At 41.4% G+C, this 144,179-nt stretch overlaps 1 protein-coding gene across 2 annotated transcripts; it reads right to left on the minus strand.

Annotated features, from left to right (window-relative positions):
* Positions 1 to 36,165: 36,165 nt before the first annotated feature.
* LOC126174949 (UDP-glucosyltransferase 2-like) lies at positions 36,166 to 102,140 on the minus strand. Of its 2 annotated transcripts, XM_049921407.1 has the most exons (7): positions 102,076 to 102,140; positions 84,561 to 84,749; positions 81,460 to 81,638; positions 50,580 to 51,036; positions 50,152 to 50,374; positions 41,213 to 41,432; positions 36,166 to 37,947 (listed from the first exon to the last, which is right to left on the minus strand). In XM_049921407.1, exons 1-7 carry the CDS (start codon positions 102,079 to 102,081, stop codon positions 37,671 to 37,673), a joined length of 1,551 nt encoding a protein of 516 aa, XP_049777364.1. In that variant the 5' UTR covers positions 102,082 to 102,140; the 3' UTR covers positions 36,166 to 37,670. The 2 variants fall into 2 exon arrangements, with proteins under 2 accessions (XP_049777364.1, XP_049777365.1); XM_049921408.1 differs by lacking the exon at positions 84,561 to 84,749 and having other exon boundaries at positions 102,076 to 102,133.
* Between the last annotated feature and the right edge of the window lie 42,039 nt (positions 102,141 to 144,179).

Here is a 144,179-nt window from a genome sequence, read left to right on the forward strand (position 1 = left end):
CACAACAGTTGTTGTCGTTCTTTAGGATTATGATTTGCTTCACAGTGACCCACTTATCAGCTGTTTCAATTCACAGTATTGTCATCAGTATGTTTTTGCCCATTATGGTTGTCGATCGCGGCAGCAGTTTTCCCCAATTTGGGCTACGTGATGGTGCAGCAAAGGAAAAGTCCATTTCTAGACCGAGGCATAACTTAGGTTCCCCAACTTAAAGACTCTTTCCCTCCAGGGAAAACTGTTATTATTTTGTAAACAATTGCACCCATTAAACCTCATACTATTTCCTGGTGCATTCTCATGTCAGTCCCGATAATCACGTGCCCCGCGTTTTTCCTTTCTGTGTCCTCTCTCAAAGACGTGCTTCGCCAGTGGTAGCTTGTAAGACAAAGCACGATCCATCTTTTCAACAAAATCTATAAAATCTCCTATGAAACCGCGGGCCTGTGGATCAACTCCGGTATATGAGACTCCTCCGTCAGTGCGCCCAGGGACCGACTCAATTGCATCAACCTATTCATCTCTGACAGAGACAGTCTTGTCACGCTACCGATTTTGCATCGATACTTAGATCTGCTAAAGAATTCATTTTGCAGCTTGGCCTGTCTACTCCACATACAAACTTTATCAAATATCACTCCCTCAGATACGGTGAAATCACCAAATGCACTCGCATTTCGGTTTTCCCACATTTCGGGATACAGTTCTAAATTACACCTTATAAATTTAGTTTTGGAAGCGTCAGCCTTCCCACAACTACATGTCCTTACAACTATATAGCTATAAAATCAACTGCATGGTTTTTCCTTCCCCAGAAAAGTACTGTACGTTCCGAAGCTGAGCAACCAGATTTCCTATACGTATTCCTGTCACACATTGCCACATTGTTTACCATGTTGCACGGTTGTGAAATTTGTTCCTGGCGATCTAGATCTTGCTCCTCTATTTTCTTTTCGAGTGCATTACACTGCCCCATTGTATTCGGGAAACCAGTCTTCACATATTTCTTACAAGCCTTAATCCTTTCATCCACACATGCCACAACAGATTTCACCCCTTATCTGTCATCTCGCATTTCATGTTTTCGGCCCCAGTGCGTTTACCGATATTTCTCTCTACTGCTTCAATTCTAGCTGTTAAGCTAGATTCCACCCCTGAAATCCTCTCATCAGTCCACTGAAGCAATTTTCTATTATCTGCAAGCTTCTTTATGAATGTTATTTCATCCTCGCAATGTCATTGTTCATACTATTTTTCATCTGCCCCATTTCTTTACTTAATCTTGTGAAAGAGCTCATGACTACAGCTGGTGGATTCTCAATCTCCACACCCCTACCGATCTGGGACTTTCCTGACTGCTCATCAGTTCTTTCATGCTATAGACCATGACAAAAGAGACTGAAGCACAGCATACTGGTTGACTCGTACAGCTGCTCATTTAACGTGTACGTAGAACAACGTCTGTCACTGTATCTACTGGTTGCCTCCACGTGTTCTCCGCCGTGTGAACTCTCGAACCCCACGGATGTACCATCGACGCTGCGTCGAGACCGGCGCTATTGCAGCCGCTGCCGCCAATGATCACTCCGTCGACGCCGCCCTAGAACCACGTCGCTGAAGCGCCGAGGACCGATACTTCGCGCAGTCGCAGTGAGTAGTGTAATTGTGCCTAACTTGATCCACAATCTTATCCAAGGATCTTATCGATGCAGCAGGCTAGTTAAATAGAAAATTCCCAGACGAGATCCCAGATTACGAACTGAAGCACCGGATAGGACACCAAAAGCACAAAACATTCTATTACCGGCTACGTATGCTGAATACTCTGGCCTACTGAGGTATCTACGCAGCGCCATAATGACATATTCACTTTAACTGTAGGTCTTGCTGAAAGATTCTAAAATTTCATTTGAAGTGTGGCAGTTCATAAAATGATGTAGGCATCCGACAAGATCATTTATACTTTTTATAAAGGATTTTTGCATCAAACTTTAAGTCAGCCTAAATACACGTTCCTTTGAGCCAAAGATGCTGCAGTCATATCTGAACAGGCGCACCGCACAACACGCCTAGATTAGTCGATCAACCGCTAGTAATTTCTCTAGAATTCATAGGCTAAGTACATTGACTATCCGCTGCACAGCCTTGCTCAGTTCGCAGTATCGACTACCTGCTGTTGCATATTGCACGAAAGTGTGGTGTCTAGTTTTCCGGACATGTCCGAAAGAACAGACACCACGCATTCATATAATTGTTTCGTCTCGATGGGCACCGCATCCACCTTCTTCAGTTCGGATGCACAATTACGTCTGATCTCTTCAGGGTAGGGAGCATGTAGGACACGGATGGGGACTGCACATAGGTGGCGCTACGTGGAGATCGGGTGAGAGGCGATAGTCCACACTGTGACGATAAACACAATATTCGTGTGGCGCAGTGGTTAACACAACTGCCTAGAATTAAGAGGTCTAGGGTTCGAACCACAGTTTCACTCAGCTCTGCAGAATCAGCGTGTAGTCCCGATAAAGCTGACATCCACAGTCCCTTCCCATTCCTTTCCTTTCTCCCCCTCCCCGTCCCCCCTCCGCCTTCAATTTACGTATGTTGTTGCGCAGCCTCGATTCCTTGGTCATGTCTGAACGAGTCTCATAGGTAAAATGTAAATTTATTTGTGTTGTTATTGAGAGTCTTGAATGACATGCCGCTGTGTGTCAATCTTTATCTTACATGTATGTGTCGGGGACACAGAAGGAGCCTCCTGGAAGATCAAGTAAATGTCGGACGTTCCTGTAAGCCGCATACAGCCGTCTAAGCATTTTAAAATCAATACACTAAGGGGAAACATAAATGTGAACCAAAGATCGCTTTCAGAACCAGCCTTAAAAATGACTTCAGTGAACGCTGAAAGTTTATCAGCAAATAAAGAGCTTTTACTCTCTGACATGTGCAGCAAATGCAAAAGCTATATTTAAATCTTGCAGGAAACTCATAGAGGACCCACTAGTCACGGACTGAAAATCAAAGGCATGATATTAGCTTCAAAAAGACCCCCTGAACAATACGGAAGTGCAGCACTCACAAAACCAAACTTCTGAAGAGCAGCTATGACGTATGTAGATAATACAGAATTTTTAAGAATCGGATTGAAGACCTACACAGTGACCTACAACTACAAGCCACCTGGGACAGATTTCACGTTTAGGGAACCAAGTACCTTTCAAAACCAGTCAGTCAAGTTCATTACCGGAGATTTCGAAACTAACAGCACAACACGTGGCTGCCAAGGAACAAGCTCCAGTGGGGAAGAATAATCTGTCGCCGGCCGATGTGGCCGTGCGTTTCTAGGCGCTTTAGTCTGGAACCACGTGTCCGTTACGGCCGCAGGTTCGAATCCTGCCTCGGGCATGGATGTGTGTGATGTCCTTAGGTTAGTTAGGTTTAAGTAGTTCTAAGTTCTAGGGGACTGATGACCACAGATGTTAAGTCCCATAGTGCTCAGAGCCATTTGAAGCATTTGAATAATCTGTCACATAAAGCCCTATGGCCACTCAGTATGAGTATCGTCTATCATCCACCTTACTCTGCCGAGCACGGAACGGCCGTCGTTTCCTACCGATGCACGCATCACCGGTCACTAACGGTGTCCCTCTGACGTCACTACTATTGTTCGAGCAGAATCTGCATTAGTCTGCACTGGCACAGTCTAAGAATGAACTACGATGAAACCAAGATCGTAGTGAATGAATGAAACCGGAGGGGAAGATAGGTGTTGGAATCACGCAATTGCAAAGGGTCTTGGAGTATGTATATCTGGCTCAACTCAATTATAGAAGGCAACTTAAAACTTGGAATATTTCGACTTATTAAAGTGAACCGGTAAGTATACAGAAGATACTCTTCAGTTTTCTAGTCTGAGATGGCGGCTGAGCTGAAGAAGTCAATTTCAACCAACGTACATTATCAGTAAATGTGTGGCTGTGCGATCGACCTCGACATTAAATGCGTTTATCGTTACTAAACTTATAGTAGCTCAGTTAGGAATGGGAGATCAATGTTGGGCTACACAAAGGACAGAATGGTGGCTGACATCCAAAAACGCCAATGGTATAATGCAAGGAGTAAATACCTCGAAATGGCTGTGAACCGCTCATATCTCTAGAAAAGAGGATGGTAGGTGGTCAAAACACATACTACAATGTATTTAAATTTACCAAAAATACCCACGGGCAGAGACGGCCTCAGTTGGCAATGGGAAGCTAAGATCGGCTGAAATATGAGAACCTGGTGGGATCCTATGTTGCGCTCCGGCTCAAAGAGCCCACATCACCAAGTGATTGAACAGGTTCATGACGATAATGATGATGGCGACGATGATACGACGATCATTATGATGATGATGATTTGCGTAAAACCATAACAGAAATTCTCCTATTAAAAGAACAAAGAGGAATCTGGAAAGTCCGTTCAGGCAATGATAATGTATTTACAACACAAAGAATTTTAGAAAACTGACGAGAGGTCAAAGTAGATACAAATGTAGCTTTCATTCACTTCGAAAAACTTTTGAAAATGCTAACAGAAACAACCTATGGGACGTAATCACTAATGCCACATATCCTGCGCATCTCACTGAAGCTACGACAAGTTTATACAGGAATAGAAAAATTATAATAAAAGTTGGCAATAATAAATTAACGAGAAGCAAGGATGTAGCCTGTCACCAGCTTCATTTGATGTGTCTATAAATGATTTAATTAACAACTGCAGGCAGAAAGTAAATCTGACTATACAGATTAATAGATATAAATACATTAATATTCCTATTCATCCATATAATGTTACAATTTGGGAAGAATGAAGATGAACTACAAAAATCAATATTAAAGTAAATACAGCAGATGAAAAATAATATAACCTTTATAGATCAATAAAAACCCAAAATCGTTGCTCATTATAAGAAATCCCACACTCACCCAGTCTTCTCCCCCCCCCCCCTCAAAGTTAATAATAGGTAATACTCCCACCCCCTGCCCCCCTTTTGATAACATATGTCAAAGCATATGAAGAGTGATAAATAAAACATTCCAAAACAAGATACAGAACGACAAAAGGAATTAAAATCTTACAAAACATTGGCTACACCTGTATTGGTATATGGAAGTGATTCATGGATCACTGAGAAACGTGATAAACATAAACGACAACAGAGAAATGAGATTTCTGTGTAAATCTACGTGTGTTAACAGAGAAAACCATACAAGAAATGAAGGAATATTAGGAATCAAGTAAGTAATGATAACATTAATGAAAAGATTGAAGAAAATAAAACATCATGGAGACATCACCCACGAAGAATGATTATAGAGAGGATCTCAGGAGTTATTATGCATCCAAAAGAAAAATCAAACATGATAAAACCAGAATGAGGTGGCAGTGGAAAGTGAAGATGAAACCTTCAAGCGGAGAAGAATGAGGAGGAACGTAGTCATTGGTTAGCTGTATTTCTGACGAAGTAGTAGGTTTTATGGGTGGTATTGAACGTATCTCTTCCGATACCCAGGGCTTTTCCTGTTGCCCTTCTCACTGCAGTCTGTTGAGCACCTCTACCACACACTCACACTGGCTAAACAAACCTATATACAGTCGTGTTTGGACTGCTGTATGTCTTTTCTGTCTCTTTCTTGCAAGCAACCTCTTCCATGCGTGCACTGTACTTCCTTTGTACTCCATCGTAAACCAGTGTCTGGCAACAGGTTTACCATTCCTCGACTTTTATATTTTATTTCGTATCAGAAGCAAACTAAAACAATATTGTATACATTACTGCAGTATATTACTGCATACACTATGCTTTATAAATTAAACCAGTCAAAGAATAAAATACATATATATACACATAGATTATACTAACGAACATTATGCCCAAAAATTAGCAACGTCCAGTGCACTTTGTGTAGCACTTACAAGATCTTCCATTGTGCACACAGTTGGAGGTGATGTGCATAGTAGCAGATGTGATGATGTCTGCACTTTAGTTCCACAGTCATACTTGAGAGAGTCCACTTGCAAGCCCCACCACTGCAGTTTGCTCTTCGATCTTGTGACGCAGGAACGCAAACGAGTAAGTAATTTCCATGTGGACCATTTCTCTGTGTGGCCTGGGGAAGAGCTTCTTGTAGAATCAGCCACTCCTCTAGATGCTTGCATCTGGCCTGCCATATCTTATCCCAGTGTTGGTGCGGAGTGCGAGTGCTTCTGGGCAGTGAAGAAAGATCTTTCTAGATAGAAATCTTTGCTGTGCCGATGGATGTCCATGTAGTGGATGGGCTTTGGATGTTAATGCCTTCTTCATTTCATTTTGTACTGCTGTATCCCGTCGGATGTCCAGAGGGGCTAAGCTGGGTAAGCAGTGCAGTTTTTCCACGGGTGTGGCTCTCAGAAAACCCTTGAGGATAGCACAAATCTCTTTCAGAGCAACATAGACTTCCCTGGTGTGTGTCGGTCTGCAACCTATTGGATTAGCGTACTCAGCTGCAGAGTAGCATAGGACTAACGCGGATGTCCGCAATGTATTTAGTCGTACTCCCCATGTAGTTCCTGTCAGCTTCCTAACAACATTGTTCCTGGCAGCACTTTCCGCTTTGTTTTAAGCAGTGCACCTTGTATGTGAGAGAACTGTCCAGAGTGACCCCGAGGCATTTTGGTTTCTTGCGATGTTCTAGAGATGTTCCTTCCCAATCTATCTGTAAGGTTATGCTAGCCTGTTTGTTTCTATGGTGAAAAGCGCAGGTCTGGGTTGTAGATGTTCAACCGATTGTCCCTGTAGTAGACACAGTTTTTTCAAAGTGTCGTTGAGCTTCTACTCCACACTTTCAAAGTTATATCCTTGAGCTGTGATTGCACTGTCATCTGCATATATGAAGCTTTGTGTTCCTTCTGGTAACTGCTGGTCGTTAGTATATACACTCCTGGAAATGGAAAAAAGAACACATTGACACCGGTGTGTCAGACCCACCATACTTGCTCCGGACACTGCGAGAGGGCTGTACAAGCAATGATCACACGCACGGCACAGCGGACACACCAGGAACCGCGGTGTTGGCCGTCGAATGGCGCTAGCTCCGCAGCATTTGTGCACCGCCGCCGTCAGTGTCAGCCAGTTTGCCGTGGCATACGGAGCTCCATCGCAGTCTTTAACACTGGTAGCATGCCGCGACAGCGTGGACGTGAACCGTATGTGCAGTTGACGGACTTTGAGCGAGGGCGTATAGTGGGCATGCGGGAGGCCGGGTGGACGTACCGCCGAATTGCTCAACACGTGGGGCGTGAGGTCTCCACAGTACATCGATGTTGTCGCCAGTGGTCGGCGGAAGGTGCACGTGCCCGTCGACCTGGGACCGGACCGCAGCGACGCACGGATGCACGCCAAGACCGTAGGATCCTACGCAGTGCCGTAGGGGACCGCACCGCCACTTCCCAGCAAATTAGGGACACTGTTGCTCCTGGGGTATCGGCGAGGACCATTCGCAACCGTCTCCATGAAGCTGGGCTACGGTCCCGCACACCGTTAGGCCGTCTTCCGCTCACGCCCCAACATCGTGCAGCCCGCCTCCAGTGGTGTCGCGACAGGCGTGAATGGAGGCACGAATGGAGACGTGTCGTCTTCAGCGATGAGAGTCGCTTCTGCGTTGGTGCCAATGATGGTCGTATGTGTGTTTGGCGCCGTGCAGGTGAGCGCCACAATCAGGACTGCATACGACCGAGGCACACAGGGCCAACACCCGGCATCATGGTGTGGGGAGCGATCTCCTACACTGGCCGTACACCACTGGTGATCGTCGAGGGGACACTGAATAGTGCACGGTACATCCAAACCGTCATCGAACCCATCGTTCTACCATTTCTAGACCGGCAAGGGAACTTGCTGTTCCAACAGGACAATGCACGTCCGCATGTATCCCGTGCCACCCAACGTGCTCTAGAAGGTGTAAGTCAACTACCCTGGCCAGCAAGATCTCCGGATCTGTCCCCCATTGAGCATGTTTGGGACTGGATGAAGCGTCGTCTCACGCGGTCTGCACGTCCAGCACGAACGCTGGTCCAACTGAGGCGCCAAGTGGAAATGGCATGGCAAGCCATTCCACAGGACTACATCCAGCATCTCTACGATCGTCTCCATGGGAGAATAGCAGCCTGCATTGCTGCGAAAGGTGGATATACACTGTACTAGTGCCGACATTGTGCATGCTCTGTTGCCTGTGTCTATGTGCCTGTGGTTCTGTCAGTGTGATCATGTGATGTATCTGACCCCAGGAATGTGTCAATAAAGTTTCCCCTTCCTGGGACAATGAATTCACGGTGTTCTTATTTCAATTTCCAGGAGTGTATATCAAACAGAGTGGGTGCCAGCACACTGCCCTGTGGCAACCCGTTTTTATGCTGCCCCATCTGCTTGTTTGTCATTGATATTCCACAAAATATCTTCGATTCTGCAATAGATTTCTAATCATATCGGTTAACTGGTATTACTCCGCAAGGTTGTATAACTTCAGCAACAAGAGTCTATGGTTGACAGTGTTGCAGGCAGCTGAGAGATCTATAAACACAGCTCCTGTGTTCTGCCGCCTTTCGAAGCCGTCCTTTATATGCTGTGTCAGCTTCAAGGCCTGCGTCGTGCAGTTCTTCCCTTGTCTAAAACCTTCTTGTTGGGGGATCAGTAATAGGTCTTCCATATCTGTTACTCTTTGGAGGATCAGCCTTTCCAGCATCTTATACAGATTGAATAGAAGGGAGACAGGCCCATACCTTTTGGGATGATCCCGGTCTTTTCCTGGCTTATGTATACCTATGATTTTTGCTATCCTCCAGGATTTAGGAATCTTGCACCTCTTGATACAATTGTTCAATAGTTCGAGTAGCTAGCACTTTGCGCCTGGACCTAACTTCTTGATCTGTTCAGCTCTTATATCACTTACCCCTGATGTTTTCCTGACGTTGCACTTGCTTAGAGCCGAGTCGAGGTCGTTCAGACTGAAAGGTCGAAACAGAAAGTTACCCTCTTGCTCGGGATCCCTTTCCAGGGTTCGTCTTCCGAATTTGCTGGAAAGCTCAGGTTTACGATTTTTCAAGGGATGTATGCAATCCGGTCTGCCTTCACATTTGTATGTGTATTTGATTGGGAGAAATCGTTGACGACATGTCGTAACACACTCCAAGTATTCTGGCTGCTTCCACTCATCTCACATTATGTCATCAGTTTAATTGACTGTTCTCTCTTCGCCTCAGAGATTGAGGAGTTCTCTGTGCAGCCAGATAAGTTTCCTCGCTATAAAGATTTTCTTCATGTAGCCGGTAATATTGGTCCAGCAGCAGCTGTTTCATGTCTCACGCCCTGCAGATACATTGGCCTACACCCTCTCGAAAATGATTACCGGGAGCAGTATTTTACAGTTTGAACAAAGTTCTCATACTCTTCAGGTATGGATGACACAGACCTAATCTCCTTGTCCAGCATGCTAAAAAATTTCGCCCAATCAGCTTTCTTGAAGTTGTATCTCTGTTTGCAACTCACCTCTTGTGGCGTTATTGCTGAGAGAAATTGACGCAGCAGTGGCCTGTGTGGCGTCTTTGGTATGGGCGAGCACACTGGTTTGGAGAACAGCTGTGAAATGTTTTCACTCATAAAGAGGAAGTCAGGATAAAATACAAGCTGCCACCTGCCACTGTGGAAGGAATGGGGTAGCTTGCTGTCGTGTATATGAAACAACAGGCAAGATTCAGCCCATGGGAGGACTGCATCCCCATTTTCATTATCTTCGGGACATCCCCACATGCGACTATGGCTGTTAAAGTCACCGACGTTATAGACGTCTTGCTGTTGTGGACGTTCTTCGGTGATATAAAGGAAAATGCAGCAGAAGGGGGCTTATATACAGAGACAACTGCGGCGAGGCACGGTTCGCGGGACTCGTTTTGCGATTTATTTAATGTCCACCTACCTCAACTTAGTGTTCATTCACCATCCGTAGCTCTGCATTCGTAGGTACTATGTAGACGATGAGTAATGCTGCGTTGAAGAAATCCACCGTCCATACTTAACGATTACAAGGTCCGCGTAACTACAGTAATAAGATAAACCTGTAAATCTCTATTAATAACTGGCAAAGTGGGTGCTTCCTCCCTTCACTGAAAATGTTTGTTTGTAGATACTGATGTTTCATTACGGGACTTCTCATTTATGGTGTCATCAAGCCCACATTTATGCTGGTAGTACATCTCCTACTAGTTCGTGCAGCTTATATCACACGTAAGATAGCCAGAAATGTACTAAGTCCAACGCGAAATATTACGAGACTCACACAGGCAACACACGGTTTCAAAACGAGTTCACATTCGGTCACTTTCAGTGGATTCTTCGAAAGAAGATGCTGGCCAAAATGTTTTCTACATGCATACGGAACACGCCACGCAAAATATTCACAAAGGCCGACAGTTTCACACGTGGTTTATTCTGCAACCAACATTCAAAAACCTCTCAAAACTTCACCGAAATGACCTTAATTGCATCTGCTAATACGGAGATATAAACCGAGCGCGATTTAACCGTCATTTCTTCATCTTACAGATAATAGCTGCGAAGTTACACACCCCCTAGGAAACTAAAAAATTTTCTTTGAAACATTTTTTATGTTTCTTATAAGTTTTTTGGCTGTACTGTTTCTTCTTCATCTAACTATACCAACACTTCTCATTAAACTGCATTTTCTAAAAACAACATTTTTCATTTGATCACAATCATTTAAATAATACTACATCATCACAAGAGATACCTATTTACATCAATTGTTCATGGCTAGGGCTTGATGACGCACGGGAAATGAATTGCAAAAGAAAGAAAATTATTTTTCATCAGCCGAAAAGAAATAATACATCTAATGCTCTTACAGGATTCAACAGAATCAGCTTCCAAAATTTTCGTATTACAATTTTCACTTTAGTTTACATTAAGACTTTTTTTTGTAGATACTGAAAGTTATCTGGCGTCCGTCCATACAGTGAATTCATTCCCTGACACAACTGGGTGCTTTTCCACTAACGAAGCAAAAGAATATAAACATCACTGACACTTTACCTGTAATCATATAACGGCTCGTCACTAGGGATGTAGCGTCGGCCCTATTTCGTCCTGGAGTTCTTTCCCAGCGCCGTATCTGGCTCTATTACATTTTTCCATATCTGCAGTATACAGTCCATCTCAATGTCCATTCTTCATTTCTATATCTTATTCCTAACACACATATATAATTTAGTCCACAATTGCTGCTCTCAACTAAAAAGTAGAGACTTCCATGAGAAAAAAAGGGATTTTAAAAAAAATCTTTACTGTTCTCGAGAAATTATTTCTTATTTACTCAAAGCTTTTTTCCTTTCTCACGCCAATTCATATTCATTTTCAATTCAACATCTCTTTACATTTAAGGTTAATTAAACCGGTGAAAAATGAATTAACTGCTATTAAAAATCTTGGCACCACTACTGAAATCTTATTTTCAAAATCTGTTTTTAATTATTAAGCAAGTTGCTGTTACAAAATCTACTGCTCCAGAAAATAATTTTAACCTTCTTTCAGAAAACTGCTTAGTTTTAAACGTAATCTATTAAACAGAAAGAATTATGACAACATCAGAAAATACACTGCCACCCTCACCGGAACTGAAAATTGTCATTACCCGGTACACAAATAGATACAAAATTATTGAGCGCTGAAAATAATTCAGTCCACCTCCTGCAGTTTCTCCACACTTCCCGTATACATCATACGAGAAAGAGAAAACAATTTTCAGAACATCACTACAATTACTTATGTACTACATACTGCTATGTACAAAGAATACCTATTCCATTCAAAGTTTTCAGGAAACATCTTTGAAAAATATCCTAGCCAGCTTCAGTGGCTCAGTACAGTCTTCACATTTAACACACAAGAAATATTTCTTAGCAAAGCATACCAAAAGTCTTAGTAGAAAATATTCGAAAATTACTCATGCCACTTCTGTGGTGCTACTCATCGCGTATACAATGTTCAAGAGAAACATATATTACTGAAAATATCAAACGTACTTAAGACCACCCCTCTGTGTCTTCACCAAAAATCATCAAGTATACATTTTATCTTTACTCTTTCGGCAGGTAATCCTCTTTTGCCTCTGAACACATTAATTTTTTCAGAAACTTCCAACAACCCTTCACATTATGGTAGAGTCACATGTGACCATACCTCTCCAGAATGCTTTCACCTGTTCTTTTCTGTCATTAATAGGCAAATCTCCCTCATCTGATAAGTTATTTTATTCCTCTTATTAAATTTACTAGCTATAGAATTATAAGGAAGGAGGAAAAATAATAATAAAAATTCTGAATGATGAAGAGGAAGGTTGTTAAGAATGTATAAAATGAGACTCGGCGGATTCATATTTGATTATTCATATTCCCCACAAGGTAACTCAGTATTCCCTAGATTTAATTAAATTTGTCTCTTCAGTATCTTTCATTATTTGCTCTTCCATGCTATGCTATTTTCTCGACAATTATGAAAATCAAACATAAAACTGACAACTGTCTCCTCCTGCAGTCCCCCCGGCCTCGCCACAGAAGAAGGAAAGACGACAGCGATAGTTCTGATTGATGAAGAGGAAGGTTGACAACAGGAAAAGAAAGGAAATAGTATCGCGAACAACTCGAGTTGCCTCGTGCTCGTTAACCACCTGACAACGCAAAGAATGCGTGTCCCCTGAGGCTTTTAGTTACTGCTATTTAATTGATTCTTCAGTACATACCTTCTTAAATCAACAATATTTCTTAAGCCCAGTAATTTGTGTGATTTCACATACTCTAGTTTGTAAGCGTTGGCACGAGGTTTGGTTATAATCCTAAAAGGTCCCACATATTCATCGGTAAACATTTTCTTCTAAGCCGTAAGCTTTTTGGATTTCTATTTGGTTTTCACAAGCACTAGGTCAATTCTGTTAATTCTTGCAATTTTTAGTCGATCCTAAGCCTGACATTTTCTATCTCTGAAGGATCCACTTCCTTTCTTTCGCCGTATTGATTATAGCCCTCGATAACCTCAGTGGTTCTACAGTATCGTATTGGAATATCACTATCATCTACCTTTTGTCTCTTACCTATAAAGGGAATAACTACAGGTTTCTCATTTACTCCCATAATCACATCATTTGTCCCAAAATTAACCCATCCTTCATATTTATGCAAGAAGTCGACACCTACTAACATTTCAACACTGGGTCCGTTAATAACCAAAAAATTTAATTCCATTTGTACTCCACTTACTATGATTGGTAGCAATATTTCCTGTTTAATCACATTCCTACTCTTCCCAGTGGCCACCACAATTTTCAGCCCTCTCACAGACATTATAAAAATTTTCTTACTTTTAGGGATGTTTGTTTGTAGATACTGATGTTTTATTACGGTCCTTTTGATTTATGGTGTCACCAAGCCCACATTTACGTCGCTAGTACATCTAATACTAGTTCGTGCAGCTTATATCACACGTAAGATAGCCAGAAATGTACTAAGTCCAACCCACACAAGTAACACACGTTTCAAAACGAGTCCCCATTCGGTCCTTTTCAGTGGATTCTTCAAAAGAAGATGGTCGCCAAAATTTCTGTACATGCATACGGAACACGCCACGCAGAATATTAAAAAAGGCCGACAGTTTCACATGCGGTTTATTCCGCAACCAACATTCAAAAACCTCTCAAAAACTTCACCGAAATGTCCTTTATTCGCATTTGCTAGCACGGCAATATAAACCGAGCGCGATTTAACCGTCATTTCTTCATCTTACAGATAATTTTTTCGGACACATTTAAGATGACCTTCTCGTCCGACAGCGAGTCCACGACTGACTGAATGCCGTCGCTCACGGGGCATATAACTCATTCAATTACGCGGGAAAGACTTTTCTCTCATTCGTTGATCAAAACAATCATCCAAACAGATTAACCTTTCATGGTCAATTTCGCGCGCAAACCGCTTTATTCTAATCAGCATTCGCAGATGCATCTACGTCATTTCATATTGCAAAATTTCATAAAACGTTCCACAAAACCAAACGAAACGAAAATTATAAGAAAACTATGCTTGAAATATACTTTAGAACTAAGTATTCTCTTACTATCTTTCTAGCTGCTTTATTACAAAAGCAAACGCTATTAGACATACGTCATGCACCAGTTAGGTGGATTCACCATTTTCAGGACATCCTGGTTACGGAACACTTGCTAGTAACAGATGGTGTAATACATTACAAAATTGAAATTTGACGTATGTCACCACGTACACATTCACATTCACTCTCATCTTCTCCCACCCTAACATAAAATATAAATATCAACTTAAGAACTATTATTTCCACTACGAAAGTAAAATTATTACAAGTTTAAAATCAAAATTCATTAAAAATAACTTATGCTCACTGAGAGTGCTGTTATTGGTTTCAAATAACAAAGAATCTTAAACTGTCATCATTCCTATCTGAATTTACTAAGTGTCGGTTAAGTACTTTTTAATAGGTTTTTAATATTTCCAAAACTATTAAAGTTATCCGCATTAAAATCTTAACACTCTTCTTCTAAATTATAAAAGTTCCTGTACCAAATTTGAAAACAAACAGATGAGATTTATCATAGTTATTTAGTTTCTTAGGTGAGATGAATAAGTGATCTTAGTACGCTCCACACAGAGTAGTTCTCACGGTCCGCACACCGCGACAGATGGCATTATGGCGCCAGCAGCCGACCACTCAACGGCCGGGACTAGTGGCTTCATTGCTAGCCTCCAATACAGCTTGACCTAACGGAATAAAACTTACTGCAAAACTCTGCAGCCGTGTAAATTGCTGCGATGTTACAGTAACCACACAGTTACTCAGCCCCACTGAAATAACTTCGACGTTATTTTCTACAGTGCAGTTGGCACTCATTATCTGAAGCCCTGGTCTTACAAATATGGCGCTTCCGTACCGAGAGTGCGGTATTTCTGCAGTTAATTTCATGCCTAGTATTTTTGGTGGTCTCCTTCGCCCTTCTCTGTGGGTCTCTTGTATGCAGTGGAAGTCGCATTTTTTGCCACGGCATAGGCTGGATAACAAATGTTCTTTGGCTGATGATACGCCTTAAAAATTTATAGAAATCACGGTTAAACTTGGCTCTGATAAGGACCGTTGTTTGCTTGCATGTCTGTTTCTGGTGTGACAGAATTACCCGTCTAGGTAATACCTAAACGCCCAAGGAACCACCGGATGCCTAGATAATAGTAGTCGGTACACACCCTTCGTGGAGGCTTCTGTCATGTCCCCCATTCCAAGATTTATGGGTTCGTTTCTTCTTAAATTGCTCTAGTCTGAAATTCAAAGGACACTGACTCTTTTTTTTTTCTCTCCGTGCTGATTATTTTATATTTATTAATGTTTAAGATTATCCACAAATCATTGCATTCGGTGCTAATCATAACAACGAATCATCTGCCTTATAATTTTTAATTTGAAAACTCCTAAAGTTTCTTTTAGATAAAACCATCGCTGTTAACGTCTTTATTCTTCGTGCCTACGTATTTGCAGCCGTCTGCCTGTAGAGGGCTCCTAATTCTGGCGTGTACCGTAGCAGTGTGTAACGTAACTATGTCGGCATGTGGGAAAAAGTATGCTGCAATCGAATTTAGAATTCGAAGAGTTCGCCCACAAATGAAGCACCATCTCCTTCAGGAAGACAATGTCAGACCACACACAATCGCTGCGATATCTGCAGTTATCCGACGTCTTGAGTTCACTGCCATAGACAATCGTCTATATACCCCTGAGTTGGCCCCATTCCATTTTCGTCTGTTTCGAAAACTTGAAGGACACCTTCGAGAACTTCACTTTGATATTGATGAAACGTGCTTGCCGGCCAGGGTGGCCGAGCGTTTCTAGGCGCTGCAGTCTGGAACCGCGCGACCGCTACGGTCGCAGGTTCGAATCCTGCCTCGGGCATGAGTGTGTGATGTCCTTAGGTTAGTTAGGTTTAAGTAGTTCTAAGTTCTAGGGGACTGATGACCTCAGAAGTTAAGTCCCATAGTACTCAGAGCCATTTGAACCATTTTTGAAAACGTGCTTGCAAACATGAGGTAGAGCTGCACCGACAAACCCAAACATTCGACAGTGACGGTATAAACAAACTGATCTCTAATTGGGCGAAACGTGTTCGTCGCTAGGTTGACTATTTTAGGAAATAAATAGTAGGCATGAAGAATGAAGACGTAGAACGTTTATAATGCTTATTTTATTTAAAAGTATGTAAGAATTTCGGCATAAGAAATTCGATGGCTTTACTTTGCAGCAAGCCCTCCGTTGGCTCCTGTGCCCTCTTTGACAAGGCCGTTGGCTGAATGAGGATGACTTCATATGCCAGAAATATTTGGCCGCCACTGCTGACGCCTTTTTTTTTTTTCAAATGTTGAGCGGTGGCCATCTTACAAAGCTGAAACCGAGGATGCTTTGATGCTTTGGTTACTAATCGAAGACGGTACCCCTTGGTCTTCCGGGCTAAGGATTGTTTTGATGAGCATTAAGATGAAATTACGTTTCTCCGGTGTGTGCTTGAATTCTGGTGAACCTTTGTGGTCTGTATGGGAAAAGAACGGTTAGCACCAGCACAATATATTAATTAGGGTACTGATTGGCAAAGTAGAGCGTAAAATCCCGTCACTATCATTCAGAAGTAACATACCTGATTCATCTACATCTACATCTACATCTATACTCCGCGAGCCACCTTACGGTGTGTGGCGGAGGGTACTTATTGTACCACTATCTGATCCCCCCTTCCCTGTTCCATTCACGAATTGTGCGTGGGAAGAACGACTGCTTGTAAGTCTCCGTATTTGCTCTAATTTCTCGGATCTTTTCGTTGTGATCATTACGCGAGATATATGTGGGCGGTAGTAATATGTTGCCCATCTCTTCCCGGAATGTGCTCTCTCGTAATTTCGATAATAAACCTCTCCGTATTGCGTAACGCCTTTCTTGAAGTGTCCGCCACTGGAGCTTGTTCAGCATCTCCGTAACGCTCTCGCGCTGACTAAATGTCCCCATGACGAATCGCGCTGCTTTTCGCTGGATCATGTCTATCTCTTCTATTAATCCAACCTGGTAAGGGTCCCATACTGATGAGCAATACTCAAGAATCGGACGAACAAGCGTTTTGTAAGCTACTTCTTTCGTCGATGAGTCACATTTTCTTAGAATTCTTCCTATGAATCTCAACCTGGCGCCTGCTTTTCCCACTATTTGTTTTATGTGATCATTCCACTTCAGATCGCTCCGGATAGTAACTCCTAAGTATTTTACGGTCGTTACCGCTTCCAATGATTTACCACCTATGGCATAATCGTACTGGAATGGATTTCTGCCCCTATGTATGCGCATTATATTACATTTATCTACGTTTAGGGAAAGCTGCCAGCTGTCGCACCATGCATTAATCCTCTGCAGGTCTTCCTGGAGTACGTACGAGTCTTCTGATGTTGCTACTTTCTTGTAGACAACCGTGTCATCTGCAAATAGCCTCACGGAGCTACCGATGTTGTCAACTAAGTCATTTATGTATATTGTAAACAATAAAGGTCCTATCACGCTTCCTTGCGGTACTCCCGAAATTACCTCTACATCTGCAGATTTTGAACCGTTAAGAATGACATGTTGTGTTCTTTCTTCTAGGAAATCCTGAATCCAATCACAAACCTGGTCCGATATTCCGTAAGCTCGTATTTTTTTCATTAAACGTAAGTGCGGAACCGTATCAAATGCCTTCCTGAAGTCCAGGAATACGGCATCAATCTGCTCGCCAGTGTCTACGGCACTGTGAATTTCTTGGGCAAATAGGGCGAGCTGAGTTTCACATGATCTCTGTTTGCGGAATCCATGTTGGTTATGATGAAGGAGATTTGTATTATCTAAGAACGTCATAATACGAGAACACAAAACATGTTCCATTATTCTACAACAGATTGACGTAAGCGAAATAGGCCTATAATTATTCGCATCTGATTTATGACCCTTCTTGAAAATGGGAACGACCTGCGCTTTCTTCCAGTCGCTAGGTACTTTACGTTCTTCCAGCGATCTACGATAAATTGCTGATAGAAAGGGGCCAAGTTCTTTAGCATAATCACTGTAGAATCTTAAGGGTATCTCGTCTGGTCCGGATGCTTTTCCGCTACTAAGTGATAGCAGTTGTTTTTCAATTCCGATATCGTTTATTTCAATATTTTCCATTTTGGCGTCCGTGCGACGGCTGAAGTCAGGGACCGTGTTACGATTTTCCGCAGTGAAACAGTTTCGGAACACTGAATTCAGTATTTCTGCCTTTCTTCGGTCGTCCTCTGTTTCGGTGCCATCGTGGTCAACGAGTGACTGAATAGGGGATTTAGATCCGCTTACCGATTTTACATATGACCAAAACTTTTTAGGGTTCTTGTTTAGATTGTTTGCCAATGTTTTATGTTCGAATTCGTTGAATGCTTCTCTCATTGCTCTCTTTACGCTCTTTTTCGCTTCGTTCAGCTTTTCCTTATCAGCTATGATTCGACTACTCTTAAGCCTATGATGAAGCTTTCTTTGTTTCCGTAGTACCTTTCGTACATGATTGTTATACCACGGTGGATCTTTCCCCTCGCTTTGGACCTTAGTCGGTACGAACTTATCTAAGGCGTACTGGACGATGTTTCTGAATTTTTTCCATTTTTGTTCCACATCCTCTTCCTCAGAAATGAACGTTTGATGGTGGTCACTCAGATATTCTGCGATTTGTGCCCTATCACTCTTGTTAAGCAAATATATTTTCCTTCCTTTCTTGGCATTTCTTATTACACTTGTAGTCATTGATGCAACCACTGACTTATGATCACTGATACCCTCTTCTACATTCACGGAGTCGAAAAGTTCCGGTCTATTTGTTGCTATGAGGTCTAAAACGTTAGCTTCACGAGTTGGTTCTCTAACTATCTGCTCGAAGTAATTCTCGGACAAGGCAGTCAGGATAATGTCACAAGAGTCTCTGTCCCTGGCTCCAGTTCTGATTGTGTGACTATCCCATTCTATACCTGGTAGATTGAAGTCTCCCCCTATTACAATAGTATGATCACGAAACTTCTTCACGACGTTGTGCAGGTTCTCTCTGAGGCGCTCAACTACTACGGTTGCTGATGCAGGTGGTCTATAGAAGCATCCGACTATCATATCTGACCCACCTTTGATACTTAGCTTAACCCAGATTATTTCACATTCGCATTCGCTAATAACTTCACTGGATGTTATTGAATTCTTTACTGCTATAAATACTCCTCCACCATTGGCGTTTATCCTATCCTTGCGGTATATATTCCATTCTGTGTCTAGGATTTCGTTACTGTTCACTTCCGGTTTTAACCAACTTTCCGTTCCTAATACTATATGCGCACTATTTCCTTCAATAAGAGATACTAATTCAGGAACCTTGCCCTGGATACTCCTGCAGTTTACCAATATTACGTTAACTTTTCCTGTTTTTGGTCTCTGAGGACGGACGTTCTTTATCAACGATGATAATGTCCTCTCTGGTAAGCCGTCAGGTATTTTATCGTTTCGCCCAAGGGGGGGTCCCTCTAACCTAAAAAACCCCCGTGTGCACGCCACACGTACTCTGCTACCCTAGTAGCTGCTTCCGGCGTGTAGTGCACGCCTGACCTGTCTAGGGGGGCCCTACAGTTCTCCACCCAATAACGGAGGTCGATGAATTTGCAACCATTATAGTCGCAGAGTCGTCTGAGCCTCTGGTTTAGACCCTCCACACGGCTCCAAACCAGAGGACCGCGATCGACTCTGGGCACTATGCTGCAGATATTAAGCTCAGCTTGCACTCCGCGTGCGATGCTGGTTGTCTTCACCAAATCAGCCAGCCGCCGGAAGGAACCAAGGATGGCCTCAGAACCCAAGCGGCAGGCGTCATTCGTTCCGACATGTGCTACTATCTGCAGCCGGTCACACCCAGTGCGTTCAATAGCTGCCGGAAGGGCCTCCTCCACATTACGGACGAGACCCCCCGGCAAGCACACCGAGTGCACACTGGCATTCTTCCCCGACCTACCCGCTATTTTCCTGAGGGGCTCCATAACCCGCCTAACGTTGGAGCTCCCTATAACTAATAGGCCCGCCCTCTGTGACTGTCGGGACCTTGCCGGAGAATCGGCCACTGGCCCAACAGGCGAGGCATCCTGTGGTGGCTCGGAAACGATGTCATCACCACTAGGAAGCACCCCGTACCTGTTGGAAAGGGGTAAGGCAGCTGCCACGCGGCCAGATCCCACCTTCGCCTTTCGGCCAGGCACGCGAGAGCCCACCACTGTCCGCCATTCACCCTGGAGTGATGGCTGACCGGTAAGATGCTCACTGCCGGAAGACGCAGCGACATCAGGGGTTCCATGTGATTCCAAGGCCACCGAAGTAGGCATAGGTCTCACCACAGTTGCCCCAACGCCACTACGAGCCGACGCCTGCGCCTCGAGCTCGATGAGCCTAACAGACAATGCCTCCACCTGCCCCCGAAGAGTGGCCAATTCTCCTTGCGTCCGCTCACAACAACCACAGTCCCTACACATGACTATGTTTACCCTACCCTATACGGTGACAAATTCCCAAGATAATCTTCTGATGAGCTACTCTGATAATCAAGAAATACTCACTAAAATACGAGACGCGAAAACTACGCTAGGTTTTCCCAGAAAAACTATTTAAAAGCTAAGCGCAGCAAATAAGTACAAAAACGCTTTATACAAACAGTACTCGCTGCTGCTGGTGCTCTCGCTCTGGCTGTCACAAGACAACTGCTGATTCAAGTGACTAGTGGCTAACGGCCGCGAAACAAACAAAGACGGTTTTAGGGCGCTTTCTGTTCTAAACGATCAAGAAAACACTAAGAAATCTAACACGAAAACTACGTAAAGTTTTATCAAGAACTGTTAGTTACTATGCAGAGCAGATAAACACAAATAGAATCCCTTCCTTAGTGGAAGGTCGTAAACAAAATGCAAAATAAACGCTTTATACAAACAGTACTGTGCTGCTGCTGGTGCTCTCGCTCTCGCTGTCACAAGACATCATTAGGATACATTGAAGGAACTATTTCCGATATCTGTAACTGGACATGATATTATACGAATTTCATATTTTGTTCTGACTTGTGCCGCTGCTACAGCCTAAGTTTCGCATTAACGTCTCCAAAAACCATATACGTCGAGAATGAGTCACTTAATAGAAATATTGAGCAGCAAAATGACACAGTGATCATTCGGCTCAAATCCTCGCTCTGTCGCCCCGTCAACCAGGTACAGACTCCTCGTACAAATCAGTTTAGTCAGCCGATGGATTGATTCCTTAAGTGTAACAAGTCTCCTTTATTCACCCATTGTTCTGGAAGTAACTTAGTAATTTACCCAAAATTGCCCTGACATTGTCGGAGGATTAGTGTTTAGTTTTTACTCATTTGTATTTTGAGAAGAAACTATTTTATTTAATGAAAATTTTAGCGGCTGTCTATACGTTGTCTGTTTCAATAGCTTACAGTATGCTTCTTCTCCGTACCATTTCTGTATTGCCGGTGACAATCCAAGCTTTCACATAGTAGGTTTGATAAAACGCCTTGCAGTGATGTGATCGGATGTACACCTGCCACGAGGCTTAATTAATGTACATCTCCTTTTTTAGTAGTTAAATTAACGTCACTAGTCCATTTATTACTGACGAAAAGGGTTAAAATTGATAGAAAAATCGCTCTGAGCACTATGGGACTCAACATCTGTGGTCATCAGTCCCCTAGAACTTAGAACTACTTAAACCTAACTAACCTATGGACATCACACACATCCATACCCGAGGCAGGATTCGAACCTGCGACCGTAGCATTCGCGCGGTTCCGACTGAGCGCCTAGAACCGCTGGACCACCGCGGCCGGCTAAAATTGGTAGAACTGGAATTACTCTCACAGAAGAAAGCCACCAAAAACTGTGTAGTAACAGCGGATTCAATTTTTACTAATCGCCTTACGATAGCTCTTTTGTCTCTTGGTATTAAAAATCCCTTTTATAGACCGCACAAAACAAAAGAAATATGTGATCGTTCCTAGGCGAAACAACTGTGTATGCTGTTTCGGGTGTCCAGCCAGGTGCAGTCGTTTTCGTAACGCGATATTTCGACAGCGTACCTGACCGTAATCTTTAGGTGATGCCTGTAGGATGAGCGACTCAGCTACGTCCAGCCTCCTTTATACTCTTATCGTTTAAAGTGGCTGGAAGCTGTGACCCAACCTTTACTGAGAGTGAACACAGCACCCAACCAACTAAAATTACAATCAGTCGAGAGCGACTTCCGCGTCTGACACGAGCCATAGGAGTCCTCCGTCAACTCCCCCCCCCCCCCACACCCCTCCACGCCCCACACCGTTTCACCTGTGGTGAGGGGTGGGGGCTGATAAGCGTATAAAGGAGGTGGGACGTAGCGAAGACGCTCATTCTACAGCCATGACCTAATGGCGACGGCAAAGTACGCTGACGAAATATAGTGTTACGAAAACGACTACACGCAGCTGGACACTCGGCAATAGTGGAAACAAAAGAAATATGGATGAAGCTTATTTTTGTAGCCAAAGAAACTGAAACTCCAGTTCAGGAATAAACAACAACATTACGTTTCATTTACATAGTTTAGAAACAACATTTACTTGTCTAAAGATAACGAAGTCTGAAGGAACGACGGAAATAAAACAATAAAAGCTGACTTTTACTCACTGGTCCCGGCTAACTGAGGATACAGATAATTTTCAAACTAGTAAATACACTGCAGGCCATTAAAATTGAAGTACTGGAAGATGGTATACAAGAAACCTTAAAGTGTCATGAAGCGTACTACATGCGGGGAAAGCCAAAAGATTACCTTGTAACGCTACTACGCGAAGCAGGTAGAAGTAACACCGTCTAGATTCAGTATACAGAGGAGGTTCTTATCTTCAAACAGCTAAATATCTCAAAAACTGCGATACCCTCCCCCTCTCCCAGCGACTGGTGTGGAAGGACAACTTTGAAATCTTAAATAACAACATCCAATTTTTATTGTATATTCATATTATACGAAAAAAATATGTAACTGTTGTATATAACACTTTTTTCGTTGCGAGATGGATGGCGTTGTAGCGGACAAAAAACTAAATAGAGTTCAAAAGCGGTATTATATCAAGAGAAATGCTTTGGCTGAAAAAAAATAGAAAATAAATGCCTGTTCAATAATTTTATAAATAAAGTTATTTTTGAGGAGGGCCCTCCCATTTTTCTTTCATTTTTTGAGCCAATGCATCTTTCTCGACAGAATATAGCTTCCGAACTCAAATATTTTGCCAATTACAATGCTATATACTACACAAAGAAAAAATTGTTACATACGAAAGTTACGCATTTTTCTGTGTAGAATCCGAATCTATAATAAAAATCGGATGTTCTTTCCTAAGATTTCAAAGTTGCTTCTTGCAGCACCCTCTTGGGGTGAGGCAGGGAGTCAACATTGGTATAACCAAATTGCATTTTTAAAACTACTCGACTCCTATTTTTTCTGTTTTTTAATGTGACACGTGGTTTTTGATGTATTCCGTTGTTCCGAGATAAAAAAAAGTCACCATCAAACATTATTTACCACGTGCTCCACAGTACTCTGTGCCAACTGCTTCCATGTAGTGTGAATTAATGAAAAACTTACAGGGTGTTTCAAAAATGACCGGTATATTTGAAACGGCAATAAAAACTAAACGAGCAGCGATATAAATACACCGTTTGTTGCAATATGCTTGGGACAACAGTACATTTTCAGGCGGATAAACTTTCGAAATTACAGTAGTTACAATTTTCAACAACAGATGGCGCTGCAAGTGATGTGAAAGATATACAAGACAACGCAGTCTGTGGGTGCGCCATTCTGTATGACGTCTTTCTGCTGTAAGCGTGTGCTGTTCACAACGTGCAAGTGTGCTGTAGACAACATGGTTTATTCCTTAGAACAGAGGATTTTTCTGGTGTTGGAATTCCACCGCCTAGAACACAGTGTTGTTGCAAAAAGACGAAGTTTTCAACGGAGGTTTAATGTAACCAAAGGACCGAAAAGCGATACAATAAAGGATCTGTTTGAAAAATTTCAATGGACTGGGAACGTGATGGATGAACGTGCTGGAAAGGTAGGGCGACCGCGTACGGCAACCACAGAGGGCAACGCGCAGCTAGTGCAGCAGGTGATCCAACAGCGGCCTCGGGTTTCCGTTCGCCGTGTTGCAGCTGCGGTCCAAATGACGCCAATGTCCACGTATCCTCTCATGCGCCAGAGTTTACACCTCTATCAATACAAAATTCAAACGCGGCAACCCCTCAGCGCCGCTAGCATTGCTGCACGAGAGACATTCGCTAACGATATAGTGCACAGGATTGATGACGGCGATATGCATGTGGGCAGCATTTGGTTTACTGACGAAGCTTATTTTTACCTGGACGGCTTCGTCAATAAACAGAACTGGCGCATATAGGGAACTGAAAAGCCCCATGTTGCAGTCCCATCGTCCCTGCATCCTCAAAAAGTACTGGTCTGGGCCGCCATTTCTTCCAAAGGAATCATTGGCCCATTTTTCAGATCCGAAACGATTACTGCATCACGCTATCTGGACATTCTTCGTGAATTTGTGGCGGTACAAACTGCCTTAGACGACACTGCGAACACCTCGTGGTTTATGCAAGATGGTGCCCGGCCACATCGCACGGCCGACGTCTTTAATTTCCTGAATGAATATTTCGATGATCGTGTGATTGCTTTGGGCTATCCGAAACATACAGGAGGCGGCGTGGATTGGCCTCCCTATTCGCCAGACATGAACCCCTGTGACTTCTTTCTGTGGGGACATTTGAAAGACCAGGTGTACCGCCAGAATCCAGAAACAATTGAACAGCTGCAGCAGTACATCTCATCTGCATGTGAAGCCATTCCGCCAGACACGTTGTCAAAGGTTTCGGGTAATTTCATTCAGAGACTACGCCATATTATTGCTACGCATGGTGGATATGTGGAAAATATCGTACTATAGATTTTCCCAGACCGCAGCGCCATCTGTTGTTGAAAATTGTAACTACTGTAATTTCGAAAGTTTGTCTGCCTGAAAATGTACTGTTGTACCAAGCATATTGCAACAAACGGTGTATTTCTATCGCTGCTCGTTTAGTTTGTATTGCCGTTTCAAATATACCGGTCATTTTTGAAACACCCTGTATATATAACAGCCGCCGTGTGGTGTTTACTGTTTGTATACTGATGTACTGTAACAGTTCTGTCACTAAATGTAACTGGGTTTTCTCTTTCGATGCTAGTCAATTGTCAGGATGAGCATTACTGCAAAGGGCATTTGAGTCTAAGCATTATGTCAGGGTGAAAATACTAAATAAATTAATTTTTCTCTCTTAACAACATGTGGGCAGGGTGGGTTCTTCCTTGGCGCGGGTATGAAGTAGAATGAAACAGCATTTTTACATAAGATAACTTTTATTGAAGATTTGTACAACTGTTTCCTTACTCGATGTTCTGGCTCGGAGAGCGGCAGCTGTGTCGTTTGCGAAGCCTTCTGCTGCGGCAGCGGAGGCGTCTGATTACGAGTGGCGGTGTGTATCTCGTGTCGCCGTCTCGCCCAATTGACTGGAGACGCGCAGCGCGAGGTGGCCCGTTTTTAAATTGAGAGCGAAGTCGTGCATCGGATGGTGATACCTTGGATGTGGCGTCCCAGTGTTTCTCTTCCCTAAGCGGCCGCGTGTGTTGTGCGTCGGCCAGCGGAGCGGCGCGGCGGGGGAAGGCCAGTGTCCCGGACTCGAACAACGGACTCCCACTTGCCAGTCTTCGGCTTTCAGATCTTCATCCCAGCTCACAGGCGACTGCTGATGTGAGGCCGTCTCCTTCCCGTCCTCACGAGTCACCCGGGTACGTAAAAATCAGACTTCAAATACCTTTTAACTTCCGTCTTCTGGCGCCGAGGCTGCTGCTTGCTATTCCATTACAGCGGCGGACTTGGTGTGTCTGTGCATGATGTAGTCTCTTCTTGCATGACGGTCTTCAGCACCAAAACTGACTGAAAACTACTGCTACGCTCTTCTCTTTTCTTTTCTCTGTCGGGCCCACTGCGTCTCGCGTATTTATTCACTTCAGTCCACTGGAGGTGAACGACTTCACGGTCATTGCCTCGTCTGTCACGTTGAAAAGCCTCTCGAGGAATCTTCTTAACGTCGGTCATTGGCTCTTGGAATGTAGGCGAGGGCCTGTGATGACATGTGACAATTGAGAAACACGTGAGCCGGTCGGGCGATGCCCTGACGGCTGAATCGACAGCTTCTCCTGAGCGTGCTATGCTGACCTGCAAGCGCCGGCCGTTCCCACTGCTGCTTTGTCCGTTGTTTGCCAGTGTGTAATTATTCTAAACTAAACCAAGTTTTTCATTTATTTTCTAATTTCTACTTCACTTCTATTGCTTTCACTAATTTATTTAAGGCTTTAATAAGCTATTCTGACCCTGAGAAATATGGCGCAGAAATGTTATGTGAAAACAGGAGAAACATTGTTGTCCACAATACCACCAGCGGCACAGTCTGTCTGTCACAATTTGGCACTCTGTCACATACGAAACACGGAATTCACCGTTAAATTATTGCGCTACGTTTTCATTCGCCGCCTTTTTGTAGAATATTCTATGACATAATTAATTTATACACAGGACCTGTCGGATTCTCGTAATACTCTGCCACACAAAACAACACAATACACCCACATTAACGCATTTGGGACGCTTTCTACGGTTCTTCACCGCCACGCAACATTCATAGGAAACGGCCTGCTTTGGAAGTTCTGTAAAGTTTCCTGGTGGAGTGTAATGCTCGCCTGGAGGTGACATCTCGCATGTAAAACGATGTCTAGGGTCATACTCGATGATAAGACACCGGGTTGACTGTTCAACTTGTATGACCTCCAATTGTACAGTAAAACTTATGTAATATACAGGCTGTGATGGGTATAAGTGAAGATGTTTCTGTTGTTGATTGACGACTGTCTACTGAACAACATTACAGCAGTATTTACATCATTTACAGCCTAATAATTATAGTCATTAGAAATAGTATGGTTTTAGGTTGTGCAGTACATCCGGACACATGTGGCAAAAGTAAGCCATTATTGCTTATTTTCCCCTGGGCAGCAGGTCAGGTTTTAAAACGTGGACGTGTGGAAGCAAAACGGTTAGTCTCTACTGATAGGTGTAGTCCACTTAGTGGTGCAAGTGTTTTCTGTTGCATCGCTGCATCACCTGCTTGGCGCCCATAGCAACACATTGCAATACATATATTATTTCGTAATAAATACGGAATCGATCATAGTATGTTACACTTGAGAATCTGTATGTGTTCTTGTTCGCGAAGGCTATCATATAAAATAGCGCTATATATTACGGTTCCCGTCCGTGTAGGCAATGTCTTTTACACTACTGGCCATTAAAATTGCTACACCACGAAGATGACGTGCTACAGACGCGAAATTTAACCGACCGGAAGAAGATGTTGTGATATGCAAATGATTAGCTTTTCAGAGCATTCACACAAGGCTGGCGCCGGTGGTGACACCTACTACATTCTGACATGAGGAAAGTTTCCAACTGATTTCTCATACACAAACAGCAGTTGACCGGCGTTGCCTGGTGAAACGTTGTAGTGATACCTCGTGTAAGGAGGAGAAATGCGTACCATCACGTTTCCGTCGGATTGTAGCCTATCACGATTGCGGTTTATCGTATCGCGACATTGCTGCTCGCGTTGGTCGACATGCAATGACTGTTAGCAGAATATGGAATCGGTGGGTTCAAGAGGGTAATACGGAACGCCGTGGTGGATCCCAACGGCCTCGTATCACTAGCAGACTAGCAGTCGAGATGACAGGCATCTTATCCGCATGGCTGTAACAGATCGTGCAGCCACGTCTCGATCCCTGAGTAAACAGATGGGGACGTTTGCAAGACAACAACTATCTGCACGAGCAGGTCGCCGACGTTTGCAGCAGCATGGACTATCAGCTCGGAGACCATGGCTGCGGTTACCCTTGACGCTGCATCACAGACAGGAGCGCCTGCGATGGTGTACTCAATGACGAACCTGGGTGCACGAACGGCAAAATATAATTTTTTCGGATGAATCCAGGTCCTGTTTACAGCATCATTATGGTCGCATCCGTGTTTGGCGACATCGCGGTGAACGCACATTGGAAGCGTGTATTCGTCATCGCCATACTGGCGTATCACCCGGCGTGATGGTATGGGGTGCCATTGGTTACACGTCTCGGTCACCTCTTGTTCGCACTGACGGCACTTGGAACAGTGGACGTTACATTTCAGATGTGTTACGACCCGTGACTCTACCCTTCATTCGATCCCTGCGAAACCCTACATTTTAGCAGGATAGCGCACGACCGCATGTTGCAGGTCCTGTACGGGCCTTTCTGGATACAGAAAATGTTCCACTGCTGCCCTGGCCAGCACATTTTCCAGATCTCTCACCAATTGAAAACGTCTGGTCAATGGTGGCCGAGCAACTGGCTCGTCACAATACGCCAGTCACTAGTGTTGATGAACTGTGGTATCGTGTTGTAGCTGCATGGGCAGATGTACCTGTACACGCCATCCACGCTCTGTTTGACTTAATGCCCAGGCGTATCAGGTCCGTTATTACGGCCAGATGTTGTTTTTCTGGGTACTGATATCTCAGGATCTATGCACCTAAATTGCGTGAAAATGGAATCACATGTCAATTCTAGTATAATATATTCGTCCAATGAATACCCGTTTCTCATCTGCATTTCTTCTTGGTGTAGCAATTTTAATGGCCATTAGTGTATGTTTTCCAATTGGAGCCTCCGTGATACAGATGTATTGAAGTACACGAGCGCTTTATTAAACACTGCCACATCATGACGGAAATCCAGTCCAAATGTCAAAGAGGGTTGTCAGTGAAATACTACATTTACCACTGAAAGCATGTTTATTTTAAACTCTAATTCAGTAGTCAAAACATTTCTGAGCTGCAGGACATAGAGTGCAGCTACTTATATAATCATAGAATATCCCAGAATGCTGCGAATCATGCAAACGTTGTGCATTTCAGAACGTAAAAACATTACAAACATGAGATATTTCAAGAACCTCCCGGAAATGAAAAATACTAAGCAACAATCAATTGCTGGTGATCTCATTTGAACTGACGTCCCGCAGGACACAGTCTACTATGCTAGCCACTACGTCACCCTGTCTGCACATCATTGCGTCGGAGTATGTAAATGTTATCAGAGGTACTGTTTGTGTATACACGCACACGTGTGATGCAAGAATTGAAATTGAGGGCAGCAAAGCAGAAGCAAACATAATGATGTCTGTTTTCCAGTTACTGTACGCATTTCTATGGAAGGGAAAGATGGACTGCACCACTTTACCTCTTGTACCACTGTAAAAATGACTGATAAAAATATTAATGTGTGGCGGTCAAAAACATGTAACATCTCTAGAACTAAACACAGCCACTATTTAATATTTTCAGTTCCCGTTTTAACTACAAAATAACAATGTTCTCAACAAAACACTGCGCACAGTGATTGGAGAAAAGCATAGGTCACATCTGAAAATATGGACGACGACAGAAGTGATGCACGAAAGTAATCACCAGTCTCATTGATATTCGTCTGTTAAAGAATCCTGGGACTTGTCAGCTGAAATATAATGAATAATCTGTCTTCTCTGTACCAGCTAGCAAGGACTCCGGGAACATCTATCATGAGAAACTCAGACGGGCACCTCAGCCATCTTCACCTACTGAAGTGAAGGCCTCACGAAGAAAGTGAAGTACCCAGAAGACGCCGTCAGATGAGACTTCGTACACATACGCACCGTCGATAGGAAGGATTTGAAACGAGCGTGTGGCGTCGATGGCCTGGAGGCCCCATGCAGGGAAGTTCGGCCGCCCTGTTGCAAGTCCTGTTGCAGGTCACGTCAGATTGAACGACTTGCGCCTCGGTGATTACTGAACAACAGAACACCCACTTAACGAGCGGAGAAAAATCTCCAACAAAGTCGGGAATCGCACCCAGGCCCATTGCATGATAGGCACATACGTTACCCCTCCGCTAACTAGGCAGTCTGATGGATATGTAAATGATTAGAGTTGCTATTCGCTGCGACAGATAGACTCACCAACAGAGTGCATTTCTGTTCTTTACGTTTAGTTTTGTTAGCCCGTTCAAATGGTTCAAATGGCTCTGAGCACTATGGGACTTAACATCGTAGATCATCAGTCCCCTAGAACTTAGAACTACTTAAACCTAACTAACCTAAGGACATCACACACATCCATGCCCGAGGCAGGATTCGAACCTGCGACCCGTTCTAATATGGTCTATGGGCATAAGAGGAGTACACAGCGTCAGACGTTGAATGATCGCTGTGAAGGGGAGATGTCGAGTATTCGCATGAAACAGTGGTATCAGCACCTGACAGAGTTTGAAAAAAAATTGATTTCATTGCGAGTCTCATTTGCTCAGATCGGGCAAAATCCAGTTCTGAGAGGAATCTGGATGTGACAGTGCCTTAACGATGGACAGCATAGTGACGTGAGGCCAGGCACATTAATCGTCAAGGTTGCATTCGACCGCGTCTGACCACCACAAAAGAGAATCGCCGTATTGTTCACCAAGCCACACTGCAATGTCCACGTCTGCGCCTGCCATCCGAGAACGAGTAAAGGGCCCCATGCAACACTCTGGGTCATCCTTCATTACTGGTTGGTGACTAGCAGCAGGCAGACTAACCTGTTACCTTTCCATGCGTACATTGTCGTTAAAACCACAAGAAAGACGGCTGCATTTGGAGTGGTTCTATAACTTGGATGCAAGGACTGCCGATGAATAGCACTGTATTGTGTACATCGATGAAATGCGGTTCTGCACTACCCTGGACGACTATCGTCAGCAAGTAAGCATCCATCTGTGGAGATGTCTAGTCCTTCCAATGTTTTGAAGCAGCGCAGCGGTGATATTCCTGGCGTCGTGGTGTGGTGAGCCGTCGGCTACGACTCAGGTCACCGATGGAGCTCTACTGGCACATCGGTGTGTTACAGACATCCTGCGTCTTCAACAGGATAACGTTCATCCACACACGACACGTGTTTTTATGAACCGTCTGGGTGATGTTGAGATACTTCTGTGGCCAGCAAGGTAACCAGATCTGCCGCTGACAGCACATGTACGGCACCAGCTCTAGTGTCAGTGTCATCCCAATGTCAGTATCAAGCATATCAAGGACCAGTTATAACAATTGTGGTGCCGGCCAGGGTGTCCGAGCGGTTCTAGGCGCTACAGTCTGGAACCGCGTGACGGCTACGGTCGCAGGTTCGAAACCTGCCTCGGGCATGGATGTGTGTGACGTCCTTAGGTTAGTTAGGCTTAAGTAGTTCTAAGTTATAGGGGACTGATGACCTTAGAAGTTAAGTCCCATAGTGCTCAGATCCATTTGAACCATTTAAACCATAACAGTTGTGGTGGACCAGTTTCCCGCAGGAGAGGATACAGCTGAAAATGTTCATGCATCCGGGCTAGAGTGGGTGCACAACGTCGTAGTGATAAGCAGGCTCACACTGCCACGTTCATTGTAAGTTTGAATAGATTTTGTAACCCAGTTAAATAACATCACATACCCTCTCAGCTCATATAGTTTCATTTGGTTTCCTTCTCCCGATCTCGGTGATTCACTTTGTCAGGCAGTATACGTTGTCCGTCCAAAGGGTTCCCAGAGTGATTTTATTCGTAGTGTAAAAGCGACATTAGCGCTGTAACTACGGCGGTTGCTGTAACTAAGAACTGTGAACAGCAGATGAGCATTAGACCATTCAGTCGTGAGTAGTGTACTAAGTAGTGGACGTCAGCCATAATGTGTTAAAGCTGTTGTGTCGCACATCGTAATGGTACAGTTAACTGAAAACCACTATATCATATTCAAGACATTCGACACCGGTCTAGGAAATGCTGTAATTTTTATGATAGATTTAAAGGAAACACAGCATTATTGAAAATATTATTTAAATGAGCTGTATAGATGAGAAATGTCGCTCACATCAAATTACATGTATCACTGTAGTGAATAAATAATAAACTGTACAAACGTTCTAAAAAACCTGAAATCAAAAGAGCAGTGTTGCTTTGTTGCTACATGATGCATAATTCAAACGCGGTTTATTTTCCATTTCCTTGCTTTTAGTGTAGCAAACTCATTGATTATGTCATTGACATCAAATTTAGGAGTTGTGTCGTATATGCAAAATTGAGTAGTTTTCTATCATCATTAGTCTACTGAAACTGCATTGAAAAGATGGAGCAGTCACTAGATTTGTTATAATTATTATCAAAATTATTGCTCTGTTTAGCTAAGCATCTCGTAATCCACACATGGAAAAAAGTTCAATATATCCAGGTAAGAACTAACTGAATGCTATTATTAATGGAACCCAAAGATCCATGCTACCACAAAACTGCTACAGTTCAAAAAAGGGTAGCCATTGTTGCACACGTACTAGAATTATTATTAAGCATATTCCATAGGAATAGTATGTAACTACGAGGCACTTGCTGTTACAGACTCAGAACTTCTAAGAGCGTATAGTGCTGTTGATTCTCTTCGCTAGTATCTCTCTGTGATTATTTCAACAGACAATCAATAACCATCACAAGAGATGCTGTGTTCGTTAAGCAGTCTGTGGAAGAGTCATCTACATTAAATTTAACAGTGTTACTTTCTCTACTGTGCACTTCATTTGCCGCCACTGCCAAGTGTTATGCGTTTTTATCAATAATTACATTGTTGTCATTTCGCAAGAGAACTTTTTTCCTATCCTGAGAGTGCTTGATAAGACATGCATGTACTGGTATGTCAACAATAATGTCCCTAACACACTGTCTTGAAGAATAAATTCCTGTAATATTGTATTTATTTGTATTTATTTGTATTTTGGAATTGATGAATAGTTTTCTAAGAATGTCATTTCATTTAACGTCTTTACTATAGTAGTATAGATCTCTGTTTCCATTCAGTATCAAGGACGCTTTGTTTATATCAGCTGAATGTAGTGAAATCATGTCTTATCAGTGACATTACCATCCTTACCAACCACAACCCCTTCCCATCCCCCTCCCCTCTACCTCCAACCAATCACAGGAAGTATGACAAATGAAAGAACCGATACAGATTTCAAGATCCAATTCTGTTGGTGAGAAATTAAGAAAAATGCCTCTTCCCCTGTATGCACTCAAACGAAGAATCTAAGATGGAGGATCTAGCACAACTATACCTTATGCCCTGCTCTCCTTCTCTTTCCAACCAATCACAGGCCAGTATAAAAAGTGAAAGAGCCTATCAAAAGTTCTAGATATAAAAATTATTTTTAATTTATGCCCTACTATCTTACACTTCATTCTAACCAATCACAGTGAAGTACTGAAATGGTACATCCAATGAGAATGAAGTTTCCATAAAGATATACAAAAAGGTAAATCTAACTAGTCTAGTTTTGCCATGTACCCCTACTCTGTCTATCACTCTTCAATCAGTCAGAGTGTAGTATAAAAATTAGTCATGAAAATAACACTAAGTCTCATTATTTACTTGCTATTTATGTAGAATGCGTAATGTACCATCTCCCTCCCCCCTTCTCTAATCAGAGCCTAGTATTTTATCAGTTATTTAAAAGAAATCTCCAATTACAGTGTAACTACACTGTGCTAAAAATGTATGAATGGCCTAAATTATTTATTTAAAAAATATGTCCCATGCTTACCAAAGTACCTGAATTGTGTAAAATGATGAAAATGTTGTCATCTATGTTTGTTATAGTAATTTCAAAAAATCACTTATTGACTGACTCACCAATCAGATTGGTAACTTCCATCACAAGCTGTATCTCAGTCACTACGGAATGTTGGAACTCTTATGTGGGCAAACTCTCCATAAACAATTAAAATTCAGCATTTGCTTATAAGATGTAATTCGCAAATTAGTAATCTGTAGTTGCTGAATATGAGTTTTCCTTTAAATACAATTCTACAAACCCTCAAAAATGTGAAATAAAATATACTACTGATTTATGCCCAAGTTACTTGCTATAAAATGTTGAAAGTTCGATCTCTGTACTACACTTGGTGTAAGACACAATATAGTTTCGAATTAATTATTTACCACATCTGCAATGATTGTCAAATGTCATGACAACCTAAGCCGTCTGCAAAAACGTATCAGCAAGATAAAAAGTTCAAAAGTTAACATCAAGTGTCACAATGTTTACATGACATTATTTTCCACATGTATCTGTGAAGTTGGTGTTATAAAACATGACTGTGAACTCTAAAGTGTGTGTCAGCTGCAAGAGAGCAAAGATAATGTATCACTGGAAAAACATAAACAGTCATAATTGTTGCAAATGATTGAGTTTTAGTTGAGGTTAAGTACGAATATTGTTCCGTATTATAAAGCTGAAATTAAATGTATCACCCCTTCTTTGATGGTTGTCAGACGTCACAATATTCTAAAATATCTGCAACAAAGCGTCAGCAATGCAGGAGTGTGTAATCATTATGTTAAAACAATGTCTAAATATGTAAACTGTATTCATTGTGATGATGTGTACCGTTGGCACCCAAAGTTATTAGTCAACAGTTTAGGAGAGAGAAGAAAATAAGTCTTTAGAAAAAATACAATTCATGTGAATTATTACAAATGACTGAACAGACTGCAAAAATTGGTACTATGGCTCTCTAAAAAACTGTAGTCAATAACACCAACATCTAATAGACACACACAACACAAATTTAGGATGGAAGAAGATGTTTCTGTCAATTCTGTCAATTCTGTCAAATATGACTGGCAAATCGGAAAATCTTAGAAAATGATGTCTGCGGCCGTTGACGAGTGCCTTTTAGGAAATGCCTTCAAACTTACACGTTCACTCGACAGATGTAGTAAATCAAGTGCAAAGCTACTGAAAAAATTCGAGATTCCGTCATCACAGGTGAAGTTAAAACACCTTCCACCCACCTACTGACGTGTCATACAGTATCACAATGGAGAAATTGCAGGTCATATTACTCGAACTGTGTGATATGGATTATTTTTCAGATCTACGACCGTCACTGTGAAAGCCAGAATATCGTACAGTGTACTACAGACCGCAAGTTGTCCACTAATACAGTTGCCTGTTTCGTGTTACAGTACACGACTAAGTCTGTAGTTTATTTGTGTATGTGGGAGGGAGGGAGGGGGGGGGGGTGGGTCTCAGCTGCCAGAGACTTTGGTCATGTGTGTGTGGGTTGCGTTTGCGTGAGTATGTTTGACAAAGGCCTTGTTGGCTGAAAGCATATCTTGTAACAGTCTTTTTGTAGTGCCTATCTGTGACTAAGCGTCTCTGCTATATACTGAGTAGCAACTATCATTTTTCCGATGCAGAGTTTTGAGGAATGACATCGCTACCTGTGAATTCTAAAACGAAGCAAGCAACTGGATTATTCAACTGGTTTTTCAGTCATGTAGAACTGTTCTCCCTAGTTTGGTATACAGACATCCACAAGAGTAATGTAAGAGGAAAGAGATACTAGGGAAACGAAATTCCTGTTGTGGTCTCACATATACAACAAAGGACAAACGACAAAAATTCTTAAATTTTCTGAGTTACTGGTTTTGTTAGGTTTTTACACACTGAAATCAGCATGTTCGTGATGGGACACGAGTCACCTGATTTTAAAAATATGGTTGTCTCAGGGAAAATATGTACTCATTTTGATCATCAACACTAACAGTTACATTAAAGCTTCCGCTTTATGGTAACTAGAGCAGGCTACATTGAATATTACGACATTCTCCACTTTTTAACTCCGTTAGTGAATCGTATTAAGTTAGAATATCGTGAACTTCGAATATCGTTAATCTTTTCTAGGCTTCGCTTTATTCATTTAAACACAAGCATACATTTAAAAACTCTTACTCCATTATTAAAGTTTCATGTCAACAGAGCATTCAATTTACCGACAAACAGCTCAAAATTTTTATGGCTGAATAACTTGATGTTTTCTTTGACAGAGTAATATCAAGCCTCGAATAGTGGAGGCCAGCTTCATTTGTTTTTTGTACATTATGGTAATGTCGTTTACAGATTTCAACAAATTACTCATGATCGGTGTCATAAGGAAATCAGTGTACTGTAATACCCTTTTTTTCCCTAACAATTAAGTCTAAATACAGATCTTTCAGCTGTTCACATCTTTATTTTAGGTTAAAAAATAGATTACAATAAATAAACAAGTGAGGTAAAATTCATAGGAACTAACAAAAAATGATAAATACCTCACTTTTGAATTGAATACTTCATGTAATCTCAATGTAAGGCCACGATGTGGATACAGAGTGTATCGGCTGGTAGAAAATTAAAGAAAGCGATTAACTTAGCCTGAAGGTTTAACTGAAAAATCTTAAGAACAAACAGATCATGTGAATACTTCGTGATGAAGTAATAAAACAAAACGATAGAACAGGGACTAACCCATTAGTTTCATGGGTTCATGTTTATTACCACTGCTGCTTAAATTATGTATTGAATAGGGAATGTAATAAATAATGAGAGTATTAAGAAGTACAGAAGAGGATATAATACCAGTACTAACATTGACAAATTATACTGTCCATACGACAGATAACCAGACAGATTCTGTCGAACAGAAGAAAAAAAAATAGAAAGGACCGGCTACTTAATACAGACTGTAGAAACGAAATAAAGAAACTGAGAGCCACAGAGAAGAATTAAAACAATCATAACAGCAATAATAATGAAGATTCAGTAAGGAATATAGACTACGTCAGTGATTTCAGTAATGATGGTGTAAGAAAAGAGAAAAGAAAGTAGTACATGTTAACCAGTGTAAATTATTTTTGAAATAACAAATATATTGATGTCAAACGCAGTCCTTTAATTCCAAAAACAGGCTGGAGAACTACAAGACTGTGCTGATGTGAAACTTGAAAATTGAAAATAGTCAGATATTAAGAAACTGTAAGTATTTAGAAATGATGTTTGGTAGCACATTAAAAAGCCAGTGGAAAGATTCAATGCAGGATGGAAAGACAGTCAGAGCAGCCTGCAGAAAACCTTGATAAGAAAATAAGGCTTACATTTCGTAACTTCAGTTAACTTAAGGCAACAATTAGCGTAATAGGATGGTTGGACCCTGAGAAACTGGGCTGCAGAGAAGACAGTATTTTCGACAGTCAATGTTAAGGTATAGAGTATAATATTTTTTCATTTTCATCTTTTGCTTCATAGACATTACATGACTTTATGCCAGATGTACCATAAAAGAACTTGGAAATAGATCTAGGCGTGGCTGCCGAATCCCATCTACTGCACTGTGAGAGGCAACTGGCAAATTGTTGGCGCATTATGCATTCATAGTCTCAGTGTTTCTTTAATTTTTTGGGTGGCTTAACCAGAGGACGTAGCCACAGAGTCAGTTTGTACAGGATAAACGCAGCCACAGCCGCCACAGCCAATATGAAGGCAATGACGTCGAGCAGCAGCAGCTGCCACCAGTGCAGGTCGAGGGCTGCGCTGCGCAGGTGAGGGACCCCCTGGTGGCGGATCACGTACTCCACCCACCACACCGCCCTCTCCAGGGACGTGCTCTGGTGCTCCCGATAGATGGCAGAGAAACGCTTCATGTTCTCCTGGTAGCTGCAACAGAAAATGAAAATTTCACCCAGTGAAGCTGTGGCAGAAGTGTTTCTGTAATATGAAAGACAGTCCAGTTGTTATAGAAACACTGCCCATGTCAACAGCTTCGATCATTCATGCAAGCAGACAGCACGCAAATGTGCTATGACTTCAAAATTGACTGTTTTCTGGAAGCAGGGTCCATAGGTACCCTTTTCAAGGAAATCGTTTATAATTAATCATCGGGTTATGAAAAATATTCTTCCGAGGTTTTGTTTCATTATCTCGTTGGTAGAGCCCACGACCGCGTTGTAGATACATGTGGGTGCGGCATTTCTCATTGAGTTTAAGGTAGCGAGTGCTCATGTACAGCGCAGATCAACTAACTTAGCGCAAAGGGCCTGTGTGTAAAATTACGAAGTATTTTGTTGGGAAATACAAAGCAGTGGTTCAGTACTTGGCTCTTAACATTCAAAGGTCCACTCGCACGTCATTCCGACTTTGAAAACAGAAATACAATAAAGAAGTATTGAAAAATATGAGGCTATCAACAGTGGCGTTTAATTCAATGAAGCCAGAAAAATAAAATTATATCATGGATTTATTTAATTACAGGAATGGTGAAAGTACACTCATGCTCATAAATTAAGGATAATTGCAGAATGTGGTTCCACACAACGCTGCACTACACAAAACTGGCACTAATAGCATAGGCTAATAGGGAACTCACACGACACAGATATGTAAGTCCATGGAATTGGTGATAAGTTGAGGAAACCGTCCCGAAACACGTGTGCTACAAAACACCACTGTTTGCTGCGCATGTAACCTGACTTCAATATGGGATATGATCACCATGCACTCGTACGCAGGCCGCATAATGGGTTGGCATACTCTGAATCAGGTGGTCGAGCAGCTGCTGGGGTATAGCCTCCCATTCTTGCACCAGTGCCTGTCGGAGCTCCTGAAGTGTCGCAGGGGTTTGAAGACGAGCATCGATACGTCGACCGAGAGCATCCCAGAAGTGATTGATGGGGTTTAGGTCTGGAGAACAGGCAGGCCACTCCTTTCGCCTGATATCTTCTGCTTCAAGGTACTCCTCCACGATAGCAGCTCGATGGGGCCGCGCTTTATCATCCATCAGGAGTAAGGTGGGACCCACTGCACCCCTGGAAAGGCGGACATACTGGCGCAAAATGACGTCCCGATACACCTGACCTGTTACAGTTCCTCTGTCAAAGACACGCAGGGGTGTACATGCATCAATCATAATCCCACCCCAAACCATTAAACCACGACCTCCATACAGGTCCCTTTCAAGGACATTAAGAGGTTGGTAACTGGTTCCTGGTTCACGCCAGAGGAAAACCAAGCGAGAATCACTGTTCAGACTATACCTGGACTCGTCCCTGAAAATAACCTGGGACCACTGTTCCAATGACAATGTCCTGTAAGGGGACTGATGACCATAGATGTTAAGTCCCATAGTGCTCAGAGCCAGCCAATGTACTGTGTTCTTGACACCAGGCTTTACAGGCTCTCCTGTGACCAGGGGTCAGTGGAATGCACCTTGCAGGTCTCCGCGCAAATAAACTGTGTCTGTTCAGTCGTCTGTAGACTGTGTGTCTGGAGACAACTGTTCCAGTGGCTGTAGTAAGGTCCCAAGCAAGGCTGCATGCAGTACTACATGGCTGTCTGCGGGCACTGATGGTGAGATATCGGTCTCCTTGTGGTGCTGTACACTGTGGATGTCCCGTTCTGTAGCGCCTGGGCACGTTTCCTGTCTGCTGGAATCGTTGCCATAATCTTGAGATCACACTTTGTGGCACACAGAGGGCTCGTGCTACGAGCTGCTGTGTTTGACCAGCCTCCAGTCGCCCTAGTATTCTGCCCCTCATAACGTCGTCAATATGTGTTACTTGAGTCATTTTCAACCCACAATCACCATTAGCACGTCTGAAAACGTCTGCACACTTACTCGCTGCACTGTACTCTGACATGCACCAACACACCTCTGCGTATGTGCACTACTGCCAGCACCACCGTGCAACGACAGCAAGTCAAATGCACCGCATGGTCACAACCTGAGGTGATTTAAACCCCCAAACCGCCCACCAGAGCGTTGTTTCACCCTTTATCAGCATTATCCTTAATTTATGAGCATGTGTGTAGTTCATCGTCAATCAATATGCATCAAGTTAGTCATCAGCAACCAGACTTAGTTTAGAAAAAAGACATCCATGCAGGACAGGATGAAGAAGATAAACAAAACGTCCTTTGGTTACTAGAAACTATATCAGAGAAACTGTCCATCATAACGAATAGACCACCGGACATAACACTGGTATTTTATTTGTACAGTTATATTTTGTTATCAATTTACATTCTGTTATTTAATTTTATTATCTTTATGACAGTTCCCCCATTGTGGGTATAATTAAGAATGACATTACTGTTATGTTTTAATGTGTTCAGGAGGCTGAAATAAAATTTGGTGAAAGAAATGTTTACTCATTCTAACCTTGGAAAGGGCCTATAAGTGTTTATCAATGACCTATAAATGTTTATCAGAAGTATTACTTTTCACATTAAAAACATAGGTTAAAATACCTAGTATTACGGAAACATTTACTTAATAGTAGCAAACATACTATTAAAATATACATCCATGTTAGAATCAAGTAGTTAAAATATGTTAAAAGTAATTATTTTATCTGTTCTATCTGAAATAACCATACTGTCCTATGAACCTTTCATCAGGAGAATGCCTTTTTTTGTATCAGTAAAAAACCCAAACTCTTCAGTTCTAGCCAAGTTTTTATTTAACAATAAAACCCTGAGGCAATCAAATTCTTGATTTTCTAACGTTATATTTAGGTTTCCCTTGAGACACTTGCTGGAACTGGATCAATCAACAAAAATCAAATGAGACCTCGTGTCTGCTCCACTGCTGGCTTACCTGGCATTAGGTTGAAGACAACTAGGCTCAACAGTAGATTTGTTCCTCAGAACAGAGAAATGTGTACAAAATCAAAGGAAATACCTATACCTGTCTCTATCAACGTTGCTCTTGATGACACATTTAACACTGCATGGGACAAATTGCGTTGTTTATACCGAATCTCCTTGCTACAAGAGTGATCAATGCTTGCTGTACATACATTATATTGCAGCACTTCATCTAAAATTAATTACACAGCTTGTTCAATGCACAAACAAAAGGAAAATATATAAAACAGAAGTAATATCACAATTTTCTTTCACAAAAATTCATTTTATGATTTACCTAGGATTGTCCAGAACTGTCTGCACAGCGTTTAGAACCTTCTCTTTAGTGATAGTTTTGAAGTCTAGTTTCACACCAATTCCTGCTTCTAGCATTTTTCCGACGTTGTGTCCCTGGTCACCAAAGAAGGGTATACCAACAAGAGGCACACCATAATAGGACGCCTCGTTGAAGCTCTGAAGACCACCTTGAGTCATGAAGAGCCGCACATTCTTGTGAGCTGCAACAAGATCGTGATGTTAGTCACACAGACTGTACCTGTTGGTGTAGGGTTTGCAGGTCATGAGTGGTATGTACTGTTGTTTTCACAGTAATAGACTTGATAAGTGGTCATTCAGCATGGCCTTTTTATCGCACACTGTACATTTACGAAAATACTACTCATCAAATTTGATTTCCTTCCTTTCCTTATAAAAATTAATCTCAGCCACTGCTTACTGCTGTGAATGATAAAATGTACAACCAAAATAATTTAACACATTAGTACTCATCGAATTCATTATATCGTTTGAAGTGAATTTAGGATTCAACAATACTAACTGACTTTGCTTAGCAAAAAGTTTTATTTACACTTTCGAATTACTGTTATTGGGCGTTATTTCAGTTTTCTGTAACGTGTTAGTTGAAGTTAAGAAAAGTTAAAAACTGAAATTTCGTGAAATGATTCCAGAGGAGTAGCAAAATTATAAGAATTGCACAGTAGTTATATAGAAATATCTATACTGTATATACACTCCTGGAAATGGAAAAAAGAACACATTGACACCGGTGTGTCAGACCCACCATACTTGCTCCGGACACTGCGAGAGGGCTGTACAAGCAATGATCACACGCACGGCACAGCGGACACACCAGGAACCGCGGTGTTGGCCGCCGAATGGCGCTAGCTGCGCAGAATTTGTGCACCGCCGCCGTCAGTGTCAGCCAGTTTGCCGTGGCATACGGAGCTCCATCGCAGTCTTTAACACTGGTAGCATGCCGCGACAGCGTGGACGTGAACCGTATGTGCAGTTGACGGACTTTGAGCGAGGGCGTATAGTGGGCATGCGGGAGGCCGGGTGGACGTACCGCCGAATTGCTAACACGTGGGGCGTGAGGTCTCCACAGTACATCGATGTTGTCGCCAGTGGTCGGCGGAAGGTGCACGTGCCCGTCGACCTGGGACCGGACCGCAGCGACGCACGGATGCACGCCAAGACCGTAGGATCTTACGCAGTGCCGTAGGGGACCGCACCGCCACTTCCCAGCAAATTAGGGACACTGTTGCTCCTGGGGTATCGGCGAGGACCATTCGCAACCGTCTCCATGAAGCTGGGCTACGGTCCCGCACACCGTTAGGCCGTCTTCCGCTCACGCCCCAACATCGTGCAGCCCGCCTCCAGTGGTGTCGCGACAGGCGTGAATGGAGGGACGAATGGAGTCGTGTCGTCTTCAGCGATGAGAGTCGCTTTTGCCTCGGTGCCAATGATGGTCGTATGCGTGTTTGGCGCCGTGCAGGTGAGCGCCACAATCAGGACTGCATACGACCGAGGCACACAGGGCCAACACCCGGCATCATGGTGTGGAGAGCGATCTCCTACACTGACCGTACACCACTGGTGATCGTCGAGGGGACACTGAATAGTGCACGGTACATCCAAACCTTCATCGAACCCATCGTTCTACCATTCCTAGACCGGCAAGGGAACTTGCTGTTCCAACAGGACAATGCACGTCCGCATGTATCCCGTGCCACCCAACGTGCTCTAGAAGGTGTAAGTCAACTACCCTGGCCAGCAAGATCTCCGGATCTGTCCCCCATTGAGCATGTTTGGGACTGGATGAAACGTCGTCTCACGCGGTCTGCACGTCCAGCACGAACGCTGGTCCAACTGAGGCGCCAGGTGGAAATGGCATGGCAAGCCGTTCCACAGGACTACATCCAGCATCTCTACGATCGTCTCCATGGGAGAATAGCAGCCTGCATTGCTGCGAAAGGTGGATATACGCTGTACTAGTGCCGACATTGTGCATGCTCTGTTGCCTGTGTCTAAGTGCCTGTGGTTCTGTCAGTGTGATCATGTGATGTATCTGACCCCAGGAATGTGTCAATAAAGTTTCCCCTTCCTGGGACAATGAATTCACGGTGTTCTTATTTCAATTTCAAGGTGTATATAACATCTTACATACACGTGATTCATCATACTTCAACAAGCATACGACAGTGTGTACAGTTCTGTAGAAATTTAGAACCAAATAAATTGGTTAGTATCGTCATTTGGTTTCAGAGCACTTGTGTTTGCAGATAAAAATGTGGAAATTCAGGTCAGCGAACTATTACTCGTTTTAATGCTCAAACATGTTTAGGTGAAAAGTCAAAGAATTCTAAATAATAAAAAAGTAGGGATAACACTTTAGTCTTTTCCTAAAACTTGTAGATACTAAAGATAGAGCAAAGTTGTATATAATATCCAAGAACTCACATACGTCATAGTATCATAAAAACTTAAAATACTACAGAGACCAACATATACACAGAAGAAAAGCATGTGAAATCAAGAAAGAAGCGCCATTGTTACACACTACAGTAGTCATATTTTTACACAAGTTCATTTAAGCAGATTTGTATGATATATCTGTATCTCAAACATAATAATTACATGATGATATTATAGTACACTCTATTAGTTCTGTATACAAAGATTACTGGCTCCTGAGACATTTTAGTTTGTACACTAGTGCTATATTTTTGTTTTACTTGAATGTTAAATATCACTTTCACTGCCTAACAAAAAAGGAGGAGGAAACAAAATTAAACTTCATGGGTTCCAAATAAAGACATAAAGTTCGGCTTGGAAGTAAGTAATATCATTCCCAAACCTAAACATTTCCGTTGTTTTCGTGTGGTATTTTTAAATCAAGATATACTTTGATTTTTGCTTGATTGCTCCTGACCAGTATTTACATCATTTTCAGTCTAATAATTATAGTTGTTACAAATCGTATGTGTTCAGTTCTGTAATACTTTCACATATGCGAGCAGAAGCAGGCCATTAATGGTTTTTCCCCACGAGCAGTAGCTCAGTGTTGAAGTATGGTCCCGTTAATGTAAAACAGTCAATACTGACAAGTGTAGTCCACTTAGATGTGCAGATAAGACTGTGCAAGATACATCAGGTCATGAAGTTTGTGAACGGTTTGTGGGAAGACTGTTTGACACAGAGGAAAAATAAATCATATGAGTGCATGTTAAGGTACTACATATAAAATAATCGGCACTTATATCTGTTACACCCTATATATGATAGTGTAATATATATAATGAAATAAAAAATTGAATTATTTGATGATATGCCATCAGGGAGAACTGGATTTAGTTGCGGATGACTCTAGCGCTACAGATAATGTGGTAAGAGAGAAAGTAACAGAAGAAGTGTACAACAATTTTTAAAACAGTTATTAGGTGGTTTCTAAAATGAATACTCTATTCAGTAGATCTGTAAATCGTACAGAAGAACATCAGCAGTTACTGAGCTCATGACGATGAGTTAAGAACAATGTACAATGCTCCAAATTATTTCTGCTGAGCACGTACATTCTGGTTTGGAAATCGAACACATGTACATGTTAATATATTTTGCGTAGTTCCAATGGCTACTTGCTTATGGCTTAATTTTGTAACTTGATTCTTTTCAAGTCTCAGATATCTCTAATGTATATGTGTAGACTGAAGCGACAAATGAAAATTTGTACTGAAGCGTAGATTCAAACTAAGGCCTCCTGCAAATCAGGTGAATGTGCTAACCACTACGCCACCCCAGCACAGTGGCTCTGCAGAACTGCGTGGACTCCCCTAGCACACTTCCCACCTGAATCCAAATTCCTATCCATTCCTCGGAGCACTTGGTATTCCTGTTGTTCGAATTTAGGAGAAACACCAAGTGGACTGAGGTGTGAATAAGAATTTGGATTGAAGAGGGAAGTTTCCTAGAACAGTCTGTGCAGTTGCGCAAAGCCACTGTGTCAGGGTGTTGTAATGGTTACAGCATCTGCCTAGTGAGCAGGAGACCTGGGCTCGAATCCTGGCCTTGGTACGCATTTTCATTCGTCACTTCACTCGGCTTATACATCACTAAAAAGCGAATTAAATATGCTCCCAAAAATCTCGGTTTATTTGTCAAACATATTAAAGGAAAAAGAGGAGTATTCCAACGAAAGCAAGAAACCATATGAAAATGGTTATAGGGAAACCAAAAGATTTTTTCAGGAGAAAAATGAGAAAATCTGTGGAAACTCTAATCAGAAGAGCAGAAGAGGATAAAACTTCAGGGTATATAAGTGACTTTTAAAGGTCTGTTAGGTTCTTCAGAAGAGGATATATACCAATCACATATGACATTAAAGACAAAAGAGGCGGTATTGTTTTGAAAAGAACAAAAGATATGGAAATTTTGGTGGAATATGTTGAAGAGATATTGTAAAAGTCGAGGATGGAAATACAGAAATGAAGAAACAACATAAATATGAGATGAGAATGAAAGATATAGCAGACACAACCATGGTACTAAAAAACAACACATCTACAGGGAATCATGAAATATCAGTTTAACTACTTCTAGGTAGGAAAAACAATTGCAAAACGAATAAGTCGTGATCAATATTTGGAATGAAGAAAGAAAGGCAGCTCAATGAAAATAATTATGTCGTACAGCTGAGTGGCCTGGAGCCAGTTTCTCAGTTGCACTCAACTGCAGTGACTCGCGTGTCCCTGAGCTAATACATCTGATGTTCCCAGGTGGCCACCCATCCAAGTACTCACCTGGACCGATGATGCTTAAGTACAACAATTGGGCGAGGTATCAGATGAGAAAGGAGAAGGATACACATTGAATCGAGCCACCACTAATATGGTATTTGAATTAAAAGAAGTCAGATAAACATTTTGGGAATAAAACAAAACATTGGCAATACTGTTTGTTGATTTTAAGAATTCCAACGGTAGCATAAACAGAGGAAATTTGTGGGAGGCAATGCAGAAATTCAGAATACCAAAGAAGATTACAAATCTTATAAAAGTTATGTGGGAAGGCTTGAAGCGGTTAGTGAAAGGGGAACACCAATACTACACAGTTTTCGACATAAAAACAGGAACAATGAATTTATTTGCCTTTCCAGAAGATGCAGCATTAATCGCTGCAAATTTAGATCACGCGAAAGTACTGGCGAGAAAGATATTTTAAAAAGCAAGGGAAGGCGCATTAGAGGTAAATTACGAGAAAACAACAGTCACGAGGGAAGAAAGAAAGAAGGCAAAATGGTGCGAAATCCTGCGGATGGATAACAACGTGTTGGAAGCACATGAGTTTAAATACCTGAGTCTGGTAGTAAATAAGAGAAATGATAAAAATCAAGAAATGGATGTGAGACTCAAAACACCATCCAGAGCATTATCAACAATTAATGTCATCCAATTTTTTCAGGAGGAATCAAAATGACGTTTCCGAAAATAAAACCCTTAAGAAGATACTTTGACCTATTTTTAAGGGAGGAGAATGGCGAAGAAGAAAGAACAGAGTGCTCAAGGAGATATGTAATGAACCAGAATTGTCTCGGAAGCCAAGAAAATGTGGCACATCGGCTTGCTACATGTATGTAGGAAAGGGGGGATCAAAACCGAATGAAATGCCAGAGTGAAACCAGAAAAACGATACCTTTAGACAGACCGGAAATAATTTAAAGACGCCAAGTGACCAACGGTCTTCAAATATTTGGGGGGGGGGGGGGGGAGAAGATGCCAAGGACAGATCGCTGTGAATGAGAGTGCTTGACGAAACCAAAAACCTACAGCAGTTTGTGGGGCCAGGAAAGTAAGAGTAAGAGTGTTTGGCAGTTTCATGAACTGACAATAAAACATTTTTAAAACATTTGTTTTCGACAACTCCTTCTATTCCATAGGCAAATATTTCATAAAATGTCGATAGAAGGTGTAATATAGTAGAAATAAATGTTTGCCTGTGATTCGCTTGTAACATTAATAATGTGAAAAAGAATAATGTATTCATTTCTATTAAATTCTAGCAATTGTGCTACTTAGCATTCTGCAAATGGCCAGTATGCAGTCATACGTAAGTCATGTTCTCTAAGTCGTTATACTGACTCATTCTACATAATGTTCATAGGGATAATGCTAAAGACAGGTACTGAATTCGAAATGTTGTCTGCGAGTATGTTTTTTATTGGGATTGTCATATAGGTTTCCTGTTTGCTTTTTTGTAGCTTTAGTTAAGGATTTCGTCAGAGATAATTGCCTTCTTTTCAGTTTATTACAATGGAGAGCGGTATCACGTAGTGACTGTGTTGTGATGTTGAACCTTGATAGTTACGGGAAACATATTTTATCTTTTCCACCTATAGTGTTAAATGCCATCTCTGTTTTCCTGACTCGTTGTGAGGCACTCTTTATCTGATCTAGCAGTTGAGATCAAATTATTTAAATATGACCAACCGTTTTACTTTTATATTATTATTATTATTATTATTATTTTTGGCATTCAATTTCCATTTCTTATAATTGGATTCAGTAGCCTTATGGGTGTGTATAAGTCTGTTTGTCTTCCTTCTACGAGGTGACAAAAGCCGTGGGATAGCGATATGTACATATACAGATGGAGATAGTATCGCGTACACAAGGTATAAAAGAGCACTGCATTGGTAGAGCTGTGGTCTGTACTCAGGTGATTCACGTGAGGTTTCAGACGTGGTTAGGGTCGAACGACGGGAATCGACATACTTTGAACGCGCATTGGTAATTGGAGCTAGACACATGGAACCTTCCATTTCGGATATCGTTAACGAATCCAATGTTCTGCAATCCTCAGAGTGAAGTGCGCGCCGAGAACACCAAATTTCAGGCACTATCTCTCACCACGGACGACCCAGTGGCCGATGACCTTCATTTAATGACCGAGAGCAGCAGCGTTTGCATAGAGCTGATAGTACTAACAGACAAGCAACATAAGCAACATTGCGTGAAATAACCACAGAAACCAATGTCGGACGTACAACGCACTTATGCGTTAGTACAGTGAAGCGAAATTCGGCATCAGTGGGCTACAGCAGCAGACGGCCTTTGCTGACGGCACGACATCGTCTGCAGCGCCTCCCCTGGGCTCGTGACCACATCAGTTGGATCGTAGACGAGTGGAAAACCGTGGTCTGATTAGATGAGTCCAGATTTCAACAGGTATGAGCTGATGGTTGGGTTCGAGCATGGTGCAGACCCCAAGAAACCATGGACTGAAGTTGTCAACATGGCACTGTGCAAGGTATTGGTGGCTACATAATGGTGTTGGCTGTGTTTACAAGGAATGGACTGGGCCCTCTGATCAAAATGAACCGATCATTGACTAGAAATGGCTATGTTCGACTGCTTGGAGACCAGTTACTGCCATTCATAGAATTTCTGTTCCCAAACAACGATGCAATTTTTATGGATGATAACGCAGCATGTCACTGGGCCACATTTGTTCACGACTGGTTTGAAGAACATTCTGGACAAATAGAATTCTTTCAATTGGCCACCGAGATTGACCAGCTAAATCCCACCGAACATTTGTGGGACGTAATCGAGTGGTCATTTCCTGAACAAATTCCTGCATCGGTGACACTTTCGCAATGATGGACGGCTATAGATCGTATTTAACTAATTAGCGGGGTATGAAAAATATTCTTCCCATGTTCTGTTGCATTATCTCATTCTCAGGGGTCAGGGCAACGTTACTGATGAGTGGGCACGCAGCATTTCTCGCTCACTTTAGCGTACCGGGTGCTCATGTCAAGGCAGCTTCAAGTAATCATCACCAAGGTACTGTGTTTGAAATTCAGAAATATTTTCTTAGAAAATACAAATCAGATGGTTCAGTACTAGACACCTAACATACAAAGGTCCATATACATTATTCCGATTTTGGAAACAGAAATACAGTAAAGGAGTACTGAAAAACCTGAGCCTATCATCAGTGGCGTTTAATCCAGTGAAGCCAGAGAAATAAAATTATGTCATGGATTTATTTAATTACAGGTTTGATGAAAGGATGAAAGTAGCTCATGGTCACACAATATACTTCAAGTTGGTCATCTACAACTGAAATTATTTAGAAAATAGACATCCATGCAGGACAGGAAGAAGAAGAAGAACAAAAGTTTCTTCGGTAACTAGACACTATACCAGAGAAACTGTCCATCGTAATGTAAAAACTACTGAACAAAACATTACTACTTCATTTGTATAATTATATTTTGCTATCAATTTACTTTCCGTTATTTAATTTTTGTAACTTTCTAAGGGCTCTCTGGTTGAAAGTATTATTAAGACTGACATTATTCCTATGTTTTAATCTGTAGTGAAGGCCAAAGTAAAATTTGGTGGAAGAAATGTTTGCTCAATATAACCTACTGCCACAGATTTATGGGGAAAGGGATTGTAAATGTTTATCAGAAATAGCTCAGTATTTCTCTAGCGTATTTCCAACAATCTGTCGAGTCCATTTGTCGTCTAGTTGCTGCGCTACGCGGAGCAAAACGAAGTCCGATACGATATTAGCAGCAATGTCGTGAATTTCGTCACCTCATTATATAATTATTGTTAAGTTGTATGTATACTATTCACATTTTATGAAGGATGCGCGGCTGGACATTAGGCATCACGTCATTGTCTTAATCTTAAATGTAAAATAAGAGCATAAATAAAACTACATAAAGGAACTTATTGTCATTGTGGAAGAGCTCGTTTTCATTGGAATTTACGCCAAAATTTAGGTGGCGTACAGCAAACGGATCTGACGTAAGTCAAGTATTCCCTGATTCATAATTTAAATAATGTAAACAGCGAAAATTATCTTTCAATAATTGAACACTACAGAGGTTAAAAATTAATAATCAGCAAATAAATTAAATGTTACCTAAAACGTCCTGTTGAGGAAGCCACTTCGCAATCATGACGTTGCTCGGTTTCCCTGGAAGGTCATCATCCTCAAACTTCCAGAGCACCCTCTGAGGGAGTTCCGAGAAAGCATCCATTAGACTTTGCCTTATATTCTTTGGAAGACTGTTGCTCTTCATATTAGACCCAAGACTGAAGTATATAGCCCCTTGTTCCGCATCATCAAGGAAAGACTGTATCTCCTACTATGACAAAAAAATGGCTCTGAGCACTATGGGACTTAACATCTATGGTCATCAGTCCCATAGAACTTAGAACTACTTAAATCTAACTAACCTAAGGACATCACACAACACCCAGTCATCACGCCTACTGTGACAGTCACATCATTAAACAGTGATTAGCGTGTTGTGGCATCACTAAACAGAATGTTACAGCGTGACCTACCTTTGGCAGGGGATTCGGCTTTCCCTTAACATGAAGTCCTGTCATCTGTATCACAGAAGGTTGCATTGGCTTTGGATAATCAGAAGAGAAATGAGTAGTGGCCAGCAAGAGGCTGATGTTGTACTGCATATCGAGCATGCTGGGCAGGTCACTTCCTAAATGTTCTCTCATCACCTCTTCCAGTGATATCGAAATTCTTTCGAACCGCCTGATGGATTGCAGCATCTCGTAGGCATTGTCAGCTCTTTCCAGGAATGTCATATGGTCCGTGTAGCTTGACTCAAAGTCTGGGTAATAAGCAGGATTAATTGGGTTACCCACGATGATATGTAACAGTGGGTATAGCTCAGCTGACCAGAAACCAATAACTGGTGGAGGACCTAGTCTATGTACGAGGCCAAAGTGACAGTCGTATAAGAACGTCTCAATTATCGCCAAATCGAATTTCTCTCCAAATCTGTAACAAGCAACAACAATGCGCAATATCCATTACAAATCAACTCTACTAGTACTATAGCCATTCACTAGGATGCATCATTGTCTAGGTGTAATATTTAGATAAGCTGCGATCATAATATGAAAGATAATGTAACCAATAGATACAAGGTACAAATTTTCATAGAGAAAGAGAGTAGAATTTGGAGCGATCTCTGTAAAGATTTCCACAGTTAAACATAAGGAAAATACCTTCCAAAATTCAAGTACTGTGTAAAATCACTCACACGAGCGGAAGCTTGTATAATGCTAGTTGAGAGTCAACAAAATAATTACAGTGTCTCAAATTTCGAGCTTAAAAGAACTACTATTATTGAACATCGTACTATGTTGATGCAGAATGAGCCTGACAAAGATTTCAGTGGATAACATAAAATGAAGCACGTCTTAACTGTTAAAACGAGTAATATTATCGAGGCCAGTGTAGAGTTTCTGCCACCGTTTACAGCTATCACGCAGATGAACTAACAACCTGTTCCAGAGAATCCATCACTATAGTCGAGCCGGCATAAGATGATTGCTGACAGCTCTCAGTGATGTTGCCAGCTTTCAACTGTGAAGCGCTAACGACTGAAAGCGAAAACAGTACCTGTGTCAAAGAGCTATGACAACACTGAGGCGTTACCATCGAGACGTTTAGTAAATTGTGCTGCCGCATTGGCTGAGGTAGGCCCGTCAATATGACGCGCCCAGCATACTGCAGCTGTCAGGAATCAACTTCACAACTCACATGTGAGCGAATAGACCCAGATAACTGGGAAAAAGAAATCTAATTGAAAGGAGCACATATGCCTAGAGAGAGTCAAACGTCGATAAAATACGAGCCTGGCAACAATATCAAATGGATGACATAAAATTGAGAAACTGCAAATGTTGCAATAAATAATTCTTGATGAAACAATGAAATTTTCACTCTGCAGCAAAGTGTTCGCTGCTATGAAACTTCCTGGAAGATTAAGACCGTGTGCCGGACCGAGACTCGAAGTCGGGACATTTGCCTGTCGTGGGCAAGTGCTCTACCATCTGAGCTACGCAAGCCACGACTCACGACCAGTCCTCACAGCTTTACTTCCGCCAGTATCTCGTCTCCCATCTTCCACACTTCACAGAAGCTATCCTGCGAACCTTGCAGAACTAGCACGCATGGAAGAATGGCTACTGTGGAAACATGGCTTAGCCACAGACATGGGGGATGTTTACAGAATGAAATTATCACTCTGCAGCGGAGTGAGCGCTGTTATGAAACTTACTGGCAGATTAAAACTGTGAGCCGGACCGAGACTCGAAATCGGGACCTTTGCCTTTAGCGGGCAACTGCTCTACCATCTGAACTACGCAAGCACGACTCACGACCAGTCCTCACAGCTTTACTTCCGCCAGTACCTCGTCTTCTACTTTACAAAATTCACAGAAGCACTTCTGCGATACAAACACAACTAGCACTCCTGGAAGAAAGGATATTGCAGAGACATGGCTTAGTCACAGCCTTGGGGGATGTTTGCAGAATGATATTTTCACTCTGCAGCGAAGTGTGCGCTGTTATGAAAGTTTCTGGAGGATTAAAACTGTGTGCCAAACCGATAGACAAACAGAACTGGGGTATATGGAAACAGTGTTCTCTTTAAAGTATAAACAAAGTTTGTCCCAACAAAATAAATCACTTTATATTTTAAAGAGAACACTGTTTCCTTATACCCAAGTTCCGTTTTTATCATATCAGAAAATTTTTTCTATAAATAATAGGTGTGGTATTGGAGGTTTCTACTAGGCTACCGTATTTCCGACAATTGTGTCTCTAGCCAACATATCACTAATTCTTTACAATTTGTAACAGTAGTTCTTACTGATCAGTGCGCTAAACGATCTCTGCATCCACAATATGCTTTTATATCCTTCATCCTTTTCATAATTACGATGATTTTTGTAATTAAGCCTCAGAAATAGTTATAATTTGCTAACATGTCCCAACGTGACGATTGAGATGTGTGTATCATTATGTCGTTAAATACGATAAAAAATTGTTAGTCGCACCCTAAAGATTTTTTTATAAAGCATAATGTATTACATGACATTTTGACTTGTTAAATCATGACATATGTTGCACAATCACCACTATTTATGTATTTGCCTTCTTGGTTTCAACGTAATATATTACGTAAATTAAAACATTTGAACCTCTGACTTCCCACGCCAGATGGCGGTTACTGTGCTATAACAAATTCTGTTATATTTGATTTCATGTTATTTGTATACTGGGTGATCAAAAAGTCACTATAAATTTGAAAACTGAATCAATCACGGAATAATGTATATAGAGAGGTACAAATTGACACACATGCTTGGAATGACACGGGGAAAATTAGAACCAAAAACATACAAACGTTCAAAAAAAGTCCGACAGATGGCGCTTCATCTGACCAGAATAGCAATAATCAGCATAACAAAGTAAGACAAAGCAAAGATGATGTTCTTTACAGGAAATGCGCAATATGTTCACCATCATTCCTCAACAACAGCCGTAGTCGAGGAATAATGTTGTGAACAGCACTGTAAAGCATGTCCGGAGTTATGGTGAGACATTGGCGTCGGATGCTGTCTTTCAGCATCCCTAGAGATGTCGGTCGATCACGATACACTTGCGACTTCAAGTAAGTCCATATTTGCAATTTCGAATACATTTCACGTATTTCATAACGGCTGTAGTTGCCATAGTGCCTGTCCCTTTGGACATACATGTATTTCCAAAGGATCATTGCAAGGACTGCAATACCGTAGTTATATCTAAGTTGGCCACTTTGAAGAGAAAGCACGTCCTCACATGATCGCTGTAAGTTACGTGAAAGTGGTAACCACATACCTGCAAATTGGTTGGAATGCTACTTTACAGAGAAAGCATGTCGCCACATGACCATTATACGTTGTAAGAAATCAGTAACCTCAGACCTGTAGATGGGAAGGAATGTTAGGTTTGGCTACCACCTCCACTGAATGGATACCGCTATAAGATTGCAGCTGGTGTTGAAATGACCAGCGTTCACATTGTATACCGCTCACATCACCGCAAGGTAGGAAAATCTCCTTAAGTAAAGTGTCGTCAGCCCCCGGCGGGAGATTGAACACTCGGACATTTATGTAATCCAGTTCCGCGTTAGGAAGAATGACCACACTTACGGAACCATCACGATGCTTCAAGGGAACTTGAGAACTATGACGCAAAAGCAACCTATTTACTTGTAGTAGATCGAAAAACTTTACGAAAAAGACATAATCAGATAGTTATCAGAATCAAGACAGGACTATGAACCTCATCAGATACTACACGAATGATATCAACGAGCTAGTAATGAATCTCTAAGGATCTCGGCCGCACAGAATGCTTGGATTTGCCGAAACTAAAGCTTACGTTTCTTTTCTCGGAACAACTAACGCTATGGACCAAACGATAATGTGACCCACACGAAGACACAAACAACACTGAGGAAAAGTTGTCAAGGCGCGCACGACAGCGAGGTGAGGCTGTAAACTAGTAACCTTCCCACTCGGCGTAAGTTCTCATACAAATGCTTTTCACAGTTGGACATTGTAAGAACTGAACACAATAATGAGATGTATAGATACTCTTTGTGCTGTTCTAGCAAGTGTGTAGTCGGTGGTGGAAGTAGACCAATGTCGGGATCAGTAAAGCAATCGCACACAGTAGGTAAATTGATACCCACGTAGCTCGACAATCATGAACTGGATATGAGCTAAAAAAAGGCTATCAAAACAGTAAATGAAAACTGCAGTATGTAACTGTGTGTGCAGCACACCTGACTGAAGACATTTCATAACAGATTAGGGAGAAAAGTGTGCAATAGAGTAAGTTCTATTATCATATATAAACGTACTTTCAAATAACAAATACACTATTATAAACAACTGTGTATCGTGATTAGATGATTAGAACTCCATACAAATATAAAAGGAAAGAAAACGTTGCGACCAGGCAGTGAAGACCATGTATATGATTACTGTTGCAATACGAGTATGTCGGAGAATAAAAAGCGGCAAACACAGATCATACACTAAATTATTTGTCTCTTTACATGTTAACGTCTACTGAGCACTTTCTTTCGATTTTTTGATCCGTTTACGGAATTACTTAAGTCTGTGAAATTTGCAACTCGAAAGAGGATGGCTTTCTCCGATATGCACATTAAACGATGTATCAGATACATAATAATAAATAATTTATAACGATTGTAGAACTGTACGTGATCTCATACGTTGAAACTTTCATGTTAATACCACAACTGTTGCAATCAGAGGCGAAAACTCTAGCGTAACGAAGCAAAGGTGTCCTCGATACGTTCTTAGATGTAACCCAGTACCTGGTTTGTTTGCGAGACCTCAATGCATGCACAGTAGTAGCTTGAGAACTCTGGCGAACGATCTGACGATCATCTGCAACTTGTTCAATGGTAGACATGTCAGGTGCAGGTGCTAGTCGATTTGGAATAGCCTTGAATATTCTTCACTACATATGGATGGACATTTCACCACTACATCTACATACAGCAAACCAGTTGACGGTGTATGGCACTGCGTACTTCTAGTACCACTACGTTTTGCTCCTTCCCTGTTTTGTTCACGGAAGGCACAGGCCATGAACGATTGTCGATAAATCATCGTATGAGTTCTAATTACTGTGATTTTCTCGTCGTGGTCGTTTAGCGATGCGTATGTGGGAGGATATAACGTGTTTTCTAATTCGTCGTGGAACATATGCTCTCGTAACTTCAGTAGCAAGGCCCTGCCGTTTTAGAAGACGTCTGTCTTGTAACGTATGTTATTTTAGTTTATTGAGAACCTCCGTGGCGTTCTCGTGCAGTAAAAGTAATTTCCTGACAAAACATGCAGTTCTTCGTCGGATCTTCTCTACTCTCTTATTAATCTAACTTCATGTGGGTCCCAGGGAGATGAACAATATTCAACAAAAGATCGGAGAAGCGTTTTGTAAGGCCATTCTTCCATCGATTTATTACATTTTCTTAGTATTCTCCCAGTGAATCTCAGCCTGGCGTATGCTTTTCCTACAGTTTTTTTTTTCGTTTGGTTATTTCTCTTTAGGCCACTCAGGATATTTACTCCCAGGTATTTTGTAGTAGTTGCTGTACCCAGTGGCTTGTCGGCAATGTTGTAATCGAACAGTGGTGGAGACCTCCGCCCATATGTGCACAATCTGCTACATTTATTTACGTTCATTGCAAACTACAAGTCTCTCCATCAGTCGTCAATACACTGCAGAGCTTCCTGAATTTCGCTACAGACTTCTGACGTCGCAAGCTTTCTACAGACAGTAACATAGTCGGTGAATAATCTCATGGATCCAGCAATGTGCCTCATTATATCATTAACATAAATAAATCATAAACAGCTTCTGTCCAACAAAACTCTCTTAAAGTATCTCTCAAATTACCTCTATATCTGTCGATTTTCTTCCACCTCGAAATGTTGAAAAATTAATTAATGAGTTGCAAATAAAGATTTATTGGAACGCTTGATCTAGGATTCGATTGTTGAAAAATTATCTTCTTCAGAAGGTGCAATGGACCCTAAAAATGGCAACAGTCGCTACAGGAAGATCTTAACAAAAGTAACAATTGCATTCAAAAAATTGTCGAATAAGCGTACTCACTTGGTACATCACATGCTGGAACAGTACACTGGATATAGCCAAATGTTCTTGGCGTATCAGACCTCTGTCTCAATGACAAAACAAACTGCAGTTTAAAACTGTAGCACTGTAGCATTTTAGGTGGGAAGATGCAGGCACCCTTTGCAGTCACAAACCTCCAGTCAAGTTTCTCAGTTCAGCGGCGCTTCCGTAAAAGCTCGTATAGGTTTCCACCGGAGACTGCGTTGGTCAAGACGACACTTTCATGGATTATCTTAATAAATCGACACGTTGGATTTACTGTTCTCTGTGAAGGTCTCGTAAACGATGTGTGATTTTAGTTGGTGGTGTGGATAGCTTATTTATAAGAAGTATGTCCTGGAATGCCTCCAAGATGCATTTATTTCCAAATACCGTAAAATAGTAAGATTTTATTATCATGAAACGATTACTCTATGAAAGTTAACAAAACCTGAGAGCGTGGTAAAGCCGACAATCACATGAGAAAATTCCGTGTACGTTCCACTGCCGACTGCCACACATTTAGCAGGCTCCCAGTACATCCTGTGGCCGACTATTACGTATGAAGAGGCTCGAAGTACATCCAGTCACTGTATTGAAGCACAGATGACCCGTAGGTTTCTCATAGTACAAGTTACGCCAAAGAAGAACCTCAATCAATAATATTTACTAATGTATAATGAGCGTTTCGCACCAGAATACTAGTAGAATTACTACGTATTTATAGCCGAGTAACATCTGTTCTCAAGGATCGCGTTCCTCTCCCCACTCTCGTGATTCGCCAAAGCGCGTTATGGTCCGGTCGCTAGCTTTGCCTCCGTGCGAACCAGCTTCCCACTTGCGGCCTTGTTATTAATGCAGCTCAGTGCAGCGAACTGACTTCGGCTACCAGTTCCAGTAAACGTTATATTTGCATCAATAAATACTGTTCAAAGTAGGAGAAACCTCACAAAGATTAAATGCCCAAGTGTAGCAACCCATTGACATAAGACTCTTGTCGTAGTGAAAGTTGACGTATGTATAGTAAAATATAATTTTGGTATCTGAATTATAAACGTATGCGTATGACATGTAGTAAGAGTCAACTGTGTTGAGTAGCTAATGTACATTAAAACAGAAAAAGAAAATTGCTGCTTGTGTAAGGCCCTTGTAATCTAGTTCTTTCTAAACATGAAACAGATGTTAAAGTGTGTGTCAAATGGAGTGTGAAAATATTCTTATAAAAGAGAAACATTTCAACGAGCTTTCGCCTTGTACGCAGTAAAAAGTGCTGCTAAAAGTAATAAATACTGTGAAAAGGTGGCGGAGAGGAAACAGGTACTAAAGTTTAAAAAACTTTACGAACAGTAATGAAAAATATGTCTAAATGTTAAGACTACAACTACGAATATGTAAAAACTAACGAACAAGGGGGAAACGATATTGAATCAATGTACAGAGAAAGTACTTTAAGGATATGACATGCTCATCGAAGCTAGCAGACATTGGTAAATACGTACTATGCGGCCGTGAGCAGCGGCTTAAAACCGTCAAGGGAGTTTTTATTTGTAAGTAGCAGCTTATAACTCAAAATGTTACCGTTTCTGTTACCTAAATACATCAGTGTTTCTCATTCTTCTCACAAATCTAATTTCCAGTCTTTTACTTCTTTACATAAAATTACTGTTTCTTCCAGTTTCCTCGGAGAATGATCAGAAATAAGCAAATACTCTGCAGAACAAGAACTATATACAATAATATATTGTCCTCCGTCTGTGGTAACTTTTCGATTCCTCGTCTGTAGAAATCACGTGGTCTTGAGGCGAAGAATTTGTCGAGCCACATTCGGAGCGCGTTTTCATCCGAAAAGAAAGCTCCTTGAAGATAGTTCGATAGAGACCGGAAAAGGTAAAAATCTGAGGGCGCAAGATCAGGTGAAAGAAATGAGTGCGGAATGATTTCTCAACACAACTCCTGTTTAGAGTTTTTTGTTATGCTAGCGAAATGCGGGCGGGTGTTATCATGAAGTAGCATCACTTCACTTCGTGGTAGTTATTCACCGATCGCGTCGACAAGACGTTGTTGACAACAAATGTTAGCAGTGGTGGTTACACCTCGGGGAAGTAATTCGTTGTACGTAAGACCGTCGCTGTTCCACCCGATGTCTAACATTATCTTTTCTGGATGCGCGTAAGTCTTTGTACGCCGTGTTGCTACTTTGTTTGGGCATAACTACTATTTTCGTTTCTTTATGTCAGCATAAAGACACCATTTCTCGTCACCAGTAACGATAGAGGATAAGAATGGTCGGTGTTGTTTAAGAGCCAATTAATGATGAGCAAGCAGAGATGTACATAAGGCTGCCCGCAGATTTTTGTGATTTTGACTTAGTGCATGCGTACCCGGACATCTGATATCTGAAACTTCCCTGTAACATGAAAATATCACGCGATCGTGAAATGATCATATTTAAACACATTCCCCAGTTCTCGAGTACACTGACCTGGATCATCGTGGATTACTGCATTTAACCGAACTGCAGCAAACTCTAAGGTCTTGCTGAACGTGGGTAGTCGTTAATATAAAAACGATCCTCCTTAAAACGAGAAAATATGTTCTTGCGGCGCTCTGTCCAATGGCATTATCCCCATGCACGGCGCAAATGTTTCTGGCTGTCACCCCTTTACTGAACTCAAACAGAAGAATATGCCGGAAAGGTTCCGATTTCTCCACTTGGCACTCCATTTTCTAGTGTTCACAACGCCACTCACTATCTCCAGATGACTGTCTCTAAATGACGAAGTGGCAGCATGTAAACTCAGATAGCAACCGTGAACTACAAATAAAAATGACAGTCGGTAAATAAACTCATAGCAACCTGAATACCTGTATGAATACGAAAGCGCTACGAACATATGCGCCAAATTGATAGATTCGTTGGAAGGACGTAAAATGTGCAGGTGTTCAGCTAAAAGAGATGGTAACATGTTGAATGATAAGCTACGGCTTGGAAGTAAGAGCGAAGTTCTTAAGCCGCTCTTCAAGGCCGCGTAGCTTTTGCGTACCGGCCACTGCCGTCTTCAGTGACCAGAACACTTTCTCTGCAAAATGTGGAAATTTGGAAGTATGTGGTAAGTTGCTATGGGTTCAAACTGCTAAGGTCATCGGTCCCTAGGCTTACACACTACTTAATCTAACTTAAACTAACTTCGCTAACGACAGCTCACACACACCCATACCCGAATGAGGACTCGAACCTCCGACGGGGTAGCGGCGCAAACCGTGGTAAGGCGCCTGATACCGCACGGCTGCCCGCGCGGCTACTTTCTCTGTACAGTGATTTAATACCATTTCTCATATGTAGGCCAATTTTTACATATACGTCGTTTTATACTTAGCCTTTAGATAGATTTTCGTGTTCTGTTTTTGAGCCTAATCTGAATCCGGAATTTTTCGGCCATTCTACACTCCTGGAAATTGAAATAATAACACCGTGAATTCATTGTCCCAGGAAGGGGAAACTTTATTGACACATTCCTGGGGTCAGATACATCACATGATCACACTGACAGAACCACAGGCACATAGACACAGGCAACAGAGCATGCACAATGTCGGCACTAGTACAGTGTATATCCACCTTTCGCAGCAAGGCAGGCTGCTATTCTCCCATGGAGACGATCGTAGAGATGCTGGATGTAGTCCTGTGGAACGGCTTGCCATGCCATTTCCACCTGGCGTCTCAGTTGGACCAGCGATCGTGCTGGACGTACAGACCGCGTGAGACGACGCTTCCTCCAGTCCCAAACATGCTCAATGGGGGACAGATTCGGAGATCTTGCTGGCCAGGGTAGTTGACTTACACCTTCTAGAGCACGTTGGGTGGCACGGGATACATGCGGACGTGCATTGTCCTGTTGGAACAGCAAGTTCCCTTGCCGGTCTAGGAATGGTAGAACGATGGGTTCGATGACGGTTTGGATGTACCGTGCACTATTCAGTGTCCCCTCGACGATCACCAGTGGTGTACGGCCAGTGTAGGAGATCGCTCCCCACACAATGATGCCGGGTGTTGGCCCTGTGTGCCTCGGTCGTATGCAGTCCTGATTGTGGCGCTCACCTGCACGGCGCCAAACACGCATACGACCATCATTGGCACCAAGGCAGAAGCGACTCTCATCGCTGAAGACGACACGTCTCCATTCGTCCCTCCATTCACGCCTGTCGCGACACCACTGGAGGCGGGCTGCACGATGTTGGGGCGTGAGCGGAAGACGGCCTAACGGTGTGCGGGACCGTAGCCCAGCTTCATGGAGACGGTTGAGAATGGTCCTCGCCGATACCCCAGGAGCAACAGTGTCCCTAATTTGCTGGGAAGTGGCGGTGCGGTCCCCTACGGCACTGCGTAGGATCCTACGGTCTTGGCGTGCATCCGTGCGTCGCTGCGGTCCGGTCCCAGGTCGACGGGCACGTGCACCTTCCGCCGACCACTGGCGACAACATCGATGTACTGTGGAGACCTCACGCCCCACGTGTTGAGCAATTCGGCGGTACGTCCACCCGGCCTCCCGCATGCCCACTATACGCCCTCGCTCAAAGTCCGTCAACTGCACATACGGTTCACGTCCACGCTGTCGCGGCATGCTACCAGTGTTAAAGACTGCGATGGAGCTCCGTATGCCACGGCAAACTGGCTGACACTGACGGCGGCGGTGCACAAATGCTGCGCAGCTAGCGCCATTCGACGGCCAACACCGCGGTTCCTGGTGTGTCCGCTGTGCCGTGCGTGTGATCATTGCTTGTACAGCCCTCTCGCAGTGTCCGGAGCAAGTATGGTGGGTCTGACAAACCGGTGTCAATGTGTTCTTTTTTCCATTTTCAGGAGTGTATTTAATGTACTGTTCGTAAGTTTTTTAAATGTTGAGCGGAAGATTTTTCTATTTTAGTAAAAATGTTTTAATAATACTCTATTTCAGATTCTCCTCTCTCTCCATTTAACGGTACATATTACTTTTAACAATGCTTTTTACTACATGCAAAGCGAAAAATCGGGACAGTGTGTCCCTGTTATGACAATGTTTTCAGATTGCATTTGACATACCCTTATATACCTTTTTAATTTTTGTATCGATTTAGATTAACGGTGGCCTTACACAAGGCACGATTTTCTTTTTCTATTTTAATGTACATAAGCTGCTCAGTACAGTCAATGCGTATTTCTTACGAGCGTATGTTTAGCGCCCACTGCATGTAGCTCTCCGCGCTGAATGTTACACATTTGGGCACGTTAGTCTATGTTCCATGCACCATATCCAACTGCCATCATTGTGTTGTATTGCGTATAAGTCCATTTTCACTTCGATAAGAGCCTTATGTCAATGGACTACAACACTTGTCACTTTATGTTCACACCTGAAATGCTATGTTGCTACTGTCCTAAGCAATAGTTTGTGCTAGTTTGTGCTAGTTTGTGCTTAAGATAGAGGTCTCATTTGACAAGAGCCGATCGGATTCATTCAGTGTATTTTATCAGCCTGTAATGCTACATGTGAGTACACTTATCTGACAATTTTTTGGTTACAGTTATTACTTCCTTGTTTTCTTTAAATATTTTTGTACCCACTGATGTAATTTTTACGGTCCATTACATCTTCCAAAGAAGATAATTTTATAATTATCGAAACCTAGATCAAGTGTTCCGGTAAACCTTTATTTGCAACTGGCTGACTGATATTTTCAGCCTCTCCAAGTCTACTATGGTACCTTAGCTGAATTGCAGGCCTTTATAAGATTTCAAATGATTTTGTTCGATTGAGAACGACGTGTTGAGTTCTAACTGCCAGGATGTCTGGTACGATACTCAGTACGTTTGTGTTTTGTTCCTACTGCAGTATGGTTGTTAGAACTGCCTGAACGATATGACGTCACAAACAGGACCGGGAGACGAGTGTCATATGTAGTAAATGACTATTGCTCTCTAATCTACGTTCTATAGTACCATTCCTATCACCCAACTAATATTATTATTCATTCATGATGAGTTAGTAGCGCATTTTCAATATTTGGATTCAGTTCAGTTTTGTTTAACATTAAATCTGTTCAGTCAGCGATTTACAACTTTTTAGAAGATTGAAAATAACGCTGGAAACTCTTTATACGACTTATGATGATGAGAAAGATATCAAAAACTTTCTCATGACAGTCCATAATACAGGATAAGTACCTAACAGGTATGTCCCTCCAAAGCCAGAATTGCTCATGTCTCTTAAGTTCTTCGTTAGCGTTTAATCCGATCACTTCTTGTAACATGAGATCCATTTCTTCAATAAAACGGCAAGGACTGATAATCAACAGTGGTATTTCTGTAGTTAAATTCTCGTAATATCGAGTTTCAGAGTCTGCGCAAAGGACATTTAAATGTTGACCATAAGTTGAAACATCGATGTCCTGGCAGATTGTCTGTGACAAACTGGGAAACCGGGAAAGTTCGCGGTGTCCATTGTTAGCTTCATTCATTCACTTCTAGCTAGATAAGCTAAAATGATGGATTTTGTTTTTATTAAATTTAGACTGTCACCTTCTATCTGCAGTTATCCTCATTAAATTTAGTAAGCAAATCTGGTAAACAAACAACATATGCTTTCCACCTGATCGAATTTTCTTCTAAAATGATATATTTAGCAGCCAGAAACTCTAAAGCTGTCTCAAAAAGTGAGGCAGATCTTGTCAAACTTCAGATTTTTGGCATTTGGCGTACTTCAGGGTAAATCAGCGATCGATGAAAGTTCTCTTGTTCTTCGCACATCTGCGGGAATAATCTAGACTTCAGTGCATCGCGTCGAATATTTTTACTGCGGTAATAATAAATTTCAGACTGGTATAATCTACTACCAAGACTTCAAACAACTAAATGTGTCGATGGATGACGAATGTACTGCAGACTTCCGAGGTAGATGATTTATAAATCAACAAAAGTACCCAAACCTGGCAGGTGCTCCATCTGCTGCGGCTGATGTTATATTTGATAAAGGAAATGCTTCTACCTCAAAATAATCATTCAAAACACTAAATATTGATTCACCATTAGTATCTGTTGTCACAGTTCTCGGTAACTGCAATTTTAAGGGATTTCATGCTCCATAACAACACGAATGCTCACCAGTAATAACGCTTAATTTCTAGGTTAAGTTTATTTATCCAGATATGTTAAGAAATGAGACATTTGCAGCTTATTACGCAAGATGCATTGCACATCATAGCTCAATTCATGGATACGTCTTTTCACTGAGCTGTTGCTCAAAAGGAATTCTTTTAGTATATCATAATCAGGTTCGTCTCGACTAGTACTCTCCAGAGTGAAGTTAGAAAAATAATAAAATCGCTGAATATTAAAACTTCCTGGCAGATTAAAACTCAGTGCCGAACCGAGACTCGAACTTGGGACCTTTCGCCTTTCGCGAGCAAGTGCCAGGAAGTTTCATATCAGCGCACATTCCGCTGCAGAGTGAATATCCCATTCTGGAAACATCCCCCAGGCTGTGGCTAAGCAATGTCTCCGCAATATCCTTTCTTTCAGGAGTGCTAGTTCTGCAAGGTTCGCAGGAGAGCTTCTGCAAAGATTGGAAGGTAGGAGACGAGGTACTGGCAGAAGTGAAGCTGTGAGGTCGGGTCGTGAGTCGTGCTTGGGTAGCTCAGATGGTAGAGCACTTGCCTGCGAAAGGCAAAAGGTCCCGAGTTTGAGTGTCGGTCCGGCACACAGTTTTAATCTGCCAGGAAGTTTCATATCATCAGCGCACACTCCGCTGCAGAGTGAAAATCTCACTCTCGCTGAATTGCTGCAAGTAGGAGGGAGGAGGGAGGGTGAGGGCGTGGGGAGGCGATCATGAAGAGTTGTTCCCTCCTGTCTCTTATTTGAGCAGATGAACGCACACACCCACAGCAGCAACCTTCAGCACTGTGAGAGGAATTCGGAATTTCCACCACAAAGTTCCTAAATGGAATGAATTCTCGTGGACCCACATTTACATCTGATGCACCCAAAAAAAATTATTTTTCTTTGACGTGAACCCCTAGGGTTCATTATAGGCTACTTTGGGAATCACTTGTCTAGATCGCACATTGCATACAATGACATCCCAAACCATTTCAACTGGTATTTGGCAACTATGCCTCTACACAGTACTCGCTTTTGTATTATGTTCGACACTGTAGCACCTAACGTGTATGCGCTTATCGTTCTAGGACAATTTGAAGAGAGACTATTCAAAAAACACTGTATTTTGCTTCTCAATATTTCAGCGACAACATTGACTTATACATTGCTGAATTAGCTAAACAAATAGGTAGTACATATATACATTTACAGACGAAGACTGCTACACAGAAACATAATTAAGACAGAGTAATGAAATTTCAGGAATAAATCTGTCTGTGTAACATGTGTAAGTGATTAACACTGCAACATTGCAGTTTAATATAAGTCAATGCAATAAGTCAATTTGCATAGACAGTTTATGGCCTTCATTGGACTTATAGATTTTATTAGGAAAAATATTAGCAATAACAACAATAATAATATTAGCAGTAACAACAATAATAATATTCACAATAACAAAAAATGAATTAACATCTAAAGAACAATGACTTGTTTAAATGATTCACCTTGTGTGTAAAAATATGAATTTTGGACCATTATATAAATTGTATTTAACAAATGAAACATATGGAGATATAGTTGTTTAGCTTATATAAAAAGAGAAATCCAGTACAGAATTTGATTGGACATATGTATCAAAGAAAGATAGGTAGGCTGAAGATTTAGTGTGAGAATTTGAAGACAAATTACATTTAAGTAATATAATATGCTATCAAAAGTTATCTGAATATTTTAAGGTGAATTTAAATATTAATTAGACAGGAATAATGTATCAAGGTATCAAAATTTATCGAAAGACTTTATGACAGTATTTCCGTTATTACCTGCACATTTCATAATGGAATTTCTACATAAAATACATTGGGATAGTATATCTTATCTACAAAAAATATCTGAAGGTTTTAAAAGAGAATTTCAGGATATAGTAAATTGGCAGTATATATGAAGTGAAAAAGCATTATCAGAAGATTTTATGAGAAAATTTCAAGACAAAATAAATTGGTATCAATCATCAGATAGGCAAACACTGTCTGCAATTTTTTAAGACAAATTTCAAAATTGAATAAATTGGGGGAACATAACACTGTTTCAGAATTTGTCTCAAGATTTTATGATAGAATTTCAAGATCAAATAATTTGGGGCACTATATCAAGTGATCAAGTTTTTTCCGAAGATTTTAGATAGAATTTAAAGATTTGTCAAAACTATGTGTAATCATATGCTTCATAAAAAATGTGTTGATAAATAGTAGATCATTCTTCTCATCCAGTTCATGGAAGTGTTATTAAAAATTTTACAGGATGGTATATATTTATGTCACCTAACTTTGAACGAGTGATTATATCATAATTAAATTCTTGTGTGTATCCATCCAATACATTCAAATAACTGTGCCAACATACAGTTCTTAAAATTTCTTTCATACTTTTGTACAACTTTACTGAGTTGGGATTCCAATTAAATATTAATATTTCTTCACTGTTTGAATGCACTGTAGCGAAAAACAAACTGGTATAGGCATGCATTTTCAAATACAGAGATGTATAAACAGGCAGAATATGGCGAAGCAGTCAGCAATGCCAGTATAAGACAAGTGTGTGGCACTGTTGTTAGATCTGTTACTGCTGCTATAATGACAGGTAATCAAGATTTAAGTGAGTTTGAATGTGGTGTTATAGGTGGTACTCGAGTGATGGGATGCAGCATCTCTGAGGTAGCGATGAAGTGGGGATTTTTCCATATGACCATTTCATAAGTATACTGTGAGAATTAGGAATCCAGTAAAATATCAAATCTCTTATACCTCTTCAGCTAGAGAAAGATCCTGCAAGAATGGTACCAATGACAGCTGAAGAGCATTGTTCAAGGTGAAGTGCCACCCTTCTGAAAATTGCTGCAGATTTCAATGCTGGGCCATTAACAAGGGTCAGTGTGCGAACCATTCAGTGAAACAACATCAATATGGACTTTCAGAAGCGAAGGCCCACTCATGTATCATTTATTTGGCTCTTCAGTGTATCTGTATTTAGTTGTATATATAATTGCATGACAAAATGCTTTATGGCTTGCCTGGGCCTGTCGACACCTACATTATTCCCATGCCAGTGTCAGCTATTCCATTTAAATTTTCTGTACATTCACCCTTTACTTAGTTCACATTTTTCAAGCGAGGTATTTGACATTGATACGTATTTTTCACTTCTTTTCATATTTTTTACTTTCTGTATTTTCGAATTAAATGTTAAACTTCTTATGTTAACCATTCTTTAAATTGTTTGGCGTCTTCCTTTTGTGACTCTGAAACTAAAAAACAGAGACCTCCTTCATTTATGAAAAGAGACAATTTCTCATTTTGTTTTAATTCCTCCAAGTCAGAGGGGTTTAATTTTTCTCATGTAATAATATCTTCATTATCAGAATGTTTGAACTGTTTGTCTACTCATTTGTATTCCAAATGTTTAGTTACAGGTTTATTTTGAACTACAGATTATTCTTTTATAAATAACCATAAACACTTGCTTATAATTGTATGTAACTTGCTCTTGATGATATCTATGATCGACCCCTACTAATAAAAATAATTTTTATTACAAATATACATTTACCAAATTTATATTATTTTTAAATCTGTATAAATGAAGGTGCTTATACTGTTGTTGTTTGTAAAAATGGTAGCTGCAGCACAGATGAAAAGATTAAACAATAAATTATGTGAAGGATTTTGGTTATTTAGATAATCAGGATAATACAAAACTTACTCAAGTGAGTGGAAAAGTATTCAGAGAATCATTAATGTTATTTCAGCCAACACACAGTCTGAGATGACTGCTGAATTTAGTGAATATGCAACACATTTTATGAACATACATACACATTGTATAAAGGTGCCATTTGTTAACTATCATGGCAGTAAAAATTTAAAATGCGATTTTAAAGGTGCAAATAAAAAAACTCTTAGAAGCAACAGATGTAGCATTTTGTCTGTAGCAAAAATATATTGTTATTCAGTTCGTTTGTGAGTCATACACCTGATATTTTAATTACAAGTAAAAGAAGAACAAATACATATTAAATTTCTGGTCTTCAAAGCTTATGGGATCTAAAAGGAAAAGGCAATGTATTACATCATTATTTTCCCCAAATACGAATAATGATCCAATAGAAATACATATGGATAAAGATGAGAGCATAAATTGATTATAATAAACCAAAATATGAAACAAATTTATTTTAAGTTTTGGGTCATGAGATTGGTTATTCATAGATTTGGAACACAGATATTAATGGAGCAATAATGTATCCATATTTTAAAGGTTCACATTTAGAATTATTTCAGGGTGATATCGATGCTATTCAAAGGTAATATAGAATAATATCAATGTAACCAACACAAAAAACAGTACCACAAAGAATTCGAGGTGTTTCATACAAAACATGTGAATCATTACCTCAAGTTAAGAAGTTTGACTACTTGTTATTTTTGAATGGAATTTTATACTGTTTTAAACAGGAGTGGGTGTGGATATCCATGAAATTGCAAAATTGGTTAACATTTTTACTACAAAATTTACAAGAAAATAAATGGAATATATCAAAGACACAGAGATGAAGTTGTATTATTTCCTGACAGAAAATACATTACACTGAATCCCAGGATTTGGCGCTCCTCTGTCTTAAACAGAATTAAGTCAAGATTTTAAATTAAATGGTATAATAGACACATATTCAAGTGAAACATATATTTTCAATGATTTTTTTCTAAGCAGAGATGAATGTATCTAATTTTAAAAATAAAATGTGAAGCAATTTAGGGAAATCATGGAATTCTTGACATGGGTTAGAATCATGGGCCTCCTGAATGAAACTTCAGCATTTCTTCTATGTAAATGGAGCAGGTTCACTCTAAACTATGTAAATATTGCAACAATGAGGAGACAAGTGATAATCTTGCTTAATAGAAATACACAAAGGATTTCTATAGAACAATGTGTAGCATGTGTATAAATGAATATCATGTAATCGTATACAATATTGAAGGAATTCCTGGTGTTTGTGAAACAGATGTTTCTATATATTATTACAGAGATCATTTACAACGTATTCCAAGTGCAGGCCACACAAAAATATTGTTTCCAATGAAAAATGATGAACAACAAACTGAGACTGATGAGACACCAAAAAACTATTGATTGTCAAGAAATTAAAGGTTAAAATTCTATTTATTCAAACCCATTTGCTAGAGATAAATATAAGAACACATGCAAGAAAGATTTCATAGATTTGAGAGAAAATGGAAAGGACACCACTCAATTCTGGAAAATCTACTAAGGTTTCGTTTTATTAAATACAAGAGCAAAGTGGAGCAATTCATATGCCCAACTTTGTGGTTATTGTAGAACAATTAAACTAATTACAACAGGTTATGTAAAAATGAGTTAATTAATTTAATCATATTAACCTATTCCTACAAATAATCGCAATAATATGAGAGTAGTTGAACTCAAAGTTTTAGCTAAGAATTTTTTTATTATAGGCTACTATAAAATTTGAAATCAGAGATAATTAACTTAATCGTAGGGCTGGAGTATTCTTTTCATCAAAATGTATTCCAGAGGACCATATCAAGGACAAAACACGTCCCTAAAGTAAATTATTTTTACAGATTTGACGATGAAAGTTTAGAGAAAATTCGACCACAAAGACAAGAAAAAATTGTGAGACCAGATCAAATTTATCCATCACTAGTACACTATTTGAGCAAGGAAAAGAGTACAAACCGTATAAAAAGTATTTGTTTGAGACTGAAGAAAAAAGATCCGTATTTAATTAAAAACTTAAAGCTTGGTCTGTTGACTAGAAAATTGTCTTGAATGATGCTAATACCAGTTAAGTACATACTGATAGTCAGACAACAGATTACGTAATGAAAGCACTTAATCCTGTGGCGCAAGTAGCTAAAAATAGATCTAACATAAGAAAAGGATATAAATTGAATTAACAACTGCAAATCCAAACCTGTTTTATCGACATACAATAAAATCAGATATATATTAACATCTAATAAACCGAGTGCTATAGCAAATACTATATTTATTATTCAGATGTTAGCACTTACAACATGCAGCAAAGGTAACAAATAATAAATTAATGATAACCTGTGTTGCCTTTAAGCAATAAGAATGGCATTAATGTATCACACGGATGTTAGTTTAAGGAGAGAATTAAACATAGGTGAAGTTACGAAAATTGGAGAAGGAGATAAATGAAGATCACAGAAAGAGCTAACCAAGATATTAATAATCAGTTAGGTGAATAGAACAAAGAAGGATTAACTGCAGACATTATTAAAAATGTTGAGCAACTGTTGGGCATTCAAATAAATGTTGCATGCACTGAAAATTTCAATTCAGTCATCTATTGTGGACCTGATAACGCAACAAAAATGTATACATGAAAAACCACAGCCATTGTGATGTAATTGACAGTATGTCAGCATTCTTGGTATCATCATATTTCTGTGATAAATGCAATACAGCACATAACAATAAGAACGAACATAAATGCAAAGTAAAAACAAAAATATGTATATTATGCAATGATTCAAACACATACCATGAAAAATAAGATACACTGTAAAAACTGTAATAGGTACTGCTATAATGAAGAAACCTTAAACAATCATCAAGAAGTTTGTGACATAGACTATAAATATAAAGAATGTAAAATGATTTGTTTGAGATGTAAGAAATATGAGTGTGTATTTGAAATATGTAGATACTGCAATCTAGTAGTAGAAATTATAAGTCATAAATGTTACATGCAATACAAATTACAAATAGGTGACATTTTGGAAAGAAAGTTTCTTGCAGAATATATTACTGCAGGAAAATGGTTGTATTGTAATAAAGAAGGATTTCTAGTTCTTGTATCTATACTGAAAAATATGATGAAGTTCAACAAGAAACAGGAATACAAAGTTCAAATCTCATTAGGGTACACACTTTTAATGATGATATTCTTCACAAATTTAAAACAGAGGATAAATTCAGAAGGTGAATGGTATCTAATAAATTTTATGATTAAACATTTATAGCTCATTATATTAGAGATTATTATTGAAAATTTGTTCTATAGTGCTGTGTAGTGCTGTGTTCGTACTAATTATCAGAAATTTTTTATAAGGCCATCTTAGTAATTCCCCAGAAACATGATGTGAAAGAATTAAAGAAAGGTCATTTCCCACATTTGTTCAATACACAGGAAGATGAAAATTACATAGTGCCAAAACCTGATATCGAATATTATTATGCTGATGCTATGAAACCGAAAGATAGAGAAATATTTCTCAAATATCATTGTCAAAAGTTAAAGAAAATTATGTATCCAATGTTAAAAGGGATATTAATGAATATTCTATTTCTGATACAGATATATTGAGAAGAGGTTGTGTAGAACTAAGAAATCAATTTATACTAATATCTAATAAAGATCCTTTTTATTATTTAACAACTGCTGGGGTTTGTATGGCTATATACAGATTTAAACATTTACCTAATTTAACAAGTGCTATGATAGGTAAATAACAAAAGGATAATCATAGTAAAGAATCTGTAGCTGTGTAAATATTTTAAGCAATCATAAAATTCAACATGCTCTTAATTGGGGTGTATCAAATATAGTTGGAGCCAGGGGTGATGGCTTCGATAAAGGTAACAATATTCTTTATAAATACCATAACATTGTTGTAAAAATGTTTTAAAAATGAGGCAGTTAATAATCAATAATCGGTGGATGACCTATACCAGAAGACATTAGCAAGAAATACATAACTATGAAATTCAGGATATAATTTACTAGAGATTTGGGAACGTAATTGGATTATCTCAAGGGTGTAAAAAACGTCCAAAATTGAAACAGTTACCTAAAGCTATCGAACCACTGAATCCAAGAGATGATTTCTATGGTGATTAATCTAATACAATAAAATTAAGAGCTGAAGACATGGTGTTAACACAAAAGTAAAACATGTCGATGTATGTAGTCTTTGTCCTACTGTATGCTATTATTATTATTATTATTTCTTTCTATTCTCAGACGCTCTGTCTGGTCAAAAATGGACAGTGACATGGACCTTCATCAAGCGTGACTTCCTTTTAACTGTACGGTATATGTTATATTGCATTTAGGAACTTTCGGGTCATTGAACATGTATCAATAATTACAGATTTTTGTAGTTGAATATATATGTTTGGATGTAGCTGTATTGCGTTGATGTACTGGTGGATATTGTGTGGTATGACTCCTGTAGTTGAAAGTATAATTGGTATAATGTCAACTTTATCCTGATGCCACATGTCCTTGACTTCCTCAGCCAGTTGGATGTATTTTTCAATTTTTTCTCCTGTTTTCTTTTGTATATTTGTTGTATTGGGTATGGATATTTCGATTAGTTTCGTTAATTTCTTCTTTTTATTGGTGAGTATGATGTCAGGTTTGTTATGTGGTGTTGTTTTATCTGTTATAATCGTTCTGTACATTAATCTCCAGTACATTTTGTGGTGTATACTTGTATGTGGGAACGTGTTGTTTTATTAGTTTATGTTGTATGGCAAGCTGTTGATGTATTATTTTTGCTACATTGTCATGTCTTCTGGGGTATTCTGTATTTGCTAGTATTGTACATCCGCTTGTGATGTGATCTACTGTTTCTATTTGTTGTTTGCAAAGTCTGCATTTATCTGTTGTGGTATTGGGATCTTTAATAATATGCTTGCTGTAATATCTGGTGTTTATTGTTTGATCCTGTATTGCAATCATGAATCCTTCCATCTCACTGTATATATTGCCTTTTCTTAGCCATGTGTTGGATGCGTCTTGATCTATGTGTGGCTGTGTTAGATGATACGGGTGCTTGCCATGTAGTGTTTTCTTTTTCCAATTTACTTTCTTCGTATCTGTTGATGTTATGTGATCTAAAGGGTTGTAGGAGTGGTTATGAAATTGCAATGGTGTAGCCAATGTATTTATATGAGTGATTGCTTTGTGTATTTTGCTAGTTTCTGCTCATTCTATAAAGAATTTTCTTGAATTGTTTACCTGTCCATAATGTAGGTTTCTTATATCTATAAATCCCCTTCCACCTTCGTTTCTGCTTAATGTGAATCTTTCTGTTGCTGAATGTATGTGATGTATTCTATATTTGTGGCATTGTGATCGTGTAAGTGTATTGAGTGCTTCTAGGTCTGTGTTACTCCATTTCACTACTCCAAATGAGTAGGTCAGTACTGGTATAGCGTAAGTATTTATAGCTTTTGTCTTGTTTCTTGCTGTCAATTCTGTTTTCAGTATTTTTGTTAGTCTTTGTCTATATTTTTCTTTTAGTTCTTCTTTAATATTTGTATTACCTATTCCTATTTTTTGTCTGTATCCTAGATATTTATAGGCATCTATTTTTTCCGTCGCTTCTATGCAGTCGCTGTGGTTATCCAACATGTAATCTTCTTGTTTAGTGTGTTTTCCCTTGACTATGCTATTTTTCTTACATTTGTCTGTTCCAAAAGCCATATTTATATCACTGCTGAATACTTCTGTTATCTTTAGTAATTGGTTAAGTTGTTGATTTGTTGCTGCCAGTAGTTTTAGATCATCCATGTATAGCAAATGTGTTATTTTGTCTGGGTATGTTCCAGTAATATTATATCCATAATTTGTACTATTTAGCGTGTTGGATAGTGGGTTCAGAGCAAGGCAGAACCAGAAAGGACTTAATGAGTCTCCTTGGTATATTCCACACTTAATCTGTATTGGCTGTGATGTGATACTACTTGAATCTGTTTGGATATTAAGTGTGGTTTTCCAATTTTTCATTACTATTTTTAGGAACTGTATTAATTTAGGATCTACTTTGTATATTTGCAATATCTGTAGTAACCATGAGTGGGGTACACTATCAAAAGCTTTTTGGTAATCAATGTATGCATAGTGCAGCGACCTTTGTTTAGTTTTAGCTTGATATGTCACCTCTGCATCTGTTATCAGTTGCTCTTTACATCCTCGTGCTCCTTTGCAGCAGCCTTTTTATTATATTATTATTATTATTATTATTATTATTATTATTATTATTATCATTATCATCATATAGGTCATCCAACAGAAATATGTAAACAAAGATATTATTCTAAGAAATGCTGTGGGATTACAAAATGTAAAGTAGTGGCACCTAGAGGATTGGATCATTCTATTTTACCTGTAGAATTAAAGATTAATGAAAACGAAAACTGTTGTTTCCTTTATGTGTTTAAATGAGCTGAACAAATAATAAATAAAAAGAATCACAAAAATGATGGAAGTAGTTTTATTGGAACTTGGACACCTGATGAAGTGAATAAAGCTATAGAAAAAGAAAAGAAAATTTTTGGTATGTATCAAGTATTGGATTTTAGAAATAAAAGCAACATGTCATTTGAAAATTATGTGAAAGACTGTATGAAAATGAAATTAGAAATCAATAAACATAATTTTAAAACCAGTCAGATGTTCATACAGTATATGAAATAAAAAGTGGGTATTGACTTAGATCTTCATAGGATTACAGTAAACCCAGGGAAATGTACTGATGCTAAAATATATCTGAATTCATTATAGGGAATATTTGAACGATGTCAAAATATGAGTTGAGTCTTTTACACATTTACAAAATTTTTATGAGATGATATTTGATGATCGATTAGATAATATACATATAAATTTTCCTGTTGTGAATATGGTTCAGATAAAGAATAACTTCAAGGATAATTACATGGAAAATAACGAGACAACAAATACTTTTATAGCAGCATTCACAACATCAAATATATGGCTTTCGTTGTATGATATGTAAGATAAACTAGGAAAAAATGTTATGTGTTTTTATATAGACAGTGTAGAATATGTTGATGATGGTGATAATACTGTGGAAACAGGACGTATGGTAGGTGAACTGACTGATGAATTAAGAAATAACTAGTTACAAATTGGGCTCCATCTGAAACTAAGAGTTATTATTTTGAGAAAAATGTTAAAAAATATAGACATAAAAACAAGGGATTTGCTGTAAACTACAAGAATATTCAAAAGCTGAATGGTTACTCTACGATAAGATTAATTGAGGATAAAGTGAAAGAAAAGATATAATAAGAGTGCAACCAAATATATGGAACAAAAATTATACATAAATTTTTATTCTATATAAATGGAGGCTATAGTGAAGAAGCTTACCAACACTAGCAATAACAATATCATTCTTTGGAGCTTGAGAAAAAAGTTAAAATTAGACATCAAAATTCGTAAAGCACATTTGTTTTCAAAATGTGCTTTTTTACCTACAGTTTAATTTTAAATATCAATTTTTTAAATTAACTGTAGTGCACTCAGAACTGATATATATACACTACTGGCTGTTAAAATTGCTACACCAAGAAAAAATGCAGTTGATAAACGGGTATTCATTGGACAAATATATTATACTAGAACTAACATGTGATTACATTTTCACGCAATTTGGCTGCATAGATCCTGAGAAATCAGTAACCAGAACAATCACATCTGGCCGTAATAACGACCTTGATACCCTGGACATTGAGTGAAACAGAGCTTGGATGACGTGTACAGGTACAGCTGCCCATGCAGCTTCAACACGATACCACAGGTCATCTAGAGTAGTGACTGGCGTATTGTGACGAGCCAGCTGCTCGGTCACCATTGACCAGACGTTTTCAATTGTGTGAGAGATATGGAGAATGTGCTGGCCAGGGCAGCAGTAGAACATTTTCTGTATACAGAAAGGTACGTACAGGACCTGCAACATGCAGGCGTGCATTATCCTGCTGTAATGTAGGGTTTCCCAGGGATCGATGAAGGGTAGGTTCAAATGGTTCAAATGGCTCGGAGCACTATGGGACTTAACATCTGAGGTCATCAGTCCCCTAGAAGTTAGAACTACTTGAACCTAACTAACCTAAGAACATCACACACATCCATGCCCAAGGCAGGACTCGAACCTGCGACCGTAGCATTCTCGCGGTTCCGCACTGAAGCGCCTAGAACCGCTCGGCCACCGCGGCCGGCGATGAAGGGTAGAGTGACGGGTCGTAACACATCTGAAATGTAACGTCCACTATTCAGAGTGCCGTCAATGCGAACAAGAGATGACCGAGACGTGTAACCAATGGCACCACATACCATCACGCCAGGTGATACGCCAGTATGGCGATGACGAATACACGCTTCCAATGTGCTTTCACCGCGATGTTTCCAAACACGGATGCGATCATCATGATGCTGTAAACAGAACCTGGATTCATCCGAAAAAGTAACGTTTTGCCATTCGTGCACCCAGGTTCGTCGTTGAGTACACCATCGCAGGCGCTCCTGTCTGTGATGCTGCGTCAAGGGTAACCGCAGCCACGTCTCTGAGCTGATAGTCCATACTGCTGCAAACGTCGTCGGATTGTTCGTGCAGATAGTTGTTGTCTTGCAAACGTCCCCATGTGTTGACTCAGGGATCGAGACGTGGCTGCACGATCCGTTACATCCATGCGGATAAGATGCCTGTCTTCTCGACTGCTAGTGATACGAGGCCGTTGGGATCGAGCACGGCGTTCCGTATTACCCTCCTGAGCCCACCGATTCCGTATTCTGCTAACAGTCATTGGATCTCGACCAACGCGAGCAACAATGTCGCGATACGATAAACCGCAATCGCGACAGGCTACAATCAGACCTTTATCAAAGTCGGAAACGTGATGGTACGCGTGTCTCTTCCTTACACGAGGTATCACAGCAACGTTTCACCAGGCGACGTCGGTCAACTGCTGTTTGCGCATGAGAAATCGGATGTAAACATTCCTCATGTCAGCACGTCGTAGGTATCGCCATCGGTGCCAACCTTGTGTGAATGCTCCGAAAAGGTAGCCATTTGCATACCACAGCATCTTCTTCCTGCCGGTTAAATTTCGCGTCTGTAGCACGTCATCTTCGTGGTGTAGCAATTTTAATGGCCAGTAGTATATACAGGGTGGTCCATTGATAGTGATTGGGCCAAATATCTCACGAAATAAGCATCAAACGAAAAAACTACAAAGAACGAAACACGTCTAGCTTGAAAGGTGAAACCAGATGGCGCTATGGTTGGCCCGCTGGATGGCGCTGCCATAGGTCAAACGGATGTCAACTGCGTTTTTTAAAATATGAACGCCCATTTTTATTACATATTCGTATATGAATGTTTTAGTTGGACCACTTTTTTCGCTTTGTGGTAGATGGCGCTGTAATAGTCACAGACGTATAAGTACGTGGTATCACGTAACATTCAGACAGTGCGGACGGTATTTGCTTCGTAGTACATTACCCGTATTAAAATGGACCGTTTACCAATTGCGGAAAAGGTCTATATCGTGTTGATGTATGGCTATTGTGATCAAAATGCTCAACGAGCGTGTGCTATGTAAGCTGCTCGGTATCCTGGATGACATCATCCAAGTGCCCGGACCGTTCGCCAGGAAAGGAAACAGGAAGTGTTCTGCCACATGTGAAACCACGACCTGCAACAAATGATGATGCCCAAGTAGGTATTTTAGCTGCTGTCGCGGCTAATCCGCACATCAGTCGCAGACAAACTGTGCGAGAATTGGGAATCTCAAAAACATCAGTGTTGAGAATGCTACATCAACATCGATTGCACCCGTACCATATTTCTATGACCAGGAATTGCATGGCGACGACTTTGAACGTCGTGTACAGTTCTGCCACTGGGCACAAGAGAAATTACTGGACGATGACAGACTTTTTTTCACGCATTCTATTTAGTGACGAAGCGTCATTCACCAACAGCGGTAACGTAAACCAGCATAATATGCACTACTGGGCAACGGAAAATCCACGATGGCTGCGACAATTGGAACATCAGCGACCTTGACAGATTAATGTATGGTGCGGCACTATGGGACAAAGGATAAATCGCCCCAATTTTATCGATGGCAATCTAAATGGTGCAATGTATTCTGATTTCCTACGTAATGTTCTACCGATGTTACTACCAGATGTTTCACTGCATGACTGAATGACGATGTACTTCCAACATGATGAATGTCCGTCACATAGCTCGCGTGCGGTTGAAGCGGTATTGAATAGCATATTTCATGACAGGTGGATTGGTCGTCGAAGCACCATACCATTTGCCGCACGTTCACCGGATCTGACGTCCCCAGATTTCTTTCTGTGGGGAAAGTTGAAGGATATTTGCTATCGTGATCCACCGGCAACGCCTGACAAAATGCGTCAGCGCATTGTTAATGCATATGCGAACATTATGGAAGGCGAACTACTCGCTGTTGAGAGGAATGTCGTTACGTGTATTGCCAAATGCATTGACTGAATTGACGTTGACGGACATCAGTTTGAGCATTTATTGCGGTAATGTGTTATTTACAGGTAACCACACTGTAACAACACGCGTTCTCAGAAATGACAAGTTCACAAAGGTACATGTATCACATTGGAACAACCGAAATAAAATATTCAAACGTACCTACGTTCTGTAGTTTATAATTTAAAAAACCTACCTTTTACTAACTGTTCGTCTAAAATTGTGAGCCATTTGTTTGTGACTATTACAGCGCCATCTATCACAAAGTGAAAAAAGTGCTTTACGTACTACACGAATATGTAATAAAAATGGGGGTTCCTGTTTAAAAATACGCAGTTGATATCCGTTTGACCTATGGCAGCGCCATCTAGCGGGCCAACCACAGCGCCATCTGGTTTCCCCCTTCAAGCTAGACAAGTTTCGTTCTTCGTAGTTTTTTCGTTTGACGCTTATTTAGTGTGATATTTGGCCCAGTCACGATCAGTGTACCACCCTTTATATAGTAGTAAGTGGGTACATAGGATGCAGCTTTTTTTCAACAAATTAATGTAAATATTAACCAAAATATTTATATTAACTAAAATATTTATATTATATTGTATATTTTGATATAAATGTTTTATTTAATACAAGTACTTTAATTAATTCATCAATAAGAAGCGTGTGCATAAAAAATTGCTAACTGCTCTCAACGAACCCACTTACTACTGGAGCTCAGATCTGGTAATCGAGCTGGCCAAGGTAACATTTCTACACATTGTAGAGTTTGTTGGGTTACAACAGCGGCATGTGGGTGAGCTTTATCCTGTTGCAAACAACCCTTAGAGCCTGTTCATGAGTAGCTGCACAACAGGTCGAATCACCAGACTGGTGTTACAATTTCTAGTCAAGGTACTTGCGATAACCATGAGAGTGTTCCTGCCATCATATGAAATTGCACCCCAGACCATAACTCCAAGTGTATGTCCAATGTGTCTAACGTGCAGACAAATTGGTGGCAGGCCTTCAACTGGCGTTCTTCTAACCATCACAAGATCATCACAGGCACTGGGGCAGAACCAGCTTTCATCAGAAAATGTAACAGGTTTCCACCCTGCCTTCCAGTGAGCTCTCCCTTAACACCACTGAAGTCGCAAATGAAAGTGTTCTGGGGATAGAGGAATGTGCACTTACGGGAGTCTGGTTGTGAGCTGTTCTTGAAGTAATCGATTTGTAACAGTTCTTTATGTCACTGTGGCGAAAGCGAATGCTCAGTTTAGTGCTGCAGATGCAGTACCTTTTGCCAGTCATACACCAGTCACAATGGTCTTCCCTCTCGGTAGTGCCACATAGCTGTGCAGAGCCCAGTCTTCTTGTGAACATACATTCTCGCGAGCACGGCTGCCAACAATCACGTTAAGTGGTTACATTCCTGCTGTGTTTTTCTGCAGTATCGCAAAATGAACATCTAGCTTCTAGTAGTCCTATTACATGACATCATTCACACTCAGTCAGGTGTTTACAATGGCGTCTTAGTCGTGTTAAATACATTCTCGACTACAATCAACTCATCAGGTCCACTCTCAATGGTAAATAACGCTCGATTGGCGCTACTACCGTCACTCTTATGCAACTGGCCCGAAATGTGAATAGACGTCATCACTCTACATCTACATCTTCATGGTTACTCTGCAATTCACACTTAATTGCCTGGCAGAGCGTTCATCGACCCATTTTCATATTATTTCTCTACCAATCCACTCTCGAATGGCTCATGGGAAAAAGGAACACCTAAATCTTTCCGTTAGAGCTCTGATTTCTCTTATTCTATTATGATGGTCATTTCCTCTAACGTAGGTGGGTGTCAACAAAATATGTTCGCATTCGGAAGAGAAAGTTGGTGATTGATATTTCGTAAATATATCTCGCCGCAAAGAAAACCGCCTTTGTTTCAGTGACTGGCACCCCAACTCACGTATCATATCAGTGACACTCTCACCCCTATTGCGCGATAGCACGAGACGAGCTGCCCTTCTTTGAACTTTTTCGATGTCCTCCATGAATCCTACCTAGTAAGGATCCCATACCGCCCAGCAGTATTCCAGCAGAGGGCGGACAAGTGTAGAAACAAGCCTACCAACCAACTTTCGGTTATGTCACGCTCCTTCTTGCTGTTGCCTTTTCTTTTTTTCTTTTCCTGTGAGTGTAGATATTGTCAGCTAAGAGATTCTACCAAATCTAATTACCACTGAACAAACTCTGATGCGCTCATCCACCTCCACTTATGTTTAATACTTGATCAAGTGTCTCCGCACATAATTTTGCTACATTTACAACATTTAATTCTGGAATAATACTTTCCACTTGATTCTGATTTAAGAAAAGAGAAATTTGTTTCCACTTGTTCTGAAGTAACTTGGTCATCAATTGCTGAGTGATGGGATGAACTTATCTAGCATGCAGCCAAAGCTATAGTTCAGCCTAAAATTCCAGGTTACACTTTCAGCAAGTGAGTTCGATACGTCAACCTTATTCACTTCGATAACAGCTGATTAAGTTTTGTTTTGTTCGCAGCTGCATGACCTTCGACTGTTCCAGACCAAAAATGGTGCGAGCGATGTTCGAGTAAGCTGTGGGTCTGGGGATACTGAAATTCTTGTATCAGACGAATCTTTCAACCGAATTCGAACGAAATGATTGAAAAGGTGATAATGGTGTGCATATATTTACACTTCACTGGTTCCCATCAGCTAATATCTTAGGCCCATCTGAGTAATGATTGGGATCCAATTCCAATAACTTCACCAATGGTAAACGTGGGTGTTAGATAACACTGTGAAATATCTTTGACATAATATTCTTACTTGCAAGCCTAAACTGTCGTGCATAGTTTACACTCATAAAAACCCTTTCACTGATTTCTTCTGACTTGATATACTCTATTACGTCGATGCACTTACGTGTTGTGGGGTCCTTTGTTCGATGTGATGAAGAGTGCAGTCAGTGGAGCACCACGAGACCATGCATGGTAGAGAGACAATTTGTGTAAACCTAAAGTGCTTTAATTTGTAATATATGCAACAGAAGAGATGGTCCAGAACTGTGTTATACATATTCATTACGAGGTGAGGAAGTTTCTTTTAAACATCATCTGAGTATAGGATGGGAGACGTTATAAATAGTACTTACTGAAGTTCTTTCAGGCCTGGAATTTTTAGTTGGGCATCACACGCCTTCTTAACATGCTCTTCAATAATGACCATCAGTTCTGATTTAGATAGGAGAGAATTTTTTAAGAAATCGATATCTTCTTTCCACATGTCGTACATGAACGACATGTCTATCTGAGTCACGTTTGGAGGCGGGTCCTAAAACAGGTAACAGAATATACTGCTAATTTCTCCTCTCCAAAAATTGAAACATGTAATGTAAAAGAAAGTTTCAGTTTAATGTTTTAAAGCACTTGCTAGGATTATTGGAATCTGTTACTTGTTAATTCAACAATGACTCAACTGTATGTCTGGTGACATTATTAATTATGCATATTTTTATAGTTTTCAATAAATGGTAACTACCACTTCCATTAGACATTTCTGAGCCATTAGCTTCGTGGATAAGAAAAATTATCAAGATATGAATTCACCAGTTAAAATACACAGGAACAGCATATTCACAGAATGTCTCATTCAGACTACCGCAGGGCATCCAGTTCCCCATGAAACTGCTTCATTCCACTTCGTGGTACACCGGTTTCTGTCAGTTCCTACTTGCACAGTTAATTTTGAACTTGAACTCCATAGCTCTAAAACTCGCAACTGATGTTACCAGCCCAACCTAACAACAGTGTACTATCGAGCAAGCAAACAAAACAAGCGAAGACATTAGTAAACCCTGTAATAGTGTCCTAAACGCCAGACAAGAAAACGTACTGTACGTGTTACCACTTGTTGCCAAAACTATTAATTGATCCAGGAACACAGTAAACCACAACAGTACGTACTTGTTGAGAGTAAAATCTACTGAATCGTTAGGCTGTGTCATATTTATCTCAAACTTCTTCACTGATCGATGTTTCTGTCTCTCAGCTGGCAACTTCTTTAGGATTACACTGGTTTCCCTATCGCTGAGTCGGCGAAAGCTGATCCTTCTACATCTACATCTACATCTACATCCATACTCCGCAAGCCACCTGACGGTGTGTGGCGGAGGGTACCTTCAGTACCTCTATCGGTTCTCCCTTCTATTCCAGTCTTGACAGCTGGAATAGGTTGGGCGAGGAAGTTTCGTGATCCTGCCTCAACCAGTAACGTTTTTGTAAATATCTTTATGGCAACGACTCGGTGTTATCACAGTTCTATAGACGGATACTGTTTTCAGCAGCAGGCGTTAGCTCTTCGTAGTTTGGCAACAGTGCTACGAGCTGTCAGGGACATTCTTACGGCGTCTCGGCTATAGATGGCTACACGCAGCTCATCCAGGGACACTAGCTGTATCCTGAAGAAGATCCCATCTTAGGGATGTAAACGTCAAGCAATGAAGAAGTTTTATGTGTAATACGACGAAGCCGGACGACTTAGAGGATCATGTCGTCAATGACAACGGGCCACGACAGCCTGCAGACTTATAGGCCCAGAATATACAGAATCTGTTAGATATTTAGTCACCTGTGAAAAGAGTCTGGAGTGTTTAAGATAATTTTCAAGGAATATACTTCTTTGTGGCAGAGAAACAATGCTGATATGTTCATAAAAGAAGGAGTTGCAAATCACAGACAACGTATCATATAATTACCTGACACTGTTTGGAAAACAACCACAAACATTCTAAACGTAGAGAAACCCTACACTCTGCTCAGAAAAAATACACATTTTCAGATAACGACATATTATAAATAAAAAATGTGTGTGGCAACCCGAATCTGTAACTGAACGATCAGATGAACTATATCTCCTCACCCCTTACGTAGTATACTTTCAAAATGGTTGGGGGGACCTGACTGATGTCTCCATCCCACCCATACAAATGAGTTCAACCATACCTGCGAGAATTTGCGAAAAGTCGTTGAGTCCCTGCTGTGAAAAGAACAAGACAAAAGGAAACCCGAGAACTAGGTCGTGAGAGAAATTGTCTTACACTGTAATGACCGTCATGTTTACAAGTCCTGGGTACTGAACAGAATTTTGAATGAAACGTAACTAATAACATAATCAGTCGCAAGAGACGTTCACCACTCTTTGGAATATTCGCCTCCTCAACAAGTGGGAAAAAACAAAGTCAATGAAACTCTTTTCACTTACAGATCTCCCTTCAAATTCTGTTCTGTGCCCAGTATTTCTAAAACAAAAGTTGTTAAAACTGGAACAGATGAAGAATTAAGACTGTCTTAAGCTTTTGGAGGATGAAGTTAGAAATGAAAAATTTATTGCACGCCATAGGGACGATAGAAATTGTGGGAAGTAAAGAGAGTCTGATAATACACGTCATAACAAACGTCAAGATAGACGCGTTTCTTAAGAAACAGTACTTTCCTCTGTAACTTTCTTTTGTAAATTTACAGAATTTGTAATATATTGTACTGTGTAGTACGTTTTAAAAATATCTATATACAACTACTTACACACTTGTGAAGTACTACACAGCAGCTGCCATAAAATGATATTATAGAGCTAAATGAATTAGGCTACACGTTGACTGTAAAAACTGTTGACAGTTTTAGATGTAATGAGTGTATCTACAGCGTGAAAATCAGAATTTCCAGTTCAGTCCTACACGTCGATTTATGAGGTGAGATTTATATATTTAAGATGGACTTAAAGTGTTACTGTAAAGGAATAAGCAGAATCTGTGAACCAGTTACTGGACGCAGGACTCTACTTAGATTTTTAAACTTTTCATTCTAACGAGAAAAAATATTGATGATGAAGAGAACTGCTGTAGAATACATCACAGGTAAAAATTAATAAAAATCAGTTTCAGTGCCAAAAATGTTGAGCGTTCGTAACAGCTTCTCTCGTCATTATAGCCAAAGAGTGAAAACATTCCGCCGCGGTGAAAGTTGGAGCTGTCGGTATAAAAGTATCTGAAAAGACTCAGCTAGATATCCTATCTGAGTTTCCTGATGATACACGGTATCACATTGAGTTCTGTATCCAAAGAATTTGACTTCGACCCTGCTGCGAATGTACCTCACATTGTGGTTTGCAATTGTGGCGTCATAAGCATTGTGGGAAGGTTGTCAGATGTCCGGATGAAGCAACACAATTTTAAACAGTAACACTGTGCATTATTACCTTGATAGGATCGGTGGTGATGATGGTGACTTGATGCCCCCTTTCGGCGAGAGCTCGCATGATTATAAGAAATGGCAGCTGGTGACTGATGGACGGCGTCGGGTTGATACCCAGAATTCTTGCGCATGCACACGAATGAACTAGAAGCAGTAGAAGCAGCAGGCTGACCGTGGCTTCCCGCAAGTAGCACTAGATTCAAGAAAAAGTGGGAAAAGAAAATCTGTTCAGTTATACTTCACATATTAAGTAGCCCAACGTCTATCCTAAATTAGAAAATGACACTTTTGTGGCTTTATTGATATCGGGACTGTCCGCAGAATAACATTCGAACGTATATTGACGTCACATGCTACAAAGCACGCTAGGTGAAATATTCCTGTCTGTTACCTATCAGGAGACAGTCACAGGTAATGATACGGAAATAGAGCTCCATATAATCCGTATACTGACCCGTGTTGCTGCGCATATGTATTCAGAGTCAAGGAAGAGTTTGCGTGGTTATAAGTAGGTCGCAAAACTAACTACCCACTGGCTACAAAAAATTATGATAGCTACAGACCAAAAAATCGAGTTACATCCACACACTGTTCCTGCACACCCTTCAGCGTAGAATGAGTTTCCATGTAGTTACCTGTGTTTTCAGTCAGTTCAGAACTGAGTAAAACTTAGAAAGGCAATCACTTTCACGACTCGTGGAAAGATGTGTTGATATCTGCGTGAGAAATCCAGACCGTAAGGAATTATCGTGATAGCTTCCACTAGAAATTCCGAATTGCCTGACCGGTAGGTGACGCTGTTTGTGGACGTGCATTGCCCGAAGTCAAATTACGTAGCTGAGCCGCTGATTCTGAGAGGCACTCCCCAGTTTCAAAACTGTTTGATAATTAATTCAAGGTTTACTGAATTTTTGATGGCTTCATATCCTCCAAAAGCACTCGCCTTCGTCACCAAAACACAGTTACTGTGGTTTGCGTGGAAGAGTATGTTTGAAATTATCGCCCTCAGTGAATCTCAATGAGTCGTTTCATGGCGAGCCACTGTACGAGAAAATAACTCCTCAACAAGCTCGCGTCCGTAGTGGAATACTATACGTGCATCCCGCTAGAACGAATGGGCAGCCAGACTAGATACTGGTTTTCCTGGCTACAAACATACAGACAAATCAAACTCAAAAAGCTTTAAAAATGGACCTTCCAGAACAATGTGATTAAAAGACTTGGCGCTTCAATACGAGTCTGCCATTTAAACATAGAAGGCATTATCCGAGCTAAAAGCGAGTTGTAGATAATTATATTGACGTAGTGCTAATCCAGGAAACACATGCTCCAACTATGGAAGACCAGCGTGAAAGAGGTAGAGTTCATGGCTACGATCTTATGGGCGCTACATATCACAGTGTGTATAGTGTTGCCACCTATGTAAGGAACAATATCGACAAATACAGAAAATGAGATCCATTATGTTTCCACACAAGTGGAGGAGGCCATTATAAATAATATTTACAAGACAACAAATGTGCTGTGGCCACTGGATGTTCTGCCAATTACTGCCCACCCATTGATTTATGCTGGGGATTTTAATAGTCAGCACGGTCACTGGAACTATGCGGGTGATAATGAGTGTGGTATTGCGCTCAATGACTGGGATAAAAATTGGAATCTATACCAGGTTTATAACGCCAAGGATTTGGGAACTTTCAGATCGGGCACTTGGCGAAGAGATTACATTCCGCATCTCTGCTTCGTGTCCTGGGACTGCAGAGGGCACCCAGTGCCTATATCCAGAGAAGTAGTACCGAATTTCCTACACAGGCTGCACTGGTCAGTAATCCTCGATATGGGGCCCTCTGTCCCAATAGCGAGATCTGTACCGCCACACAGATGGAATTTCCGTAGGGCTGATTGGAGGAGTTTTACTGACCACCTAGATAAATATATCTGTTTCATTCCACCAGAACCTAAGAACTACCATCGATTCATCGGGGTATTCTTACTACATCCAAGAAGTTTGTCCCTAGTGGGTATGGAAAGGAATATACACCAGACTGGAATAAACATTGTGAACAACTTTATGAACAATTTAGTGAAACTGGCGTCAGCTACATTGCAGACGACCTCTTCCAAAGTCTTGACGCTGCTAGAAGAATACGATGATGTGAGAAACCCGATACTTCAGGTCACCAAATCGCTAACCATATAGTTGAAACATCTAGATCGTCTCATGACAAACAACATACTTCAAAAATAAAACGAGAACTCACCGCTCTAAAAGCTTAATGCCCCAACGAATCCAATTTCTCTTCACCATTTACACTGTCTGAATTGGATAAGATCTTGAAACAAACTAAACATGGTAAAACACCTGGTCTGTACAATATAAACCCGGCATTTCTGATAAACATGGGTAACGGTGGAAAAAATGGCTGGTCCGTTTCTTCTCCAGCATCCTAGATATTTGAACACTGCCCAACGAGATAAAGAGACCAAAAATATTGGCAATTTTGGAAACAGGTAAGCCACCTGACCACCCTCAAAGTTTCAGACCATTTTCCATTTTAAGCTGTAGTTATGAACTCTTAGAGAGAGTCATCTATAAAAGAATTAGCAGCTTCATTCCAGAACATATCATAGCTGAGCAAGCGGGTTTCAGGCCACAGACAAGTTGCTGGAACCAGGTACTGGCCCTAACAATTTGTATAGAGGCTGATATCCAAGAAAACGTGAAGACATCTGTCGCATTCGTAGACCTAACTGCGGCATATGACACAGCTTGGAGAGAAGAGATGATATACAAATTACTGAAAACTGTAACTCTCATCAACACCATGATGAACAGTAGATATTTCCATGTTTGCTTGGGAGAAAATATGAGCAAGGAGAGGAAATTAAGTAATAGTCTACCATGGGGCTCCATCTTAGCCCCCAATTATTCAACTCATATCTCCCCAATACCTGGTCAACAAAAATCTGCTCCGTGGACGATATCGCTCTTGCTTGTAGAACCAAGGATCTTGGACGAGTGGAGACAATTCTCACAGAAGATCTAGCCGTTATGAGCTCGTATTTTAGAAAGTGGTGACTTAAACCTAGTACAAGTAAAACTGAAGTATGTACATTCCATCTGACAAACAAACAAGCTAATGTTGAGCTCAGAGTGAAACTTAACAGAAGCATTCTTTGCCATAAGAAGCATCTTAAGTACCTTGGTGTCGCCCTTGACAGCACCCTTTCATTCAGAAAACATTTTGAAAATTCTGCTGCCAAGATAGAAACCCATACCGATATTATTCAAAAATTGCGTGGAATGAAATGAGGAGTTTCAACAGATATCTTTCACACGTCATCCATTGTGCTGGTTTTCTCAATGGCTGGGAATTGTTCCCCGGTGTGGCTAAACAGCTGCCACACCAACTTGATCGACGCTCAGTTGAAGCACACTATGCGGTCAATAACTGGGGCAATCCGACCGACACCGGTTTATTGGCTTCCTCTGCTGAACAGCATCTATCCACCCGCAATTCTCAGAAGCGAGGCCTTGCTTAGGGAATACCGCAAGGTACAGGAGAACCTGGAATTACCCATACAGGAAGACATAGAAAGTCTACGACGAAACAGACAGCGTTCAAGATGCCCACCATTACGGCAAGCGGAACAGCCAGATGCCAGTAATACCGGGGTGAGAGACCTGTGGGGCCAGAGCTGTCAAGTTACTGAAAATCCTGAGGAGCGTGAATGGTTCCGAAAGTATAAATGTGATATTGCTGGAACATAGCTGGATAGGAAACTAAGGGTCATATTGAACAGAACTCGCACGGGGCATGGACTCTCTTTACAAATGGAGTGCTACAGAGTCTCTGGTTTGTGACCGTAGGGCTCTGAACCAGACAATTAAGTACATTATAGATGAATGTCCCGTGCGTTCCAATCAGGAGAGTTGGAGCGATCTCATGCAAACTGATGGGACTGCTCTTATATAGATTAGGAACTTAGATATTGATATTTAGTTAGTTTTATATGTAGTTTTGTATTTTCATCGCACTGTTATATATAATATTACTTATGTTATATACCTATATTTTTAAACTGCATGTGAGCCACATGAATAAAAATAAAATTCCTCAATACCTCTCAGCTGTAAGGAAAGTCACACTGCAATCATGTAATTTGACAGGCAGTTTCGCTCACCATCAGACAAGAACGAAGCAACAATACTATGAAGAACTTGAGTACTCATGCACAGAGAACGTGTGTGTCATATTGTCGAAAATAATACCTGCAGCCAGCCACTGTAACCTTTGCTCCAGTAGTTGTGCAATTTTTAAAAGGTAAGACCTGTTAATGTGTGCCAGAGTGGTTTGTTAATTGTCTTTCCGTAAGAGATCAATCAGCTACGTTTCACAATTTTGACTCTTTCGCCATTTCCCCTTTAAAATTTAATAAAAGATTTACGTTTAGATTGGAATGCTATAAAGGCTATAGCTGTACTCACTGCAATTTCGAACGATTCGTAATAGCCAAACTACTGAAGGTTAACCATGAAATATCAGCTTTAGTAAGTTGGGCTTTGACTACGCGAAGGTAACGGAGCTAATAAGACACTATATACATTAAAGCAAACAACTATTTTTTTTTTCAATGAAGCAAGGAAATTAAACAAATACCCAGCATACATCAGTGCTTTGCTATGTTGATTCTGAATAGTACATTAATTATTTCATAAGGGCCTGTGACTCTAGTGTTTGATGGTATATATTTGTTTGTGTTACACGTGCCCTTCAAGCTTAGTGCGAAGATTCATTTTTTTAGCATATATTGATTGTCAATGAATCAATCATTTTCTCAGCCCTGGTGAAAAGGAAGAGTGCTACGTCCTGCTACAGGCAGCTACCACTCTACGTCTATTTACATACTCGGCAAACCACAGTGAAGCACATAGTGGATGGTACACAGCACGGTATCACATTTCATAGTTTCTTCCTGTTCCAGTCGCGAAAGAGCGTGGGAAGAACAACCAATTATTATATGCCTGTGTGTGTACTGTAATTATCCTTATTTTGCCTTCATGATCCCTCCGAGTGAGATACGTAGGGATATGAAGAATATTCTTCATCTACTACTTTCTTCTGAAATTTTATAATTAGATTTTCAAGGCATAATTTACATCTACCTTGAGAAGTCAGCCCATTCGGGTTTTTCAATAACTCCGCTACACTCTCCAGTGAAACAATTAAACCTCTGACCATTCGTGTCACTCTTCCGTGCATACCTCCAATAGCTCCTTTCAATCCTGTCTGGTACAGGCTCCACATATTTTGGCTGTATGCTAATATGGGCCACATAAATGGTTTTTAGACAGTCTCCTTTGCAGACGGTATGTATTTTAGTATGAGCCAAAGTCTGACACCTGATCCACGTATTGCTGAGCTTATGTAACCATCCCATTTCATATCCCTACAAATTGTTCCATACAAATATTGCTGTGGGTTAGGTTGCTAGTAATATTGTCTGCATCGTTGTTAATATGCAAAGTGAACAACAAGAATTTTAACACACTTTCCTGCGACACAGCTGAAGTTGCTTCCGAAAACGACTCGATATAGAAGGTAACATCCTGCCTACTAGGAAATTATCAACCCAGTTACAAACCTAGGCTGATATCATGTACAATCGTGTGTTGGTTAATCCTGTGATGGACATGCCGACTGCAGTGGACAGATGTTAATGACTGTTTCTTTGGCGTTTACAATCAGAACAAATGTTCGCAGTGCACAGTACCAGTGGGAGTATCCGATGGAGTGGATTGCGAGTATTTGCAGCAACGTTAAGTGACAACAGAAGTTCCACCATAGAGTTAACAACCGTTATTGTGGTGCAGAGTCAAATTTTTTTCGCAAGTCTAGAAATACTTTATCTGCCATGTGATTTCCTTGATAAATGGCTTTCAGGATGTTGTGTGAGAAAAGCGGAGCTTGGATTCCCCATGACCATGTTTTCGCTGTCCATGCTGCATGGCAAACATGAGGCCATTCTTTCATAAATTCTTCATTATGTTTGAACACGGAATATATTCCAGAATTCGCCACCAAATGGACGTCAATGAGGTTGGACTTAAATTTTGTTGATCATTTATTTTACCCTTCTTGTAGACTGGTGTGACAAGTGCTTTATTAAGTCTCTGGGCATAGTGTTTTGTTCAAGGGATCTACATTATATTATTAGAATTGTATTAATACCTTCAGCTGCTAACGGGCATTGATATATATGAACGGGGACAGGTGAAAATGTCTGCCCCGACTGGGACTCGAACGCGGGATCTCCTGCTTACATGGCAGACGCTCTATCCATCTGAGCCACCGAGGGCACAGAGGTTAGCGCGATTGCAGGGACAATATCGTGCACGCCTCCCGCGAGACCTACATTCTCGCCTCGTCTGTCCACACACTACATTCGTAGTGTCTCACCCCAACACACTCATTACTCGTGGAAGACATCCTTACAAATTTCCGTAAGAGTTTGGGGAATATGTGTGCATCCGCACAGAAGAAGAAGGTCATGGCTGGCGTTACCAGAACTATATACTTATATGGATATGGTGCCTGTTCTTTCGAACATGGCAACACCAGTCACGACCGTCTTCTGCTGTGCGGATGCACACATATTCCCCTAACTCTTAAGATGCTTGGTAAGGATGTCTTCCAGGAGTAACGAGTGTGTTGGGGTGGGACACTACGAATGTAGTGTGTGGACATACAATGCGAGAATGTGGGTCAGATAGTCCCTGCCGCCGCGCTTACCTCTGTGCCCTCGGTGGCTCAGAGAAGTCCGGCTTTCGCCGCCGTTCAGTGCGGACGTGTTGTTGTTTCCGCCTGCGGAGCGCACGCGCTCGCTGTTGTTCACATTTCATCGGCCGTCACTTACGTGTCGCTTACGTGTACTAGAAGCATGGCCAACCGTTTTAGAAAATCAACACTACGATTCAACTTCTGCAACTACTATGCACGACCAAAGGCCCTGGAAGTGGAACTCTTCCTGCACGACGTTGCATAGATCTCAGCTTCCGACATCTTGGGCATCCATTTGTCTATATTAAGCAGTATGGTGTATGTCAAAGTCGTCAATGACGCGATGTGTGAAAGAATATTTCGTGACACGAAACATGGATTACGCTTTTGCCACGCGGACGGCAATGTCGGTGCGGTCACTGTCGACCATGAAGGGTTGGGCATGTGCACCATACGAGTTTTCGAACTCCCGTTCGAGCTCTCGGTGGAAGACATTATCGCGGCTTTCCGCCCCTATGGCACTGTACATGGCCACACTGCCGAACGCTGCGCTCAATTCCAAACATACCCCATTCTTAACGGTGTACGACAGGTCACCGTCGATCTCCATCGCCACGTGCTATCTTACCTGCAAATTAGCGGGTGTCGCGCGGTTGTCATATACGACGGCAAACCCCTGTTCCGGGTGTGGCAAAGAAGGCCACCTCAGATCTGAGTGTCTTCAGCAAAGAATCACCCAACTGCCAGCTGCTACCGTGGCACCTCCGGCTCCGACGACAGTTTTACCGATCACCTACGCATCGGCGCTTTCTTCTCCTCCCACCAGCCGCCGCTCGTCGGACCAGGTACCGGTGACCCTTCCTGCTGCTACGGATACCGTCGGGGTCGACACGTCGTTCTCACAGCCTGACGCTACTCCTGCGCCACTACCAACAGCGACGACTTCCGATCCCCAACCGCCCGATCGTATGGACGCCCCTTCACTTGCGTTTCCGAGACGCCCTTCCCCCCTGAGCGCCGCGCCTCCCTTCCGTCTTACAACAGAGGGACGAACCCGCAAACAACGTTCACCTAAGAGGCGCAAGAGGAGGCACCGTACGGTCTCGGAACGAGACGGATCACCTCCCACTGATGCTCCAGAGGCCGTCCGACCCGACGAGGCCTCGGAGAACCTGCACGACGATACGAATGACAACATGTCGCCGACTGTGGCTGTGTCGATGCCTACTCTACTGGCTCGCCCAGGTGCTCCTGAACCAATGGACTCCATCGTTGCGACGGCCACCGAGACGTCCTCCGCCTCTACGACCGAAGTGGAACGTACGACCTTCACAACGACAGTGCCTTCAATAGCGTGGAGTGAGGACGTCGATGAAGGCCCAGACCACAAGCTGGGGACAGAGATACCCCAGAGAGAAGCCTCGTTACGCCGCTGATACCGCCGTCAGGTGGCGTACGGCACGAGTCTCCGTTGCTCGCCCCTCTTCATCCTCCGCTTGTAGAGTTCCCCTCCACGGCGGGGTACGGCTCCAAACCTACCGAGTAGCGATGATCAACACTAACACCATTAGCTCACCCGTGAAACTTCAACTGCTGCGAGAGATGATACGGGCGTCGGACGTCGACATCGCACTACTACATGAAGTACACTTGGCCACACTTCCAGACGTCGCGGGATATAACACTTATCCTTCTCCTGGTGACCACCTGGGACGCAGCGTAGCTGAGAAGGCATTCGAGTGGCCAATATCACATACCTTCTATCCGCCAGAGGCATCGCCGTCACCGTCATGGGGACGCGTATTGTCAACATTTACGCTCCGTCAGGCTTCACCCGCAGACGCGACAGGGCACCTTCTATTCAGAAGAAATCGCCCCTTTGTTTCTTGGACGCTGCGACCATTACTTGCTTGGGGGATGATTTTAATTGTGTCTTGCACCGTAGGGATCAAGTGCCCCTCTACAACACCTGTCAAGAACTGCGTCTTGTCGTCCGAGATCTGTTGCTCCGCGACACTTGGGAAGTTCGGCACAGCGACGCGCCTGGACATACTTACCAGACTAGTCACACCGCGAGCCGCCTTGATAGGATTTACGTCTGTCGGGAACTCACACCTAGAGTACAGGGTGCAGAACTTTGGCCCCTGGCCTTTTCGGACCACTATGCCTACATCTGCAAAATTCTCCTCTCCCAGCAAGTGGTCTGGCGTAGTCGTGCACCGTGGAAGCTAAACACCTCCCATCTTCAAAAATGTGTGTGAAATCTGATGGGACTAAGGTCATCAGTCCCTAAGCTTACACACTACTTAACCTAAATGATCCTAAGGACAAACACACACACCCACGCCCAACGGAGGACTCAAACCTCCGCCAGGATCAGCCGCACACTCCATGACTGCAGCGCCTCAGACCGCTGGGCTAATCCCGCGCGGCTCCTCCCATCTTCCCATCTTCATGATGCCGAATGTCTTCAACGTGTTACCGAGACATGGGCGAACTGTGAACGTTGCTTACCTAAATACTGCACGACCTTGACCTGGTGGCTGGGATTTGTCATACCTGCCATTCGACGCACTTTGATTCAATATGGCAAGGAAGTTGCTACGTGGCGCCAGGACACTATCGACTATTTCTACGCCGTTCTCCGCGACCTGGACGCCCAGCCGCCCACCCCCGGCACCCAGAGGAAACGCAGCAGGACTAAGGCGCAACGTTGACACGCCGTAGACTGCATGGGGCTATGATGCGAACCCGATGTGAAGATTCGGCGTAACAAGAACATCCCACCACGTATCATATCGCCTCTGATGGGAAACATCGACGACAACGACTCATCACCGAGATCAACCTCTTTCGCGCCCAGCACGTCACCTTCCAGGCCCAAATCGTCACTGCCTTTGTAGACCACTACCGCACAATGTACCAGGAGGAGACTACCAACAACCACGCTGAGGAGTCTGTGTTACCACACGTAACTCGCACCCTCGCCAGCGACGAAGCGGACGAGCTGATGGAGCCAATTACGCGTGACGAAGTCCACGATGCCGTCAACAAAGGTGCTCTGAATAAGTCACCTGGTGTCGACGGATTGCCGATAGAATTTTATAGCGCTTTCCTCACACTAGTGGCGTCACGGTGGACGACAATGTTTCATGAACTAATGACTATGGGGAACGCCGTACCGCCGTCCTTTGTCACAGGAATTATTATACCCATCCACAAACCGACACCGGTTGTGACTGCAGCACATTACCGTTCCCTGACTCTGATTAACGCAGATTATAAAATTTTTACACGCTTAATGGCGACGCGATGCCGCAAGGTCCTGCCTAGCATTCTATCCCCGGAACATACAACTCCGGGTGGTTCATTTAGTATACAAACGGCCACAGGAGAATGTCGCGATTTAATTGCACTGACAGAGGCGTGCAGACTCCGCGGCGCGGTGGTTGCCGTTTTCTGTTTTCAGTGATGAACCGCATGGGTTTTCCACCAGCCTTTATCGATGTCATCCGGCGCCTGAACGGCACCGCCGAATCGCTGATTCAGGTTAATGGCCGTGTGGCGGGACCAGCGGCGATCCGGCGTTCCGTACGACAAGGCTGCCCACTTTCGACCCTACACTATGCCATAAGCCTCGAGCCACTCATCGGGAGTCTGACTAGCCACCTTTCTGGTCTCCCTTTGCGACAGTACAGTTTTCGATGTTGTGCGTATGCGGACGACTTCCACCTCATGGTCCGCTCTCGGAGTGAACATAAACGGTACTTGATTTGATATCAACGTACGGAACTGCAGCGGGCAGTAACATGAATGTGGCTAAATCCGCGGCGATGTCCATTGGACGTGGCCTCTCACATGACGACTTAGCACCTTTCCCGTGTGTACAAAAACTACGATACCTTGGTATCATTTTCACCTCCACCGTGCGCCACTCCGCTGCCATCAATTTTCGGCGTGCACTCCAAACCATCCGCACGACGGTGCGACAAAATCTTCTACGCCGACTCGATTCTTCACAACGTTTCCAGTAACTCAATCAACATGTGGCGTCCAGAATGGTCCATATCGCACAGGTCCTTCCGCTGCCATCAACTAATGGACGCAGCCTCCAGGCTGCTTTCGGATACTTTCTTACCGCCGGTACACTCTTCAAGGTCCGCTACGACACGCTCACCCTTCCCCCGCGAGCGGGAGGCCTCGGCCTTGTCAATGTGCGACTCCGAGCGGCGTCCTTGTACAAGTCCACCATGCACAATAAGTGGCACCTGTCTTACGCACAGCTTGCTGGAAATTCTTGTGCCCGCGACCATAACGCCACCAGTACCAGTCGGACACATCAAGCACCATCTGACGCACATTTCTGATTTCATCGTCGACTTCAATTATGCTCACACACCACGCGTTCTCTTCGACCTAAAGATTTTTACAACCCACCGCTTCGTTCCATATCCAGCAACAATATCGAACTCAAGACATCCGTCCAAGCAGTGCCTCACGGTTTGGCTTCATATCCACCAGCCTTTTCTTCCCTCCAACGTCTGGGCAACATGGTACCACGTCGCAAGTGGAAAATTCGCCACAAATCAACGTCTTCACGCCACCGGACTCACGGACTCTCCACTTTGTTCCATTTGCCACCTCATGGATGACGATGTCCACCAACTGACTTGTGCTGCCACCAGTGAGGCCTGGAAACAGTTCCTTGCCTGTTACCTCCGCGTTCCACCGGACTCGATTGACCTATGGACTTTTATCCATCTTGAGGATACTTATTTCCCCGCCACCAAAAATCATGCGATTGTGTGGGTCAAGGGATGGATGATCACCTACATGTGTAATGATGGCGACAAATCACGCTTTGATTTCTGGCAGTACTTCCAAACCACCCACAGTGAAGTCGAGCACCGACCGCGCTACCGCGCCTTCTTCTCCAATTACCTACATGCGATCTTTACGTCACCCCCGCTCAGTTGGATGGTGCACACGCCGACAGCACTCCTGCCCCCTTCCCCCCTGCTGACATCTGAGACTCTCGGCGCTACGCTTAGGCGTATGGACACGCGCCTCCTTTTTTCTATGCACTATAACAGAACATACCGATTTTTACCCCACTCCACTGTTTATTGCTTCACACCTCTTAGCTTACATCAGTATTATTATCCTTTTTTTCCTACACCTTGTTAATAAGAAAAATTGCTCGCCTTGTATGAGTGTAATGTCTCGTGTTATTTCCGCAGGAAGGATGGCATTTCTCTTGTAATTAAGCTTGTACCAGTAAAGATATTTTGTTCATTTACCCTGTACCTGGTAGAAAAATAATAAAATAAAATAGAAAGAAAATAAATCAAAAAGGTACTTTAAGGGAGTGATTCAAGGATGGGAGGGGGAAGGCATCTCAGCCAGGCCTGGGGTTCCGACCCCCGCCTGACTTGTCTCCACCTGCTCGTACCTGACCACTCTACTCTTTTTTTTTACACAAAAATGATGGATACAGCGTCTGCCATGTAAGCAGGAGATCCCGGATTCGAGTTCCGGTCTGGGCACACATTTTCACCTGTCCCTGTTGATATATATCAACGCCCGTTAGCAGCTGAAGGTATTAATACAATTCTAATTTCGTTCTAGACGGCTGCAGGTCATCAATGTTGTCTGTTCCTTCGGACATATCCATATAAGAATATAGTATATTATGGTTAAAACTGGAGTTAGCTGGAAATTCTGTGTCGACACTGAGAGAGATCCCACTCGCTCCGGGATTCTTGTCTAGTTTGAGCAATTTTAAGAGTTTCTCAACGCCATTCATCTTCTTTGGAGCGATTCAAGATTAAACTGAGGTACTACATCTGTGTCTTCCTTAGTAAAAGAACATTTGAAAAATGGAGTCCAGCGAAAATAAATGAAATGTTCTTGTGGCCTTGTTCCCCGGGAGGCTCCACCCGGGGAAGCGCGGCCGCCGGCTCCAAGTTTTGTTTCAGTCAACGCCACATTGGGAGACTTGCGCGTCGGTGAGAATGACGACTAGATGATGAGGAGGGCACAACGCCCAGTCCACGGATGGGAAAGATCTCCAACCGGGGCCCGGTGCATGGTGGGCAAACATTTTACCTCTCAACTTAGTAGACGGACAAGAAAATCAGTAATTATGCTTTTGTTTTGTAACTCTGACTTTTAATTACTATGCCATCCATCTACATCCACATCGATACGCACCATCGTACCAGTTATTAGGGTTTCTTCCTGTTTCTGTTCCATTCACGAATGGAGGGCGGGAAGAATAATTGTAAGTACACTAAATTTGATGCCATTGACATCCTTCACGTTCGAATAGAGATTCTTTGTTTCTGTGTTAGTTTTATAATACGATTCTACTACGTAGTCATTGAAGCCTTCACACATTGCCGCGCGGGGTAGCCGCTCGGTCTTGGGGGCCTTGGCACTGTTCGCGCGGCTTACCCCGTCGGAGGTTCGAGTCCTCCATCTGGCATGGGTGTGTGCGTTGTCCTTAGCGTGAGTTACTTTGAGTTAGATTAAGTAGTGTGTAAGCCTAGGGACCGATGACCTCAGCAATTTGGTCCCATAGGAACTTTCCACAAATTTCAAATTTTCTTCGCACATTGCCAGAGGGCCAAAAGTGACTCATTCAGCAACTCCCCATATGGATCTATGTTTAGTTTTACACCTGTTATGGAAGAATGGTTCAAGTGAGACTTCAATCTACAGTTGAAGATAACATTCTTTCCACCTTTCTTAGCCATCTGACCTCTTGATATTCATATGGTTCCTGTTCATTTCTTCAAAAGTATCTTCAGTTATCCCACAGGCGGTATTTACCATTCCCATAGTCAAGCATGCTTCAACTGTTTTGTGTTTTTTCTCTAACCAGTCCTGCATCACCATTTTGCACTTCCTTCCAGTCTCATTTTTAGAAGTATGTACTCCCTTATCCCTGGCTGAACTGATGAATATTTATATTTCGTCAATCGGCTCTGAGCACTATGGGACTTAACTTCTGAGGTCATCAGTTCCCTAGAACTTAGAACTACTTAAACCTAACTAACCTAAGGACATCACACACATCCACACCCGAGGCAGAATTCGAACCTGCGACCGTGGTGGTCGCGTGGTTCCAGACTGTAGTGCCTAGAACGGCTCAGCCACTCCGGCCGGCTTTCATCAATTCATTACCTCATGTCTTATCCAATGATTTTATCCTGTATCATTTGATTTTACCTATTTGATCCTCTGTTTCTTCATCACGTCATCTCCCAGTTCGTCTTCTGTCCCTTTCTCCGGTTTCAGCCAATGTTTGCTCAAGACTCCCTATCAGTCTCACAACATCCAAAGTCCTTACAACACATCCAGGTTCCATCTCCTTAATTTAACCTATCGTTAATAACCAAGAAATTATGTAGAGAGTGCTCATCAGCCCATTGAAATGTTTTGTAGTTTAAAACTGACCTTAGAATTCTCTATCGTCCCCTTATACGATCCATTTGAAAAGTTCCGGAGTTTTCAGGCGTATTCCAGGTATACAGGGTGAGTCACCTAACATTACCGCTGGATATATTTCGTAAACCACATCAGTTACTGACGAATCGATTCCACAGACCGAACGTGAGGAGAGGGGCTAGTGTAATTGGTTAATAGAAACCATTAAAAAATGCATGGAAGTATGTTTTTTAACACAAACCTACGTTTTTTTAAATGGAACCCCGTTAGTTTTGTTAGCACATCTGAACATATAAACAAATACGTAATCAGTGCCGTTTGTTGCATTGTGAAATGTTAATTACATCCGGAGATATTGTAACCTAAAGTTGACGCTTGAGTACTACTCCTCCGCTGTTCGATCGTGTGTATCGAAGAGCACCGAATTACGTAGGGATTCAAAGGGAACGGTGATGGACCTTAGGTACAGAAGAGACTGGAACAGCACATTACGTCCACATGCTAACACCTTTTTATTGGTCTTTTTCACTGACGCACATGTACATTACCATGAGGGGTGAGGTACACGTACACACGTGGTTTCCGTTTTCAAGTACCGAGTGGAATAGAGTGTGTCCCGACATGTCAGGCCAATAGATGTTCAATGTGGTGGCCATCATTTGCTGCACACAATTGCAATCTCTGGCATAATGATGTTGTACACGCCGCAGTACATCTGGTGTAATGTCGCCGCAGGCTGCCACAATACGTTGTTTCATATCCTCTGGGGTTGTAGGCACACCACGGTACACATTCTCCTTTAACGTACCCCACAGAAAGAAGTCCAGAGGTGTAAGATCAGGAGAACGGGCTGGCCAATTTATGCGTCCTCCACGTCCTATGAAACGCCCGTCGAACATCCTGTCAAGGGTCAGCCTAGTGTTAATTGCGGAATGTGCAGGTGCACCATCATGCTGATACCACATACGTCGACGCGTTTCCAGTGGGACATGTCCCTGCAGATGCACCGTGGCCCGTGTTTGATACAACACGCAACTGAACGTCGGAGGTTTCAAGCATCAACTTTATGTTACAATATCTCCGGATTTAATTAAAATTTTACAATGCAACAAACGGCACTGTTTACGTATTTGTTTATATATTCAGATGTGCTAACAAAACTAACGTGGTTCCATTTAAAAAAACGTCGGTTTGTGTTAAAAACATACTTCCGTGCATTTTTGTATGGTTTGTATTAAACAATTACACTAGCCCCTCTCCTCACGTTCGGTGTGTGGAATCGGTTCGTCAGTATTTGATGTGGTTTACGAAATATATCCAGCGGTAACGTTAGGTGACTCCCCCTGTATAACATTGTTTCGTGGCGCTTAAACAAAGGGTTTGCAAAATTGTGGTCTGTACATAACTACGCAAGTTGTCTTCTCATTTCATTACTGACTCATTTCTCCACGTTCTTGACTTCTCTTCCCTTTCATGTTATTGAATTCGAATCTCAAATCACAGTTAAAGTTTCGTCTCCCTTAGAGATGTGAACATTTTCCTTTATCTCATCATACTTTCTTTGAATCTCTTCATCAACTACATGTAAACTTGCATTACTGTAGTGGGTGTTAACTTGGTGTCTATCTAGTCTACAGTGACGCTTTCCACTGCGCTGTTCATAATACTTCAACCGAATTTCTATTTTCTTATTCATCATTATACCTACATAAGCACTTCCACTCATGGAATTTGTGTTCGTAAGGCTTATTTAATATTAAGAAATTACATAGATTAAAATACTAGGTAATCGATTAATTCGTTTCGGCATTGAAATTTTAATGATTCTCTAAATTCAAATTCGTAGTAACATAAATAAATATTGCGCTAATAACTATTTTGTAAAGGCTGGTAGCATATCAGGGACCTTTTACAGTCGCAAATTGTATTTAAAACACACCTTTTGACGCATCTGGTCGTTTATTCGCACTTGCCTCACTCACCATAGAAATGCAGTCTTACAGTACTTTCGTAAACAAGTGACATGCCGATAATCACTATCGTCGATGAAAATGATATTGAGAACAATGATTCTTTCTATATCAGATAGGAGAACGATCATACAGAGATGAACTAAAAGCCAAACACATAGAAGGTAACACTTAGTTTAGTAGTGTTATAACACGATGCGTTTTTTGGGGTGTTGACGTACCGCGTAAGGACGAGCGCACAGATTTTATACAGAAATCAATCGAAATGCAATTCCCTGCTTAGGTCCCTTACGTCAAGATACTGACAAAACATACCTGAAAAATCTATGAAATTTTGCATGTATTGTGTTACGGATTACAGACCAAAAAAAAAAAAAAAACAAAGTTCCATGTACTTGTGACTGTAGTAATGGTTTATTACTTACATATATTTCAAAGTTTTTTTATTAGTGGATTTAACTTTTCAGATACATAACCAGTATAGAGCTTTCGTGAAGTATGTTCTCTGTAGTATGCTATGAAGATGTCTATAGCTGAATAATTAATACAACTGAACAAATTTCGCTTGTTTCTCAAGTTTACGTTACTCGTTGAAATCACATTCCTAGTACGTAGTATTGTGCCGTAGCTAATCTACGATTTGTTTAGACTGTTTATTTTATAAGTAGAATGCGCTGTTCAACTAACGACCAGCTGTAGAATCAAAGCGGAGAAAAGGGAGCCCCAGTTGGGAATATTCGACAGAGGATTTCAAGTTCTGGCAAATGCGTTACAACCAAGGGAGGCAAACCGAACACCCTATTCATATCTAAGGGAAGGAATTTACTTTAATGAAATTCTGGGATTCTGAGCCGGAGAGGAAAACACTGTAAGTCTACTGCATGTGAGATTGTATTCAGTTATTAATGAATGCCCTCAAACCGCTTTATTTAGTCACGACACTGCTTCCGTGTATGAATTCAAAAGTAGGTAAATAACTAAAATGTTTGATAAAGCTAGCGCCACATGCTAATGAGTACATTTTGTATCGATAATGTGTCCAGCGTCGGCAACAATAAGGCTAAACAGACCCCCGACATGGTTGCTGTAAGACTTTGCGGAGCGCACTATGTTGTTGGCGAAGTCCCGGGTAGGCCATATGAGACAATGCACAATGTATTACATTCTTGAAAAAAATAACGCGAACGATGAGTCACTTTTCTGGTATCGTATTGTACACAATAGTATTGAAGCGCAGATTTTCTACGAACAAATAATATGAAGTATATTACGAAACAGTAAGAAAAATTACAGTATAATAACACACACATACCTTCATTGCGTTTAGAATTCCCGGTTGCACACCAACACTTCTAAAGGAACAGCGTGGCCGAGCTACTGACGGCCGCTCACAGCTTCTGCTGTGTTATATAATGCCTACGGCATAACCGGCGATAGCGGCTAACATTTTATCGGTCCCTATGATGCAGCAAAATCCTTGTCAGATTACTACCTTTTGATGTTTTGCGTCGTATAAGCTGAATATAAAAGGCACAGCGTCTATAATGTGCCATTCTGAACTTTCGAGACCGTCAAAAATTTGTGCTTTAAAGCCTTTTATCCGGCACGCGGGTGTTCCTGTGTGCTAATAGGTTTCCTGTTTCCTCTCGGTTGCTGTAAGAACGTTGTTGGTTTTCCAAAGGAGAAATTTAAAATAACGACTTTTTATTCGCTGTATTACAAAGGGAGTTACGGCGATCGTAAGAGAAGTGAACACACGACATAATGAAAAGCAAAGAACGTAAAGGTGGAAACAACTGCCACAGGGCGTGTGAACAGGGCCTCCAGCTAGTATAAGATACAACTTTCAGCCAAAATATTTCGCAATGCACTAAATGGCGAAATGTCTCTAAGCAGCTATTGTTGCTCGTTACTGTTGGCTTATAGCCAGTTTCTTGTGAATCTCCATTATATCTATTACAGAGTCCCACCTTCAAGGAAGAATTTACTGCTGTTCAAAAAAGTCACAACAGGCTGCGATTAGGCATTGTTTTAAATCAATGGCGTAAGTTGAAAATTTGTTCCGCGCCGGGCTTCGATCCCAGGTCTCCTGCTTAAGTTGCAGATGCGCTGGTCACTGCGCCAACCAGACACATTGCTCGTCGCAGCTGCTTCCCGTGATACACAAATTCTCGACATGTTCACACACTACCGATGTAATGGTCCTAGCCCATTACCCTCATTACTCGCGGCTTCTCGCCGTTTCCCGTAAGATTTCGACTTTGGTGTGCCTCCGCACTGAAGAGATCATTCTCGCCCCCGCCTTAATTATACAGCGTGTCAAATAGGACTTTACAACTTTGGAATGATATATAAATTTATTGACGTAACCTACAGGATCGGTAGATATGTCATTTTGTACCAAATAACCTCAAATATGATTCACGTATTGCATCAGTACCACATTTCAGCAGCAGGAGCACCAGGGTAGCGCAGAGTTAAAATGGATACCTTCAGTGAACATTTTAATTCCACAGATCGCTTAAGATGGCCCAGAGGGAACTTACTACCAGCAGCACGGCGGAACATCTCATTTTCTCAGGGAAGTCCGAAGTTTCCTCGACAACCGCTTCCCAGGAACGGGGATTGGCAGTGAAGGACCAATCGCGTGCTCCCCAGACGCACGTATGTTCCTCCCCTATCAAACAATTCAGTCGATCTGAAAAGTGGAATCAACGCTGCCGTTGCACGAGTTACGCCCGATTTGCTGCATCGAGTGCGTGAAGAAACTGACTGCCGGTGGGATGTTTGCCGCAACTTAAATGGTACTCACGTCGAACATGACATTTGACACTTTTATGTGAGACTTGAGGTTGTTTGCTACAAATTCACACATCGACTGGTTATGTAAGTTACCTCAGTAAATATTTTTCGGTCATCAGTCATCTGATTGGTTTATTGCTACCCGCCACGAATTGCTCTTGTGTGCCAATCCCCTCATCTAAAAGAAGAAATTACAACTTACGTCCTCAATTATTTGCTGTATGTATTCTAATCTCTGTCTTCCTCCACAGTTTTTGCCCTCTACAGCTCCCTCTAGCACCATGCAAGTCATTTTCTGATGTCTTAACGGATGTCCTATATCCTGCCCCTTCCGCTTGACGGTGTTTTCCACATATTTCTTTCGTCTCCGATTCTGCACAGAACCTCCTCATTCCTTACCCCACGGGCCACTTCATTTTCAACGTCCGTCTGCAGCAGAACACCTCAAATGCTTCGATTCTCTTCTGTTCTGGTTGTCCCACACTCCATGTTTTATTACCATACAATGCTGTGCTCCAAACCTACATTCTCAGAAATTTCTTCCTCAGATAAGGTCTGTGTTTGATACTAGTAGACTTCTCTTGGCCACGAATGCCCTTTTTGCAAGTGCTAGTCTTCGTTTGATGTCCTCCTCACTCCGTCCGTCGTTAGTTATTTTCCTGCCTAGGTAGCAGAATTCCTCAAATTCAAATATTTCGTGACCATTAATCCTGATGTTAAGTTTTTCGCCGTTGTCATTTCTGCTACTTCTCATAATTTTCGTCTTTCTTCGATTTACTCTCGGTCCACATTCTGTACTCATTATATTTTTCATTCCATTCAGCAGATCATGTAATTATTCTTCACTTTCACTCAGGATAGCAATGTCATTGGCGAATAGTATCATTGATGTCCTTTCACCATGATCGTAATTCCACTCCTGAATCTTTCTTTTATTTCCATCACTGCTTCATCGAGTACAGATTGAACAGTAGGGTGGGGGGGGAGAGTACATTCTAGACTTATACCCTTTTTAATGCGAGCACTTCACTCTTGGCCGTCCACTCGTACTATTCCCCCTTGGCTCTTGTACATATCGTACATTACCCGTCTCTCCCTATAGCTTACCCCTATTTTTCTCAAAATTTCGTACATCTTGCACCATTTTACATTGTCGAACGCTTTTTCAAAGTCGACAAATCCTATGAACGTGTCTCCATTTTTCTTTAGTCTTGCTTCCACTACCAACCGAAACGTCAGAGTTGCTTCTCCGGTGTCTTTATCTTTCCTAAAACCAAACTGATCGTCATCTAACATATCCTCAATGTTCATTTCCATTCTTCTATATATTATTCTTGACAGCAACTTCGATGCATGCGCTGATAACCTGATTGTGGTTTAATTCTCGCACTTGTCATCTCTTGCAGTCCACGAAATTTGTGGATACTATTCTTCTACAACTGAGATGGTATGTCGCCAGACTCATACATTGTACACACCAACGTGAATAGTCGTTTTTTTGTCACATCCCCGAATGACTTTACAAATTCTGATGCTATCTTATCTACCTCGTCCCCCTCATTTGTTCTTAAGTCCTTCAAAACTCTCTTAAATTCTGATTCTAATGCTGGATCCCCTATCTCTTCCATTTCGACTTATATTTTTTCTTCTATCACATCAGACAAATCTTTCCCCTCATAGTGGCCTCCAATGTACTCTTTCCACCAGCCCGCTCCCTCCTCTGTATTTAACAGCAGAATTCCCGTTGCATTCCTCATGTTACCACCCTTGCTTTTAATTTCACCGAATGTTGTTTTGACTTTCCTATATGCTGAGTCAGTCCTCCTTTTTCGATTTCTTCACATTTTTCACACAGCCATTTTGTCTTAGCCTCGATGGACTTCCTGTTTATTTTATTCCTCAGCGACTTATATTTCTGTATTCCTGAATTTCCCTTAACATTCTTATGCTTTCTCCTTTCATCGATCAACTGATTTCTTCTTCTGTTACCCGTGATTTATTCGTAATTACCTTCTTTGTACCTATGTTTTTCTTCCCAACTTCTGTGAGTGCCCTTTTTAGAGATTTTAAAGGAACATTTACACGCTGAGCGGCAATTTAGGAAAACGTCGTAGTTATAAGTTGAAAAATAAAGATATATGAAAAAACCAAATATAAAATCCACGGTTGTGGAAGCACTGCCTGCAGCCGCTGGAAAACAGAGGAAGAATTACGATCGTCAGATGACGAAAGTATAGGTTACTTTTTGTTTCATAGGTCCTGTACAGATCGGACGTGTGTGGGACACCGCCATTAACATTGTATTATTTCAATATTTTATTCACGAGTTGCAATCACCTGCACTCGTAATCACATGATGTAAGTGTGTTTTTAAACTATGTTTCTATCTCAGAATATAATTTTTACTAATCCATGTATGTTTTATTTTGTGTCACTAGTTATTTGTAAGATTGTTGACTTCTTGGCTTGGCAAAAAAAGGATCCGTAAATTGAAAAGATAGTCTCGTCCAGCACGAACCATCGACGTCTTCATATATATATATATATATATATATATATATATTATAAGATAAAAGGTGAATCTGCAAGAGCGTGGTCATAATTAACGTAACGGATAAAGATGCCTTGCCCAAGCACATAAAAAGAAGCAAAGTTTGTAAAATATCAAACATAATTAATATTCCGTACTGTTACCTCTCTTCTGTGTGTGTCAAGTTCAGATGCGAATAAGACCAAAAAATATTTATATTTATAAGATGTCCATTACTCATCGACTGTGTTGCGGACTGACCTATTCCTTACTGCTGCATCTATATCCTACGAGAACTTCAAGCGTATCTCGTTATTCCTCAGTACTTCGTATCCCACTTCTTTGCGTACTGATCCTTCCTGATTAATCTGTTAAACTTAAGCCTACTCTTCATTACTACTAAATTGTGGTCTGAGTATATATCTGCTCCTGAGAACGCCTTACAATGCAGTATCTGACTTCGGAATCTCTGTTTGACCATGGTGTAATCTAACTGAAATCTTCCCGTATCACCCGGCCTTTTCCAAATATACCTCGTCCTCTTGTCATTTGCCGGCCGAGGTGGCCGAGCGGTTCTAGGTGCTACAGTCTGGAACCGCGCGACCGCTACGGTCGCAGATTCGAATTCTGCCTCGGGCATGGATGTGTGTGATGTCCTTAGGTTAGTTAGGTTTTAGTAGTTCTAGGGGACTGATGACCTTAGAAGTCAAGTCCCATAATGCTCAGAGCTATTTGCACCATTTTTGAACCTCTTGTGATTCTAGAACAGAGTATTGGCTATTACTCGCTGAAATTTATTACAGAACTTAGTTACTCTTTCTTCTTTCTCACTGCTTGTCCCAACCCCATATCCTCCTGTAACCTCATGCGTTCCAGCCCCTCATGAATGTCAGATTTCCCTTTGTGTACTATATTACCCTTTCATTACCCTCATATGCTTTCTCTACCTCTCCATCTTCATCTTCAAATTTCTATATGATTCAAAAGTTATAAAGTCCTTCTGACTCACCCCGTATATGTCTGAAGGAGCAAACACCATTTTGATCTAGTAGTCACTACGAATTAAGACACAAGCATTAGTCCGTGCCTTTGCGATGAGTACTGTGTCCGGATGGCACGGTGGTGAGTGCATCTGCGCAGTAAGCAGGAGACCTGGGTTCGACTCCCAGTCTGACACAAATTTTCGACTTTCGACATTGATTTAAATCAATGTCCTTCTGCAGCTAATGTCTGTAATTCTTTCGTGTCTTCATTCGTAGTAGTTGCTGGATCAAAATGGTGTCTATTCTTTCGGACGTGTCCGACAGAAAAGACACCACATGCTGTGTATACAATTAATATAATTCCATTACTTTGAATAATTGTGAGTAGTCACCATGTGTGTATCAATACTGATATCGCAATCACCGACACTAAAGGCTATTCACAAACGTCTCCGATGTTGAAACTGTAAGGCGATCTACTTCTGAATAGCAAGGTACAGTCTTCCATCTTCAGTTATTTTTGTAAAGGACTCTATAAGTAATCTTAAGCCCCCCTCCTCCAAAAAAAATAACTCTTTCAAGAAACCACAATAGATGAAAGAACTCACATTAACCGGAATTTTCACCACATTCCGTAACTAATGACCAGACTGATCCCACTTCGATCACAAATACTACCTGTATTCGAAAGCACAACACTAAAAGATACTTGAACGTCATTTAAACGTAAAGTTGGTGTCGAAGGAGGTATATGGTTTTTTATGGGAGAATTCAGACTGCACCCATCTGTAAGTCTTCGGGTTACAACTTTTAAGATAATGGCAGTTAGTGATGAAAAGTTACCCAGAAAGAAGTAAAAGTTGTGCAGTCTCTATCTGAAGAAGCAGAGCTCTTTTTTTTTTTTTTTTAATGCAGAGAAACTTGAAACTTTTGATTTGTTGGTGGGAAGATTATTACGCAGGAGGCCCATAAATGTTTACCCTGACATCAAGATTAAACATTAACATCTGTTTTTTGTTACAGGTCTACTAGGGAAACCCATGAAATTTCTGTACAGCTGGGTCTTATTCAACACTTTCACCACAGGGAGCGCTGTGTAAGCTATATCGTAAAAATGAGTTCCCTCCAGCAGAAAGCTCAATTGTTCAGACGCTACAACCAGATGATTGCCCAAAACATGAACAATTGGTAATGATCGTGCTGAACCGTATGGATGAGGACAATGATTTCTTGAAGCGTGTGTGTTTTTCCGATGAGGGTACATTTCATGTTTGTGGCTCAGTCAACCGCCATAATGTCCGGATCTGGTATCAGAAAATCCTCATGTCGTAAGAGAACACGTTCTGGACAGTCCAGTGGTTAGTGTGTTGTGCAGGTTAACGTATAATCGAGTGATTGGCCCATTTTTCTTCCTTGAAAGCACTGTAACTGAATATGTTTGCTTGTTGGTGAATTACGCTGTTCCCCAGCTACATGATATGCAAGACACTATCATCTTTCAGCAAGATGGCGCTCTTCCCTCCCCCCCCCCCCCTCCCCCAACACACACACTCTAACACTAGGCTGTAGAAGTTCGCGATTTTCTTAATAAAACCTTCTCCAACGGATGGATTGGCAGAGACGTCCCAGTTCCATGGCCGCGGATCACCTGACACTATCCCCTTAGAATTTTAGAATTCTTTCTTTTGAGGTACATGAAAGATATTGCGTACAAAACAGCAGTTCCTGCTGATATTGTCACATTGCAGCAACGCATCGGAAATACCATCAGCACAATCACACCAGTCATGTTGGAGAATGTGTGTAAGAGGCTGAATACCGCCGTTATATTTTGTTTGTTACCAGGGATGCATATGTTGAAGTGATTTAAATGCTGAAGTGTATTATCTGTATTAAATCTTTACGTAAGCCTCAAAACTTAATGAGCAGAGGCCTATGTGATTTAACGCATGTTTTATTTACTGTATCCCATAATGAGTTACATTGCCTTGTTATCAGGACAAACAGTTACGGACACCCTGCGTAAATGAGCACAGAAGCGATTGCCGTAAACATTTGCGGCTAGAGGGATAATTGTAACTAGTTTAGGATTAGTAACAGCCTACTGTCAAGTGAGAAATCTGTATGCAGGATACCTGTATTTGAGAACACGTGTGTGGTTGTGGTTACTGTGTTTGTACCAACAAGGCCTATAGACAGTTAAGATCTCGGTCAGAACGTCTATCCTGATCACAGAAAACTATTTTGCCCACGAATATCATGCCAGAAGTTAATCCTTTCTGATCTGAATTGCTTTTCACCAAAGAAATATTTCATTCAAGTTATACTGTCGTTAGGTAACAGTAAACAAGAACTGTAAACATATTTTTGAAAAATAAAGTTTAGTGTATGATTCGCGGAATGAGTGCACTTGAAATAATTGGAACACTGTCTTCATCTACATCTACATCCATGCTCTGCAAGCTACCTGACAGTGTGTGGCGGAGGGTACTTAGAGTACCTCTATCGGTTCTCCCTTCTATTCCAGTCTCGTATTGTTCGTGGAAAGAAAGACTGTCGGTATGCCTCTGTGTGGGCTCTGATCTCTCTGATTTTATCTTCATGGTCTCTTCGCGAGATATACGTAGGAGGGAGCAATTTACTGCTTGACTCCTCGGTGACGGTATGTTCTCGAAACTTCAACAAATGCCCGTACCGAGCTACTGAGCGTCTCTCTTGCATAGTCTTCCACTGGAGTTTATCTATAATCTCCGTAACGCTTTCGCGATTACTAAATGATCCTGTAACTAAGCCTATCAACCCTATCTGGTACGGATCCCACACCGGTGAGTAGTATTCAAGCAGTGGGAGAACAAGTGTACTGTAACTTGCTTCCTTTGTTTTCGGATTGCATTTCCTTAGGAATCTTCCAATGAATCTCAGTCTGGCATCTGCTTTATCGAAGATTTATTTTATATGGTCATTCCATTTTAAATCACTCCTAATGCCTACTCCCAGATAATTTATGGAATTAACTGCTTCCAGTTACTGACCTGCTATATTGTAGCTAAATGAAAAGGATCTTTCTTTCTATGTATTCGCAGCAAATTACACTTGTCTTCATTGAGATTCAATTGCCATTCCCTGCACCATGCGTCAATTCGTTGCAGATCCTCCTGCATTTCAGTACAATTTTCCATTATTACAACCTCACGATATACTACAGCATCATCCGCAAAAAGTCTCAGTGAACTTCCGATGTTATCCACAACGTCATTTATATATATTGTGAACAGCAACGGTCCTACGACACTCCCCTCCGGCGCACCTGAAATCACTCTTACTTCGGAAGACTTCTCTCCATTGAGAATGACCTGCTGCGTTCTGTTATCTAGGAACTCTTCATTCCAATCACACAATTGGTCTGATAGTCCGGATGCTCTTACCTTGTTCATTAAACGAAAACTCTGTAATGAGGTAGGTGAAAGTGAAGAATAAATAGTTTTCGTTACCAAGTTTGATGTTAAACAATAATCTGTATATATTACAAAATACACAGAATTATGGTAATTTGAATTTTTATGTTACAATAAAATATTTTTGGAGATAATACATGGTGACATTGAACTTATGTGACATGATGTCCTTGAAACATTCCTTATCCTTGTCAAAACAAAGTAACATGCTGCGTTTCCTGCAGTTCATTCTAGATTAGGTTTTATGGACAACACCCATCTTCCTTTATCAGGTCAGTGTTCTGATCAATGGCCTATACAACTGTAGTGTATAACTGGAAGAGGTGCTTTCTCTGTTCTCCTGTTCTTCATCGACTTTAGGTTTGGTGAATTGGTTGGATGTCCTCCCTTTCTCGGTTCTGACTTACCCCTCTTCAAAAGACCTGCTGCAACATCGTGACAGAATGAAGGACTAGTTTGTGTGGTACATTTTTCTGACCATGATGTCTTATACATAGGAGCCATGCATTGGCACATGTCATTTTCACTAGATGAAATATTATTCTCAGACAGAACAGGCGTTCCGTGATATTTGTTCGGCAGAACTGGATTAGAATGTCATACATGTCAACATCTCCCACAAAACGTTTGTATTCTACACTCCTGGAAATGGAAAAAAGAACACATTGACACCGGTGTGTCAGACCCACCATACTTGCTCCGGACACTGCGAGAGGGCTGTACAAGCAATGATCACACGCACGGCACAGTGGACACACCAGGAACCGCGGTGTTGGCCGTCGAATGGCGCTAGCTGCGCAGCATTTGTGCACCGCCGCCGTCAGTGTCAGCCAGTTTGCCGTGGCATACGGAGCTCCATCGCAGTCTTTAACACTGGTAGCATGCCGCGACAGCGTGGACGTGAACCGTATGTGCAGTTGACGGACTTTGAGCGAGGGCGTATAGTGGGCATGCGGGAGGCCGGGTGGACGTACCGCCGAATTGCTCAACACGTGGGGCGTGAGGTCTCCACAGTACATCGATGTTGTTGCCAGTGGTCGGCGGAAGGTGCACGTGCCCGTCGACCTGGGACCGGACCGCAGCGACGCACGGATGCACGCCAAGACCGTAGGATCCTACGCAGTGCCGTAGGGGACCGCACCGCCACTTCCCAGCAAATTAGGGACACTGTTGCTCCTGGGGTATCGGCGAGGACCATTCGCAACCGTCTCCATGAAGCTGGGCTACGGTCCCGCACACCGTTAGGCCGTCTTCCGCTCACGCCCCAACATCGTGCAGCCCGCCTCCAGTGGTGTCGCGACAGGCGTGAATGGAGGGACGAATGGAGACGTGTCGTCTTCAGCGATGAGAGTCGCTTCTGCCTCGGTGCCAATGATGGTCGTATGCGTGTTTGGCGCCGTGGAGGTGAGCGCCACAATCAGGACTGCATACGACCGAGGCACACAGGGCCAACACCCGGCATCATGGTGTGGGGAGCGATCTCCTACACTGGCCGTACACCACTGGTGATCGTCGAGGGGACATTGAATAGTGCACGGTACATCCAAACAGTCATCGAACCCATCGTTCTACCATTCCTAGACCGGCAAGGGAACTTGCTGTTCCAACAGGACAATGCACGTCCGCATGTATCCCGTGCCACCCAACGTGCTCTAGAAGGTGTAAGTCAACTACCCTGGCCAGCAAGATCTCCGGATCTGTCCCCCATTGAGCATGTTTGGGACTGGATGAAGCGTCGTCTCACGCGGTCTGCACGTCCAGCACGAACGCTGGTCCAACTGAGGCGCCAGATGGAAATGGCATGGCAAGCCGTTCCACAGGACTACATCCAGCATCTCTACGATCGTCTCCATGGGAGAATAGCAGCCTGCATTGCTGCGAAAGGTGGATATACACTGTACTAGTGCCGACATTGTGCATGCTCTGTTGCCTGTGTCTATGTGCCTGTGGTTCTGTCAGTGTGATCATGTGATGTATCTGACCCCAGGAATGTGTCAATAAAGTTTCCGCTTCCTGGGACAATGAATTCACGGTGTTCTTATTTCAATTTCCAGGAGTGTATGACTATCATTTAACCATCGATTCTTTAAAGAATCGAATTCCCTTGTATAATACACCTCAGTAGGTTTGATTACAAATGAGGTAATACGTTAAATATTTGACGCTGAGCATGAAGCAAGATAAAGTTTGGAAAAGATTTGAAATAATGTTTTGGAAGCTGCTATGTTTTCTCACTATCAAAAACTGGATGACTATAGTTCGGGTAATTTGCGCTTCGTATCAGGAAATAGTTAGTTCTTCTCACTGTTTTTGGCGACGTTTCTCCTGCTCCGTGTATCGTAAAATGATATAATTTCGCAGGTACATTCAGTGTGTATGCGCATACCGCCTGCAAAGTCTGTTGCGAATGGAGTTAGCAGTAAAATAGAAATAATTTAAAATGCTATGCCTCATGATGAAGCTCTACTGCACGAACAGCGAAAATGTAGTATGTGGTAAGCTTTTTCCCTTTTATCATTTTGGGAGGTGTCAGCGGGAAAAACTTTCTTTAAGATTTGAAATTATGTGTAAAGTTTGTTCGAAGTCGCTAAGTGCTCGCATTACCAAATACGGGACGTATGAAGTATGGGTAAATTGCGCGGCATGAGATATGCCGCCTCTAGATACATACACATTTTATGAATGTAATCAAATTTTTGTTGCTCCTAGAAGCTGTTATAAAGGCAACCTGAAACTGGACATTGTGCGCCGTGAGCCATGAACCATGAAGCGGATTAGTCGTTTGGTGATTAAGGTGTCAGATCAACAGCCATTCCCGTATTGCTTTGCAGCAACTGACCAGCGTCTTACATCGTCAACATACTCCTGACTCTCATATGAAGAAACGAGCTGCGCTCCCTTGTTGTCAAACTATTTCAGCACCAAAGTGTTCTCCCTTGTCTCAGCCCTGTAATCATAAAATCCTCGATGAGTTCGCTTCAGGCAACCACATGTCTGCGAAGAGCCCCATGACGGTCGATTCTTTCTCAGTGTTCCCAGGTTCTTTAGTTCCTCAGTCAAATCATGGGAAGCAAACTAACAGTTAATAAATAATTTGTGGTTGTGATGTTCTTGAAAATTACCTACAAGCCTCATGAGAACACCACCAGTGATACCTAAAGGACTATCATTCACTTTTGTCCATTTGCCTACATAAATTTCAAGATAATACAGAAAGCCACATGTACTTTAGTTGTTGTTCTCTTCGAACCATGTTATCAGTATTGCTTACATATAAATAAGTCTTCAACCTTCAAAAACAATCATGTGACATTTCACTACGGCTAGAAGTAATCCTTTATATATTGTACAGGGTGTTCCACTCAAACCTCCCAGATTTCAAAGACCCAGGAAAGAAAAACCGCAGTAGATACGACAGTGAAAAATGCACCACATTGTAAAGCATCTCAAAGAATTTATTTATTTATCATCAATACACCTGTACATGTGAACCATTTGTAGCTAGTCTATATCTGTAGCGAGTCTATAGCCAATTTCTTGCCAAGTTCTTTTGTAACATTTCCTCTGTTATTGTTGCAAAAAAATGGTTCAAAGGCGCTGATCACTATGAGACTTAACATCTGAGGTCATCAGTTCCCTATAACTTAGAACTACTTAAAGCTAAATAACCTAAGGACATCACACACATCCATGCCCGAGGCAGGATTTGAACCTGCGACCGTAGCGGTTCTGGACTGTAGCGCCTAGTAACTGCTCGGCCACACCGGGCGGCTGTTATTGTTGCAATCGCATTAGTGATACGATGTCGCAACTTAGGAATATCGTCCACTTTGGTCGCATACACGCCGTCCTTCACGGATCCCCACATGAAGAAATCAAGCGGCATAATGTCAGGTGAACGTGGTGACCAGGCAATGGGTCCTCCGCGTCCGACACAACGACTGGGAAATTTCCTATCCAGGAACTTGTAAACAGCCATTGACTGATGAGCTGGAGCTCCATGTTGTTGAATAATGATGTTGGGCTGCAAGTCTTGTATCTGAGGGTACACAAAATTCTCCAACATGTATCGATACACTGAGCCATTCACTGTTTGTTCCGTAAAAAAGAACGGTCCACCAATCCCCTCGTGCGTTATCCCACAGCATATGTTTAGTTTAGGGCTATCACGAACACGTTCAAGTGACAATGTGCGAATTTTGCGATCCCCAATTCCGAACATTATGCCTATTAACCGTTCCTGATAGATGAAAGATTGTCTCATCTGAGAATAAACATCTTTCTAGGAAGCTGGCATCTATACCAATACACTACAGCATATCCACAGTGGTTCGGCATCAGATGTTGCGGAATTTGCACTTTTTAAGCACACATATGAAGACACTGGTGAACTAGAAGATGCAATGTTGATTGAGGTACATCAAGTTGCCTAGATGCTTGACAAATTGAGTTACGTTGTCTTCTGAGAAACGTTTGTTTGATGTCCTCCATTGTCTCTTGTGAAACTCCGTAGTGTTTACTGCCAGAATGTTTCAGAACGCTTCCTGTTGCCAGAAACTTCCTATACAATTCCTTAATTATTTTCACATCTGATGGATCACATTTGCACAGTAATCAGCGATTTTGTTTCTGCAAACCTCACTACTGCTTGTTCTCGCTGCTGTGGAGTCGCCATGTTCACTTTATCGACCATGCTGCACTCTGGCGACGATACTTGGCATTTGTGACGCGGGAATATAAATTCTTAGAGATGCTCTGCAATGTGGTGTATTTTTCATTGTCGTATCTACTGTGGTTTTACTCTCCTGGGTCCTTGAAGTCAGGGAGGTTTGAGTGGGACACCCTGTACTTTGGCAATGCAATAACTCCACGTAATATCCGAGTTACAAAAAGTCTGCAACGCTTCAATTGTACGTGTGCCGATGGACTTGCCTGTTTTTTCTGAATGATGCTGCTCAATAACTTTTTCATAGCAATTCAATAGGCTTAACTCTTCAACTGAAAAATCAAAAATGTGTCATTGTAGGTCACATCTCTTGGTTCCACATTTTCGTGTCTTAACTTCTGCTCCTTACCTGATGCATAGCTAGCTCACCCGGAACTTGTGTTTCAAGACTTATAGTTAGGGATGCCTCATCTAATTCTTTCTCTACATCGTCATTTTAAGTGTGAATTTCCGCAGGAAAATCTAAACAGTCTGTATTCAATATTTCACTAACAAGATGTTCTGCACCAAAACTTCTTCCTCGAAAAGCTGCTACCTAAATAGATTCCTCCTCATCACCTTCGAAGACAGCACTTTCAAAATCAGATGCATGACTTTCTTAAATTGCAACAATTTCGTCTGTCAGTGACCACCGTACATCCGTAAATAAATACTATCTAAATATTAATTATGTTGTGACTGGTAAACTGAAAAGCGTAATATAATACGACGAAAAATTAACTGCTAGTAGCATTATATATAACTTAAAACATATTTTCATTGTCAAAAGTAGAAAACGGGGATAATAAGTATTAAAGAAGTTACTAAATAATCGAGTACTGAGCGAGGTGGCGCAGTGGTTAGCACACTGAACTCGCTTTCTAAAAGACGACGGTTCAAACTCGCGTCCGGCCATCCTGATTTACGTTCTCCGTGATTTCCCTGAATCCCTTCAGGCAAATGCCGGGATGATTCCTTTGAAAAGTCACAGCCTACCTTCATTCCCCATCCTTCCTTAATACAATATGACCGATGACCTCGCTGGTTGATCCCCTCAACCCCCCCCCCTCCCCCTATTCTGAATTAACCAACCAATAATCGAGTAATCATTAGCAAAGCAAACCATTCATTATACGCTAAAATATGTAAATCGTGATGATCTACTGATTCTAAATGGAATTACTATTTTCTCACGACATAAATTTTCATCTCTGGCATACATGCTCCTTATTCTCCAATTCCATGCGCAGTATAGAAGCTGCTAAAAGAAAGATTTATATTATACTGTATTATATTACATAACATATATATTATTATGAAAATTCTAAGTGGAAGACTGAAACAGGAACGCCAAGCACACGTCAACAAACAACAGAAGATTGAGACCGAATAGCTGATCAACCAACAACATGCTGTAATCTGTCGACGAAAATCAGACTATATGGCAAGATTCCATTTGGAAACATTCGCTGCGTAATAAGAGCCCCGAAAGGCGAATTAGTTAATGACACCAATAGGAAACACACAGTCAGAAAAAGCAGTTCCCCGGACACTGCGAGTTTGCGCACCACTGCTCACTCCACCTGCAGTGTTGGATCATATCCTCTACTAATATCGGATCAATTATTTTCCTCCCTCTGCAACACTGAGCTTCATAAGAACCTGGCTTTTCTAATCTGGCAATCATTTTTTCCATACCCTTAGCAGACATCAGACGAACGCCGTTTTTTCATAGCCTTGAGTGTGTGGACCTACTGCCGAGCTACTCGCAGTCACCCTTCTTATTAAAGAGCTTTAACAATAGCATAAGATTCTGCATTGAGATGGCCATGCCGAACGTATCAGCCACAAACTTTGGGCCGGCCATTGTGTTCGAGCGGTTCTAGGCGCTTCAGTCCGGAACTGCGCTGCTGCTACGGTCGCAGGTTCGAATCCAGCCTCAGGCATGGATGTGTGTGGCTTCCTTAGGTTAGGTAGGTTTACGTAGTTCTAAGTCTAGGAGACTGATGACCTTAGATGTTAAGTCCCATAGAGCTTAGAGCCATTTGAACAAACTTTGGAACAGCCATGTACCCTGCGGTTTCTTATTTTACAATACTGTCGCTTACAGCGTCGTCTATTGCATGAGGGCTTAATTAAATAAATAATTGCAAATAATTTTGATTTTAGTAGCTGACTGTCCTGTTACGCAGTCTCGTAACCGTTTGGCTCTGACTAGTATTACTCCGCAATCTGACTGCATAGAATAACAACAAAGAATGAAAGAAAACTTCCGTTAACACAATTAATTAATTAAATCCCCAGCAACTATAAAAGCTACGAAACAACAAAGCACAAATGTAACTGTTCTGTGTGTGGAAGTGTGATTCAACGTACACATCTGGCACAGTTCTTCCTCAATACGACAAGGTATTTTAAGCACCATTTACACTGAAGTAACTAAAAAAAACAGAAATACTATAATTGCACATAGAAACCAGAATTACACTCTAATACATGAACACAAGCCAGATGCTTTGTTGACTGAACCTGTGACCAAGAGACATTGTTAGTTAGGACATTTGAAATAAAAAAATTTCTTTACCTTCATATATATTGACGAAACATACACTCTGATAATTACAACATCCGCAATCGAATAGCATCGGCTGTCTACCCCATTAGAACAACTGCATACAACATGCTCACAACTAGTCACGGCTACATCAGAACTCCTACTGCCCACTTCTCAAAAAACACTCTCCACGACGCCTTCTCGACAATCACTCACCACTACGACTTCTCAACAAGCACTGCCAGTGGAGACGGCTGAATAATACTCTTTGGCGCAATCTCTGGCGCTGTGACTCAGTGTAGCCACCTTTCATACGCCCCTCCTCCACGGGCTAGAATTTGATGGTATTTTTGCCAGCACTGGTGTTGAAAATACCACCAAATTCGTCCAAAAAATACAGACAAAGATTAAAAAGTAATATTAATAAGTAAATGTCACATAACTAAATAAATTTTGGCTTTGCACTGTCCCTTCAATAATCTAATATATAAAATACAGTAAGGAATACAAATGCTTGCATACATATGATTTTACATAATAGTTTACACAAGTATCATGTGGTTAAACAATTCAATAAATAGCGTCAGCAATGACGAATAGGTGCAGGTAAGAGTCTCATAACATCTCATAAACAGTAAACACATAAAAAATCAGTTTATACAAATATTCACATAAAATCCTTTCAATAGTTCAATAAACAAGTAGAACTCCTCGGAGTAGTTGACAGTTCCAACAGTAGCACCCAGCAATGATCAACAGGTGCAAATAGCAGTCTCATAACATTTCACCAGCAGTATTTAACCAGCTTCAACAGTGGCACCCAAAAATGGCGAGCAGGCGCAGACACCAATAAGTGACATTATCTCAGTAGAAGCAGTCCATTAGTGGCATCCAGTAACGTTGAGCAGGTGCAGACAGTAACAAGTGACATTATTTCAGTAGAAGCAGTTCCATCAGTGGCACCCAGTAATGTTGAGCAGGTGCAGACACCAACAAGTGACATCATTTCAGTAGAAGCAGTCCATCAGTGGCACCCAGCAATGTTGAGCAGGTGCAGACACCAACAAGTGACATCATTTCAGTAGAAGCAGTTCCATCAGTGGCACCCAGTAATGTTGAACAGGTGCCGACACCAACACGTGACATCATATCAGTAGAAGCAGTCCATCAGTGGCACCCAGCAATGTTGAGCAGGTGCAGGTAACAGTCCATAATATTCACTATCACTAATCAGACAGTTCATCAGATTTCATTAGCAGAAATTAAACATTTCCAAGTGGCACCCATCAATGTTGAACAAGTGCACCTAACAGTCCATAATATTCACTATCACTAATCAGACAGTTCATTAGAGTTTCTCAGCAGAAATTAAACATTTGCAAGTGGCACCCATCAATGTTGAATAGGTGCAAGCATGAACAACAGTTTGAAGGCACACACAATCGCTTTTACAAAATTATTATCAATGCTCGTACACCAAATATACAAATTATAATAAACACACAAATGATATCAGATAATTGTCATATTAAATATTACAAATACACAAATATCAATAAACGTGTAATATTTATGGTGTCAGTGCAAGCCACAACAAACAAGTAAAATAATATTTAGGAGATAGGTCGGTACCGATTATTTGGGATTAGGAAAGGAAAACACACAAAACACACTCACTCATCTTTCATCCACATTAAGTACTACTGGGTAATTGAATAGTGTTAACTGTGTAAATGCAATTCTGTCCAAAATTTTATGTTCAACTTGTGTATCAAGTAGTAGTGGCAGCAATGTATAACAGTCAATAATAGTTAGTCAACGTCGTAGTCATCACGTCAAGACCAATGTTTGCCAAGCCAAATCAAAATGTACAGTTGCTGAACAACTGTCAGTGTGCCAAGATATGCAATTACTTCCTCTCTCCAAAAAATTATATACTGCTTATTGATTTAACAAAGTGTGTGTGTAGACAACAAAACAGAAATGTGTAAATTTGAAATCCATACTCAAAGCAGCAAGTATAGATCTTACATAATAAACAGGTGATAAGCATCATATCAGCATAAGCAAATAAATGTTCATATGTAATCTTAATAAGTAAACATGAAGGCGCAAGCAGATAAATCACAAAGTATAACTTACATACATAACCATATCAGCACAACTAATCAGCTGACAATTATAATTTAAATAAATAAGCACAGCAGGCACATAAAAAAAAACATGTGACATCAGTGAAAAAGTATAGCAGCCAAGCGATGCATAATATACACAAGTAATAACCCTGTTCATTAATCAATCATTGTCAAAATCAGTTAACACAAAGTATAAATCACGTAATCGCGAGCAGCAAATTACGTCTAAAATACGTACCTAAGTGGAAATATGTTACCTGAAAAATAAACTCCATTAATAGTTACCTTTTTAGCTTATTGGTTTCTTCTTCGAAATTACATTCTTCCTGAAATTTTCTCGATGGCAAGTCCTCTTAACGTCGGACACACACAGAATTTACCTGAAGTTCTTAAATATTTTATACAACCATATCCTGAAAAATACTGAACGTTAATAACATAATTTATCAAGTCACTATAGCTTTATACTGAATTTAATCAGAGAAATTAAACTGTGTATTTGTTTTCGGCTGTCAGTGCATTCGCACTGAGCGCTCGATCAGCTGTAGGTACGCGTGACGTAGGAAGTAATTGTTTGCGGTCAACGACTGCCTTGTGCGCCGCGCAGACTTTACTGTTGCTTTGAGTATGTGCCGCCGCCGGAACGCGGCGCGGTATCCCTGTACTTTCCGTGTGTTTACGTATAACTATTAGTTTCTCAAAAGTATGTTATTCCACAAAAATTTTATCGTTCGATATATGGTGTATTCCCCTAGAGCGCCGAGATTTAAGAGTTTCTACTTTGACAGTGTTATCATGAATAATTTTGCGAACTCTATATGGACTGTTATAAAGCAGAAAAAATTTGCGACACAAGCCCTTTCCTTTGTGAGACAAACGGTGAGACTTAATTAACACCTTTTGACCAACTGACAAGGTTTTTAAACGACCAGGACGTTTAGCTGATTTCTCTCATCTAGCAGCCGCAGATGCAATATTTTGCAGAGCCAGGTTCACAACTTCAGAATGCCGCAGTTTTCGTGAAGGCGGAAAAGGAACGATTTCAGAAATGCGGTTTGTCGGTGCTTTATTTTTTAACATCAATATAGGCGGTAAAGAAGTTGAATCATTAGGGAGTTCATTCAGAATGTTTTGTAAAGTATGAAGATACTGATCCCACGTTCTGTGATTCTGATGACAGTAAAGTCGACACAATTTATTGATTTCCTTCATCCATCTCTCTGAAGCGTTAGATTAAGGGTGAAAAAGTGAAATGAAAATTGGTTTAATCTTACGACGCCTTAGAGTACGAAGCCAAATTTTAGAACGAAACTGTGATCCATTATCTGATATAACCTTATCAACATGACCCACTTCTTCAAGAAAATGTTTGATGAAAGCATTAGATACTGAACGAGCTGTTGCTTTGCGTAAAGGTGTAAAACACACATATTTTGATGTCAATTCCACTGCTACCAAAATGTACGCAAAACCATTAGTAGAACGAACCACTGGACCGAACAAATCGACTGCAGCCATGTCCTTTAATTTCGCTGGAATGATAGGAAACAACGGTGCTCTGTGAGAAATAGTTGGCGGCTTAGCCTTTTGACATAATTTGCATTTGGCAAGAACAGATCGAATACGTTTTTCCATATTACTGAAGTAGCAATTTTCTCGTAATTTATGAAAGCATTTTCTGGGACCAAAGTGTGCATAACTGAAATGTGTGTACCAAATCAATTTATTAACCCACTCATCAGGAATACAAACTAACCAAACAGAGTTGTCGACCGATTTTTGTTTAAAAAAAATATCATTGCGAACTAAATAATATTGTCTAATCGCTACGCTTTCCTTTCTCCTCCACTTCTCCTCAATGTCCTTCCAGATTGGATCCTTGTTTTGCTCCTTAGCGATGTCCTGGAGCGAAGACGAAATAAAATTCTCAAACGCAACACCTTGAATATACATCAAACAATAATTGTTTTCTTTGCAGTCCTCTTCAGCACTTTGTTTCAAACCCATCGGCGCACGTGATAAAGTATCAGCAATAATATTTGAAGATTCCTGTATGTAAACAATACTAAAATCAAATTCCTGTAGATAGAGCACCCATCGTGACAATCTTCCGTGTGTTAATTTTGCTGACATAAGAAATTCCAGAGCCCGATGATCGGTGTAAACCTTAGTATGTCTGCCATACAAAAAGATGCGAAATTTTGTGAAAGCCCATACAACAGCCAAAGCCTCAAGTTCCGTAATCGAATAATTCTTTTCTGATTTAGAGAGAACACGACTGCCAAATGCAATAGTTTTCTGTACTACAACGCCGTTTTCTTCTATCTCTTGAAATAAGTGTGCACCTAGGCCTTTGTATGATGAGTCCGTCGCCAAACAAAAGTCTTTAGATAAATCCGGATGTGAAAGAAGTGGAGCAGCAACTAAAGCATCACGAAGTTGTTCCAATTCTGATTGAGCTTCCTCATCCCAACACCAATTAGAATTCTTTCCAGACAGTTCACATAAACGAGGTGTGGCCAAATTGTCCAACCTAACAAAGCGTCTAAGAAAATTACAGACACCAAGGAAACTACGAACATTACGTTTTGTAGTAGGAACCGCATAATTACGAATAGCGTCTAGTTTTTCTGGGTCAGGAAGAATACCTTCTGTAGAAATAATATGACCAAGAAATTTCACCTGAGAACGACCAAATTCAGATTTTTTCAAGTTCACTGTAATGCCAACTCTTGCAAAAATACGTAATAATGAATCCAAAATTTTGTTATGCTCACTCCAAGAACGTTTAGCAATAAAAATATCGACAACATATGAAGTAATATTGTCACGAAGATAAACAGGTAAAATTTCGTTTGAACTACGAATGAATACTGCTGAAGATACAGTAAGTCCAAATGGTAATTTCCGAAATCACTTTTGGGTAAAATAGTCATATCCGGTTATTTTTTACCGTCTCTCTAGATAGATTGATAGTCGAAGAGTTGTTTTGATAGATGCAAAGAATAGTAAAAGAGTAGGCAGCAGTGCAGAAAACTAAAAGGGAAATAGCACCACTACAGCTCGGGGATCTGTGCACGCTACGGCACATATTCACTTAGTGTAGCGAATCCCCTGGGGACATTAATAGCCGCACATAAATTCTAGTTTGTGACTTAGTGGCCAATTTGGTGTAAGTGCGTACATAAACTGATCTAACCATGAACATGGATGTATGTCATTCTTAGAATTGCGAAAGATCTTAAATTTCCGAACAGTTAAAAAGTGTTTATAGTCAAAGTTTTCGCCTCGTGGCGACAAAGACCTACCGTGTCTATCCCAGTCCGAAAGTCGATTATTGTCAAGTTCGCGCGCCTGGCGCTCTCTTGTTGCATCTCGTAAATGAAATACATTATCATCTTCAAAACCCGCTGCTATCGGTGATTCCAAATTTCTTCTACCGTCTTTTCCTACGATTTCGCTTTCAGTTTGTTTGACTTGCTTCCGTAACGCCTCAAATTCCCTTTTAACGCGTTCATTAAATTTTCCCTGATTTTCAACATGTTTATTAATGCTCTGGCACTCTTCGGTTTCTGCAAATGGCAATGGAGCTGTATCATCTGAATCTCTGTCCCCATTTAAACTAAGACTTGTCAGTTTATTTGAAATCTCCTCAACTCTTTCCGATAAGTCACCTATTTTTTTCTTTCTGTTTATTTACGTCTTCCGTAAGTGTCGCGACTCGGGTTTCGGTATTGTCACATTTAGTAGTTAACTGTTCATACTGTTGCGTTAGGTTATTTATTCTGTCAATTGGTACTGATTCCTCGATTCTTTCAAGTATTTCTTCCTTATCGTGTGCACGTTGTAAATTTAAGTCTGAAAATTTTTGTACTATCACGCGATCTCTTTCTTCCTGTTCTCTATCCTGTTCCTTTTGTCTGATTTCTATTGAAATTAATCTATTATTGTGAGCATTCAAAATCGGTTGTACTTCTTCTCTAATTTCTTTCTTTAATTCATCTTTCATGTTTTTGAAACATGTCCCTATTCGTGAGTCTAACCGTGTTTCCATTGTTCCCATATCAGTTTCTAACCGTGTTGCCAAAGTTCCCATCTCTGTTTCTAATTCAGATCCTGTGATCCCAGTGAGTCTAACCGTGTTTCCATCGTTCCCATATCAGTTTTAATTGTTCCTATTTGTGATCCCAGTGAGCCTAACCGTGTTTCCATTGATCCCATATCAGTTTTAATTTCAGATCGTAACTGTGATCCCACTGTTTTTAATTCAGATCCCAAATTAAATATTGCACTCATCAACTGCTCCATATTAACTGGTTCGAAATTCTTTTCACCCCTAACATTTCCCGCAAAACCAACTTCTTCCGTCAAAGCTGTAAAGCTATCTGTGTTCGATACTATTCCAGAATCTTCTGTCGTTAATCTCGTATTCTGAAAATTTTTTGATTGTGAAAAATTTTGAACTGGTTCCGGCCTATTTTCCAGACTTATAAAATTGTTTTCAACTTCATTATTCATCATACTGTTGTCCTGTGTTGGCGAGTTCGTCATGTCAACAGTTTCGTCATTCTGACTATCCATCATTTTTACCTTTTTCATCGATCGCGTAATCATTTACAAAACATACAAAACTCGTCACTATACGAAAATTACACACAATGACCCTTGTCTCCAACAATACCATTCACACGGAATGCTTCCCGACAAACACGGTTAACGAACAATTGAAATCTTCATAATTGCACAAAATTGTCATACCCATATACAAGACATCAAAAATTAAATTCTGCAAAAATACCATTAGAAGAATGACAAGACAACTACAAATGTTCAATTACCAAATCTACACATGCAATATAGACTGCAATTACTAAACTACAAATTACTTCAACAATACTACTGTCTGCTATTTTTACTATCAGAAGATTCCAAGAGACGATCCGAAGCAGCGGTCGCCACGTGCATGGGGGCTTAATTAAATAGAAATGCAAATAATTTTTAATTTTTAGTCGCTGTCTGTCCGATTACGAAGTCTCGTAACCGGTTGGCCCTGACTAGCATTACTCCGCAATCTGACTGCATCGAATAACAACAAAGAATGAAAGAAAACTTCCGTTAACACAATTAATTAATTAAATCCCCAGCAACTATAAAAGCTACGAAACAACAAAGCACAAATGTAACTGTTCTGTGTGTGGAAGTGTGATTCAACGTACACATCTGGCACGGTTCTTCCTCAATACGACAAGGTATTTTAAGCACCATTTACACTGAAGTAACTAAAAGAAACAGAAATACTATAATTGCACATAGAAACCAGAACTACACTCTAATACATGAACACAAGCCAGATGCTTTGTTGACTGAACCTGTGACCAAGAGACATTGTTAGTCAGGACATTTGACATAAAAAAAATTTCTTTACCTTTATATATATTGATGAAACATACACTCTGATAATTACAACATCCGCAATCGAATAGCATCGGCTGTCTACCCCATTAGAACAACTGCATACAACATGCTCACAACTAGTCACGGCTACATCAGAACTCCTACTGCCCACTTCTCAAAAAATACTCTCCACGACGCCTTCTCGACAAGCACTCACCACTACGACTTCTCAACAAGCACTGCCAGTGGAGGCGGCTGAATAATACTCTTTGGCGCAATCTCTGGCGCTGTGACTCAGTGTAGCCACCTTTCACTATTACTAAATTTTACGTTAATTTTCGCTTTGGTTTCATAACGTTTCCCTCTTCTTCTACAATATTCCTTTCAAATTTGGCGTAATTCGGAGCAAAACTTCTTTTTTAAAGGGTTTTGAAACTTTTTTACCATGTGTATTTATTACGCTGAAAAGAATTATATGCAAAATTAGTAAAGTGTAAGAAATGCAGCCATCGAAAAATGGCTCTGAGTACTATGGGATTCAACATCTGTGGCCATCAGTCCCCTATAACTTAGAACTACTTAAATGTCACTAACCTAAGGACATTACACACATCCAAGCCAGAGGCAGGATTCGAACCTGAGACCGTAGCGGCCACGCGGTTCTAGACTGAAACGCCTAGAACCGCTCGGTCACAGCGGCCGGCGCAGCCATTGAAGAGTTTACCATTTCAGTCTCAGGCCATGTTTCAATTTCATGCAGCAGTTGCATTCTGTGCTCTCAGTGAGGCAGACGTATGTGACTTTTGCTTACTGTGTCACAAAAAGCACAATTTTTGTGACACTGAAAAAGTTGGCATCACGGTAATTTTTATAAAAATGGAAGAACATGGTTGCTCGATAAATCGAGACTGTATAAATCTATGTTTGTCGACAGTTCCTTTATAAATGGCAGTATATAACACAGTCTGCGGTTACAGTGGAGTGGTGCAGCACGGTCAGAGCAGCGAGGCGCAGCGAACAGAGCAGCGATGGCGAAACAAACAGCAGTGCTGCTCGGTGCGCAACTGAAGTGACGGTGTATGCAGGGCAGCGAGGAGCGGCGCTGAGCGGGTCAGACATGTTTGTTTCTGAGCGCGGCGTCCAGCGCGATCGAGTGACTCCGGATGCGGTCGGGAAACACCGGCAGCATTCGGCTGTTATGGGCGCTAAAGTTTCTGTTGTTGTACTGCCGACAAATTGTATCGTCGGAAGCTCTGATAGTCCCTGATTTTACTTGGCTCCCTTTATGAGACCACAGAAACAAGTGTTGTCACAAGCGATTCATTTTAGACAAGTTATGTGATGAAGTGGAGGGAGAATTACACACTAAAGTACAGAATGCATTTCATTAATCTCTTATTTCTTTCACTATCTTAAAACGAGAGGCGATAACAAGGGTGAAGTAGCGTTGCTGTGAAAAACATCAAAATCGTGTATTATTATGTGTGAAAAAGTTTTCAAACCTATGTCGTTTGGACAGCTTCGTTTGAAGGTCTGTTGAAGTTCCGTCCTGTCTGACACCTACCTTCTGTAGAACGCTCGATGTCTAGTGTACGTAGCTCATCGACACTCAAGGTTCCTCGTAGTTCAATGACAGTGCAGTGGAGGACATGTATTAGGTCTACAACTTTGCTTCCGCCGTTTTGCAATAGACGGCAGTAGTGAAAAGTAGTGGTGCAAGTCGTTCGTCGTGTCATACAGTAAGCTCAGGCATTTTAGGACATAACGCCATCAAAATTTCAGTCTATTTTTGATTGCATCATAAAGTTATTCTCGACCGAATACGTCAACTTAGAGCCCAATTCTCGTCATCTGAGAGGGGTATTAATTTTCTGCTTGGATATGAAAAATTCTGCGGGCGAGGCTCATAAAAAGCTGGGCAAGTCCTATGATGACACGCCTCTTAGTTACAGAACTTCGCAGAAAATGGTTTCCATGCTTCAAGAATGGTGATTTTGACGTTGAAGACCGGCATGGTTGTGAAATTGAGAAAGCTTTCGATGCTACTGCAACCGACGGGAACAATAACAGGAGATCGTTATCGAAAGCAATTGATGTGTTTTAGGCGAGCACTGAAAGACAAACGGCCACACTACAGCGATAGACATGAAAAAATGATTTTTCAGCATGACAGTGCACGACCCCATGTCGAAAATCCCGCCAAATAATATTTGGAAACGTTGAAATGGGAGGTTCTGCCCCACCCGCTGTATTCTCCAGATATTCCTCCCTCTGACTGCCACCTTTCTCTATCTATGACACACGACCCAGCTGTCTAGCACTTGTGGTCATGTGAACAAGTACAAAATTGGATCGATTCATGGCTCCCCTCAAAAGATGCCCGGTTTATACACAATGGGATTCGTATGCGCCCAAAATCTAGGAGAAAGCAGTGGCCAAAGATGGCCAATACTTTGAATCGTAAATTTTTTGTACGTTTTTCACAATAAAGTCTCAAACTTCGAGAAAATACGGCGGAATCAAAGTTGTAGACCTAGTACATTTCGCAGTATCGTAAGTAAATAAAATATGCTCCATTTAGCGCTTATTACTCGAAAAGCACATTCTGTTAATCGCTGTAGTATGGAAAAGTGTTTGTTGAAATATTCATTCCATGGATCTAAAATACATCGACTGTAATATTTGATGAAATGCCTGAGCATTGGTATGCCTAATCTCGAATGAATACAAAAGGCAATCCAATTGATGTACTTGGTAGTGGAGAGTATGGCGGTTTGTTAAGCTCCCCTTCCTGCACCAAGTGAAATACACTTGGAGAATAAAATCTACCAGCTTCCCTTTCCTTCCCACAACCCCCAACATCAGTCATAATGAATTTCCCCCGAGGATCTGTGACTGCTTAATGTATGGTGGATCAAAACAAAATGTCCAGACACTCTGTGACCAAAATGGTACTGAAACAGAGGATGACAGACTAAAGGCCGAAATACTAAATGTATTTTTCCAAAGTTGTTTCACAGAGGAAGATTGCACTGTAGTTCCTTCTCTAGATTGTCGCACAGATGACAAAATGGTAGATATCGAAATAGACGACAGAGGGATAGAGAAACAATTAAAATCGCTCAAAAGAGGAAAGGCCTCTGGACCTGATGGGATACCAGTTCAATTTTACACAGAGTACGCGAAGGAACTTGCCCCCGTTCTTGCAGCGGTGTACCGTAGGTCTCTAGGAGAGCGTAGCGTTCCAAAGGATTGGAAAAGGGCACAGGTCATCCCTGTTTTCAAGAAGGGACGTCGAACAGATGTGCAGAACTATAGACCTATATCTCTAACGTCGATCAGTTGAAGAATTTTGGAACATGTATTGTGTTCGAGTATAATGACTTTTCTGGAGACTAGAAATCTACTCTGTAGGAATCAGCATGGGTTTCGAAAAAGACGGTCATGTGAAACCCAGCTCGCGCTATTCGTCCACGAGACTCAGAGGGCCATAGACACGGGTTCACAGGTAGATGCCGTGTTTCTTGACTTCCGCAAGGCGTTCGATACAGTTCCCCAGAGTCGTTTACTGAACAAAGTAAGAGCATATGGACTATAAGACCAATTGTGTGATTGGATTGAAGAGTTCGTAGATAACAGGACGCAGCATGTCCTTCTCAATGGAGAGAAATCTTCCGAAGTAAGAGTGATTTCAGGTGTGCCGCAGGGGAGTGTCATAGGACCGTTGCTATTCACAATATACATAAATGACCTGAGTTCACTGAGGCTTTTTGCAGATGATGCTGTGCTGTATCGACAGGTTGTAACAATGGAAAATTGTACTGAAATGCAGGACGATCTGCAGCGAATTGGCGCATGGTGCAGGGAATGGCAATTGAAACTCAATGTACACAAGTTTAATGTGCTGAGAATACACAGAGAGATAGATCCTTTATCATTTAGCTACAAAATAGCAGGTCAGCAACTGGAAGCAGTTAATACCATAAATTATCTGGGAGTACGCATTAGGAGTGATTTAAAATGGAATGATCATATAATGTTGATCGTCGGTAAAGCAGATGCCAGACTGAGATTCATTGGAAGAATCCTAAGGAAATGCAGTCCGAAAACAAAGGAAGTAGGTTACAGTTCACTTGTTATACTACTGCTTGAATACTGCTCAGCGGTGTGGGATCCGTACCAGGGTTGATAGAAGAGATAGAGAAGATCCAACGGAGAGCAGCGCGCTTCGTTACAGGATCATTTAGCAATCGCGAAAGCGTTACGGAGATGATAGATAAACTCCAGTGGAAGACTCTGCAGGAGAGACGCTCAGTAGCTCGGTATGGGCTTTTGTCAAAGTTTCGAGAACATACCTTCACCGAAGAGTCAAGCAGTATATTGCTCCCTCCAACGTATATCTCTCGAAGAGACCATGAGGGAAAATCAGAGAGATTAGAGCCCACACAGAGGCATACCGACAATCCTTCTTTCCACGAACAATACGAGACTGGAATAGAAGGGAGAACCGATAGAGGTACTCAAGGTACCCTCCGCCACACACCGTCAGGTGGCTTGCGGAGTATGGATGTAGATGTAGATGATTGAACGAAAATTTTTATAACCATAAAATATTGTACCAAACTTTTCTGGATATTTTAGACGAAAGTGTTTTCTGTCAAAATCACCGACTGTGGTTGGGACCTTCTGTGTGCTGTACAAATAATTTGCAGTTTTTAGAAAAACGCACTCACATGTGGTGTGACTGGAAGCAATCCCACAACATTTTGGTAGTTACTCCACAATACTTACAATGGCTGTGAATCCTGTTGTGAATATCAGAGCCATGTCTCGAAAATTTCTTCTCGCTTTTAGGAACCTATAACAATTCTTGTTTCATCAGATATCTATGGTCCTTGAAAATGACGTTATTTCATTGGGAAAAGGTGTAGTAGCTTGAACATCAGTTATATATATATCGAAGATTCGCCTATTAATCATGCAGTAACATATTTTCCTCTTCGCGTACTATGATTTGCCAAAATCTTTAGCCGCATGGGGTAGCCGAGCAGTCTGAGACAGGCGTCTTGTCACGGTCCGCGCGGCTTTCCCCTCGGAGGTTCGAGTCCTCCCTCGGGCATGGGTGTGTGTGTCATCCTTAGGGTAAGTTAGTTTAAGTTAGATTATGTAGTGTGTAAGATGAGGGACCGATGACCTCAGCAGTTTGATCCCATAAGACCTTACCACCCATTTCCAGTTTTCCAAAATCTTGTTCGATATCTTAAACCGTTTATGAGAAATTTCATTGTGCCTCTTTTTGCTGGCGCATGAAATCGGGACGAAGCACTTTACATACAACCAATTTTCTCTACACTGGCGATAGCGATATCCTTCTGAGTTTAAAAGACAATTTATTACGTTAGCTACATTTCATATACAGGAACGTATGATCTAAAATGAACTAAACACAAATTCACAGTGAACCCTAATTTTCGATGCAAAATTTCCGACATTCTTTCTCTAGATTAGTTAATTTTGAAATACCACAGTAACTGTGACTGTTAACGAAATGGTACGCAATTTATTATGAAGCTGCAGAGGAAAGCTATGAGATACGCGCGAATCAAATTTTTTCACCTAGTAGCTTCTTTAACATCGTTTGCGAAAGACTGCAGATCGGCCGGCTAGCGCTTCTGCCGTCCACGCAGTGAAGCGAGACCGGCGGGTGCAGCGCTGCCTCCTGCCCCACCCAAGCGGGCGCGGAGGGGCAGCTACGCAAAATGCTTACCACCTGTGACTACCAGGAAACACTGCTCTGAATGGCAATAGTTCCAGATATAAGTCAATATCACGACGCTACTAGTATCAAGAAACACTTTATTACACTACTGGCCATTAAAATTGCTACACCAAGAAGACATGCAGATGATAAACGGCTATTCATTGGACAAATATATTATACTATAACATTTTCACGCAATTTGGGTGCATAGATCCTGAGAAATCAGAACCCAGAACAACCACCTCTGACCGTAATAACGGCCTTGATACGCCTTGACATTGAGTCAGAGCTTGGATTGCGTGTACAGGTACAGCTACCCATGCAGCTTCAACACGATACCACAGTTCATCAACAGTAGTGACTGGCGTATTGTGACGAACCAGTTGTTCGGCCACCATTGACCAGACGTTTTCAATTGGTGAGAGATCTGGAGAATATACTGGCCAGGGCAACACTCGAACATTTTCTGTATCCAGAAAGGCCCGCACAGGACCTGCAACATGCGGTCGTTCATTAACCTGCTGAAATGTAGGGTTTCGCAGGGATCGAATGAAGGGTAGGGCCAAGGGTCGTAACACATCTGAAATGTAGCGTCCACTGTTCAAAGTGCCGTCAATGCGAACAAGAGGTGACCGAGACGTGTAACCAATGGCACCCCATACCATCACGCCGGGTGATACGCCAGTATGGCGATGACTAATACACGCTTCCAATGTGCGTTCACCGCGATGTCGTCAATCACGGATGCGACGATCATGATACTGTAAACTGAACCTGGATTCGTCCGAAAAAATGACGTTTTGCCATTCGTGCACCCAGGTTCGTCGTTGAGTACACCATAGCAGGCGCTCCTGTCTGTGATGCAGCGTCAAGGGTAACCGCAGCCATGGTCTCCGAGCTGATAGTCCATGCTGCTGCAAACGTCGTCGAACTGTTCGTGCAGATGGTTGTTGTCTTGAAAACGTTGTAACCTCCCCCTCACTTACCGACCTTAATGACAGTGAAAGATGAAACCGCGTGTACCTAATGGGAGTTTTGGAAAAGCAATCGTCACCGAAGTTAACCAGTCGGTAAAGAGGGAGGAAAGGGTTACATCTAAATGAAAGGAAATGTGCTAATGAAAGTGGTGGAAATTAATTTTGAAAAGGGGTAAAGTTAATAAAGAAAGTAAATGTGCAGCCGTTACGTTAACAATTAACTAGCGGATTTAGGTATTTGAGATTTGGGGGAAATCACGGTCGCCAGTCCTAAGGACAATTACTATAGTAACTGAAAAAGAAAGGTTATTACACATATAATTAGCACTAGAAGCGTGGCAACTGAAGGTTGACACGCATAGTGTGAAAACTGAAAGTTTGTCAGAAGTAATTAATTTCGCTACACCCTGACTTAATTTAGCAAAAGAATTAATAAAACCGGAAAATCGAAAGTTAATTTAGTGACTGAAGTTAATAGTGAGCTTTCTTTCTGAAGCACATCGAAATTCAGTAAAATACGGTTAGTCTTGGACTACCTCAACAATCATTTCAAAAGCTACTTGAATCTACGCAATTTAGAAAGAAGAGATTTAACTTTGAACTTGAATTAAATGATTCTGAACAATTAACAATAGTAAAATTTAGTACGTACCAAGCTGAGCTGCAGTCACAGGTAAGCTAAAATATGGTAACAAAACTTGCACTCTTAATTTGTGCTTGTGTATCTGAATATTGTAGCCAGCTAACTGAACTTTGAAATTAAAGCAGTGAAATAGAATTAGCTATATTACTTTAGTGCTGGCGTTTAAATTTCAACGACACTCGGGTTCATTCCGGAAAAGGAAGGGACCCTGCTTGGTAATGCAATTGGGACAATGAGCAACAAAGGTTCATGCTAAGTTGCTGTAATTATAGTTACGAAAATGGTACAGTTTGAAAAGCTGAGGTCTGCCATACAGTTCTAAAACTTTACTTGCTTCCAGTCTTCCTTGATGGTTGATTGAAGGTTTGAAGCCGTCGATCGAGGAGGTGGCGACAGTCACTCATTGTCGGCCGTCGCTGTTGCAGAAGCTGGATGTTGGCGCGCCTTCTTCTCGACACGGTCACCAGACGAAACGGGCTCTTGATGTGCGCTAGTTAATGTTTCCCGTCCGCGACACCATGTCAGAAACTATCATCGCAAGTCGAGCGCAATTACATGCTGCCAAACCCCGAAAGCGCGGCAACTCGCGGGAGCGTCACACAACACACCTGCTCCACTCGCTACTCCAGCCAGACTCCTTCTGCTCAGCCCGCGCTCCACGCAGCAGAGTTAACACTACCAAAGGTCCTACACACTTTGATTCTTCACACGACCTATCGCCGTAATCGTTCGATAGCAGTTTTCCCTAGGCAAGACCCAGCGTAAAAATACAAATAATATTTACGAAACAAACCAATTATACATCGACATAAATGCATAAATATACAAATAGTAAAACAATTACAATATACAAAGGGACAGAAATGTCATATCTTGAGGTAGCAAAGCAAGGAAAAAAAATAGTACAATAGATGGAAATAGGAGGATATGCATTTCCGGCGTTACACGTGCCCCACATTGTCTGAGGATGTTCGTGTAACGTAAACAGACTCAGAAAATGTCCCAAAAAAGAAACAGCGTAAATGCATATGCTCAAAACATCAAAAAAATTTAGCATTCGTCTAATTAACCATAACCCAATTTTTTAGATAATAATAATTGAGTGGAGACACTCCTAATCTTATTCCACTCTGTCATCTTGCACAAAATAAAACAGGTTGACAACATATCAAAATTCATAGAAAACATAGAAAATGGTTTAGCTATTCCAAAATCATTAAAATTCGTAACACTATAAGAAATGGAATACTATTTGCAAAATTGATCAGAGTACATGGTCATAAAAAACAAGTATATCAAAATACGCAAACTAATAATTAATTACATAGAATACACAATTTTATGTAACCTTTTCATAATTAATATTCTCGTCATGTACAATTAACGCTAAACAAGAAAATAATATACAGCAGATAAAATAAAACATAAATATTGACAGTAGAATTCTTTCAGCTGTCCAGGAAGAAAAACAGTTCCGCCTTCCGTACTCGCGAGTACAAAGAATGCCGACAGCGGCACAAGAGCCGACAGCGACACAAGAGCCGACAGCGGCTTCGCCTCGCAAGTATTGTTGCGCCCGCCTGTGCGGCACGCTTCATCTCACTCGCCCTTGTAACGGCGTTTCCAGAACGTCCGTTTCACTGAATTCTTTCGGAAAAACTCACTCTCGAGTAATCTCAAGGAGTCCCTTAATACTATCACAGTGGATAACTCAACACTGTCCATCATCACACGCATGTACCAGCCTGAAACTTAAAACAGCGTCTAAGTACATCAGCAATGACTAATAAAAACACACATTCATGAAATATTACAGAAAGTTACAAAATCATATTTACATTGCTTAATCTACTGTGACTCAGCTGAAAACTTAAACTAGCAGCTTGGATTTTTCAGATGATTACTAATCAGTTACTCTTAAATCATTTAGTCAAAATTAATTACTTATTAATTACAACTTCTTTAATGACCTCTAGGTCAGGCAAAAGCATCGTAACATGGCACATCCTTAAATCTTACACTCTATATTTACATACTGTACAAATTACCCATTGTGTGGTATTAATCGATCCTAGGTTGGTACAATTTCAAGTCTACAATATTCCGTATACCTAATCGTTTTCCAGAGCTTGGATACTCTAAGCAATAAGCATTTGTGTGAGGTATACCAATGACTTTATATGGTCCATTATAAACAAACTTAAATTTAGAGATTTCATTGTCTATCTCGCTCGATTTCTCATGAGCTTTTACAAGTACTAAGTCTCCGATTGCAAACTTAGCAAAACGCGTTTTAGCGTCATGACGACGTATGCGAGCATCGGCTTTTAGCTTCATTACTTCTCGCAAACGATCTTTTTTCACACCAATACTAATGTCAATCCGTGGAGGGAATTTGATTATCTCTTCCACTAAACTTTTACTTCTGTCATCCAACAGGATTTCCTCTGGAGAAAATCCCGTCGATTCATGTCTCAAGGTGTTCATAATTCTCTCAAATACTGCTACATATTTGCCCCATGCCCTATGATTGTGATGGCAATAGGTACGGCAAAGTCGGCCTAGCTCGCGCATATACCTCTCAGCGGGATTCCCAGCCGGACAGTAAGCTGAAATATGGATCACCTCGACCCCATTACTTTCCATGCCTTCATTCCACAACTTAGAAGTAAATTGTGCCCCATTATCTGATAGAATCGCCTTGGGCTTGCCAATATGAACAAAATAATCGTTCACAAGCTTGCTATAGACCGCTTTGGCTGTAGCTTTCCTAATCGGGTATAGCTTGATGAACTTGGAAAAAGCTTCTAGCACTACTAAAATGTAGGCAAAGTTTCCTGATGACTTGGGCAAAGGTCCGTACAAGTCCACGCACAGTAACTCAAAGGTGTCGTTAGGCCTTATACTTTGCATAGGACCACGACTCGTACAGTTGGTAACCTTCACCTTCTGACATAAATCGCAAGTTTTCACTCTGTCAGTAACGCGTTTTAACATGTTAAAATGCACTACTTCACTCAGCTTTTCCGTACATTTCTTTGGTCCACAGTGACCATACGCCAAATGGTAGTAGTCTATTATTTCCGTGACGTATTTGGTGGGCCAGCATACCCGCCAAATATTACTATCTTCACCCTTACATATGTACAAGATATGATCGTATATCTTGTAATACTTTCTTAATTTCTCTCCTTCTGGACTCCTTTCGTCATATCGGGTTTTCACCCTATTTAAACAACCGTCCTCGTTCTGATGACGACGTAGATTCTTACAGATGTTCACTACTAATTTACGTCCCTCAACTTCTTTAAAATAATATAATTTGACCACTCCATCTGACTCATCTTTCAATACATCTTGATTAGACTCGGGCAACCGCGACAGCGCATCCGCTACGCAATTGTCGGTCCCTTTTACGTAACAGATGTCATAGTTAAATTGCTGTAAATACAGCGACCACCTAGTCAGTCTTTCGTGAAGTAGTTTACAATCCTTCAGATAAGTGAGCGCCTTATGGTCCGTATGAATAATCACCTTACGGTCCCATAGGAAACCCTTGAACTTCTTGAATCCCCACACGATAGCGAGACACTCTTTCTCAGAAATCGTGTAGTTTCGCTCACTTTTTGATAAAGTTCGACTCGCGAACGCTATCGTCCGGTGTTCCTTATCCTCTCCTTTACCAACTTCTTGGAACAGTTCTACCCCCACCCCGTAATTGGACGAATCCGTTCCCAGATGGAAGGGTAGCGATAAATCAGGATGAAATAGTATGTTAGATCTCAACAACTCGTCTTTTAATCTCTCGAAAGCGGCCTGACACCCGTCAGTCCACACAAACGGAACGTTTTCGCGTAAGAGGTTATTCAAATTTTCATCATTAAACACTTGTCCTTTTACAAATTTGCGGTAAAATCCTGTTAACCCTAGAAAACTTTTTAACTGTTTCCTAGACTTGGGTGGAGGACAATTCCTTATTGCCTCTAGTTTCTCTGGGTCCTTCGTAATACCAGCAGTGGTAATTACATGCTCTAAAAATTTCAGTTCCTTCTTCACAAATTCGCATTTCTTTAGCTTTAGAGTCATTCCGCCACGGCGCAATGCCCTAAAAACTTCATCTAACAGGTCACAATGGTCATGCCAAGTGGCATTGGCCAACAATAGGTCGTCAACATATACAGTTAATCTTGAACTCAAAGCCGGTCCTAGCACTTTATCTAGGGCCCTGATGAATACGGACACAGATATATAAAGTCCAAACGGCAGTACTCTATACTGATAACACCTGCCCGCAAACAAGACGGCGGTGTATGGCCTAGATTCTTCTTCGAGTTCTATTTGCCAGTAACTAGCCGTCAGATCGAGGCTAGTCATGAACTTAACGTCATGAAAACGTTGCAAAACCTCCTCCATACTCTCTGGTCTGTCTGTTTCACGTTGAACGACCCTATTCAACGTGCGTGCGTCAATCACAATACGCACACTACCATCCCGTTTTGCTACAATGACCAAACCGTTATTGTATGGACTCGTACTTCTTTCAATCACTCCCCATTCGATCATCTTATCTATCTCTCGTTGCACTGCTTCCTTTTTGGACAGCGGTATAGCATACGGTCTCACGAAGAATGGTTCGTGCGGAATTACATGCAACTTGCATTTATATCCTTCCACAAGTCCCGGTTTGTCTGAAAACACACTCTTATTCCTCATTATTACTTCATACAGGCCTCGTCTTTGTTCGTGTGTTACGTTTGACACACCGTCTACAATACTTTCCAATTCACTTTCTACACTATTGTCAATTCCGAGATTCCTCACATTACAGTAGTTCAAATTCATACCTACGTCAATAGCATCCGGCCAGTTAACAATGTGTATAGGCTGGTATTGCCTATGCACACCGTCTCCTGCCTCGTCAAAACTAACTACTATCGTTTTATCTTGTGACGTATATGTCAAAGTTTTGCTTTCGCAATTAATCACTGCACGGTACTTTAATAGCCAATCTAACCCTATAATTACTTCCGTAGTCAAGTCTGGCACGACGACAAACTCTTGTTCAAATCGTGCCCCACATATCTCGAAGTTGACAAAAATCTGTTTTGTGACCGGTTTACTGGCCTTCCCAGTAGCACCGATAATTTTCACTCCTGTTACTGGCATAACTACGATGCCAGGTCTGTCTTTCAGTAACTCAAATATTTTCCCAGATACAGCACTCAATTCTGCACCGGTGTCAATCAACACGTTTAGTTGTAGGTCATGTATATTAACAGACACTACTATCTGTCTACACTTGTCCTCGACTGTTTCTTTATTTTCCCACAGTAAATCCTCGTCTATATCGAGGTCCTTCCAGAAAAAACCATCCGGCTTTGATCCTAAATCCGGCTTATCTGGCGGCTTTTTCAGCCTCTGTTCACATACAGTTTTAATTTCAACACGTTTGTCCTGAGGCTTAGCCTGTAGCTTCGCCTCCAATACCGAAACCTTTTCCTGTAACTCGTCAACTAGTGAGTGTTGCTTTGCTATCAGTTCATTAATCGTCACCTTCGTTGATTCCACTTTGGTCAGATTAATCTCATCCGCCAATCTACCTGGAGGAATGTGTCCAGTAGTTTCTGCAATTACTTCCGCTAGATCTGCGCAACCCACACTGCTATCGTCTGACCGTATAATGTCAGCTCTAACCTCATACACGTTTTAAACTATGTGCTTTTCTACCAATCGTGTCCGGCTATCACTAAAATTTTCGCAAACTTTCTCCTTAATACTCTCGCAATGTTTAAACTGGAGGTTTGCGTCGGATGGGTCGGTTACTTCTACCACTGAAACTTTCGGTAAGGTCTGCCGGTTAGGGCCAGAACTTTCCGTTACTACTTCAACATCTAACTCCTGCGGGACGAAACACGACGAATCTTGCTCGTGCTCCCCCTTAACATCAACTATTTCTAGTAAAGTCTGCCGATTAGGGCCAGAACTTTCTATCATTTCACAAACACTATCTTCCTGCGGGACGAGACGCGGAAAATCCTGCACGCGCTCCCCATAAACGCTTCTCCCATACAGACCCCTATAATCTCTTAGTTCGTCGTATAAGAGACCGAACTGCCTTAACCAGACCTCATCCCTCTCTGCATCCCCTCGCTCGATGACGGACGTTTTATCCGACATCTGATCTTCTCTCAACACTTGTGAATCATTATTAAACTCAATCTCCAGTTCCGCTGTGGGTATTACAGCTGCTACTTTATGATCGATTTCCGGAACACTACTTAAATTGTTCTCACTGACAGCGAATGTATTTTCTACTGCCGCGTATACAGCTGATCTACTACTTGTGGGCGCACTCTTTTCTCTTAACACTGGCACACTCTCCCGCCGTTGATTTTTCCATACGGAATTTTCATAACGGCGACACCTGGGTTTTCTCTTGTTATTGGGCCGCCAAAATTTCTCCACGCCCGCTCGGCCCCTCACCGGCGCGGCTAATGGTTTCCCTGTCTCGTCCCAGCAGATACGCTCCCCGGATGCTGCTGAGGCGGCTGATCACACCCTCTGGCGTTATTACTATTCTGTGAAGCCCGTATCACGTTAGTATGATACTGGTTTCTGTCATTCCTGTTATTATTTGCATTGTACCGATTGTTATTACGGTCCGAACCATTATTGTTATTGCTGCGGTATGCATTATTCCCATGGTTATCATTGTTGTGGTTGCTGTGGTACTCGTTGTTGTTACCACGGCCTCTACCACTGTCGCGATTATTGCGCCAATTGTCCTCGTCCTCAACTCTTTCCAGGAAATCATTCACTGTCCTATAATTGCTTCCTACGTAGCGTTTTGTATCATCTGGAAGCTTCTTGTAGAGTTCCCAGACTATTTCGGATTCCGTGCGGCGATCACGCAAATATTCCAACTTGCGGATCCAGCCCTCACAAAACTCTTTCATCGAGCCGCGCGAATTCGCATCGACAGGCCTCGATACGACAAATTCGCGCCAGACACTTTGCTGTTTTTGCTCTGACCAGTATTCAGCCAGAAACAAATTTTTAAACTCGTCAAAAGTCAGGTTCGTAATGTTGAGGTTTAAGCCCCAACGCTTGGCATCACCAGCCAGCAGATCAATAACCGCATTAATTTTTCTCTCATTAGTCCATGATCTGGGTAAAACTCTTTCACAATTTTTAATGAAATCCGTCGCGTGTATACCGCCTTTTTTCAACGGGTCGAACCGCTCCTCTTTCGTCAACAATTCCGAACTATGTGCACAGATTGGCACATAGCTCTGTTTTTCGTCAAGTTTCTTTTCTAATTCCGACACTCTCGTAATTACTTGGCAAGTGGTTGTCGCAAGCGTTTCCACTTCCCTCTTTTTCTCTTCGCAGGTATTAGCCTGCTCCCTCACTTTAGTGTCTACTTCGGACACTAAAGCCTTTAAAGTTTCCACCTTCTGTTGATCCTCTTTTTTTACTAATTGAATTTGTTCCGTCACCTTATTCTCGATGATCGGAGCAACTGCTTCTCCTACTCTTTTCTCGATTCTGCTAATTTCGAAATCAAAACGAGTATTTATGCTCGCAATTTCCGCCTGAACGCCTATCATTTCCTGTTAAAGATTACCGATTTCGGTATTAATTACAACAATATCTTCTTTGATTTTATCAACTTTTGTATTAACAACTCCAACATTGTTGTTAACAACGTTAATAGCTTTGTTCTGATTGTCTAGCATCCGTTCAATTTTTTCAGACTGAGCTTCTTGCTTGGCAGCCTGAGCTTCTTGCTTGGCAGCCCGAGCCTCTTGCTTGACAGCCTGAGCTTCTTGCTTGGCAGCCTGAGCTTCTTGCTTGGCAGCCTGATCTTCTTACTTGGCAGACAGAGCTTTAATTTCTGCCGATTGACTCTTGATTTCGTTAATCAAAACATTCAATAAATCAGTTAAATTCCCGGAAACTACCGGTTTTACTTCCGTAGCGGCTTCCTCTTTAATTGTCCCCCCGTATTCGTCATCAAGGGATTCACATTTGATTTTCACTTCCGATTCCGAAACATTTTCTAAAGTGTGGAATTCCATTTCTGCTCTTTGTTGCGTTTCGGCGGTCGCGTCTTTCATGCTAGCCGCCTGCCCCTGAACAATGGGTACCGCGGTGCGCGTTTCCCACTGTTCGACCGATTGTTCCGTATCCAAGTCTACCAAATTTTGGCAATTGTTGCCTTCACTCATTTTAATAATTTTCAATATAAATGCCAAACCTCAAATATAATTAGGATTACTCCCACTACTTATTCTCGCTGACGTAACGGCCTGTACGTAACAAGTACTTTGTTACGAGATTTGCACAATGAAAAATTCGTGTCCAGAACAACCTCAAATCCGAAGATTGTCCTGTCACCAGGTCGCCACGTGTAACCTCCCCCTCACTTACCGACCTTAATGACAGTGAAAGATGAAACCGCGTGTACCTAATGGGAGTTTTGGAAAAGCAATCGTCACCGAAGTTAACCTGTCGGTAAAGAGGGAGGAAAGGGTTACATCTAAATGAAAGGAAATGTGCTAATGAAACTGGTGGAAATTAATTTTGAAAAGGGGTAAAGTTAATAAAGAAAGTAAATGTGCAGCCGTTACGTTAACAATTAACTAGCGGTAATTAGGTATTTGAGATTTGGGGGAAATCACGGTCGCCAGTCCTAAGGACAATTACTATAGTAACTGAAAAAGAAAGGTTATTACACATATAATTCGCACTAGAAGCGTGGCAACTGAAGGTTGACACGCGTAGTGTGAAAACTGAAAGTTTGTCAGAAGTAATTAATTTCGCTACACCCTGACTTAATTTAGCAAAAGAATTAATAAAACCGGAAAATCGAAAGTTAATTTAGTGACTGAAGTTAATAGTGAGCTTTCTTTCTGAAGCACATCGAACTTCAGTAAAATACGGTTAGTCTTGGACTACCTCAACAATCATTTCAAAAGCTACTTGAATCTACGCAATTTAGAAAGAAGAGATTTTAACTTTGAACTTGAATTAAATGATTCTGAACAATTGACAATAGTAAAATTTAGTACGTACCAAGCTGAGCTGCAGTCACAGGTAAGCTAAAATATGGTAACAAAACTCGCACTCTTAATTTGTGCTTGTGTAATCTGAATATTGTAGCCAGCTAACTGAACTTTGAAATTAAAGCAGTGAAATAGAATTAGCTATATTACTTTAGTGCTGGCGTTTAAATTTCAACGACACTCGGGTTCATTCCGGAAAAGGAAGGGACCCTGCTTGGTAATGCAATTGGGACAATGAGCAACAAAGGTTCATGCTAAGTTGCTGTAATTATAGTTACGAAAATGGTACAGTTTGAAAAGCTGAGGTCTGCCATACAGTTCTAAAACTTTACTTGCTTCCAGTCTTCCTTGATGGTTGATTGAAGGTTTGAAGCCGTCGATCGAGGAGGTGGCGACAGTCACTCATTGTCGGCCGTCGCTGTTGCAGAAGCTGGATGTTGGCGCGCCTTCTTCTCGACACGGTCACCAGACGAAACGGGCTCTTGATGTGCGCTAGTTAATGTTTCCCGTCCGCGACACCATGTCAGAAACTATCATCGCAAGTCGAGCGCAATTACATGCTGCCAAACCCCGAAAGCGCGGCAACTCGCGGGAGCGTCACACAACACACCTGCTCCACTCGCTACTCCAGCCAGACTCCTTCTGCTCAGCCCGCGCTCCACGCGGCAGAGTTAACACTACCAAAGATCCTACACACTTTGATTCTTCACACGACCTATCGCCGTAATCGTTCGATAGCAGTTTTCCCTAGGCAAGACCCAGCGAAAAAATACAAATAATATTTACGAAACAAACCAATTATACATCGACATAAATGCATAAATATACAAATAGTAAAACAATTACAATATACAAAGGGACAGAAATGTCATATCTTGAGGTAGCAAAGCAAGGAAAAAAATAGTACAATAGATGGAAATAGGAGGATATGCATTTCCGGCGTTACAACGTCCCCATCTGTTGACACGTGGCTGCACGATCCGTTACAGCCATGCGGATAAGAGGCCTGTCATCTCGACTGCTAGTGATACGAGACCGTTGGAATCCAGCACGGCGTTCCGTATTACCCTCCTGAACCCACCGATTCCATGTTCTGCTAACAGTCATTGGATCTCAACCATCGCGAGCAACTATGTCGCGATACGATAAACCGCAATCGCGATGGGCTACAATCCGACCTTTATGAAAGTCGGAAACGTGATAGTACGCATTTCTCCTCCTTACACGAGGCATCACAACAACGTTTCTCCAGGCAACGCTGGTCAACTGCTGTTTGTGTATGAGAAATCGTTTGGAAACTTTCTTCGTGTCAGCACGTTGTAGGTATCGCCATCGGCGCTAACCTTGTGTGAATGCTCTGAAGAGCTAATCATTTGCATATCACAGCATGTTCTTCCTCACGTTTAAATTTCGCGTCTGTAGCACGTCATCTTCGTGGTGCAGCAATTTTAATGGGCAGTAGTGTATATATTTTGCAACAAAATTCGCCCTAAATGTCGCAGGGAAGTACTGAAGTCTGATGGTTTCACTGAATGGAGGGATAAGTACTAGGCTTTTTTCAATGCATGTAGATAAATACTTGAGATACATATGAGAATATTTGTCCTCGTTCCGTGAAACATGATGGTCAGGTTATTGTTGTTTGTACCAAACAAAGTGTAAGTCTTCTGTGTCTCATAGTTGGGTTTTTAGAGACTGTTGGAATTACTTTGCTCTAACATTTGCTGCAAAATGTTCTTTCTTTGTTTAGGAGTGCTTCACAACATTGGACAAACGATGCCTGGATCAAAATCTGTTAGTCCGCTGTGTAGGAGGGAATCCAGTTGTGAATTTGCCTGCTTATTCGCCAACTCTTCAACGTAGCGCACATATTTTTTATCGACATGTCACCTTATTTAGTACATATTGCGTTTGTATAAATAAAAGGACGAGTCTTTTATGAACGTAGGTTCCCAAAATGTAAAAGCTAGTTATATTATTGTTCAGAAGACGCTGTAAAGGATTTGTACAGATTTCGAGTACAGAACGAATATGTTTCAAATTACCAGAGACTCTGAAACAAGAGCTATACTACAGTCTCCAATAAACATATTCTACTCCGTGTATAATGGAGTAAAATCTTAACGAGGTTCAGATTATCTAAGTCACTCTGGCTGGATAATCATCCAGGTGACGACGCAGTGTAGGTGTTCATTATGAAAGCAACTAGTGACGCTGAAGTCTAAATTATAACTTTCCCCTCCAATGCGAAAATATTTTGTTGACGCCCATTCAAATAGGGAGAAATGACCCTCATAATAAAATAAGAGAAATCAGAACCCACATGGAAAGTTGTTAAGGCTTTCGTGGCCACTTGTTGAGAAACTGCCTATTGGCTTCTGTCTCGGGTTCTTCGGCCGACGTTCATCT

Source organism: Schistocerca cancellata, chromosome 3 (genome assembly GCF_023864275.1).
Source record: "Schistocerca cancellata isolate TAMUIC-IGC-003103 chromosome 3, iqSchCanc2.1, whole genome shotgun sequence".
Taxonomy (NCBI): domain Eukaryota; kingdom Metazoa; phylum Arthropoda; class Insecta; order Orthoptera; family Acrididae; genus Schistocerca; species Schistocerca cancellata.

What these genes read in the sequence shown, in the direction of transcription:
- LOC126174949 (XM_049921407.1), bottom strand. An exon ending in TCACCACCGATCCTATCAAG is followed by an intron (nt 81,639 to 84,560) that starts GTAATAATGCAC and finishes TACCTGTTTTAG; the next exon opens with GACCCGCCTCCAAACGTGAC. An exon ending in ACAGTTCTGGACAATCCTAG is followed by an intron (nt 37,948 to 41,212) that starts GTAAATCATAAA and finishes TTTCTGTTGCAG; the next exon opens with CTACCAGGAGAACATGAAGC.